The 125,239-nt window shown below is 57.4% G+C and overlaps 6 protein-coding genes across 11 annotated transcripts; 4 read left to right on the top strand and 2 right to left on the bottom strand.

The window, feature by feature from the left end:
• Positions 1-31,460: 31,460 nt before the first annotated feature.
• LOC113973280 (green-sensitive opsin) lies at positions 31,461-36,155 on the bottom strand. Of its 2 annotated transcripts, none has more exons than XM_027695188.1 (5): positions 35,390-36,155; positions 33,548-33,716; positions 32,994-33,159; positions 32,622-32,861; positions 31,461-31,618 (listed from the first exon to the last, which is right to left on the bottom strand). In XM_027695188.1, exons 1-5 carry the CDS (start codon positions 35,748-35,750, stop codon positions 31,511-31,513), a joined length of 1,044 nt encoding a protein of 347 aa, XP_027550989.1. In that variant the 5' UTR covers positions 35,751-36,155; the 3' UTR covers positions 31,461-31,510. The 2 variants fall into 2 exon arrangements, with proteins under 2 accessions (XP_027550989.1, XP_027550988.1); XM_027695187.1 differs by lacking the exon at positions 31,461-31,618 and adding an exon at positions 32,273-32,441.
• An 8,117-nt stretch (positions 36,156-44,272) lies between these two features.
• Positions 44,273-50,928, top strand: MLN (motilin). 3 transcript variants are annotated; one of them, XM_027695239.1, is made up of 7 exons: positions 44,273-44,436; positions 44,540-44,631; positions 45,541-45,924; positions 47,751-47,876; positions 49,214-49,330; positions 49,922-50,030; positions 50,790-50,928. In XM_027695239.1, the coding sequence occupies exons 4-7, from the start codon at positions 47,760-47,762 to the stop codon at positions 50,795-50,797; spliced, it is 351 nt and encodes a 116-aa protein (XP_027551040.1). In that variant the 5' UTR covers positions 44,273-44,436; positions 44,540-44,631; positions 45,541-45,924; positions 47,751-47,759; the 3' UTR covers positions 50,798-50,928. The 3 variants fall into 3 exon arrangements, with proteins under 3 accessions (XP_027551040.1, XP_027551039.1, XP_027551038.1); XM_027695238.1 differs by lacking the exons at positions 44,273-44,436; positions 44,540-44,631; positions 45,541-45,924 and having other exon boundaries at positions 46,920-47,876; positions 49,925-50,030; XM_027695237.1 differs by lacking the exons at positions 44,273-44,436; positions 44,540-44,631; positions 45,541-45,924 and having other exon boundaries at positions 46,920-47,876.
• A 4,501-nt stretch (positions 50,929-55,429) lies between these two features.
• LEMD2 (LEM domain containing 2) lies at positions 55,430-67,448 on the top strand. 2 transcript variants are annotated; one of them, XM_027695164.1, is made up of 9 exons: positions 55,430-56,896; positions 57,924-57,964; positions 58,862-58,937; positions 60,188-60,264; positions 60,913-60,992; positions 63,322-63,467; positions 64,468-64,569; positions 64,652-64,754; positions 65,406-67,448. In XM_027695164.1, exons 1-9 carry the CDS (start codon positions 55,462-55,464, stop codon positions 65,554-65,556), a joined length of 2,211 nt encoding a protein of 736 aa, XP_027550965.1. In that variant the 5' UTR covers positions 55,430-55,461; the 3' UTR covers positions 65,557-67,448. The 2 variants fall into 2 exon arrangements, with proteins under 2 accessions (XP_027550965.1, XP_027550964.1); XM_027695163.1 differs by having other exon boundaries at positions 58,859-58,937.
• On the top strand, positions 57,592-84,512 carry LOC113973302 (ubiquinol-cytochrome-c reductase complex assembly factor 2). The gene is made up of 6 exons (XM_027695241.1): positions 57,592-57,602; positions 73,475-73,480; positions 80,934-81,096; positions 83,226-83,300; positions 83,582-83,651; positions 84,334-84,512. Exons 3-6 carry the CDS (start codon positions 80,959-80,961, stop codon positions 84,426-84,428), a joined length of 378 nt encoding a protein of 125 aa, XP_027551042.1. The 5' UTR covers positions 57,592-57,602; positions 73,475-73,480; positions 80,934-80,958; the 3' UTR covers positions 84,429-84,512.
• Positions 71,225-79,684, top strand: IP6K3 (inositol hexakisphosphate kinase 3). Its single transcript, XM_027695223.1, has 6 exons — positions 71,225-71,350; positions 71,898-72,093; positions 75,652-75,778; positions 76,556-76,728; positions 77,340-77,515; positions 78,236-79,684. The coding sequence occupies exons 2-6, from the start codon at positions 71,901-71,903 to the stop codon at positions 78,689-78,691; spliced, it is 1,125 nt and encodes a 374-aa protein (XP_027551024.1). The 5' UTR covers positions 71,225-71,350; positions 71,898-71,900; the 3' UTR covers positions 78,692-79,684.
• A 1,005-nt stretch (positions 84,513-85,517) lies between the features above and the next one.
• On the bottom strand, positions 85,518-121,646 carry ITPR3 (inositol 1,4,5-trisphosphate receptor type 3). 2 transcript variants are annotated; one of them, XM_027695138.1, is made up of 58 exons: positions 121,226-121,646; positions 116,347-116,417; positions 113,367-113,488; positions 110,939-111,025; positions 110,654-110,812; positions 110,445-110,543; positions 110,251-110,334; positions 108,983-109,129; positions 108,793-108,888; positions 107,697-107,747; positions 106,992-107,134; positions 106,727-106,826; positions 106,266-106,426; positions 105,468-105,609; positions 105,106-105,267; positions 104,821-104,993; positions 104,601-104,720; positions 104,286-104,468; positions 103,950-104,201; positions 103,559-103,703; positions 103,239-103,386; positions 102,763-102,959; positions 102,534-102,663; positions 102,234-102,291; positions 101,911-102,076; positions 101,578-101,742; positions 101,315-101,383; positions 100,786-100,911; positions 100,515-100,637; positions 100,129-100,329; positions 99,527-99,778; positions 99,316-99,441; positions 98,908-99,033; positions 98,671-98,791; positions 97,780-97,964; positions 97,506-97,654; positions 97,293-97,401; positions 97,066-97,156; positions 96,664-96,833; positions 96,017-96,191; positions 95,757-95,941; positions 95,227-95,427; positions 94,754-94,864; positions 94,263-94,358; positions 93,949-94,050; positions 93,593-93,679; positions 92,916-93,026; positions 92,268-92,460; positions 91,369-91,494; positions 90,711-90,883; positions 90,454-90,618; positions 89,789-89,975; positions 89,269-89,364; positions 88,798-88,922; positions 88,215-88,380; positions 87,257-87,417; positions 86,616-86,777; positions 85,518-86,372 (listed from the first exon to the last, which is right to left on the bottom strand). In XM_027695138.1, the coding sequence occupies exons 1-58, from the start codon at positions 121,312-121,314 to the stop codon at positions 86,304-86,306; spliced, it is 7,989 nt and encodes a 2,662-aa protein (XP_027550939.1). In that variant the 5' UTR covers positions 121,315-121,646; the 3' UTR covers positions 85,518-86,303. The 2 variants fall into 2 exon arrangements, with proteins under 2 accessions (XP_027550939.1, XP_027550938.1); XM_027695137.1 differs by having other exon boundaries at positions 95,757-96,191.
• Between the last annotated feature and the right edge of the window lie 3,593 nt (positions 121,647-125,239).

Below are 125,239 nucleotides of genomic sequence, written 5' to 3'. Positions count from 1 at the left end.
TGTTCCTCTGGGTCTCCAGGTGATGGAACCTGTTCCTCTGGGTCTCCGGGTGATGGAGTTTGTTCCTCTGGGTCTCCCAGTGATGGAACCTGTTCCTCTGGGTGATGAAGCCTGTTCCTCTGGGTCTCCAGGTGATGGAGTCTGTTCCTCTGGGTCTCGCAGTGATGGAACCTGTTCCTCTGGGTCTCTGGGTGATGGAACCTGTTCCTCTGGGTCCCCAGGTGATGGAGCCTGTTCTCTCCTGAGCCCACCTGCAGACCCCTCTCCTCTCCCCACTGCCCAGGGGTGTCCCGGCCCCCCTGTCCCCAGGAGCACCCTCTGGAAGGTGCCATCTCCCTGCAGTCCCATTTATTTGCAGGCAGTGAGTTTTTCATCAAAGCTGCTGCTGCCTTTCATCCCTGGGAAGAGCTGCCTGTGGGCACAGCCTTGAACCAGCTGATGGAGCCTTTCATGGTCCTGCTTTTATCCCGGGAATGGGGCGGCTCTCCTTGGATTCGAGGGCTTTCCTTGGATTCCAGGGCTTAGAGGGGGAGAGCCTGGTCGGGTGTGAGCTTCGTGCTCCCCCCAGTGCTCCAGCCCTGGTTCCCTGAGGATGGGCTGCAGCACATTCCTGCTTTTCCCCCTGGAGCTGCCTCTGCTCTCTCCTCAGAGGGCAGAAAGCTCAAACGCTCATTTTAATGTTTGATGCTCTTCAGCGAGATGAAAGCAGAGGGAGGAGGGGGATCACTTGCTATTTAAGGGCCTCTGGGGTGTTCGGGTGGGAGGGTCACGGGCTAAATCCCACCCCAATTAACCTCCACTGCGCAGGGGGGAGATGGTTTGGAGGAGGATTGGGCAGAGCAGCTGCTGAGCTCTGAGGCACAGGGAGATCTCACAGCATGGCCTGGATGGGGACACATCACTGCCGAGGAGCTGCAGGGTCTGCAGGGCCAGGAGGTGATGGGATGGGGGTGTGACCCGCTGGTCCCCTCGTGCTGGGGGATGCCGGGACACCACAGGGTTCTGTGTCACCCCCACACCTCCCTCTGAAAGATGGGAGAGGCGAGGGGGGGCTGAGGAACAGCAGGTATAATTCAGCTTGATTTCCTCCAGACTCTTCATTTGCTGAGCGTGTCAGAGCCGTGTTGTATATGGGCTGTTCTGTATCAATTTTCTGCGATGCCAGGCCATAAATAAAGAAAATAAATGTTGGGCCCGTTAATCAGTTGCTGCTCACTCAAATGACTTCCCTCTGCATTTCCCTGTTCTATAATTACTTGTCACCTCTTGCTGGTTTGTAACTTCTCGCTCTGTGATTCTGTTGGGTGGCTTTTCCCTGTTTCTGACAGGATCAGTCAGTTTTGTGCGGGGCTGGGATTTGTTTGGTTGGGTTTTTTTGTTTGGTTGGGTTTTTTTGTTTGGTTGGGTTTTTTTGTTTGGTTGGGTTTTCCCTTTGTTTGCTTTTTGGTTGTTTGGTTTGTTTGTTTGTTTTGGGGTTTCGTTTCTTTCCCCCAGGTGGAGGGTGCTAAAAAGCAATTAACTGCAGGAGGTTTGTCACAGCTGAGGGGCTGAGGGAGAACAGCTTCCACCGGAGCTGTATTTTAATTTCCAGAACAGGCATTCCTGGTACTGGCTCTGCAGTTCCTGCAAAGAGATGTTTTGCAAACCCACGTTGGTTTAAGGGGTGGCTGCTGGGAGGTGGCTGCAGTGGGACCACAGGAGCAAGAGCAGGTGCTGAGTGCTGTCCCCTCTGTCTCTGTCTTGTTTTCTGCAGCTTTCCCATGTTCTGGAAGATTGGAGGCAAGGATCCTGCCTCCCAGCCCTCCTCTGCATCAGCCTCCCAGGCAGGAGTCGTGGCTCCCATGTGCAGGAATCCCCGGTGACGGATCAATGCTGGTGAGGACCACTCAAGACCAGACGAGTCTGGTGGGTGAGGAGCAGCTGGGGAAGCACAGTGGCGTTTTTCAGCCAGGCCCTCCAGGCTGGAATCCAGAGCTGCCTTCCCTCCCTTCCCCTGGCAGGGAGCTGGGTGATGTGGGGCCATGGGGTGGGTGCATTGAGACAATTGGGCTCCTCCCTCCCTGGTCATAAATTCTGCAGAGCAGAGGGACAGGCAAGGATTTTTTTTCCAAAGGGAAACTTGAGGATGTGTCACTGGGGTGGGGAAGGGGGGCTTCATGGAGGGAATTCCTGCTTGGTTTTGCCTCCTTCCTCCAACCCAGGAGCTGTCCTTGGCTTTTCAGGCAGTGGAGAACTCGTCTGTGCCCTGGGTCTGTTCAGGGTCTGGCAGGAGCCCGAGGGGCAGCAAAGCCCCCACAACCCCCCAGCCCATCTCCATCCATCCAGCAGCAAGGCACCACAGAGCCTCCCTCTGACCATTTAAAATCTTTCAGGATGTGAGGATGGCAGGTGTGGATCTGGGGTCTCTGGTGGGGTTTGGAAGGACAGAGCCCAGCCCCACATCTGGCTGTGAGCTGGGCACTGCTGCACAACCTGCACATCCCCTCTGGCCTTGGCTCCCCAAACCCACGGCGGGTCTGGGAAGGGATGGGGGCTGGAGAACTGTTGTTTGTGTTCTCAGAAGCTGGAGATCAGCTGCACCTGCCCTTGGGGGGGTTAAGGCTGAGCCTGATTGAGACAGACAGGGCTGTGCAGGAGCAGACTCAGGCCAGTCCCTGGAAAGACCTTATTGCCAGTCTGGTGCAGCCCTGCGTTTCCCCACCAATCATTTATCAGCATAAAAAAATTATTTGTCAGGATAAATAAAAAATTATTTATCAGGATAAATAATTATATATTGGTGCCATAGTGGATGCAAATGATTTAATTAATAATACCCGCTTCAAGAGGAATTTGCAATTTAAAAGGCTGTACAAAAGCCTGGTATTAGCAATACTTATTTTTATTAATTAGTCCCTGTCTCTCCAAATCTCCATGGTGAATAATTTTCCCGTCTTTTTCATCCTTAATTTATTTCAGTGGCTCTGGGAAGAGGGAAGGCGACCTGGCAGCGAGCTGGAGGGAAGGTGTGGGACGGGGGGTCCCCAGCCCTGGTGCACCCTTGGCTGGGCTGTGGTTTGTTTGTTCAGCCTTTGGTGCTGGAGACGTGGGGATTGGGGTCTGTGAGACCCGGGGTCTGTGATCTCATCCACAGGTTTTAATGTTATCCATAGTTTCTGTTCACTTTTTTGGCTGGTACCTGTCCCCTGGGACTGCCTTGCTGCTCTTTTGAACGGTGTGTTTGGCTGAAACTGTTTCCAAAATCAGGATGCAGTGCTGTGATTCCCTCAGCACAGCAAAAAGGGATCCTGGGTGGAATTTACAGCTTTGGGAAGCTCTGTCACCTGCCTGTTTCTGCTTCTCCCCTCAGCTGACGCCTCCAGACTGCCCTGCTGGTCCAGGACACGCAGCCCCTGCTGCCACCCTGCTGGAAGGGGCTGAACCTTCTCCCACAGAGGAGGGACTGTGCTGGCAGGAGCAGGGAGGGCAGGAACAGGTTCTTTTCTCCCTCTCCAGGCATCCTGAGGGCTGGTCTGTCCCCCCCCCCCGAGCAGGACCCAGGGGCTGCCAGGGGGAGGTGGCAGCTCTGGTAGCGAAGTGCCTCGTGTGACATGTGAGTGCTGACACTTCCCTGCCTGTTCCTCCCGAGCTGGGAGAACCTGTGGGCGCTGGGATCTGCAGCACATGGCTCCTGTCACCCTGAGGGCACCCGGCACACGCAAGAGGAGGAGGAGGAGGAGGAGGAGGAGGAGGAGGAGAGGCAGCAGCTGCCCGAGGGTCCCTGGGCAGCCACCTCTGGGGACTGAGCCCATCCACACGTCCCGAGGTGGCTGTGGAAGCTCAGCCAGGTTTCTGTAGGAGTTTGTCTCCTGCAGCCCGTGTTTAGGAGCTGGGATCTCTTGGCTGGGTCCTCCTCCCCATCCCACCCCTCCCCGTGGTGTCGTTCAAAGGTCCCTCCTGGCTTTGCTCAGTCCTCCCCACCCAGGGGCAAAGTGTCATCCTTCTTCATCGGGGGGCTCTGGGGGGGACAGAGCAGCCCATTCCTCTTCATCACCACCAACAGATCAGAGCAGAGCAGTTTGGCAACAACTTTAATAAATTGACTCAATTTGGTGAGGCAAAAAGAAAGCAAAAGAGAGAGATTAAAAAGTGAAGGGAGGAAATTACCCGGGATGCTCCCAGCAATTGTGGTGGATGGTAAATCTCTTCTTTATTACTCCTTTATTATTTCCAGAATCTGAAGTTTAAATAATTAAGCAGAATAAATGGTGGATGAATATTTTTATTCAAGTTTTATTTATTTATTCTCACAGGACAGATATGCAGAGAGACCCAGGCAAAGAGGAAGCCAATTTCTCTGGTGGTGTAAATCAGGGCAGGACCATGAAGATGAATGTCACTTAGAAGAGATTTACCCCAGCTGAGCATTCAGCCTCCTAATTTTGGGAGGAAAGAGTGGGGAAGCTACATAGATTTTAATAATTTTCTGTTCTGTCCTCTGTGCGATTAATTTATTTTCCAATTTAAAAGCACATCAGGTTTGGCTTTGGAGTTTTTTTTGTAATTTAAATACATTTGTTGACAGTGCTCCTCACTCTGAAGGTCTTTTTGGGAGCCTGAGACTGGGAAGGCTCCATGTGCCTGCAGGTTTGTGCTCAGAGCATCTGCCAGGCCGGCCTGGCACCCTGGCAGGGGAGGTGCTGCATCCCACAGCCTGTGCTGGATCCTCCCAAGCCACGGCATCCCAGGGGCTGCTGGAGCTCTGCCCTGGGCCAGCTCAGGGGCTGGGAGCATTTACAGTGCCTGGGCAAGGGTTTCCAGGACCAAAGGCTTCATTCCTGCTGAAGCCTGATGTGCCCCTTGCTCTCAGTAACACCCACTTTTGCTCAGTATTTATTATTTCAAAAATCCAATGACTCTCCAGTGGCCCAGAGCACATCCCTCAGTGCATCCCAAGGCACCAGGGTGGTGTGGGGGGAACATCTTGTCATGCCTTTGCTGTTCTTAGCTGCAGCTTTACTCCTGGGTCGCTGCTGACCCCCTGCACTCCCGGGGGTCCCACATTCCCCAGGAATCTCTGGCTCTGGGATATCTGTGACAGGAGGAGGAGAAGGAGGTGGCGGCTGCTGCAGTGAGAGCAACGGGGGCCGCTGAGAAGCAGAGGCTGTGAGCTGGGATTAACAGTGGGGCCAATTAAGGAGACCAGGAATTAAATCAGTCTGATACCTGTAAGTAAATAAACCCAAAGGAATTATGATGTTATGTGAAATTCCTCCTGCACAGAGAGTGACAGAGGGAAGAGCAGATAAATAGGTGGTTCCCTGTGTTATCCAAATTTGCACATGTGTTAAAAATTATTAAAACAAATTAGAGCCTGTCTGGGGTGTATCTGGCTCTGATGGTTGGTTTGGGCAACTGGTGGGAAACTGTGGAGTGTGAAGTTCCAGAGGAGCACTTGGAATTTGGGAACCATCTCAGGGTCCATCAGGTACCAAATGAAGGGGGATCCCTGTTGTCCTTGGAGCTGTGTTGGTGTTGTTATCCCTGCCTGGGAAGCAGGAGGCTGGGCTGCAGTCCTGCCTCTGCCAAAGTGTGGCAAATCCACTGAGCATCTTTGGGAACGTTCCTGCCCAGCTTTAAAACTGGGACAGTCGTCACCTGCCTTTTCCAGAGGGGGTTGGTGGAGCCCAGGCTCTGCTCCCACGCTCACAGCAGGGTGAGGTTTGAGGTTTATCCCTTCAAAGTGTCACTTGAGAAACAACAAGTGATGACAAACACTTATTGTTATTCCCTTTCCCTCGTGGGAGTAGATGATATTGCTAAGTGACCGAATATTCATTTGACCCTTGAAAATGCAAGAGTCATGTTTAATTCATGTCTCTTATTTATAGGTTTGGGCTCTTCCAGCTTCTCTCCTGCTGCTCCAGAGCACAGGGAGAGAGTGTGGCCAGTGTGTGCCCAGAGCCTCTGTCCAGGAACAGCCCTGGGCACCCTGGGGTGGCAGGGATGCTCTGCCCATGGGCACAGCCATAGCACGAGGTGGGTGCAGCACTGAGGGGTGTGAAGCCAAGAGAGCATTAATCACATTAATGGGGACCTGAGAGTCACATATGGATGAGAAGAGGACTGAGTGGTGAGGGACAGAACCAGCAGGGGCTGAGTGGGTCTGGTGTGGGCTCTGGGATGAATCAGCAGGGAAAGGCAGTCCTGGGACATGTGGCCAGGACTGGGACATAATCCCTGAGTAAAGGACAGGGATGTGATCCTCTCCCAGCATGGCACTGGTTAAACCACTGGAATTCAGATGGCTGTGGGCAAAGCATCACAGAGAGGAAATGGAGAAGCAGCAAAGGGAGGGAATTGCAGCCTGGAGGAAGATAAAGGGTTTAGAGAGGATGGCTGTGAAGAAAGCGATTAGAGGAAATTAAACACGGGCTGGAGGTGGAGGCTGGTGCTTTCCCCACTGAACCGTGCAGGGCTGGGAGGGAGAGCTGCAGGAACTGGAACAGGAGGCTGACACGCATCTGAGGGCAGCTGGGACCAGTTCTGGGCTGGAACCCAGCAGCACAAGGGCACAGGGGCTGGAGGAGGCAGGAGGATGTTAATTCCTGCCTGGCAAAGCCCCGGTGCACACGCTCCATGAATCCAAAGGAGCTGTTCTGCCTCTGGTTTTTCAGCCTGGCGATGAAACATCCAGTGTGGGCCTGGCACTAACCTTGGACAAAGCTCTTGCAAGGGACAGATCACCTGAGGCACCAACAGCTGCCTTGAACTTGGCAGCTTCCTCACCTGGAAAAGCCCCGTGAGACACACACGTGTCATCCCAGCACTTTGGAGCTCTGGCTGGACGCCTGCCCTGCCCTGGGATCCCTGGAGAGGCTGGAGGACTGATCCCAGCAGTGCCAGCACAGGGCAGGGTTGGCATGTGGGGACAGATGAGGCTGTTCTGGCCTGTCCCAGCAGTGCTGTCCCCTGCAGTCACTGCTCTGGTGATGAGCTGGGCTCCCGGGGCTCCCTGGGCTGCTCCTGGGAGGTGAACGATCCTAAAAGTTGATTCCTAGAAATCACTGCCAGCTGTGGGAGCTCTGGGAAGCAGCAGGGTCAGGCCAGGGCTGGTGTGTTGGTCCCAGGCACTGTGCCACATCTCGGGAAGGATGAGGAAGGACCAGGAGGGCTGAGGGTTCTCAGCAGCCTTGTCTGGAGGAGGCTGCTGGAGGAGGGCCTGGGTGGTGGTTTGACCCCAGTCCTCCTCTGCCACTGCCCCTTCCTAAAAACAGGAAAGAATTAAACCCCGTCAGTGGCTTTTAAAAGCCAACTGAAAGTGTCCTTTATTAAATTACCACCCTATTGATCTTGCAGCCATCCAGGAGGGGATTGACTGAGGGCTTAAACAGACGGGCAGCCGGGCCAGGCCTTCAATTAATGTGCATAAACGGGCAGTGGAGAAGCAATTTTCAGAACAAGTCAAGCAAAAGATCAGACCTGCTTTGCCTTCCATGCCGAAGTTGTTTCTGTATTTATTTTCATGTTATTTCATCTGTTTTCCCCCCTGTCCCTCTTATGATAAGCAGAGTGTTGAGAGGCAGCTCTCAGAGCAGAGCTCTGCCTGGAACGGGGCACGTTGGCAGGAGGGTTGGGGGAAACCACATCCTGAGGGGGCTTTTAGCCATGTAAATCCCAGGTTTCACACATGAGGGGGTTTTTAGCCGTGAAAATCCCAGATTCTTCTTTAATTCCTGCAGAGAGGGCCCTGTGCAGCATCAGGCCCATCACCTGGTTTGAGCATTGCTGCCTCTGATGAACCTCCAATTCCTCTTCCAGGTCTGGGGAAGAATTTTGTGAAGCAAACCCCGTTTCTTGGTTGTCTCCTCCCAGCTGTTCACCATGTGATAATTCCAGCTGCCTGCCAGGGGCAAAGCCACCCATGGATGTACAAATATTCAGCTTTGCTCTGCCCTTTCCTGTGGATGCTCCAAGGAACCTGCAGACGGGACTGAAGCACAGGACACACTGGAAGGCAAATCCCTGCTCTGCATGTGAGAGCAAAGCACAGCCTCGTGGGGGTTTTTCTCCAGATTTAGCAAGAATCCTGATAAGAAACTCTGGCTCCAGAGCCATCAGTCCAGCTCCACCAGCTCCAGGGCTTTGCTCCTGGTCTCCCTTAAGCCAGAGGTGGGTGGCATCACCCCGGGCATGGAGAGGGGGCCACCTGCATTTTGAAGGGGTTTGAAGGGGGTCATCTGCTTTTCCCTTTTTTTCCCCCCTCCATTTTTTCCTCCTCAAGATCCTCGTTTCCTGCTCAGGGATTGCTGTGCAGGAATAGCTCCGTGCCCCAGCAGCAGGCAGGGCTGTGCCAGTGGGGGGGGGGGGGGTTCTGATGGTCTCTGTTAAATTAAGAACTGGCCAGCAGTGAAAAAGCATTTTTTGTGTTTGTTTTTAAATTTTTAATAGCTCTGCTTTGGGCATTTTTGGAGCCAGGGTTTTATTTTAGCGCGTTGCTTCGTCCCCGGTTGTACAGGCTGTAATTTAGTGATTCTGCATTAATAAGAGATTATTCCTTCTTCCTCTCTCACTTGTCCTTCCTTTGGTAGTAATCAGGTAAATGAAGCGTGTCAGGAAGGGGCTGTGAGTGTGCCTGGGGCCGTGGGATCCCCGCCCTGCCGCGGTGCCTCCCTCTGCCTGCAGCTCCTGGTCCCTGTTCCTGGCTCTTTACAGCTCTTGGGTGGGTTTTCTCCCCTAAAAGGTTGTCCCTGCTGCAGGGAAGAGATGGGGCACTTGGCTTTGTGGTCTGCTCTTGGGATTTATCCAGCACCTTCTGACCCCCATCACCCCCAGCAGCCTGGCAGGGTCCCCAGCTGTGGGAGCACCAGCAAAGTCACTGCTGGGGACAGACCCCTGTGCTGGGGTGTCCTTGGGCTGCTGGGACCACCCGAGCTGCTCCTGGGATGACAAACAAGGGAACCACTTCCCTTCAGAAACCAAAGTCACCAGAGCAGCATCACAGCCCTTCCCGACTGCAGATCTGGGGGGCAGGGGGAAAGAAGTGATAATACAAATGTATAGTTGGGGGTTTATTTGCATTTTAAATCACACTCCCTGCTAAACTGAGGGACCCCCTATTTATAGCCGACTCCAACCTAAAGTGAGTGCTAATTACTACAATTAATACAGCGTTAAGGCTCCAGCCAACTCCACTGCCACGCACGAGGCGCCCACTCATTTTCAATTAGGGCACATTGACAAGGAAAATACGCAGTTATTAACAGCAGAGCCCTGTTGTGTAATTACATTTTTCTAAGGTCATTAATCTCCTGCAACACTTGGGTTTGCCCCCAAGGGCCGGAGTGGGGGCAGAGGGACAGTGCAGCAGGGACAGGTGAATAAAGGTGAGGGGTTTTTTAACGTTGTGCCCTCCTTGGATGGGCATCCTTGGGTACCCCCCAGGGCCATCCCATCCCTGGCTGTCCCGTGAGCAGCCCCATCCCCACCACGCTGCACCCCTGGGTGCCTCCATCGGGGTCAGGCAGAGCAGCCCCGGGTTTGTGGAGCTCCTGGGGGATCTCTCCTGCCTCAATCAAGTTTCCATGGATCATCCCCACATTTATTATTATTCCCTGAGCTCTTTGCAGTCACTCAGGCTGAGCTGCCTGTTGAAAAGGGCTTTTTCCTCCCCTCTGACCAGGCAGCAGGACGGGAGGGGCTCTGGGCTGTATCCTGGGTATTCTGGGGGCCAGAGGGAGAGCAGAGGAGCCGGGGGGGATGAATCCCACGATCGTGGCAAATTTCCAACAAGACTGGATCCCCCTTTCAGCCCAGGGGTGTCACCTCCAGCCCCAGCAGCTCTGAGCCCCCCTCGGCCCCCGGGTCCGAAACCTCCTCGTTTGGTGCCTCGTGCCCTTCTGGGCTGAGAGTCAGTGAGGGCACAACCGGCCACGGAGGGGGAACCACCGGGTGAGGCAAAAGGAGAATAAACACAGAGAGGTCAGTGTGAAAAGCGGCTGAGCTGCAAACGTGAGCAGAGCCCGGAGCAGCGGCCGCGGCGCCTCCGGCAGCGGGAGGGAAATGATGCGCGAAATCCTGCGGCACCGGGGCACGGGCGGGGACAGGGGGAGGGCTGGGGCTGGAACGGAGACAGACACGGGCCTTTAACACCGCCAGGCTGATGCTTTGATGGACTGCCCGGCACTCGGGGCTGGCAAAGCAGCTGGAGACTGCTGGTCCTCTGCAGGGAGCGGGGAAGGAGGGCTGGGAAGGGGGGGAAGAGGGCTGGGGAACGGGGAGAGAGGGCTGGGGAACGGGGAAGGAGGAGTGGGGACTGGACTGGGGGCTGCCCAGTGGTTCCCCCGCTGTGGAGTGGTCCCAGTGTGAGCTGCTGGGGGAAACCTGGATGCACCCAGGGAGGCCCAGGGTCTAACCCAGCTCCCACCCATCCCATGGGTGTCCAAGGGTTAACCCAGCTCCCACCCATCCCATGGGTGTCCAAGGGTTAACCCAGCTCACACCCATCCCCTGGGTGTCCAGGGGTCTCACCCAGCTCCCACCCATCCCCTGGGTGTCCAGGGGTCTCACCCAGCTCCCACCCATCCCCTGGGTGTCCAGGGGTCTCACCCAGCTCCCACCCATCCCCTGGGTGTCCAGAGCTCCTCAGCCCCTGCAGAGAAGTCATCACTTTGCTCTTTCGTGGGTAGGTTTGGTTTTCTTGGAGCTGAAGCTGCTTCTCCCACCCCCTCTGGAGGGGGAAGCTCTCCCTCAGGATGCCCATCCAGGAGTGATGTGGCAGAAAGCCCATCCAGAGGCCAGGAAGGGTCAGGGTGCTCCATCCATCCCCATCCCTCCTGCTCCTGTCCCTTCTCACTGCTGTGTAGAAGCTCTGGATAAGGTTTACTCGGATTTATGGCACTTTTGAGGAGGTTTCTAGGAAGCAATGCCTTTTGCCTGCTAAATTACCAACATCTCTCTCATCCCCAGGGCTCAGCTCCATGGCTTGACTGACACGAAGCGTTGCAGCATCAGAGACTGAGAGACAAACGAGCAATTTGCCAGGAAATTATCCTTTGGGATTCCTCTTCTCTCCAGTCGGTTTAATTGGGTGAGCTCGGGGTGGCTTTAATTGCTGTGCTCCAAGCACAGCTTCACCCCCTCCTTGCTTTTTTGTCTCCCATCTCTCTCCTTCCCCCTCCTCCTTCCCAGCACCATTTATCTTCTTCCTCCTACAGCATCTCCCCTTCTTGTTTTTTCCCCAATATCTCTTGGGAATGGTGACAAGCTGAAATGTTGTTCAGTCTCTCCTGGCTGACAGGTTCTTTAAGGCTCTGGTGCTTCTCGGAGGGTGATGGACTGGCTGGGGGATCCCTTGGATCCCCCGGGGGTTTGGGGTGGCTGTGGCAGGGAGTGGCAGAGCAGCAGTGGTGGCTGTGTGGGCACAAACTACACCTGCTTCATGTGCTTGGCCTCATCCCAGAATTACCTCCAGGGCGTTTTATGGGCCAGATTCCCAGGGATGTGAACTGGGAGCATCTAGAGGTGCTCCCAGAGGGGCACCTGGAACTCAGGGTGGTGCAGCATTGAGAGTCCATCTCCCCCTCCTTCCCCTGGGGCCTGGAGTTCTTCTACTTGTCCCCAACATCTCTCTCCTCCCTGCCCCACCTTTCCCAGGAGAGCCTTTGCTCCCCTGGCCCAGCCTGGCTGCTGCCCACAGTGCAAAGCTTAATTCTGGGGGGTTCACAGAGCATTCCAGCTCAGTGCAGTGTTTGGAAACGAGGGAATAGGCAGGTCCAGCCCGTGGCCAGCAGACAGCAGGTTTGTGGCTCACTCCTGGTCCCCAGGGACGTGCACAGGCATCCAAGCAGCACATTCAGCACGGTGATGGATGAGGGGTAATTCCAAACGGCAGCTGAAGTCCAAATTCTGCTGGTAATAAATACATAAACTAGTTAAAAACAAATTGATTAGCCGAGGATATCCTCTTAACACTCTTTAAACTCTAACATCTGTTTGTAATAAATAATTCAAGCCGTGGATATTAATGAGGAGGCCAGGCCGGGCGGGGGGGCTGCTCGGGGCTCCACGGGCACAGGGGGCTGCAGGAGCATAGGGGGGTGCAAGGCTGTCCCTGTGCTTCCCCGGGGGCTGCAGGGGCTGCAGGAGTGTCCCTGTGCTTCCCTGGGGACAGCAGGGGCTGCAGGAGTGTCCCTGTGCTTCCCTGGGGGCTGCAGGGCTGGCTGGGGCTTCCCCAGGGGGGAACACGCGTGTCCAGGCGTGTCTGGGGGACAGACCCGTGTGCAGGGGTAGGAGCTGTGAGCCCTGGCATACACGGGGACACACGTGTGCCTGGCGTGGCCCTGCCTGGCTCTGTGCCCACAGGATCCTCAGGAGCAGCGGATCCCTGTGGATTTACACCCAGGAACAGCCACGCTCAGGTGTCACCTCCTGGATCCCGTTGCCTCTGGAATGTGCCCGCTGTGGGCACGGTGGGTTGGGAGCTGCACACACAGGCTCTCTGGCATATCCCTGTCCTGTTGTGGGGTCCAAGGAGGGATTGGGGATCCAGCCTCCCCCTGGGCTGGCCAGCCCCCCTGCCCTGTCCCCCCCAGCAGCACGGGCTGTCACAGCCTGATAATTGCTGGGTTCCTCTGTTTTTAATCAGCACCACCAGCTGCTGTGCCCAATGCACCAGGGGCTGCTCCTGGCACGTGCCCAGCAGCCCAGGGCCAGCTTCAGATCAGTCAGAGGTGCCAGCTGGATCCAGACCAGGGCTGGGAGTGAGGAATGCTTGGGGGGGGGCAGGGGGACACCGGCAGCTCCAGGCAGGGAGGGGGGTGAGGGATGGGCTGAGGTACCCAGACAGGCTGCGTGGGGTCCTCCAGCCCAGCCAGTGCCAGGGGCATTGCTCAGCCTCTTGGAAGTGCAGATCCTGCAGCATGGATACCTCAGGAGAGGAGTCCAGCTCCCAGTTCAGCCAGTTCTGCACTGGCAGAGGCAGAATGGGATGGGACCAGAGGCCAGTGAGTGCTGGCACATCAGCCCAGGTAGGGAGCTCTGTGCAGGAGTGAAGGTGACAGGGTGACAGGGCCCTGGAGCACCAGCCATGCCAGTGTCTGTGTTTGATGGGATAAGAGGGAGGGAAGAGGACAGGAAAAATGATGCCATGAACCTCTGGGAAGGACCCAGGGAGATGGTCAGAGTGGGCAGGAGGGAGATGGACTCTCTGCCTGTTGTTCCCTCCTGTCTGGTCTCTGCTCAGCTCCCAACCTCCCATCCCCTGGTCCCTGCTGCTCCATCCTCTGCCAACACAGCTCCCTGAGCTCCTGAGGCCACGAGGATGTGCCTGTCCCATTAATCACCCCCTCCCATCGGTGTCTGCTCAGGAATTAAACTCATTTATCACTGCTGCCCTGTTCCCACCCGCCCCCTGCCCAGCCTGCCCTCCCCGCAGGGCTGGCAGCCTCTGTGCCCCCCTGTCCTCGGGCACCACGGGCCTTATTCTGCCTCCCTGTGTTTATAAATGTTCTGGGACATGCACAGAGCTGTTTCTGGCCCCCATCTCTATGTCCCATCTCAGGTTGGGGCCGTTTGTCCTGAGCTGTCCTGCAGCCTGTTCCTGTCCCTTCCCTGTCCCAGACCCCTCATTCCCTGTCCCAGACCCCTCATTCCCTGCGGTGCCGTGGCTGGAGCGTCGCTGGCAGAGCAGAAGGTTCCTTCCCAGCCTCCTCCATCCCCCCTCAACATTCTCCCTCAAACCTGCTCCGCTCCGGCTTCCAGCCCGGCCCCTGGGGATGCTCCCGGCTCGTTAATGAGCCTCCCGTCCCTCCCGAGCAGCCCCAGCAATAACACACAGTCCTGCCTTTTAAGTACCTGCGAGTAATCACTCAGGCTCCAATAAAACGGGAAGGAACAAGCCCCTGGTCGTGTTGTTAGCAATCATTTTCCTGGCTGTTAACCTGCTCCTGTGCTCTCATTTTTCCCAGAGAAGCCCCGACGTGGTGGGGAGGGACGGGAGCCAAGTGCAGCCCCAATCCTGCTGCCGGCTGCCTGTAGCCACACACCCAGCAGCTCCTGCTCCTCCCTGCCCACCCTCTGTGCACCCACAGGGCTCTGGGCAAGAGAGAGGTCCCACAGGCAGGTGCTGAGCCCAGTGCTATGGAAAAGGAGGGAAAATGGGAATGACTGTGATTGGGGTTTTGTGTTAATCCTCGAAATCCTGTTTTGGCCTCGGGAAAGCAGTTGCTGCCCTGATACCCCTCCCAGCACAGGGAAATACAGTCCTGTCTGCACTGCCAGCCTTGCTGGCTCTTCCCAGGGGATGGGGCTGGCTGTTCCCAGGGGATGGGGCTGGCTGTTCCCAGGGGATGGCTGTTCTCCTCTTCCCAGGGGATGACTGTTCTCCTCTTCCCAGGGGATGGCTGTTCTCCTCTTCCCAGGGGATGACTGTTCTCCTCTTCCCAGGCTGTTTTCCTCTCTGTAAATCCCGACGTGCCCAAAGCCTCTCCCTGACGAGCGCCTGAGCCCCGACAAAGCCCCGAGGCTCTCCAGCTTAGCGTGGCAAATGTAATGTTCTTAGTCAGCCTCATCGCAGCAAATCTCCACATTTCTCAGGGATAAACACTCACCTCTCCTCCCCGGCTCCCCTGGGCCTGAATTCCCGCTGCAGCGCCGGGCTGGGACTGCGGGAGGGTTGCTGAGGCCACTGAGGAACTCTGCTCCACTGTTCCCCCTCTGCCCTGGGGGGTTCCTCACCCAGGGGTGTTTGCAAACAGATCTTTCCTTAAAGGAAGGGGCTTTGCAAGGAAAGGAGCTGGGGAACCCTCCCTGAGCCCTCCAGCAGGGTGGGTGCTGCCAGCACAGGGCACGGAGCTGGGGGGTGGTTCTGCATGAATCCACCTGCACTGGGTGCTCCCTGTGGAACTTCAGGTACAAAGGGAGCCCAAATCCCCTCCCTGGCCCAGAGCATGGCCTCTCCTGGTGCAGAAACCAAGCAGGGCTCAAACACTGTGCAAAGGCAGGACCAGGCTGAGCTCAGAGCTGTCCCAGCCTTGGGAACACCTGGAGCTGGGCTGCAAAACCTGGCCTGTTGGGGCAGGGGGATGGTCAGAGCTGCCTCAGCCACCCGGGGAGGTTGGAGGGGCTGCCAGGCTGGTGCAACCCTGACAGGACCTGGAGGTGATTTCCCTCCTGTGCTGCTCCAGGGTGGTGAGTCGGAGCTGTGGTCACAGATTCAGCTGCCCCGGGCTCTGCAGCAGCCTGGAGGTGCCACTGTCCCATCCTGGCCGAGCTGGGGATGCCCACAGGTCCCCAGCCCAGCTTGGTCCATGGGGGTGGACAAGTGGAAGAGATGGTGGTGGAAGGAGAGAGATTGGGGAGCTGATGGGAGGAGGAGAGAGACAGGCAGGGATTGTTCCTAAAACACTGGGGGGGGGGCGAGGGTGTAGATCACCAGAATTGGCGGGGGACAGGCCATAAAGCAAAAATAAAAAGGTATTATAATTTATGATGCACAGTAAAAATATCCTGGGAACTGGGTTATGAAGAGGAATTCATTCTCTCGCCAACTCTGCGTATCTTTAAAGATGATAAACGATGTTATGATTCTTCCTTGTATCTGAGAGCTGGAAAATTCACTCTGCCTTGGAGCTCTGTCACGTCCCCTCCGTGCTGCTGCTGAGACCAGGGGTGCTGAGCCCTGACCTGGCAGGTGACCCCGTGGGGAGGGTGAGGGACCCCCTGTCCTGGGCTGGGGGGGCCACAGCAGAGTTGGCCCCTGCCCCTTCCAGGCACTGAGCTGTGTGTGTGTTCCAGGGCTGCAGGCAGCACCTCTGCCTGCACTTTTGGGGTGCTGTTTGTCCCCTCAGCCCCAGGCACAGACCCTCCTGCCCACTGGGAGTGGCTGCTGTTGTCTCTCGTGGTGCAGGGGGGTCTGAGTGTCCCCAGAGGAACCCCTGGATGGCCATCCTGTGCAGGGGGGGGGGTGAGGGGGAGGAATTCCCACTGTCACGTAGATCCACGGGGGCTTTGACCCCGGACCCTGAGCCAGGGCAGAGCAGAGGGCAAGGACAGTGAGGCCGGAGCTGCTGGGGGCTGACCCGGCTGCAGCAGGAGGGTTTGGCTGTTCACAAGGTGCATTTGAAGAGTTGGGAGAGGAGAAAGAAGCCAGAACTTCCTTTAAAGAGGCACAGGCAGGTTTGGCACCTCTCCCTCCCCCTCCCTGCACAGAGCCAGCCCTTGGTTCCTGCTTTGATAAGAGCCCCCGAAGAGCCCTCGATGCCTCCGCGCCTCCAGGCACCGAATAAAAGGTTTAATTACCCACTGCCAGGCTCGGCAGCGCTGCTGACAGCCAGGAGGTGCCTCCTGCCCACACCTCGGGGAGGAAAAACTTCCTGCAGCAGGAGCCATTCCTGTTCCCTGGGCAGAGCATCATCTCCTCCTCCGGGGCTGGGGGCAGAGCCCACCCTCTGCTCCCCCCTCTGCTCCCCCAGACTGGGGAGGGGAGTTCCTTCTGCTCGCTGAATCCCACCTCCTGGAGCTTCTGGATCTTCCTAAAGGATGTGGCTGCAGGACAGTGGCTCGTGCCAGCTCCTGGGATGACTGGAATGTCTCTGCAGGGATCCCAGCACGGGTGGCTCCTTATGGGGTGTTCCAAGGCTCCATCCTACAAGGCTGGGCCAAGTCCACCAGCATAGAGGCCCTTGGCACAGTGGTGGCCACTGGAGCTCTCCCATGCCTGGCACTTGCAGCAAAGTCTCTGGCTCACAGTGGCATCCCCAGGGTGGATTTTTGGCAGGAGGAGTGGGGTGAGGTGGAGCCTGAACCCCTCAGCTGCCTCATCCCAAACTCTCGCAGCCCCAGCTCAGGGAATGGCAGGTGTCCTGTGCCAGGGATGGGAACACTCAGGGCACTCCTGTCTTTCACCAAAAATCTGTGTTAGGAAGGAGACAATGAGTCTCATTTTCCTCCCTCCAGCTGGGCTGCAAAGGTCAGGCACTGCTGGTCACTCCACCCCCTTGGGCTGGGTCACACCTGGAATTTTCCAGCCTTTCCAAGCCCATCAGCAGTGCAGCCAAATCCTGCACTGCTGCAGGCTGGGAACAGGGGCTCCAGCTCCAACCCTGCAGTGGAACATGATCCCTGTCCCTCGGGGCAGGAAGCAAATCCTTGTGGGCACCAACAAGCCCCTCTGCTTCCAGGTGCTCGGGCTCCCCTGGATCTCCTGCTCTGCTCATGCAAAACTTATTAAGCACAGAAGAGCCTCCAGAATTCCCCAGATGAGTCATTAACGGGGGCCTGGTAACAGGTGTTCCTCTAAAAGGGCCTCTGAAGCCTTCAGAAACAAGGGGAGTGGGAGTGCTTGGCTCCAGTCGTGCCCAGGTTCATTGTCACAGTGGGATGGCAAACTGCTGCATCCCATAAAACCTCAGCATCCCACGGGAGCAGCTCCAGGCCTGGCTGCAGTGGGGCTCCTCCCCAGCCCCGGCTCCGCCCGCCCTGCTCGGCATTTCTTAATCTGGTTTTGGAATATTTTATTACTCCCGGCTCTCATCTGCTCCCTCCTCCCTCCTCCCCTCTCGCTCCAATTCAATTATTGCTGCAACCCGCCCGGGGCTGCTCCACCTTCTGCTCTCCCTCTCCCCTCCCAGCCTGTGCTGCTGGGCTGGGGGGCAGGGGAGGGGGCTGGGGGGGACCCTCCAGGCCGCAGGGACGCTCTTCCCTCGGGCATTTAAACCCACGAGGGTCCCGGGGCTGTCCCTGCACCTCCTGCAGCCCGAGTCCTGTCCCAGCGGGCACCATCACCCACCCCTGGGCTACCCTGGGCTGCCCGAGCATGGAGGTCAGTTCAGCCCCACTGGGGTCAGTTCAGTCCCTCTGGGATGAGTTCAGCCCCTTCAGGCTGATTCAGCCCCACTGGGATGAGTTCAGCCTCCTTTGGGGTGAGTTCAGCCCCTCTGGGGTGAGTTCAGCCCCACTGGGGTGAGTTCAGCCCCCTTTGGGGTGAGTTCAGCCCCCCTTGGGGTAAGTTCAGCCCCTCTGGGGTGAGTTCAGCCCCACTAGGGTGAGTTCAACCTCCCTTGGGGTGAGTTCAGCCCCACTAGGGTGAGTTCAGCCCCCTTTGGGATGAGTTCAGCCCCTCCAGGCTGATTCAGCCCCTCTGGGGTGAGTTCAGCCTCCCTTGGGGTGAGTTCAGCCCCACTAGGGTGAGTTCAGCCTCCTTTGGGATGAGTTCAGTCCCTCTGGGGAAGCAGCTTGGGCCGCCTGAAAGCAGAATGAATGTTTTCTAAGCTGTGTCAGTGAATCTGCTCCTTTCTCCGCAGCTCTGCTCTTGAAAAGTCTTTATTTCCCGGGAGTGATGGATGTGACAGCCGGAATGTCCCCCCTGCCTCGAGGCTCTCCCGTGCCTTTGTCCCTCTGACACAACCAGGGGGCTGCAGCCACTCTTCTGCAGAGGAAAAACTGATCATTCAGGGGAGTTCTCTGCATTTTTATTAACTTGAATCTTTGCTGTAGACACGAGAGGAGGAAAGACAGGAGGATGTTTGGCAGCGCGTGCACACCCCTGCCCACCTCCCGACAGCTCCTCAGCCACGGGGGCTTGAGAGTTTGATTTCATTTTGCTGCCACCAATAAAATACACGTTGAAGGGGAACTGCGGGGTGGAGGGAGGGAGGGGACAGAGGAGTCAGCTGAGGCAGAGGGTGGGGAGCAGCCTGAAGGGGGAGTGAGCAATAAACAGGGGCGGGGGATATTTGGCAAGATAAATGGCCCTCAGAAAATCTGCTCCTCGCAAACTTTGTGGGGATAAAAATGATTTAAGGAGACGCTGTCAAGATAAAAATCATATCTATTCAAGAACAACTCCTTACAAGTGTTATTAATAGTGCTGGGGATGGTTATGCTGGGAAGGACTTTAAAACCCTGCGTTTGCTTTGGGCTGTCAGCGATGCCCAGCGTGGTTCCTGCAGGGTGAGGGGCTGCACAGGGGGCAGGGGGGAGTGACAGAGAGCCAGGGGGGCCAGGGGAGCCCTGGGCTCCCAGGATGCAGCTCCTCAGCGTCCTCAGGGACGTGGCTTTGGGGTGCAGGTCATTTCCCCACCCCGTGCTCAGGCCACGAGCATCTCCCACATCCCAGACTGCCCTCAGTGGGGGCTGGCTGGAGGCAGTGGGTACCTGGCTCTGTTGATCCCAGTGCTGCCAGCCCCTCACCCAGAGCCCCTCCCTGCTGCACCCCATACCCAGAGCCAGGCTGGGGTGAGACACGGGTGGGAGCCTCCAAGCACTGGAGCCTTCCCCGCATCCCTTGGGAAGCTGTGCTTTGGCTGCTGGATGAAAGGCTCCTCTGGCATCACAGCCCTCCCTGGGTGTTTAATTACCACCTCTGATCCACTTCTCATCCTCCCTGCACAGCACCAAGGCCCTGCTCACAGGGGCTCCAGGCTTGGGGTCCCGTGCTGTGGGTCCTCCCTGTGGGGCAGAGAAGGAGCAGAGAAGGGAACTGGGAGTGGAGCTGCCCCCAGTCCTGTCTGGAGATGTTCTTTGCCCCAGGGCCAGCACAGGCACAGACAGACAGACAGATGGACACCACCACGTTCTGACCTGCCACTGTGTGCTGAGCTCCCTGCTGCCCCTCCAAACAGGCACATTTTCATGGAAACTGGGAAATAAGGAAAACCAGGCAGTCCCCAGTTCTTGCTGCTTCCCCAGTCTGGTGAGGAAGGGGTTGGTCAACTCCCCAACCCTGTTTGCAGGTCTGGACTTGGACAGAACCCTTTTTTGGGAATGGGAGAGAGCAGGAGGTCAGAGGGATGCAATGAGCTTTTGCCTCCTGCCAAAGACCCCCAGGCTCCCTGTGTGCTCCCCTCTCTGCTGTTTAGCTCTGCAGAGCTTCTCTTCCCACCCAGCCTGAGTGTCTCCCTCCATCTCTGACCCCATTATCCCTTTCTGTGCCCCCAGGGCACAGGTTGTACCTCTCCTCTCCCTGGTGCTCTGACAACTTTGAAAACCACAACCCTCTCATCTCCTCTGCCCCCATCTCACTGTGCTGCCCCCCACCACTCCTGCTGCTCTCCCTGGGCTCATTCCCAGCACTTGACACCTCTCAGCCGGATGAAGATTCATTTTTCCTGTTGGGATGCTGGGAAAAAGGGGGGTCACTGCAGTGCTTTGGGCCATCTGGTTGGGAAGCTGTGAAAGCAGAGCTGAAGATTTAATGGCACCTTAAATATATGGCTGATTGTTGGGTCCAATTCTGATTTCAAAGCAAACATGGGCTTGGGAATTAAGGAGGAAGATGAGTTTCACTACAAGGTAAATAAAAATTAACTGGTGGTGATATAAACATACCTGAGTATAAAAGCAGGCATGTGGTTTTTGAAATACACTCAATTAGAGAAGCGAGAGTTTGGGGTTATTTTTAATAAAAGCTTCATGGCAAAATTTCAAGGACTCGCAAACAATAAAACACCCCCAGCTCCAACATCCAGCTTGGGATGTTTATGGCTGTTTAGTGCTCTGCACATAAAATAAAAGCACCACCACAAATTAGCCAATTGCTTCTGCCACCCCCTGTCCCTGATCTCTGCAGGTGGCTCCAAACCCTGCCTGGGATGGAGGAGGGATGTCCCTGGGGATGTGTCAGACTCTCTGCAGGATGGAGAGGTGGCCCAAGCAGGGAAATGGGGTGGAATGGACTAATTAGAGGAATTAATTAGGCGGGGGTCCCTTGGGTGCCAGTCCCTGGGTGTGGGAGCAATGAAGCGTCACCCCAGTGATGCTCACAGGGGGTCTGTTCATTCCCAAGGGTGTTGGTGCTTTCCAGATGGGCTGGGGCAGGGCTGGGCCACTGGGGTTGCTGCAGCACAAACGTGTGAAATAAGAAAACTGGGTTAGAACAGCGGATTTTTTGGTAGCTGGGTTTGCACTTTGTGTGTGCAGCACTTCTGGAAACCTGCTCTGGTCTGGGAACCAACACAGGAGCTGAGGGCAGAGAATTCCAGCCCCAGCTCTCCAGCTTTGGGGGCTTGCTCTGCAGCTCCCTTCATCCAGAAAAACATCCCTAAAATGAGGCTGGAGGAGAGAGAAAGAGAAAACAAGAGAGAAGAGCTCCTGCTTCAAGGCGCCTCTGGTTGTTACCAAACTTCTCGCAAACACAGAACAACAAAGAAGCGAAACGTGGAGATAATTAAGGACATAATTGTACACACACAACTGCTTAATTAAGCTTTTCCTCTTTAAACCTGACAGAATCTGCTTACAAGGTGCAAGCACGAGGGGAGGCTGCCCATATGCTGGGCCATCTGCACCGCAGGCGGGAGGCAGGAGGAGGAGGAGGAGGAGGAGGAGGCAAGGCCTGACTGTGAAGAAAGGAGCATCACAGTCCTGCTCTGGTCTCGTGCCAGTGGCTGTCCCTGTCCCTGTGCCCACCTGGGGGGACTGGCAGGTTGATGTCTCCTTTCTGAGAAGCTTGGAGCCATCCTTGCCCCAGCTCCTCTCCCTGTTCCACCCTGCACCATCCTCCATCACGGGATGTGGGGGAGCAGGACAACGAGGGAAGATTAATAAATGAAAGGAAAAGGGAGGGAAACACCTGACCCAAGCTCCTCCTTTCTGAATTCCAATTAAAGCCCCGATGCTGTTGGGAGCACGGCGTGGAGATCATGAACATGTTATTTATATTGATTCATCCCCCCAGCCCTCCAGACTCGTGGAAAATAATTAGGGCTGACATTGCTAATGCTGGAGCCAAGTGTGGGGATCATCTGATGAAACTGGGGAGCCCTGGCTCTGCTGGGCAGGCACTGCCTTGGAGCAAACACCAGACTGTGCCCTGCCCGGCTCCCAGAGCCCCTGGGAACTCTGACTTGGGACCCCCACTGCCCCCAGCCCCACTCAGCCTCAGGACCTGGGTGTCCAAGGGGCTGCAGGAGCCCCCTGGCCCCTGTCCCAGCTCCAGCCCAGCCCCACACCTCGTTCCACCCCGTGTCCCCTCTGGGATGTGCAGCCCCCCCCCTCCCACCCAGTGCTGTGCTGCCTGGGCAGAGCCCCCCCGAGCAGCTCTGCCTTTCCCTTTGCCATGCAGTGGTTTTATTGAATTTATTCCCTAACATGGTTTATAGCGAGACAGGACACGTGTCCCTGGACTCAGGAGGGGAATTATGGCCGAGCCTGGGGCTGGGATGCACAGCTCTGGGTTTAGCCCACGTGCTGGCCCTGTTAGGGGATATTTGCTGCTGGAAGTGGCTCCCTGGGGACAGCCCATCTCCTGCAGGGCCGGGAGGGGCTGAGCTGCAGCTGCAGTTCCTCCTGCTGTGGAGGATGCCATCCCTCGAGCTGCTCCAGCACTCCCAGATAAAGCCCTGTCAGGTCTCCAGCTCGGGGACATCTGTGTCTGTCACCACCCCTCACACTGTGCCCTGACTCAGCCCCTCGGAGGAGCCACCAGCAAGGGCCTTGTCCCTGTGCTTGGGGTGTCACATCTCACTGCCCACCCCATCCTGGGCCGGTGACACAGGTGAGAATCCAGCTTTGGGATCGCTGGGATGACAACCCCATGGAGCAGCACCTGGGGAATGGGGATCCCAGCCCAGGCTTTGGGAGGCAGAGCTGGTGGGATCAGGGGAACAATTCAATCAGGCACCCAACGAGGTGAGGAGGGATGAGATGGGGCATGGCTGCACCAGGGATGCACTGGGAGAGACAGGAAAGGGCAAGGACTGATCCTGGGAATAGCAGCAATAAGTGGTAGCAGGGATAATAAACCTGGCAGCAGCATTTGCCTCCAGAAAAACAAGGGAAAGATTGTGTGGAGCTGCCAGAAAGTGAGGAAGGAGGAGAAGAAGGCAGGGAAGGACACCCAGCTGGGGGGCCCAGGGGAGGGAGGGGCTGAGCCCCAGCTGGGGTGAGGGGGGAATCAGCAGCAGGGAGGGCACAACCGGGGCTCTGCCCTGGGTAAAGGGCTGGCTGGGGAGACTGAGGGGCTCCTGAGCTGCTCCTTTGGGCTCTGGAGAGATCGTGTGGGACCTGTGCAGGTAGAGCCAGTGCTGGGGTTTGGCCCTTGCCCCTCGGCTGACCCCGGGCTGGCCCTGCGGGCAGTCGGGGCTGGGCTGGGTGTTCCCGATCCCGAGCTGTGCTCCGGGCAGAGCCATCCCCCGCCCCGCCGGGTTTGCCGTGTCCCCCGCACTCCTGCTCTGATTGCTCTGTTTATTGCTGTGAATTATTGAAGGCACAAGGGCTGACTCAGCACCGGAGGCTGCGGGAAATTTTTACACATCCATCAAAGCGACGGGTCCCGCTCCCGGCCGTGCCTGTCCCCGGCCCTGTCACCTTGTGCTGGGCTCTCCTGGGCTGGGGCTGGACCGGGGGGCTGCACCGGGGACTTGTTCCTCTCTGGGACTGCCCAGAGCGGGGCAGAGCTTCGTGCCTGGCTCAGCTCCACGGCAGCTCTGGCTGGTGTGGGCTGGGATGCTCTGGAGCCATCCCGGGGTGCTGGGGCTGGGATGGGGGAGCTGGGCAGCCAGAGTGGGTGACTGCACGGTGGGGAGAAGGGGTTAAATCCTGAATTATTTGTGCAGGAAGAGGGGGAAGCCTTGACTTGCAAGGGGAGGTCTCTGCTGGAACCCCCACCCCAACCTCAGGCTTTATTTTTGGGGGTGTGAGTGCCCCGAGGCTGCCAAGAGCTCAGGCCATGGTGTGTCAGGATGGGGCTACCCAGCACCATTGGTGAGAAACTGGTTTCTTGAGCCAGCTGCCAAAAATCCCTCACTGTCCTGGGGGATGTGCTGGTCCCGTCCTGGCAGCCACCTGTGTGTTCTGCCCCTGGAAGTGCATCCCAAGGGATGGAGTGGCCAAATCTCCGGGGGCTGGGGGGTCCCAGGGAGGGGAAAGTTTTCTTTGTGTGTTTGTTCCACTTTAATTCATTGCCCTGGCGTGGGGACCTGCTAATGAAGGGTGAAGATGGATTGTGGCTGGGCTGTTCCAGGGGCTCACAGGATGGTTAATTACCCTGGGAAGCTCGAGTGCAATGAATACTTCATAAAGCCAAAGCCAACAGTGAATTATTCATTATCCATTTATCAGGGACAGCTGAGAGAAGCCCTTTGGGACAGGGACTGAGTGGGGGTTCCTCCTCCCAGCCCTCAGCAGGCTGCTCATCATTCCCATTGCTGTGGGATCCCTGGGGACGGGGGTCCCATGGGGCTCCTCCTGGAGGGGTTTTGGGGAGAGTGTTCCCTAAAGCATTGCTGAGTTTGTTAATTGTGTTCTGAGCCACAGCAGGCCCGGGAAAACACAGGGAAGGGCTGAGATGGGGGTTTGGAGGCAGTGGGAGAGGATGAGCAGGACAGGTTGTGGGGGCAAAATGCCATGTGTTCCCTGAGGGACCAGCACAGTCCCCCTGGACCTGAGCTCAGGGTGGCTGCCGGGGGTCCCCAGCGATGCAGGAGGGGAGCAGAGGCAGGCACGGAGCCATCACCAGGCACAGAGGGGGTTTAGCTGCACTTGGCTGATTTGCTTGATGCATCCCAACCAGGGAGAAACTCAGCTCGGACCCGAGCTCTGCGCTGTGCTCAGGGAGAGAAACCTGGGGCAGAGGAGCTGCGGGGAAACTCGGAGCGTGGGTGAAGCCGGGTCTGTAGATCCCTGCCCGGGGATGGGGGGATGGCTCTGAGCAGGGACCGGGCTGTCGCATCCCGGCTGCCGCAAGAAACAGGCTCTGCTGCCACCTACCAACGCCAGCGGCCGGGATGGGGGGGCCTCGGGGCTGCCTTTCTGCCCAAAACATCCCGATCCCAGACTGAAATCGTGCTGGGAGCTCGCAGGGGAGCACTTGTGCCTCTTCCCTCCAAGCTCTGCCTCAGCCGGCGCTGCCTCTCGCTCCCTGGTCTTCCCCCAGCATCAGCCCCGGGGTCACTCCAGCACGGGCTGAGAGTGCTGCCCTCACCCCGGGGCCTCGGGAGGGCTTTGTAGGGGAGGGAGAGCAAAGGAGGGGGAAACATCCCCTTGACACCACATTTCATCGAGGGTCTGCTGCCAAAACGTTGTGTTCTGCAAGGGCACTGGGCATTCTGGGCGTGTTTGGGGCATCGCTGTCCTCTGCAGGCAGGTGTGGCTTCACCTGAGCCCTGCACAGCCCAGGAACTCACCTCCCCCCTTCCCTCCCTGCTCCCCACTTCGTCATTTCCTCCCCAGGCAGGGCAGCCCCCCCTGCACATCTGCACTGCACAGCTGGCAGGGCACATCTGGGGGGGACATTCCCCTGAACCCCCCAGCTGAGCCTGTTTGCTGCTCTGTTGATCCTGCTGGATGGAGCAGCAGCAGCTCTGGAATGTCCTGCTCCTTCCCCTCCCGTGCCCTGAGCCCGTGGCAGTGCCTGGTCCAGGCCATCCCCTGCTTTTTGTGCTCAATTTGTAGCTTTGTGCTATTCCCCCGAAAAACTCTGCTCCTGCTGGTGTTCTCTAGACCTTAAAGAATATTTAACCATCTGGTAAATTATTTATCCCTCTGAGGTTTGGTGCGCTCGGGGCAGCTCAGGGGCCTCCTGGAGAATTAACTGGAGCCATAAATCAAAGAGACATTTGAGAGATTTCCCATTCCAGGGCTGGTGGCGGCCGGGCCCCCAAATGCCACTCGCGGGGTGGGAGCCGAGGCTGCCACTTGCTGCTGTTACTTGTTTAAGAGCCTGTTAAATTTAGAAGTTAAATAGACTCCAGGAAGCAGATGAGACACACCAATTGCTGGCTAAGGGGGAAATTGGGAGGCTGCCACCCCCTAATACTCCTTTAGAAGGTGTTTTTTTTTCAGGCTTTGCAAAGCACCACCATCAATCCAACCACGGGGGCGAAGGAGCCGGGGGCTGTGCCCAGGGGATGGGGACAGCAGTGCCCACTTGGCAGGGCTGGATGAGGCCCTGCTGTGGGTGGGAGAGGGGGCAGTGGTCCCCCGGGGGGCTGTTGGCAGTGCTGGGGGTGTAAAAGGCTGGTGGCATTTACCTGCTGTCTCCCAGAGCAGGTGTGTGGGGATGGAGCGAGGTCTCTGCATCCCCCTGCGATGCTCAGGCCCTTTGGGAGGGCTGCCTGTGCTTCCCAGGGCTCTGGTGGCCAAGGTGCAGGGGTATTTTCTTTCCTGGGTGTCCTGACAGCTATGGGAAAGGGTTTGGAGTCAAAGGAGGTGCAGGGAGGACAAACCCAGCAGGGGTTTTTGCCCACAGCTCAGGTCACTGCTGGGACAGGTTTCCCTCTGCCACCAAACCCTTCTGTTTGCCCTTATTCCCTCCTTGGAGTAAATCCCAGGCCCACCCCAAGGGGATGGTGGTGCCAGGGACAAGCCCAGCAGCACTGGGGTCCCTGGGGATGGTGACAACCTTCCTTCCCCCGGGACCAGGACAGTGTCTGAGGGATAACAAGCCCCTTCCCTAACAAATTAATTCATTTGGCTCCCTATGTGATGCTGCAAAGCTGCAGCCAGACCCCTGAGAGGGGCTTTAGCCTCCTCCCATGCTGCCCCTAGCCCTGTTCCACCTGCCTGGCTCAGTCCTGCTGGTTTTCCCCCACAGAAATGAGGGTTTTGGTTTATCACATCTGCCTGGCGGGCAGCGGGAGCTGCACAGCGAGCGGGGGGAAGCACAAGGTAATAGAGGTATTTATTAAAGCAGGGAGGAAATTTATATGCTATTCCTGTTTCTTCAGCTCTCAGTCACCGCCGAGGGGAGAGGAGGAGTGGGCAGCCTGCGCAGGAAATCGCCAGGAGTCTGTTTTCTGCCCATTTGTCAGTCTGATGAACAAGAAAAATACAGGCGGGCTGGGGGAAGGAGAGCTGGAGAGTCTGGAGGAGGCTGGTTCGTGCTGCTCCACGGCCAGGAGCAGCCCCAGGAGCAAGGGGAACCCACCCTGGATCCCCCTGCAGCTGGGGGGGCTCGTGCCACTGAGGGGCTGGGAGTCCTGAGGTGTTGGTGGCAGTGAACTGTGAACGGGAGGCTGGGGGTGAGGAGGGGGAGGTGGGAGAAAGGGCTGTGGGGAGGAGAAAAGGGGCTCTGGAGGGCACAGGCTGGAGCAGAGCCCTGGCAGGTGGATGGGGATGGTCTCTGTGCCATCACTCAACCCGTGGATCCCCCCTTGGCCAGGCCCTCCCAGCTGCTGGAGTGCCAGGAATGTTTGGCATCTCCCAGAGGAGAGCACTGGGGAGGAAAAGCCCACCTGGTATTAAGTGGTAATAATTCCCTCTTTATTTGCAGTCCTCCTCCTCCGTGTGAGAGGCTGGGTTTTTGCTGACACTTTCTTGCTGGGGATTGAATGCTGCCTGAATCATCCATCCAGGGCCATTTGTTCAGGAGAGTAAGGAACTGCTGTTTGAATCCTTTTATTGCTGCTAACGTGCCACAGGCAGCGGTGATGGATTCAGGGAGGCTTTGCAGGGGCTGGGGATGGCCCTGCTGGGAAGTGACACAAGTGTGGGAGTTTGTGCACCCCCCTGGGGAAGGCAAACACACTGCCTGGGTCTTCCTGGGCTGCCAGGGCAGTGCAATGTGCCCCTGGCCCTGTGGGGTTGGAATTTTGGCCTCTTCCAAGGTGTAACCTCGGCAGTTTTTCCCGAGGGGCAGCTTCTCCCCGTGGTACCAGGGTCTATGCATCCCAGAGAGGGACTGGGGGAGTGGCACAGAGGGAAGGGGACAGTGTTTAATTTTAATCTTCTCGTTTTCCAGAGCTGCTGGTGTGGCTGGACAAGGAGATGTTTTTCCTTTGGCAGAGACAAATAGGCAGAGCCAGACCCTCCAGCATCCAGTGCTGCCTCTGCACTGCTGGGATCAAAATGTCCTGGGAGAGAGCCCAGGGAGTGCTGCTCCAGCCTGGAGGGATCAGCCCTGGCAGGGGGGGGTCTGTGTGGCACAGCACCAAGCTGGGACCCCGTCTGGGTGCAGGGTTTGTGCCCCTCACCTGCCCCCTCTTTGGGTGGGGATCAAGGACCAAGGACCAGCCCCTCACTGAGATCTCCCTCCTCATCCCTATGGATGCTCCAAATCAGGATGTTATTAACTACAAGCTGCTTTTCCCTGATTGCTGCTTGCACAAACGATAACTGATTTAAAATGAATTGAGCCAATTACTGCAGTTTTCCCCAAACAGATGAGCAGTGCTGGGGTGAGGAGGAGCCATCCCAGCTGCAGAGAGCAGAGGCAGACACTGAAATGCCCTTTGGGCCCGAGTTTCCAGCTGTCTCTGTTTCCTGGTGAAGTCTGGCTGCTTTCCTCAGTTGCATCTGAATTCAGGTGGGAGCAGCCCCAGTGCTGCAGCAGGTGATGGGCCCTGCCCCGAGGGGGGACACTGGGATGATCCTGGCAAGTGCAGGGCCTGAATATATCAATGTATTTGTGGAAAAATGGAAAGAAATAACTCCAGGATGATTGTTCAAGGCCGGGACCTTGGGTCTGGGTTTGGGGATCTCCTGGTTCCTCAGGGACAGAGCGCGGGGGGATTTCCCAGGTGGGAAAGGTGGGGATTGTCCAAGGGCTCCAGAAGGACAACTCCTGCCCCAGGTTATTTACCAAATGGATATTTCATAGGTGTGCTGGGGCTGGTTGGCTGTGCCCAGATCCAATCTGAATATGAAGTTCATCAAATTTTAAACAACTAATTGTCACTGGCTGTCTTGTCCTTGCAATATGAGGAGCTTTAGTGAGCAGAAAACATAATGAAGGTGGATTAAAGCTTAACTGTGTGAAAATTAGTTAAGGAAACTTGAAATCAGGTTCAAAGAATTGTTTAAGTTGGAAATACCCTCTAAGATCATCAAGTCTAACCCTTAATCCAGCACTGCCAGGTCCATCACTAGGCCATGTCCCTAAGTCACCTCAGCCTGCCTGGTTTCCAGCTGCCCACAGATCTGGGAGTGGGAACAAGCTCGAGCTCTTCCCTGGACCCATCGTGTCCCTCAGTGTGGCTGCAGACCCCCAGCCTGGGCTTTCCCTCTGCCCGGAGATACCCCCAGCCAGGATAATCCCCTTGGATGCAGCCCCTGTGAAAGCCTTGGAAGCTGATATTAGATGAGTTGTTGCAAAATCAATTAGTGATAAAACCCTGTGGGCAAAGAGCACAATTGGTTCGTTTTATTACGTTGCCATCTGAGCAGTAAAAGTACAGAGACACACATGGATAAACCCATCTGAAACACGGGGCCAGGAACCCAGACTCCTGCTGCCTCCTTCTTAATCTCCCATTACGTGATCTATCTTCTGATTGCTTTTGTCAGCTCTCCAAATTTAATAACTGGACAAACCATCTTCTGCGATTGTTCGCATATAAATAAGTGTTGGGTCGATGAAGAACATCTTTAAAAGCCCCTGGGCTTTGAAAAATGAGGGGAGCAGGGCCTGGGAGGCAGATCCCAGAGAATCACAGCCTTGCACTGCCAAAAAGCAGCGTTGGAAACACGGAGGGGGGGACAGAAAAGAGGGACCCTGGAATGAGGTGCTTTTTGGGGGGGAAGGGTTGGGTCAGCGAGGGCTGAACGAGGTTTGGGGTTTTGGTTGTCTGGTGGCTGCTCCTCCCCTGCCCCCACGGCTTGGAGAAACCAGTGCTGAGCTTGGGTGCTTTGGGTGTTTGTAGGGATTTGGTTGAGGAGAGGGGAGTGCCATCATCATCCTCAGTGGCTGCTGCAGAGGGGCTGAAGGCAGAGCAGAGCAGTCACTCTCTTAGGACAGGTTTATCCTTCTATTCCCATCCACAGCTTCCACCCCGGACAAAGCAGCTGCTCCTTTGCATCACTGACAACTCCAACCTGCCCGACCCCAACCTGCACCTGAGAGCATCAGCACCCCAAATCACTGGGGCTGGAAAAGACCTCCAGGATCATCAAGTCCAGCCTGTGACCGATCCCTACCTTGTCACCCAGGCCAGGGCACTGAGTGCCACCTCCAGTTGTTCCTTGAGCACCTCCAGGGATGGGGACTCCATCTCCACTTCCCCAAAACTGGCCATGCTCAGGCCACTGAGTGCACGGCCTTGGGACAGCACCACCTTGGGAAGGCTCCTGGCAGTGGGATGGATGCACCAGGAGGGAAAACTGTTCTGCTGGGATCGATTTTCCATGGTGGCACAGGTAGGGACACATCTGGGGGGGCAGCTGGGTGGGCAGTGCTGGGGGGATCCTGGCACCACTGCCAGTGGGATCTTGGCACCACTGCTGGGGGATCTCAGCATCACTGCTGGGGGATCTCAGCACCACTGCTGGGGGATCTCAGCACCACTGCTGGCATCTGCCGCAGCACCACGGGCCAGACTCTGCTCCCCGTCTCTCCTGCCTGTAGGAATTTGGCTGCAAAGTCTCAGCCCACACCCAGGTGGTCCCTGGCTCCCCAGAGCTCCCTGTTAGGGATCACAGGCCGCTGTTATCCCCCTCCAGGGTGCTGTGGGTTCCTTGTGGGTTCTTCCAGCATCACTGTGCCAAAGACAGCAACCCTTGGCTGCAGCTGCAGCGTTTAAAAATGGTAAAAACCGCGGGGGGAGGCAGGGCCAGGTCTGTGCTGGGCACAGGGCGTTCAATCGCTCACCATAAAACAGCCCTGGTGCCTCTGTCCTCCAAGAGCTGAGGGAAATGGGCTCGGTGCTTTGTAGGGAAGGAAAAGAGGCTCCCGGGACCGGGAGAGTGGCTGTGAATTATTCAGTGCAGGAGTGGTGTGAGATCCCTCCTGTGCTGACCCAGCAGCCCCGAATTGGGGTGGTGCAGGTGCAGTCCTGTGGGGTGTGGAGGCAGGAGGAGGGTGCCTGGGGAGCCAGGGCTGGGGGCTGCATCCTTCCCCCTCCCCGGGGCTCGGTGCTTTGGTGCCAAAGGTGTTTTGTATCCCTGTGTTCGAGCCTTGGGCTTCCCACTGCTTTTGGTTGCTTTGGATCAAAAAGGGAGGAATGACACCTGAGAGGGGCAGGTGTGAGCTGAGCAGGGAGGGGTGGAGGGCAAGGCCCTGGCAGGGATGGGACTCAGGGTTGCTCCCCAGCGGCTCCACAACGAATTCACTGACACAGGGAATGATTTTTCCCTGACTCTGCCAATTCCATAACGACGCTGACTGGAAGGGCCCCGCAGGGAGGGGAACTTGAACTCTGCAAAAAGCTCTTTGCTGAAGTTTTATTTAAGGCTACCCGGGGAAATCTTAAATATTAAAGGATGAAAACCAGCGGCTGTTGGTGGGCTGGCAGTGAGGGCTGTGGGGCAGCAGCAGCACCAGCTGTGCCCTGTTCCTGTCTCTTTTTGCCTCTAAACCCCTTTGGTGCTCCAGCTAATGAGGCTGTCACCTTGTGGGGATGGTCTCTGCTCTCCCCCCTGATCTGGGCTTGCCTGACCCACAGATCCCCCTTCCACGGCTTTTGGGACAGCTCTGGGCTTGTGTCTCCAACAGCAGCATCACATTTCCCCAGCTGGCCACCAGCGTCCTGTCACCACAGCCCGAGAGAAAGGACAAGGACTGAGCATCTGTGGTTTTCTCTGTGCTGCTTCTGTTTATTTCTTATTTTTTAATCCCTACTTCTTGCCTGTAGACGTCCTTGTGCTGACGTGGCATCATTTATTTATAAAATATGTACAGGAAAGCGCTCGGGTACCAGCCCCACCCTCCAAGGTTGGCCGTGCGAGTCCAGCCGGAGCAGAGGGGGAAGGAAGGTGGTTTCTCTGCCTCGGAGTTGGGAGGAGGAGGAGGAGGAGAAAGGAAAGGGCTGAGAAAGATGGAGACTTCAAAGTGTGTGAGCAAATATTTACAGGTTCCAAGACAAAAAAAAATATATATCTACAGTGTTGTCTTGGGGATGGAGGGAGCAGGGCTGGAGGCGAAGCTCGTGGCTCCGTTTGTTATATTGATTTATGGGATTGTGGGAATCGATTCCCGGCGCCGGGAGGGGCACCCGGGGCCACCCTGGCCATGGGGTCCTGCTCCCAGGGGCTTCCAATGGTGCTTGGTCAGAATGCTTTGGTTTCTGGATGCTCCCGTGGCTCTCCCTCCAGCCCAGGGAAGGGGGGAGCTGGTGGGGAGCACCTTTCAGGGAGGACAGTGGTGCAGTTTGGGGTTTCTCACTGGCCGCTGCTCTTTGAACACGATTTGAACCAAGCAGGGGGTGCTGGGCTGGGGGCAGGTGGGGACAGTCCCCTCAGGTGCCCTGGGAGCTGGGGCAGGGCCCGGGGGTCCCCCTGTGTCAGCGGGGGGAGCTCAGAGTGCCCCGTGTGCTCCGGGGGTGCAGGGTGGGGGGTCACTACGGCAGGATGGGCACAGCCAAACTCTTGTGCAGGGGAGGGGGCACGGGGGGTGTGTGTGGCTGCTTGTTTGAATCCCCGAGCTCGGCAGGTCAAACCCAGTTCAAACTGTCCATGGTCTATGCGGGTGATACTTGGCTGGAGGAGACGGAGGAGACCTCGGTTTTGCTCTGGGACACGGCAGAGGAGGTGTCATCATCCCCAAAGGGGTTCTTGCCGCAGCAGATCGTGGTGATCATGCAATTACGGAACTGAGGAGGGGAGAGACACGAGAACGTGGGACCAAAAGCCTCCAACAGCCCCCGAACTTGCTGCTGCCCCCAGACTGAGATTCAACCCCTTCTGGGGAGGAGCAACGTGACTGGGGTGGCCCCAGACGTGCTGGTCAGCCCAGGGCAGAGGCTCACCCCGCGTGCCGTGGGGCATCTCACCTGTTTGTTCATGAGGACGTAGATGATGGGGTTGTAGAGGGAGGAGCTCTTGGAGAAGAAAGCAGGCACTGCCATCAGCGTGGCCGAGAATTCCGCTCCCTTGTTGGTGAAGATCCAGAAAGCCACCACGGCGTAGGGCGTCCAGGCCAGCATGAACCCCATCACCATGAGGATCACCATCCGCGTCACCTCCTTCTCTGCCTTCTGGGTCGTGGCCGATTCCTGCTGCTGGGCAGCTGCCTGTGGGCACAGCAGGAGGTGAGGGGCTCCTGCAGCTTTCCAGCCCTGCACCACTGCCCCTCTCCTGCCCGAGCTGCCCGTCCTGGCCCCATTAATCCCCTCCCAGCCCTGTCAGTCCCCTCCCAGCGTTACCTCCCGGACTTTGCAAACGAGGCGCCCGTAGGAGGCGAAAATGATGATGACGGGGATGAAGAAGTGGACGATGAACATGTAGAGGACGAAGGACTCGTTGTGGAACTCGGGGTTGTGGGTGTAGTAGTCGGGCCCGCAGGAGCACTGCATCCCCTCGGGTATGTACCTGTCAGGGAGAAAGGCTGGCACCTGCACCTGCACCCTCCCTGGGGGCAACAGGAGGGACTCAACCTCAGGACCAGATTCTGTGAGGACGGAGGATGCTGGAAGAATGGCACGTGTGGTCTGGCTGGGCTCCTCTGTGCCCCATGCCCGGGCCTTGCTGGCCCTGCAGCCCACGGCTCCCGCAGGGCTGGCACCAGCTGTGCCCACGTGCTGCCCTTGGGCACCCAGTGCCGGCTTGTTGTGACATCCCTGCCTCCCACGGGCAGTGGGGTATTTATTTCCCTCTGCCCCGGCTGAGCACTTTCCTGCCAGGAGCCCCCTGCTCTCCCCCTGTGGATGGAGGGATGCTGAGAGCTGCTGCTGCTGCTGCTGAGCATCCTGAGACTCACCTGGACCAGCCGAAGAGGGGAGGGGCGGCGCAGGACAGGGCCATGACCCAGGTGAACACGATGCCCAGCATGGCGTGGGTGGAGGAGAAGCGGAAGTTGCCCATGGGTTTGCAGATGACGACGTAACGCTCGATGGCCAAGACCACCAGGGACCACAGGGCAACCTCGCCTGCGGGAGGGAGAGGGAGGACTCAGAGCCCCTCTGGGCTTCGTGGGTGAGGAGAAGAGCAGAGGGGACTGAGGGGCTGGGGATCAGCGTGGGATAACCAGCATTCCTGCTGGGTAACTGGGAATCTCCCGTCCCTAAGGTGCAGGAGCTCTGGGAGCCCAGGGGTGGGTCTGCTCCACAGCGAGAGGTGCTGGCAGAGGAGGGATCATCGTGGGGTTTTAATGAATTAAAAATCAGGGGGGGTGAATCCCACCTGGGCGTGAGGAAGCACAATTCCAGTGATGATGCCAGATGCCTCCAAACCTGTTGATCCCTTTAAATGTGCATTTCATGAGCCTTCCGCTGGCGCTGCACCGGGGGAGGTGTGGGGGGGCCGTGTGGGTGGGTGTTCGTGCACATGTATTTATGAGGGATAATTAAACTTGGGGGGATTGGGAGCGTTTAGTGGTGCTGTAAGCCTGCTAATGCCCCCAGCTGTGATAATCTGCTGATAACTACACCCTGTGCTGGGATTCGCTGGAGACCTGCTGCTCGCACAGCTACTGCTTCCCAGCCAACTTTCTTCCCTGTGAACAGGAGCCTCCTCCTTCTCTGAGAGATGCAAACACTGGAGAGGCAAATAATGCTGCCCAGGAGCCCCCGGGCTCACCCAGCAGAAATGGTGCAGAGCTGTGTGATCATCTGACCCCAAGACTAAGCCCTTCCTTGGCCTGGATCAGGACATTTGGCTGCCTTTCCCTGTCAGAACATCCACATTTTTTTAAATGCATGTATTTTCAGATCAGCATCACTGTGGGAAATCGCCCCATTTAGAGGAAAGGAAGCAAAGTCCTCGTGGTGGTTCTGCACCTCGGTAACCAGGACTGTTGGCTGTCAGATCCATCACGAGGTGCTGTGTGGGCACGGAGTGCCAAGTGAATTCTCCCTGTTTCCCACAGGGCTTTCTGCAGGGGCGAAGTGTTGGTGGCACTTGTGTCCCTGAGAAGTGCCATGAGGAGGCTCCCAAGGGCACCCAAATTTGGTGCAACTAGGACAGAGCTGAGCCACTGCTGTGGAGCCTGGGAACCACCCTGGATCCTCCTCCCCCTCCACTGCTGTTCTCTCTGGTTAGGAGCTGCTGCCTCTTCCTTTTGCCTCTAGATGAGCTGTGAGCCCTCTCCGTGCCTGTACCTCTTCCATGGGGTTCCCTTCCTCAGGGATATCTCTTCCCACCCCGAACCCTCCATTTTTGCCAAAAAGGGAAGCCTTTTGGCGAAGAAATAATCACGGAAAAGGTTGGAAAAGGCCTCTAAGGTGACTTGTCCAGCCCTGTGCTTGGTCTGAGATGTTTGGCAGTGATTCAGGGAAGTGCTGTGGTCATGCCTGGGGGGGTCTCTGAGAGCCACCTTGGTGTGAGACCCAAAAATGCACCTGACCAGCGTGGCCAGGTGACCCCAGGTTGGATCCTGCAAACAGTGATCCCTTCCCAGGGCTCCTGGCTGGTGATGAGGTGGAAGCTTCTTGGAATCGAGGTCAAACACGCATAAACCCATTTTCCTCCCCATTTTCAGGCGCAGGGAAGCAGCACCTGCACGACGAGCTCTGCCCCACACAGCGACGTGGGACGGCCCGATAAGGGGCAAGAACTGGGCTCCCAAACCCCAAGGGAGCCCCAGGTTCCCCCCAGCCCTTACCTCCCAGCGTGGCGAAGAAGCCCTCGACGGCACAGCCGGTGGGGCCGAAGATGAAGTAGCCGTTCCAGGCGGTGGAGAAGGTGACGGTGAAGCCAAAGCAGGCCATGAAGAGATCGGCCACCGCCAGGTTGACCAGGATGTAGTTGAGCGGCTGCCGGAGCTTCTTGTGTTTGAAGGTGACCAGGAGGGTGAGGAAGTTGATGGGGAAGCCGGTGGAGATGAGGAAGAAGATGTAGACGCAGACGATGCGGTATTTCCAGGGCTCGGCCAGGTAGTACTGGGGGTACTCGAAGGGGCTCCTCACCACCCCCGTCTTGTTGGACATTGGCACGTAAAAATTGAGACCCTCCGTCCCGTTCATCCTGCCCGCCCTGAGGGACCCGCTCTCCCTTTGGGGTTTGCTCTGATTAATTTTGCTTCGACCCCAACTAACGAGAGAAAAAAGGGAAGCCCCACCCCCAATGTGGAAAAAACACCCAAGTGAAGGTTTTTTCCCCCCCAAGGTCCCAAAAACGAGCGGGTCGGGGGCGGCAGGAGCCGAGGGGACGGGAGGTGGTGGCTGTGCCGCGCCGGGGGCTGGCGGTGCCCGCGGGCCAGGGAGGTTTTATACCCTTGGGCCCCCTCGAGGGAGCACGGGGGGGGCCTGATGAGGGGCTCGGCTAACTTTGTGTGACAAGGGCAACGGGATTGAGAGGGGTTGATGGTTTAAGCACCCTCTAAGCAGCCAGTTGGCCCCAAAACCTGCATTAAAGAGTATTAATTGCCATTAAGTGTTTAATATTGTTTAAGGAGTTGGGGGGAGGAAGGATGGGGTGGGGAGTCCTTGGGAAGAGGAGCAGAGGTGGGAGAAGCAGTGGGGAGTTTGGGAGCGGCCGTTTTGGGTGACTGGTGTGGAAATGGGGCCGTTCTGGGGTCCACAGTGTATCACAGGCTTTGGAGAGTCCCTGAGTGGCTGGAGGACCCCATGAGACGATTTGGGGACTGGGGATTGCCCAGTTCTGCCCCACTGACCTTGAGGAGGTCACTGGGGGAAGGCTGGATTGAGCTCTGTGGGTCTGAGCCGTTGGCTTAGCTCTGTGTTTTGGGTGCCTGGTTTTGGGGGCTGCTGGTGTGGATACCTGTCCCCATCACAGAGCAAATCCAGGCTCTGCTGGCACGGCCAAGGGCCACCTCTGTGTGAGGAGATGGGCAAAGGCAGGAGGGGAAACCACTGCCCATCCCAAAGGCTGCAGTCCTGGTAAACGCAGCATTTTGGGGCAGGTCTTGGTTGGGTGACCCTAAATCACACCCTGGTTGTGCCAGAGGACAAAGGACTTAGCAATGATGTCCTGAATTCCCTCCAGAGAGAGTGCAGAGAGACCAGCCCCACCTGGGAGAGCAAGTAGGATGGAAAGAAGCTTCTCCCAGTCTCTCAGCACTGACTGTGGAGTGTGGGATCCCCATCCCAGGACACACGAGACTGTGAAACCTTCCCAGCAGGATCAGTGCCAGCTTGGAGCACCAGTGCTCCATCTCATCCAGGCTCTTCCCCATTTCTTCCTTCTGGGTCATGGGTGCTCCATCTCCAGGAGACCTGGCTAAGGCGCCTTAGGAAGCTCTTCCCTTAATCCCTGACATCTGGGGCGTTAAGGCCTGATCGGATCAGGGGTAAGCTCTCGGCCTCCTCCTCACCGCTGCCCCCCACGAGACACGCATGGAAAAAGTCAGCCTTGTCCTGCAGGGTGAGTGAGGCCCCTTCTGCAAGGCTGGAGGCTCTCAGAGCCAGGGCACGGGAGCGGAAGGCTCAGGAAGGAGGGTGGGATGGATGGATGGAGGGATGGACGGCGTCCTAATCGCTGATCCAACAGCAGCAGAACTGGGACACGGCCAGAGGAAGTGGGTCACACCAGCCTCAGGTGCCCCGGGACAAGGACTCCCCATGGGATGGCTCTGCCTCTTGGAATTATCTCCCCCCATGGCCTGTGAAATGAACAGGTCATGAAATTCTGGGTCTAGGTCTTCCCCGAGGCAAAGAGCTTCTTGTGGAGAAGTCCCATGGCTGCTCCTGGCCATAGTCAGGCCTCTGGATGCACAAAAATGGGGCACATTGTTGCAGAATTAGTTGAATTATCAAAGGAGAACCCAGAAAAGCTAATCCACATAAATAGCTGTGCATCCATCTCAATTCCAGTGTGTCCCTCCCAATTTCTGTGGGAGAAAGGAACTCTCTCCAGCTACAACATTTCACTGTGATGGCCCACCTTCAAAAGACTTAGACCTTGCAGTCAGCACCAGGAGCACCTGAAAGCTCTGGTGTTTCTCCAGGGTTTTACATGTGGACACAAGTGTCTCATGGGATTGTTAATTTTCCCCTCCCATCTCTGAGATTTCCTGCCACCTCTTTGTGTGTCCTGACTTTGCCTGAAGAGCTGAGAGCTGTACAAGGAAAGCACAGCTCTGAGGGGAAGGGGGGCACTGACAGGTCTGGGTGCTGGGGGAAAGGATCAGCAGTACTTTCTGCAGAGGGACTTTTCCTGGCTCAGCAGACCCTCTCCACTGCCTTCAACGTGAGGTGTGGTCCAGGTTTGGCTTCACGTGTGGTCCCCAGGAACCTTTCACAGAGAGAGCTCTGCCAACAGACCAGCAACAAGATCCAGACCGGGACGTTTCCCCTTTTTGGAGCTGAGTGTGGGGCAGGTAAGCCCGAGTCACCCCTGCAGTGCCACCGGGGCTGTCCTTGTGCAGGTGTCCCTGTGGGCTCCCCTGTGCCCTGAGCCCAGCCCGGGGTGTGGGTCAGTGGATTTAGAGCTCTCCCAGGTCAGCGCAGCCGGAGCAATTCCCGAGGCCTCGAATAAACCCAGTGCAGGGAAATGACACCGGCGAGGATGGCTGGTTCCTCCAGGACGTGTCCTGAATGCAACCTCGGCTCCTGCTGCATCTCTGTCACAGAAATGGAAAGCGATGGCTTTAATTTGGTGTCTCTTAGCAGGGAAACTTTACGGGCTGTTCTCGCTCCCGGAGAGCTCTCGGTTGTGTTCTGTGCTGACTCCACAACAAAAAGGCAACAGCAAACTCCAGGCCCTGGCTAATGCAGGAGGAGAGGTTTGCTGCCTTTGTGTTTGTCCTCAAGAAAAGGGTTTTCTTCCCCCTGGCAGGTTTTCCTGCCTTGCCAAGCGCTTTGAGATGAGCTTGTCTCTCATCCGTTGTTTGTTCGCGCTCTGCGTGACGGGGCCTGAGCTGCTCTGGGCTTTCATGTCCTGTGCAAAGCAAGAGATGATGATTATAATCAAATAACTGACTTCACATACAGCTGGTTGGCAGGGCTCAGCCACAGGCAGAACAAACCCCGGGGGAGGTGAGTTCCTGGAACCCTTTGTGGTGCCTGTCCCCACCCCTGTGCCCAGCTCTGCACCAGGGCTGGCAAAAGGCACGGGAGCCACCTGCCCACGGGCACAAAGGAGACAACTGGCAGAGCAAGATGGAGAGAAATGCAGAAGCATAACCAATAAATCATGAAGCAGAAGCCTGTGCTCAGATTCTGGTGCTGGGCTGAGCCCCAGCCCCCTGACCCTTGGCCACGAGCACAGTGCTGCCTGCCCGGCCGTGCTGAGCTTCCCTCTGTGCTCCTGACCAGTTTTGCACCGTGCTGCCCCGAATCTCCCTTCTGGAGGGGCTCGTTCCTCCCCGTCGGGCAGGAGAAGAGGGAGGAAGGTGCCTGGTTCCCCCGGCTGCCCTGGGAAGACCCCGTTTCCTGGTATCACATTGCAGCCACGCGCGGCCGCGGCGCTGAGCCGCTTACGCCGGGCTTGGGAGCTCCCTCGCCAGGAAAGGGGTTAAGGAAAGATAAAGCCCGAGCGTTATAGAGACCATATGGAGGGGAAGAAAACCCTTTATCCTGTAATTGGATTCGCCCTGCGGTGGAGGTGAGGCTGAGTGGAGCTGACAGGCCGTGATGGGCGAGGCGCTGCCAGCCGCCCGTCCAAAGCAGGATGTGTGTGCACAAACTTGTAGATCAATCCATTAGAGTGGATCAAATAGGTTTAAACGTGTGGCAGGGAGAAGGAGGACACTGATGTATTTACAATTCGGTTGGGTGGGCCCTCCCTCCCCCAGCAGGGATTACCTGGGCCCTGGCAAGGGCCATCCAGGGCAGGGATCTAGGGGTGCACAGGGAGCTGCTTTGTCCCGTGCCCTTGCTTCTGTCCCAAAAAAATAAGGGTGCACAGAAGACCGTTTCCTGTCTCCCACCCACAGGGTTTGGGCAGGAGGGACCCCACCTCCCGTTTTCCTCTTTTGCTGCAGGTTCCCCATCACCACCCTGCTCCAGGCTCTCCCCCAGAACAGCCTCACAGGGGAGGATACACTGAGCCAGAAAGCAGCTGGGAAGCGGGAGAGCTGCACCACGCCAACCTCTTCTTGTGGCATTTGCAGGCAGGCCCCTGTCAGCTCCCAGGCTTTTCCTCCCTCTGCTGATCCAGGTAATGTCTCTACAAGCAGCGCAGGATTTCCTCGGAGAGACAGCCAGTCCTTGGGCCCTGTCATTCTCCTGCCAAGGAGCTGAGCAATCCCAGCTCAGCTGGGAACCTGCTCTACTCCGTGTGGTGCTGTCAACACTCCTCCCTCAGTGACAACCCGGGGCTGCAGCAGAGTGGGCAGGTGTGCAAGACAGTCCCCCCAGCCCTGCAGCACCGCGGAGGAGCTGCCGGCACTGGCACAGCCTGGCACAGCCACTCTGGCACAGCCTGGCACAGCCTGGCACTGCCTGCACTGGCACAGCCCGTGTGCTGGGGGCTCTGCAAGGGACCAAGCTGTGCTCTGACAGGGCCATGGGGAAGATGCTCCCGTCAGATCTTCCCATCTTGCAGACTGGAGTCAGTCCCTGGCTGGAATGTGTCCTGGTTTCTGGGCTGCCTGAGCCAGGCAGGAGTTCACAGGGAGAGCTGGGGGTCAGGGATCTGTGTCCAGCTCTTCTCTCCAAGCTTTCCTGCACCTGACCAGCAGCAGGTGCTTGACTGCAAAGTCAGGAAGGCTTTTCTCTAATTCCAGAGGGATGGATGTGCCCAGACACCCCCCTCCCTCATTCTGCAGTGTCCACTGTGCTGCTGTGGCCCAGCCTTCAGCCCAGCTGAGCAGCCAGAAGAGGGGGTTCAGGCACACAGAAACAATCCAGCTCTTTTATTTTTAATTCGTAAATCTCATTTGAAGTGGAACCCTGTTATTCCCAAGGGCCTTGTAGTGGCTGCTCCCAGCCCTGCACGGTGATGCTCTACACACGCTGCCTCATTTTGTCATAACTGGGTCAATTTATTTCTTTCCTTTCTAATAGAAGCCTTTGGTTTTCTCAGTGGAAGCCTGGAGACTGCTGTGACATGGGCAGCTAGGTTATAATCTTTTGGGAAGCAGTACAGAGGAAATTTGGGGGTTGCCTGCTTGTTTTCTCTTTCCAGCAGAGCTGTTCCCTGGTGCCTGGCTGGGCTGGCTCCTCTCTCCAATGTCCCCATGGCACCCTGAGCAGCCAAATTGATGCCCCAGCTCCCAGAAAAACCACGTCCTGGTGGTACTTTGGGTGTCCTGGGGAGAATCCCTCCTGTCACTGCCCTGGTCATGCCCCCAGCCAGCTGCAGAGCCCCATTCCCTGCCTTCTGCCCCATCCCAAGGCCCCTACTCCTCTTGCTGAGGGTCCTGCGCCCCAGGTCATTTTTGTCCTCTTCCTGCCATCTCTGCTTTAAAGCCTTTGACAGATTTGCTCCAGACAAACGTGTCCGTCCTCTCCCTGTGTCCTTCATCCTGTAATTGGATTCTCTTCCATCCAGCCCAGGCCGGGTTTCTCCCCATCCCTTTATGTAACGGTTCTGGCTCCGGCTGCGCCGCTCGGGGCTTGACCTGCACCAGTGACTCCCACATTGGTCCAGGAACCCTTTTCTTGTGCAGTTCCTGCTCCTTTCTTTCATTCCCCGTGGGCTGTGGGCTCCCTCCATCCTCTGCATGGCTCGTGCCTCAGCTCCAGCCCTGCAGGATCCCTCCGAGCGCTCGGAGCTGCAGGAATTCCGGAGAGCAGGAATGCAAAGGGTCCCTGCAGAGGAGCAGGACTGCCTGGAAAAATGATGGATATTTCCACTCCTTTTGTTAATATTTGCTCTCCTTAATTCCCAATCTTTAGTGTTTAGCTCTCTAAAGCTTTTGTGGCTGAGAGGCTTTCGCTGAGGTTGCTGTTCCACGCCCAAGCAGAAGATCCATGGATTAAATGGGTGTTTTATCAAATGTGAGTCCTCTGCTGGGATCAGATCTGCACATGCCCCAGTGTCTCTGCAGCACTTTCTGTGGCTGTCAGAGTTTTCCATCTGGTTTTCCTGGCCCCGTGTCCCAGCAGGGATAGAAGTGCTGCTGTCCCTTGGTCCCCAGGTCTCTCCTGGGTCACTCACAGGGAGCACATTGACCTGTCACCATCTGTTTGTCACCCCGAAGGCACCTGACCCTGATTCCTTGTTCTCTGCAGGATGAACTGGTGCCTTGGGAGCCAGAAAGGAGATGCAGCAGCAGCAAACCCCAGACAAACAGCCACTGACTGCTGAGGGGTGTGGGATGAGCAGGGTGACTCCAGTGAGGGTCTGACAAATCCTGGGCATGGCATCAGCCTGGCACTGTCCCAGGAAACCTATTGGCAGCTGGAACCACTGACCACAGCATTGGCTGTGCCCCTTCTTTCCTCCCCTCTTCTTTCTTTCCCCCCTCTTTTTCCCCTGCCCTTCTTTCCCCCGGGGTGGGCACATTCCCAGCCCATGTCCACCTGCAGATCCCAGGGGTTGGATCCCTTCCCTGGGGAACACACCTGGCTGCACTGAGCTGGGCCTCACCTGAGTGCTGCCCCCGCAGTGGTGAGCACAGGGCTGGTTCTGCCTCCCGTGTGGGAGCAGGAACATCATCCATCATCCCCCTGCTGCTGTGACAGCCCGAGCGGCCCCACAAACAGCCCCTTAATGCATTTGGTGGTGCCTCGGTGTGTTGTCTTGCAGTGCTCAACCTGATCCGCCGGTGTTTGAGACGGGAACAGCAGGAGGGAAGGAGGGAACGAGAAAATAAAAGGTCAGTGGGTGCCTGGAGTGTGTAAAAGCTGAATTGCTCTTCATCAAATCTAATAAATATTCCCTGTGAGCAGGGCAGGGACCTCTTTTACTGAAATGCTGAGCGATTTCCCTGCCTTTGAGCTCAGCCCAGGACTTGGATTATGGGAGATCCCAGGCTCTCCCATCCCCTGCCCAGGCTCACCAGCACCCCAGAGGGACAGAGGGGTGCCCAGGGAGGGCACCCAGTCCCACAGGATAAGCCAGTTACAGCCCCTCACTGTGCATGAGGCTGCATTTTCTACCATTCCTAAAAATATTCCTGAGCCTTCAAGTGAAAACTCTGTAGCTTGGATTTGAAAACCAAAATGGGAACAGCTGAGCTGCATCCCATCGTGTTTTCTCACCTCCTCTCCTTTCTCTCTTCACTTCTTCCAGCTCAGGGAGAGGATGGCAAAGGAGCGACCAAAAATGTAGAGAAATGAAGCAAGGAAACATTTTACTCTTGTTTATTTTGTTCCTTGATTGAGAGAACAGGAAGTGTTTATAAGCACAGAAACGTATTTTATTAGAAAAACGGATTTTTTTAATGCATCTTCTCACTCAGCCAGGAATGGCCATGAATTACCCTGAATTACACCAGAGCCATGGGGAGGAATCCGAGTGGGACCAGGGAAGTTTGGGAACAGGAGGGGGGAGATTGGGCCCTTAAAATATTTATGCTGCAGATTAAGACACGTTTTAAGCCTGTGATTCTGCAAACGTTTATCGAGCATCAGTATCTGGAAAACTGCACTAAAATTTGCCACTGGTGCTTTACTCATTAGGAGCATTCAGAGGCTGTGAAATCTGTAACACATCCATGCAGTGACAGCAGCTGGAGGATGTGCCTGGGCTGGCAAAAGGAGATTTCTGCTGCTGCTTCCCGAGCCCAAAGTGAGCCCCTTCCCACGCCGACCTGGCTGTGAGACTGCAGCCATTCCAGCAGAGCCTGCACCGGGTTTGGGACTCACAATTCCATGTGAGTGGGGTGAGACAGAGATTCCTGTGAGCTCCAGGAAAGGGAACTGGGCCTTGGGGATGTGTTCTTTCCAAGCCTGATGGCTGCTGTGGGTCTGGCAGGGCTGTGGGAGCAACTGGCCCTGCATAAAGCCCTGTCCCCCCTTCCCAGCGTGCCAGCTCCACCCAGGCAGCTTGTTGGATATGGGGGGAAGAGGGTGACGTGGCCCACGAGGGCTCTTGGAGCTCTGGTGGTCACCCCCAAACTGGAAGCTTTGCTGGGGACCCCCAGTGCCTGCCCAGAGCAGGAGGGGGAGATTCCAGTGCTCCCCAGTCCCCCACGTGCTCCCCACCACTGCAGAGGCCTCGGGCTGAAATTCAGAGTCATCCTGGCTCTGATCTCCTGCTTCCTGCAGCCACTTGCCAACGCCCCCGAGCCCAGGGTGGCTTGGAGGGGAGAGCACAGGACATGGAGACAAATGCTCAGTGCCCCTGGCACGGGGAGCTCGTTCCTGCCTCGGTTCCCTGACACTGCAGTTGATCCATGGCTTAATGGACTGCACTTCACTGCCAGTTTCCAGAGAAAATTACTTCCAATTATGCCAAACGTTCAACTTTAGGAACAGGCAGAACTGCACCCGGCCCCATCTCGCCCATCACATTCCTGTTGAACTCCTGACCTCTGCTGTGCTTTGGCACCGTAACCCAAGGGGAGTTTTGGGGGCTGCAGGTTGCAAACTGTGCCAGGGCTGCAGCAGGATGGAATTTTTGCATGATAATGCTGGCAGGGAGATCTCCAGCTGGGATTTTTTTATTTTCATTTATCCTCGTTTTGCAGAGACAATGGGAACGTGCCAAAAGCTGCGTCCATGGACTGGGCAAACCCGGAGCCAAGAGGTGCCTGTTGCTCCCACCCACCCTGGCGCTTCCACTGCAGACTTGGAGTCAGATCCCTTATTTTCAGCTCCATGATTCCTTCCTTTCTGAGCACTCTTGCATAATTAAGAGGTGAGGCTGGCAGGCAGCATGCAGCTAATACAGATATGATTAATTTTCATCTCCCTGTTTGGGTTGGAAGGTTGTCCTTTCCGATGCCGAGGCTCCGTTGCAGGCGGATGGAAAGCTGCCAACCAGCCACGTCTTGGAGGGACGAGGGGACAAGACACGGGAAAGTTTAGTGCTCTGAAAAAGTGACCTTTCTCGGTAACTAATTTGTCACTTCCCAGCACCATCTGCTGACTCGTCAGCTGCATCCATCATAACCAGGCAAAAAAGGACTGGAAAAGTCAATTAAAACCAGAGCCGGTGTCAAATGGGGTTTGTGCAAATTGTTTAGGAAGGGGAGGGGGGAAACCCCCCCTGTGGTGTGTGTAAAGTTCCTTCATCACCCCACACATGGTCCCAGGGACAAAAGCTGTCTGGGAGTTGTCCAGCTCGGCCCCAGTGATAACCTGCCGGGAATGCACAGGGAGCCGGGAATGCACAGGGAGCCAGGGAGCACCTTAGTGACAGACACGTGTCTTGCAGGAGGGCTCTGGCCCAAATCGAGTGGTATTGATGGCTGTGACAGCAGCAGCCCCTGTGGCCCCGGGGGGTGTTGGGGTGGTATTGACTCTCCATGCTGGAGCCAGGTGACAAATGTCATTCCCGGCGCTGTTCCGGATCTCCTGCACACACTGCCCAGCCAGGCAGGAATGCTGCTGCACTCCCTGCTCTCACAGCCCATGGAGCTGTTGGATGCAGATGGATTTCTTTGCTTCCCCTCATTTCCCCCCTCCTGTCTCTCGCCTGGCTGCTCTCGGGTTCCTCACCAACAGCACCAGGATGTGTCTGGCCCGATCCCAAACCCTCCGGCATCAGCTCCTGTCTGACGGTCTCGGGGGAGCACAGAGATGTCTGGAGAGGGATGTCAGTGCAGGGTTTGTGTCCCTGAGGGGGATCTGTGTGCCCAGGACTGGGAAATGCTCAGTGAGGGTGGGAAAAGGGGCCACAGGAAGACTCAAAGTGGCAACTTTGACATTATTGTGATTTGTCAAATGCAGTGGAAATATAATTGACACAGGTGTCATTTTATTGCTGGTGTATTCACACGATGAAAACTTCACCCTGCAGGGCTCAGGATCTACAAAGATGAGGCAGGAGAGAGGAATCTCTCCATGCCATAGGTGGGGAAGTTGAGGCAGCAGGAGATCTGCCCAGCTCTGGGACCCACTGAGAACTGCTGCCAGCCTGGAGCCAGAACCTGGGGAGGGAGCAAAGGGGACCTGCCTGGAAACGAGAAACTCCTAAAAATCCAATGCTGATAACAACGTTCCCTGCCTGGGAAACCTGTTTCCATGCAGGCCAGGAGCTGCCTGGCAGCTGGACAGGGGGGCACCTGCGCAGGTGAGGGACTGCACGTGGATATAAAGGGAGGGAAGGCCAGCAGGAGCACCCAGGAGGGAACAGCAGGGAGAAGAGCTCTGACCTCCAGCATCCCGTGGCTGCACTGCCCAGGTAGGTGCACAGTCCCTGCTGCCACACCTTGGGGGGGGGTGGGCACTTGGTGGGCACTCAGATGTGCTGGTGCTCCTGGCATGTCTTGGCCCCAGCAGAGAGAGCTCTGAGGAGGAGGAGGAGGGAACAAAATCGATGCTGAAACAAAGGGGAAGGTGCTTTTGGCTCACTCCCCATCATGGCAGCATCGATTCCAGCAGCTCCTGCCTCCCTCCCTGCCATGGGCACCCAGCAGGCACCAAGGCTGCAAAACACAGGCAGCCCAGGTGCCCCCCCAGCTCAGATGACAAAATGAGTCACAGGCAGGTCCCACTGACAGGAATGACTGGATTTTTTGGAAGAATCCTGCCTTGTCACTGTGCTCACCCCGGCTGTTCACCCCTCCTGCCCCCAGACTGTCCTTTCTGCCCCGTTCCCAGGGGGACGGGCAGACCTGGCACTGCTGTGCCCTGCCCCACCTGCCTGTGGTACTTTGTTGTGCTGATGCTGAATTTGGGATCCTCCTGCTTTGTGTTTTCCCTCTGGAGCTGGGAATTCACCACCAACAAAGTACACTCTGCCTGGAGAGGCTGAGTGAGAGATCTCTGGGCTGGGAAACATGTCCTGCCTGCAAAATGAGGGAGGGCCACTCAGAAAGGACATTTTTTGACTGAAGAAGTGTGTGTGGGTGTTTCTGTGGGGGAAGAGGGAGCGAATCAGCTCCCAGAGGGACAGTCAAGCCGAGATGAAGGTGGTGACAGGGTTTATTTCTTTGCATCCAGCAATATTTTACTACAGTGATAGAACAAATGAAAAGGCACAAAAGATTGATGCTGTTGAGGTAACACCCTGCATTGCAAGGGGAGAGCCTAAGAAATCCTGTCCTGATCCCTGCAGGAAATGGTGCCTCTGGTGGGACACCCAGGGCCATGTCCCAGGGCAGGGGGACCTGTGGGGCTGTGGGTGGGCAGGGGGAGATGGTCCCAGTGCTGCCCTGAGCAGTGAGGAGAGGATGTGACTGGCAGGTGCTATGGAAAGAGAATATTTATTAACTTCCACTGGCCATCGGTTCAATACCAGCTGATATTTATGGCAAATCTAATTCAGGAGTCAAATTTGACCTAACAATGTCTTTTCAATGATGTCCAAACCAAGAGGTTGCCGAAACTAATTAAGGATCAGGCTCCAATCAGGTGAAGTAGTTAAGCTGTGGGACCAGACTTCATTAAATCCATCCAGGGAGAGTATTTTAATATTTAAAGAGAACACTTAATGTTTATGTAAGTCCTCTCCTGACGAGAAGTCACAGTTAAATCACTCCAGAAGGTGGTTTTTAGAGCCCTTTATTCCAGGCTTATACAGAGCCAGGCTGGCAAGCACCTGGCAAGCACCTTTCTCTCTTGGACCCAATGAAGCTTCTTAAAAGATCCAGTCCACCAGGGCTTCCAGGGGTGAGGAACAGCAAAACAAGAATTAACAAGACAGCTGTCATGGATTTTCTCTCTCCCAGCATCCCAGTCTCCCGTGCTGGCAGTGGGACTGATGGGAGGGTTTTGCTCTGGATGTGTGAGTCTCACTCCAGCAGAGCTGGAGCAGCACTGCAGGGCTGGGCCTGACGTCCCTTGAGATGGTGCTCAAGAACAAACCTGTTTACACAAACAGGTTGGAGAAGAGGATTGTCAGTCAAGACACTTCTATTCTCAGCTCAGGAGCAACTGGAAGAGTAAATATACCTCTGGTTAGCTGGGGGATGAATTTGATTGCAGCTGATGCAAGGCCAAAGGGATTTCTGGTTGAACATCCCTGTCCACACTTTACCCTGGTGTCTTCTTTCCTGTGTTGTTCAGACTCTCACCATGGTTTCAAGGAAGGTGGTGGCCAGTTTGCTCCTGGTGTACCTGGTGTCTCTGCTGGCTGAACAGGCTGAAGGCTTCATGCCCCTCTTCACCCACAGTGACTTCCAGAGAATGCAGGTAACCCCTCCAAAATGTGTTGAATAATCCAGGAAAGGTTCTTCTCCCGCCCTCACCCCCCAGACTCTGCAGGTGCCACTGTCACCCTCTCCCCTGCCCCTCCTGTCTCCCTGCAGACACTGTGACCCAGCCTGTCCCACACTCCTCCCAAAGTTCAGGGCAATGGGAGGGCAGAGACAATTCCTAAGGTGTGAGACCAGAAAGGAAGAGCCTGGACTCCTGTCCACGAGGTCTGACAGACCTGTGTGGGTTATCACCTGCAGCCCAGGGGCTCATTTTTCCTTCCTCTGTGCCAGTGGCTGTAATTTTTACAGAGAAGCTGCAGCCTCCCATCACCACAGTGACGGGTCTTTTGTTGCAACAAATAATTAACCATCCTCCGGATGGTTGTCACCTCTGGGACGTGCAGAGAGAACGTTTCTGCTTTTGATGTGAAACTAATACTGTTGAGAAGTGCCAGGCAGGCTCAGAGAACTGCATCTTCTGAAACACAGCCTGAGCGAGCTTCCCCCGCAGTGCAGAGCCCATTGATGCCAGCAGAAATCCTATTTCCAACACCCATCCACTCACTGGAGGGCAATTCCTTCTGTGGGGAGCACAGTCATCCCTCAGTGTCCTCGGGGAGGGTGGGGGGACCCACGCACTGTCCCCAGGTCGATTGTTCATGTGTCACAGCCCTTGCAGCTCGTGCCTGCCAGGGACTGAGGGTCTTCTAGATGTGTGTGGGTGAACTCTGCCCCCCAAACGCTGCCCCTGCTCCTCTGAGCACGTGTCTGTCATATTCCAAAGCATCTCTGGCTGTTTCCTTTGTGCTGAGAATAAAGGGAGGGCCCTGAAGCCAAGTTTAGCCCCATGAATGGTAACAGACTGACCTGACAGACCTGCAGGAAGGCTGGTGACACACAACCTCTGCCCAGAGCTCTCCACGTGCAGGGCTCAGTTAAACTTCCTTGCCAGTGCCCCAGGGCCAGGTCTCTGGGCCAGCTCAGGGAGGTCAGTGTCCTCAGCTGCCACGTCCTGCTGACAGTGTCACCCTGCACTGATCAACAGTGCCACGAGTGTCCTGTTCACTGCAGACCTTCCCCCTCCGCCCTGTAACCCGACCTTACCCCCAACGTGCAGCATTTCAGTCCCCAAGGCCACACTGGCCCTTCCTGAGGCCCTGGGGGGATTCCACCTTGGCTCCAGGCAGTGGTGAGACCTCCTGTGCCCTGGTTCTGTGCCCAGCACTGTGGGTTCCTGGCTGCTGCTGTGGTGCAGAGCGGGTCTGGGACCCTCGGGATGTCGTGTCCCAGCATCACTGACTGTGCCACCTGCTCTCTGCTCTGATGCTGCAGGAGAAGGAGAGGAACAAGGGAGGGCAGAAGAAATCCCTGAGCTCCCTGCAGCAGCTGGATGAGGAAGGCTCCTCTGAGCAGCCCGGGGTGGGTGCCAGCACGGCCAGGGCCATCCAGGTGAGCTGAGCCCACAGGGACACACAGGGGGACAGGGAGCCCCAGAGGTGTCCTCTGCCAGCCCTGCCAGGCTGCACCAGGGAAAGGTTTTACCTCCCCTCTGTATATTCTCTTGGACACTCAGGTCACCCCTGAGACCCACCTGGCCTCTCCCTCGGGAAAATGGAACCATGAGGTTTGCCTTTGCCATTCAGTGAACCCCAGCCAAGTTCAAGGCAGGGATTCCCAGTTCTGGGGTTAACCTGTCACCTCCTCACCCAGCTCCAGCTGTGCTGCCTGGAGTCACCCCTGATCCCACAGTTCTCTGCATGGGCAAGACCTTACTTATAAACTCGGGCCCATGCAGCTGCACTCCCCAAAGTCTGTATACAGCGCAGAAAATGGACAATTTTAGGGATTTAAGTGCCAGGCTAAGCTCTCAAAGACATGTTTGCCTGGTTACCAAGTCTGAAAATTGTGCTTTTCCGCTTGAACACAGGGAACTCTCTGCCCATCCATGCAGCCACTCCTGCAGGGAGCTTGGCTGTTCCCAACCTGCCTCCCTCTGCTCTCCTCAGCTTTTCCTTCTGACTTCCCTGGCTCTCTCAACAGCAGGCTGTTCCTGTCAGACCTGGGATGTGGCTCACCCCAAGGCAGCTGGAAAAATACCAAGATGCCCTGGAGAAAGTGCTGGCAGAGCTGTTCCAGGACACCCCAGACGGTACTGTCAGGAGGCTGATTTCTGCCTTGGGAATTCTGCCTTTGCCTCCCCTCACCGGCTCAGCAGCACCGAGATATTTATATTCCCCAGAAGGGCTTTTGTGTCATGTTTGCTCACTTTACAGAGCCCTCAGAACCCAACCACTCCCTTCTGGGAAGGTTATTTCTTGGTAAGGTGCTGCCTGTGCCCTGGAGCTGATATTGGCTGTCAGCAGCAGCACAGCCCATCCCAGCAGCTCCCCTCGGTGCCGTTTGCCACTTCTCCACTCCTCCTCCCAAAAAGTCCTCAGTCTTCAGGGAGCAATTTCCAAAAGAGTTTATAACTCCAGCTGCACCTGCGAGGCAGCTCAGCACCTGCAGCCAGCTGGGAACACCAGCTCCCTGCATGGGGGCTTAACACCAACACTTAATTACACCCGAATTTGCTGCAAATCCTCCTTTTCCTTTGGGCTCAGTGTGTGGGAATTGAGACAAATAAAATATCCAGGAGCAGTCTGCTGTGCAACTCTTCCTGCCTGCAGATTGAGGGATGGTGGGATGGGTCTCCCCAGAGTTATATCTGCACCTTTGCCTTGTCTGGGACATTTAAGCCCAGGCAAGAGGATCCTGCTCTCCCTGTGAGGGTTGTTCTGCCCGTGCTGATTTCAGTTTGCATTTGAACTTCTGCTTTAGGAGCTGAGGAGTGGGAAACAATATAGAAAGCCCTGAAAGACTGAATGACAAATTTAAGGACACTTGTGCTTTTCTCATTTCTTTTTAGCTGACTGATATCTGCAGAATCAGAAGAGAAAGCGCTGGAGCTGCTAAAGCTGAAAGACTCCACTTATGTAAACGAAATCTGTAAGAGAGATTAACAACAAAATCTGAGGTGAGATAATAAAATGCGCAGCACAATTAAATGGAGGATTTGTGTCTTCAATCCTTGGTGCTTCTCAGCCAGATGGAGAAGCGTGGGAAAGGAGAGAGGGAGGGCTCTGGGTTCCAGAGAACATCCCCATCCTCCTGAGCACGGCTCTGGAGTCAGTCCTGTGAGGAGCAGCTGAGGGAGCTGGGGGGGCTCAGCCTGGAGAAAAGGAGGCTCAGGGCTCTGCTCCCAGGGAACAAGGGACAGGAGAGGGAACAGCCTCCAGCTGTGCCAGGGGAGGGTCAGGTTGGACATCAGGAGGAATTTCTCCATGGAAAGGGTGGTCAGGCATTGGAAGGGGCTGCCCAGGGAGGTTTGGAGTCCCCACCCCTGGAGGTGCCCAAGGAAGGAGCCCTGATCTGCAGCTCCTGCCTGTGCCCCAAACCCCTCACCTGCCCCCTGTGATGTGAACAGCACCATGAGGAATCCGTGTGCCATGGCTGTGCCAGGCCCAGCACGTGGCAGTGACAGGGCTCTGCCCTCATTGCTGCCTCTCAAACACAGCCGGAGGTGAAACTGTAATTCCACTTGAACATCCTGCTCTCCATTTCCATACCTTTGGCTAATTTTAGAGCTGCTCCTCTCTGCTGGCAGCAGGAAATCCAACATATGTAAAGTAAGGATGGATGAGATCAATGGTTTGTACGTGCATATATCCAATTCCAGTCCAATTTTACCCTCCCAACCCAAGCTGAGTTCTGTTCTCCTGAGCTCATTCCAGTAGCTCTGTTTGTGCTGGAACAACACCCCTCGGTGTGTTCTGCCATAACCAGCCCTCGGGAGAGCAGAGATCTCCCAGTGCATAATGGAACCCCCAGCACAGCGTGGATTACAGCTCTGATGTTTGATCCAAAGGCACACTCCTTGTCCAGGCACTGAGCAGCTCCAGGTAGCTCCTGCTTTTCCAGGTATGCTGCTGAGACAGGGTGAGCTGTGAAATCACTGTAATGACTCTGAGGGGGAGGAAGATGGGAAATAATGCATTCCATTAGGCTGGAAGTGAGAGCAGCCTCGGCTGTTGGGCTACAGGAGCTCAGTCTGCAGTGGAGTGATATCCATGGAGGAGCTGGCATGGGAATCACTGGAGGAGCTGCACCACACTCACCCTGGTGTCCTCTGTTTGCTGCAGAGGGGACCAGAGAGACCCAAACCTTTACTCCAGGTGTGATTTTGCCCTGCCACAGGAAAACAAGGAGAATTTCCCCCTGAGGGGAAAACTGCTCCTAAACCCCCTGTGTGAGCTCTGCTGCGGGTCAGAGCTGCCCCTCCAGCGTGCCCTTGGCCCAGCTCCTTCACTCCCACCACCTCCCAGGCTGACAGCTCCCCTGTGCCAGCCAGGAAGGAAAGTTTTCCAGTGACAGCAGGAAAGAAAGTGAACATGAGCCTCTTGGATTTGCTTCCTGGACCATTTCCCACCAGGGTGGTGTGAGGCTGACGCTGTGGAGATTTCCACAGGGAGATTCTCCACTGTGACCCTGCAGGGATCTCTCCCTCTGCTCTCACGCTTGGACCCAGACAAGCTGCAGCAGCAAGGGCTGGCTTTGACCCACCGGTTCTGCCAGTGGCTCTTCCCAGTTGTCCTGGCTGTAAATCCCAGCTCAGGACATAGGGCTGATAGTGACAGTGGCTGTAGGAACCCCCTGTCCTGCAGCAACAACTGTCTTGTCCAAACAGGCACCAAAGTACAAATTCCAGCTTTTGGAATTGAATTCCTTCCACCCTCAGGGGCCTGAATAGGAGAAGCAGAATGTCTGCTGGAAGGAGAAGAGGGATGGATCCCAACCATCGCCCCAGGCACAACTCCTGCTGCCAGGGGAGCTCTGGTTAAGAAGGAAATGTTCTCCAGGCTGCAGGACAGATGGGTATCCCTGTGCCCTGGAAGGTGCTTTGGCAGCAGCAGCACCCAGGCCCACCTGCAGGCGGGTAGGAAGAATTTGCTGCTCCAGAAACCAGAGTTTTGTGGTGGGATGAGCAGCCCCACAGTTGGTGGAGAGAGGCAGGGAAAGAGGAGAGAAGGGAATGGAGTCACCTCTGACTTTCTAACACAATAATCAGCTCAGCAGGGCGAGGACAGGGGCTCTTGGGTCACACCTGTGCCACTGCCGTGAGTGACAGGGTGATAAATCGGCACAGTTGGCTCCCGAGTGAGACTCGACACTTCCCCGGTGACATATGTGGGACTGTCACCCAAATGCCACGGCTGGGGAGGGGGGATGGCGGGGTTTCAGCAGCCCATCAGTCAGGAGGGGAAGGGCTCAGCTGCTGCCCGTGGGTTTTGGGGTGCAGCCGCTCCCCTCTTCCCTGTGTGAACACGGAGCAGATCTATTCCTGTCCCTCTGTCACACCAGGCCTGTCTCGGTGCTTCCAGAGGAGGAGCAGACGGTGCCACACGGCTGCTCTTCCCAGTTGGCATCTGAGTCAGTGCCAGCGGGTCTGAGGCAGCTTCTGGGCTCGCAGGGAAGGTGGAGGATGCCCCCTCCTCGCTGTCCCAGCTTCCCAGGATATTTACAGCCAAGAGATTCAGAGCTACACCGGGGGCTGGGAAGCTGCCTTTCCACAGTTGAGCATCGCCGAGCTCCCGGCAGCCCCTGCTGCTCCCAGAGCTGTGAGGATGATGAGGGGGCTGCAGAAACAGGAAATCCACTGCCGGGCTCATCATCGGCACTGTGGGCAGGGGACAGGAACAAGGATTGTCCGTGGGGATGTGGGCTGAGAGGACAAGGTCTCTCTGCTCCTGCTGCCTTCCCCATGGGGGCCTTCCAGGTACCTTCCAGGGAAGGCAGGGGTGCTCCCTTGTTAGGGAAGAAGGGTTGTGGATTCCTCTCCTGCCAACCTCCCTTCTGAGGAGGAATCACAGCTTTTCCCCCATCCTCCAGTTCTTCAACACCATTCCCATGTTCTCCCCTCCAAAGGTCATGCAATGAGGCTGCTGGACCAAACTCTGGCCTGGAGTAACTTCCCTGACTGACAGAAACTCAAGTTGAAAAGATTGGTTTGGGGCTTTTGCTGTTGCCCTTTTTCTCCAGAACAAGATGAGTTCATGTGATTCCTGGGTTTGCATCAGCTCAGGTTTGGACGCCAGCACTGATCTGCATGTCTGGGCAGAGCTTCTCCAGAGCGAGAGCTGTGAGCTCCCAGAATCTGTGTAATATTCTAATTCCTTATTTACATTAGACCCCGCTCCACATTATGAGCTGTCAGTGGTGCTTTGCTGTTGAGCGCAGGGGAGGCTCAGCTTGGTGTGTTCACACTTCCCAGTGGAGCTGAGTTTGCTCTTGTAATGGGCTCCCTGGCCTCTACTGAGGATATATTTGCTGTTGCCAACCAGATGAACAAATCTCAGCATCTTGTTGCTGCTTTCTTGGATAAACTGGGGAGAGCGAGGTGAACTTTGGAGCCCTGAACAAGGAGGAGGGTCCCGAAAGAAGGATTAGCAACAGGATGAAAGGACATGGCCTCAAGATGCATCAGTGGAGGTTCAGGTTGGACACGAGGAGGGAAGGGTGGTCAGGCACTGGAAGGGGCTCCCAGGGAGGTGGTGGAGTCTCCATCCCTGGAGGTTCCAAGGATGGACTGGACGTGGCACTCAGTGCTCTGGGCTGGGGGACAAGGTGGGGATTGGTCATAGGTTGGACTCAACGGTCTTGGAGGTCTTTTGTAACCTCAGTGATTCTGGGATTCATGTCAGGAACGCACAGCTCAGCTCTTCCCGTCTCATCCAGGCCGAGCATCCCCCTGAGCCTCCCACTCCCAAGGGACCATGGCACGTCTCCCACTCCGGTATCACACCTCGATCCCAAAACCAGCGGCACACATCCAGCCCGTGTGTGCATTCATCGCTGCCTTCTCGTTATCTTTAATTAAATTCCGATATTACGCCGCAGTATTTCAGCCACTGTCATTACTTTCTTTAGAGGCGGGAGCAGGAAAAAGCAATTACTGCACATCACTGCCCTGCCAAAGCAAATTTACAAGTCGACGCTTGGTTCTGCTGTTTTGTGCTGTGGAGCGTGCGGGGACCCTCCTTCCTGGGAATCATCCCTGGATCCCACCGAAGGCCCTGGCCGTGCTCCAGCTGCTGGCGGTGACTTGGCAGCGGTGAGGGCAATGTGTGTGGGGCCGGCACATGGCTGGGAAAGACACATTTTTGGGGAGAACGGCCCCAAAAGCGTCAAAACATTGGTGTGGCTCGGTCGGGGTGAGGTGGGAGATGCTCGAGGGGGGACGACCCGCCACTGTCGCGGGCAGTGACACTGGCCGACCCCAGCGCTGAGGCTGCTTTTGCCCTGTGCTTTCTCCATTTCTCGCCCCTTCTCCCCTGTCCCGAGGGGAGCAGCGGCTCCCACCGCCCGTTCCCTGCGGTCCCTCAGGGCGGCCGCGCTCCCCTCGACCTCCCCGACATGGCGCCCGCCCCTCCTCCCTCGCCTGCCCTTCCCAAGATGGCGGCGCCGGGGCGCGCCGGGCCCCTCCCAACATGGCGGCGGCGCTTCCCGCCCGCGGGGCGCTTCCGGCGGGGCCTGGCGCGGCCATGGCGGAGCTGACGGACGCGGAGCTCCGCAAGGAGCTGCTGGCGCTCGGCTACCGCCCGGGGCCCATCACCGCCACCACTCGCAAGGTCTACGTCAAGAAGCTGGGCTGCCTGCGGGCCGAGGTGGCGGCCGCCCGGCGCAGCGGCCGCACCGCGCCGCCCAGCCCGGGCCGCTCCCCCGCCGGGCCTCAGCAGGCCTCGCCCTCGCGGCAGCGCTCCGGCTACACCCGAGACAGCGAGGAGGAGGAGGAGGAGGAGGAGGAGGAGGAGGAAGAAGGGGGGCAGCCGCCCGCGTCCCGCTGGGGGACGTCCAGGGAGGGCGGCGGGCAGGCCTGGGGGGACCCCCGCGGGTCCCCGCCGGGCCGGGGCGGAGGCAACAGGGCTGAGGGCGGCCTGTCCCGGGACAGCCTCGGGGGGCTGAGCCCCTCGGAGCGCTGGGGGACGGCTGTGGAGAGAGGAGGGGGCGGGCTGGGGGCGTCCCTGGCCGGGCACGGGGGGCTGAGCTCCCCCTCGCAGTGGGACACGTCCATAGAGAGGAGCGGGGGGCTCGGGGGGTCTCACCCGCCCCTGGACGGGCCCGGGGGGCTCAGCCCCTCGTCCCACTGGGGCACGAACGCAGAGAGGAGCCGGGGGCTCAGCACGGGGCCGGGGGCCGCCCTGGATGGGGTGCGGGGCTCCTCGCTGCAGTGGGGCACGTCGGCAGAGAGGAGCGGGGGGCTCAGCAGCGGGCTCAGGCCCACCCTGGACAGGGCCCGGGGGTCCAGCTCCCAGTGGAGCCCATCGGCAGAGCGGGGCGGGGGGCTCGGCTTCAGGGCCGGCTCGGGGCCGGCCCCGGATGGGGTCGGGGGGCTGAGCTCCACGCCCTACTGGGGCTCCTCGGCTGGCAGGAGCGGGGGGCTCGGCTCCAAACCCCTTCCCAGCGAGGAGAGCGGGGGCCTGAAGTCCAGGAGCCACTGGGGCACGTCGGGAGCCGGGGGCCAGAGCTCCCGGGATCCCTGGGACACGGCGGGGGAGAGGAAGGGGCTCTCCTCCAACAGCTGGTGGAGGCGGGAGAATGAGGTGACCCCCAGCACCCAGTGGGGCTCCTCGGCGGCCCCCGGGGGGTTCAGTCAGCTGTTCAGGAGGGGGAAGGAGGACCTGACTTCCAGCGTTGGCAAGGAGGCAGAGAGGGATGCGAGTGCTGGCAGCCGGGCCGGGGGGCTGATCCGACGCTTCCCGTGGCGGGCGTCCAGCGATGGGGGGTACGGGGTGACCCCCCGCACTGCCCTGCTCCGCTCGGGCCCCCGGCAGCAGCCCGAGGGCAAGGGAAAAGGCCTGGAATACTACCTCTCCCAGTTCCTCTGCCTTGCCAGCTTAGTGCTGCTCCTCATTTTTCTGGGCATCCTCGTGGTGAAGATGGTTGGGTCAGGCTGGCTGGACAGGAGAGACGAGAGCTGTACGTGCACGGCTTTAATTCTGATTTAAACTCTATTCCTCACCTTCCTCCTGCTTTACCTTTGTTGCTTCTATCACCGTCATATTTATCATTCTCATTGCTCTGACCTGACATCTCTGTCTCTGTCCCCGTTTCCATCTCCCCTTGCCCATGGGAAACCTCAGCCATGGAAAGCAAGTCAAGTGGGTGATTTTTCGAAACGAGCTTGGCCTTCAGTTCCTCAGAACCGTGGGGTTTATGGGCAGTGCCATTCCTGCTAGGCCAAGGATGGATTTTATGGATTCCTGCTAGGCCAGGGATGGATTTTATGGATTCCTGCTAGGCCAAGGATGGAGAACACAATGTCTCTGTAACACCCAGTGTGTGCTTTCCATGTTCCCTCTGCTGGCTCAGCCCTTCCCAGCCTTCATCCTGGGCAGTGAATGAATTGGGCACTTAAAATGTGACAGAGCTTCCATGAGAAATGGAAAGGGGCTTCCCCCCCACCTGATTTTAAAGCAGAGTTTCCCGGGTGGAAGAGCTGGAAATATGGACATGTCATGGCTTTGAGCTGAACGTGGAAGGGTTTGGGGGCAGTTGGGAAGGTGCTGGTCCTGAGCCTCCTCCCACTGTGCCCTTTGCATGGGCTGGGAAAGCTGCTGTGTTCCCAAAGTCAGGACTGCCCAATGTCATGGATTTCTGGTGCACCAGAATGCTTCAGGTGACTGTGGTGGGCAGGAGTGGCATCACTGGGGTGTAAAGATCAGTGGGAAGGGGTGTGAAGCATCTCCTCAAACAGGAGCTGTCCAGCCCCAGTTTTTACTTCCCAGCTGACCAGATTCATCACTGGCACCTTTTTATTTGTTTTTCTCCAGTGCTCTCCCAGAGCAGCTCCTGAACAGGCCATTTGCATTGCAAGGTGCTGCCCGAGGGAGATTAACAACAGCAGCATCAGGCTTTAAAGCAGAACCTTCTTTTAAAAGATAATTACTCTCTTGATCAAAGCTCTTACTTGCAGCCAGCTAACTCACCCTCTTCTCTCTCGTAGTTAATCTCTTGCCTGTGGATTGTGACAAAAGCACGGATGATGTAAGCATTTATTTATTTATCTTCAGGTCTTGGGGATTCTCACAGAACAGTGATTATTCTATGTAACATCCACCCATAGCAGTATCACTGTAAAATGATTAGTTCTATCATTTTACAGAAAACTTGGGACTTGATGGGTTGGAATTAATGGGCCAGATTAAATTAGGAATGTGTATGAGACTCCGAAAGATAAAAATTTAAATTCCCAATTATGTGAATCAATTTCTTTAACAGTTGTACCAGGAGTGATATTGGTTTGCAATAAAGCTGTTTGCAGCTTTAACAGTACAAGATTTAATCCAGCTAATTCCCTGAACAGAGTGTCTGCACAGCTTGTTTCCTCTGTCAGGATGGATTATTGGGGAAGCTGTGGCTGCCCCATCCCTGGGAGTGTTCCAGGCCAGGCTGGGGCTTGGAGCACCCTGGGATGGTGGAAGGTGTCCCTGCCCGTGGCAGAACGAGGTGAACTTTAAGGTCCCTTCCCACCCAAACCAGTCTGGGATTCTGTGATTGGGAGTGAGAACATTTCCTGTTGGATTCTGAGTCCTGGTTGGTGGCTGGGATGTTCTGGGACAGGGGATCCATCCCAGGGGTGGCTGGTGCTGCAGGCTGGGCTGGGCTGGGCGGTGGTATGTTGGAGAATCCCAGAATCCCAGACTGGTTTGGGCTGGGAGGGACCTTAAATCTCACCCAGTTCCACCCCCTGCAGGGGCAGGGACTTGCAGAGGACTCCCCAGGTCACCTTTGGAACCTGCCAGTGTGTGCTGTGGGTGTGTTTGGTGGGAGCTGGTGGGGCAGGACTGAGCCAGGCTGCCCTGCTGCTCTGTGTGGGGTCTGCAGCTGCTCTCCCCCTGCCCCACTGCCACTGCTCACGTGTGCTCCTGTCTCTGCCAGCAGTTCTGCCAGGCCAAGCAGAGGGACATGACCATGGCCGTGCTGCACGAGCTCTACAACTACCTGTCCGTGCAGGCAGGTGAGTCCAGGCACTCCCAGAACTCCTGGGCATGCAGGAGCTGCCTCTCCCAGCTGGCTGCTGGCTTTTACCCTCACTTTGGAGAGAGTGGTTTCTGGAACAGTCAGTTCCCTTTGAAGAGCTCTGAGGAACTCAGGTAATAGGAAAACAGGGAAAGGTGGGGTTATTTTTATTCTGATTAGTGCTGATGCTCTCGTATCGCTCTGCCCTGCTGAGTGGGCCTTGTTTGCACTTGACATGCTGGGAATTTGAGGTAGAAATAGTCGGTTTTATGATTCTACCAACATCTTGAAATTGTCTTCAGGGCACTCAGAGCCATTAAGTGTAAGCTGGTGTGTTGTTACAAACAAAGTAAAAGTGGCTTAAGAAATTGTCATTTTCTGCTGAAATGTGGCAGCAGATGTGTGAGTGCCTCTCTCTTCTCTCACCACAGAGGCTCTCTGAGCTGGGTTCAGTCAGCTCAGTCTCTGCTATATTGAGTAAATCCAGCCCATCACTGGTATTTTGGGATGGAGAAGGCTGCTAGAAATCCAGTGCATGAGTGGAGACTTGTTCAGCAAGATCCATAGCAGTGGTAATCAGTAAAAGTGTTTCAGTTCCATTTTCTGTATTTCAGACCTCAAGGCTGGAGGCTTTGGATACTGAAGCTGCACATAATTCCTAAATCTTTTCAAATCTGACTCGGGCAGCTGCCGGATTTCCACCAGATTTACTCAGTCTCTCAGCACATTTGTTTAGTCAACTTGGTGAGGCAAGTTTTAGAGGATTTAGTTCCTCGCCAGCATTTCTGTGCCTGGGTGGAAGGCAGAGCTGTGATTTAGGCTCCTTGGGAGCATTTTGAATGCTAGTCATCAGCTGCACTCTGCAGTCCCTGATCCCTGGTGGCAGGAGCCCCTCTGCAGGGCACCAGGGCCCAGACAAGGCTCTGTGCTCTGCAAGGGGCACAGACAGGATTTTCCCCCTCATTCTGTGTTCAGCAGCTCTGAAGTGTGAGCTTTGATTGCCCTTATCCAACAGCAGCTCCAAAGTGTGGTTTGATTGCCCTTATCTAACCTACGTGCAGTGGCTGAGCATTTTATTAATAGTCATAATCTGATCTGCCTGCAGTATAAATCTCACCTTGGAGTCATTCTGCTGAGGGCTGGAGCTGATTGGAAAGGAGAGTATTTCTTGGTGTACATTCAGAGTGTGCTTCTGAGCTGTTCAAGGGCTTTTTTCCAAACGTTATTTCTATTTGACTTTTTTACCAGGTAATTTCGAATGTGGAAACCCTGAGAATCTAAAAAGCAAATGCATTTGGGTTAGTGAGGCGAAGGACCACGTGATGGTGAGTGGGCTGTGAGCAGCTTTGTTATGACCTAGTGCTCAGTCTCTTATAAGGCAATAAATAATAGACACTAAAGCAATTCACCATCCGTTCTGCTCCCTCATCCTGGTTTGATTCTATCCCATATCTCTCCCTTCCCCTTTGGCCAGTCCTGTTCTCAGCAGTTCTTTTGAAAATCATTTTCTCCTCCATCTGTGATTCAGCCCCTGTAAATCTTAACTTAATGGTTTGTTGTTTCACCGGAGCCATCAGTCTTGTGAAACCAGAAATTTCCCTGCATTGAGGGCTGGGCAGAAGAAGGATTTTTCTATACCCCAAAGTGTCAGGAGACAGAGTGCTCTGATCTAGCATTCCATTTCTTTCCTGGTAAACTGTCAGTAAGATTATGTTGTATTTAGTGGTTAGTCCTAACAGTCTGGGATGGTGTTATTTCACAGAGTGCTTCATGCATCATCTGCCCAGTCAGGAGACTCTAGTCCAGGCAGACCTTCAGGCTTAGTTCCCCTTCCTCCAGTTTGCAGAATTCTGATAAGAATTAACCTGGGGACAGACCATATGGAAGGAATTCTCCCACTCCTGTAATGAAATAATGTTGTTCAGTATTTTAAGTGAATGGAGAACTAATCTTCTTATGGATTCCTCGCACAGAATGTTACTGGCAGCTCCCCACAGAAGTTTGAAGCTGCCCTGCACTGGATACTGAACAGCAACAAGGATTTGGGAATTCGGTAAGTGGAAGCTCAGTGTGTCAAAGTTGCAGTTCTGAGGGTTGGCTGCTGTGTAACTGGACAGGTCTGTGGGTGCCCTTCAGCTTCCAGACCTCCTGAGGCTCCAGCAGGTAATGTGGGCTTGGCTGGGCAAACCTGCAGAGGAGGAGAACAGCCCTGCAGCAGAATGGAACTGAGCTCTCCAGGAGTCTGATCCCAGCCCTGGCTGCAGGACACCGTGTCCAGGGATGTCCTGCTGCCTTGCAGATGAGATGGGAGTGGGAGGCCAGGGCTGCTTGTGGCATCAGTGGCTGTGTTGTGCCTCCTGTGAGGTTTGGCAATGGTGGTCCTGGTGTCCTGCCCATGGTCCTGTTCCTACAGCCCTTCTTAATCTCACCCACGGGGTTCCTTTTCCCAGGGTAACTTTTCTCCAGCACAGTTTCAGCTGCAGCATTTGTGGAGCTGCATCCTTGGACCAAAGGGTTCCCTGGCCAGCAAAGCCCTCTGTGCAGGGGGGAATGTCACCCACACTCTGGGATCCTTTGGAGCAATCCCAAGGAGGAGGAGAGGAGAATGGACCTTGAATGGTATCCGGAGTGTCAGTTGTCCCTCTGGCAGAACACCCAGTGCACATTAAATCACAGGATCATTGAGGTTGGAAAAGTCCTCCCAGCCCATGGATCCACCCTGTGCCCTGTTCCCACCTTGTCCCCCAGCCCAGAGCACTGAGGGCCACAGCCAGTCCTTCCCTGGGCACCTCCAGGGCTGGGCACTCCAAACCTCCCTGGGAGCCCCTTCCAGTGCCTGCCAGCCCTTCCATGAGGAAATTCCTCCTGGATGGATGGTCTGACTGGCTGTGGCTGGTGGTTGGTCACTGAGCAGTACTGGGTTTTCAGGGAAAACCCAGAACATTCAGTCCATAACCTTAGGAAAGTGTTACCAGAGTGTGCAGCCACCGTTCCCTTCCTCTGGGAAGTGTGGGCTGCCTCCAATCTGTGCTAACTCTGAAGTCTAACAGTTGTTTGCATTTCCACGTTGCTAAATATGTCTGTGATTAACTGAATTGCAGCAGTTGGAGCGATGGGGTTGGTGAGCAAACCTTGTAGGAATTCCCATTGCTCTATTTGCTCTTAAATATTCCTGCAGCTGCTGCTGTGATCCAAGGATCAGACAGTGTCTGCTGCTTTGATTACTGCTGTGTGCAATTCCCAGGATGGGACATGGTTCCCTTAGGGGCAGGTCTGGATTTGTAGGTGGTCTGGGATCCAGAGTTTTCAAATCTGTATTTTTATACTCGAGTAGGAGCTGTGGGATACAATATACTCCCACATTTTTATTTCCATAATTAGCAGCTCTGTTGTTCCCCAAATGGATGCACTTCCCTGGAGCCCGTGTGCCGTGCAGGAGTGTGGAACAGCCCCAGAAATCTGCCCCTGGCATTTTTTGCTACATGACAGTATTTTTTAGGTGCTAGTCTCAGAGGCAGGACTGAAAATGAGCTTTGCACTGGGTGATTCTCCTGCATGTTTTAAATATTTCCATGGAATTTGGATTGTAAATAAGACAAGGGCGGGAGAAACAACTGTGTGTCTCCAGCTCCTGTAGAATCCAGAATCAAATCCGAGCTGTCAGCAGTTTGTGAGCTGAGCACTAATGAATTGGGAAAACCTCTTTGTCTAATGGGTTGTTCAGTGCAGACAGAATTAGGAGCTTCAGTAAAATTCCCTTTGGTCCAATTGCTTTGGGTCTGGTGGCTCTGCCCTGGATCCTGGATGGCTGGGAGTGCCCGTGAGGGGATGGCAGAGGGAGCTGGGAGCAGGTTGGGGGCTCAGGGGAGCAGCAGTGCAGGGGGTGGTTGGCACTGGTGCCCTCCCTGCAGGCACAGCCGATGCTCTGTCACTGTTGTAGCTGAGCTGTTCCTGCTCCCCAGTGCTGAGGAGAACAGCCCAAGCTCCCTGGCCTCCCCCAGCTCTGGAGCAGTGACTCGGGGAACGTTTCCATCTCCGTGCTGGGAGGTGGGAATCCAATTTCGAGTTTAATCTTGTGCACACTGAGAGGGGCTGTCAGAGAGGCTGCGGCTCCTGTGTGCCGGGGGGAGCTCCAGCCCCACTGCCTTTCCAAAGCCACATCCATATCCATATCCATCCCCTGCTAAGCAGCCAGCCTCGGAATGCTGTGGCAGGAGGCAGGAGGGAAATGCTGTGGCAGGAGGCAGGAGCTGTCGGAGCGTTTCCCTTTGCTGCGCGGGAGGAGTTACCGCATCTGCAGTCTGCTTGTTCTCCCCGCCTTGATTAAAGACTGCAGTTGGAGTCTGCTCTCCTCTGTGAGATTTTCTGCCTCTCCCCATCAGGCTGAAAGGCAGAGACCTGGAGGGGCCCGTTTCCAGTGTGGAGGAAGTGTTCTGCCTGGAATCTGCCCGCCCGCAGATGGGGCTCGGCTGCCGCTTCCGCCGCGCCGTGGTCACGGCCATCACCAACCTGTTCCTCTTCTTCTGGAGTAAGTTGGGAGTGCTCAGCCTCCCCTGCCAGCTGCAGGGACGAGCCCTGTGCACACACACACGTTCCCAGCCATAGGAGATGACTAACGGAGGTGAAATGAATCTGCTGATGAGTTAATGTCTAATTAACCTTTGTTCTGGCAGCACAGGGAGACCCGCAGCACTGCTCTTGTGCTCTGAGTGCTTAAAACGTGCTTTAAATCAGCCAGCTGATTAGCTCTCTGGGTATTCCTCCAGTAGCCATTATTATGGGCTGCAAAATAAGTGTGTTAACTTACCTAAAGGAGTCGGTTTTTCTTTTTCCTTGCTCTAAGCCCCAAAGTCTTCCAGCCTCTTTAATAATGACTTGTAGCATTTCAGGGCTGGAGGTTTTATTGGAACAGTGTGTCGTGCCTCAGCTGAGACAGAGGTTTTACCCAGCGAGGTGATAAGGAGAGCTGTGTGACTGGAGGAGTTTATAATCCAGCCTGACAGGGAGGAGGGGACAAGGGACAGTTTTGTTCATTGCAGAGGCTGAGATGCTGAATTCCAATGGGGGCATTGTCAGTGCTAAACCTTCCACATAGATCTGAATTTTGGGCTGGCACTGGAGCCCCAGGCTTTATTTCCTTATCAAGCAGCTCTCCTTGGAGCAGTGAAGCCTGACAGCCTTCCAGAGTGATCACTGTGGGGGAGGCCTCTGGCAAAGGCTCCTCTGGGACTTGGAGAACTGTGGTTGTGCTGAGGTTTCTTTTGTGGGGGGAGCTCCGTGCTGAGGCCTTCCAGCCACCTCATCCCACATCCACATGTGCTCTTCTGCTGCAGGGGGTGGTCAGTACCAAGGGATTTTAGGGTGCAGCTGCACTGGGGTACAAAATGAATCACTTGGGTTCAGTTCCAGGCAGGCCTGGGTCACAGGGAGTGAAAGCTGCCTTTGGGAGAGGCAGTGTCAGAACTAAAACTGCTTCCAGCAATACACAACTGGCAGTTACTGAATTCTGTTTGCTTTTATTCTCCTAGGTCTGATCACTCTTTGGGGGATCCTGATCTTCCTCAGGTATCGCTGGCGGAAGATGGAGGAGGAGGAACAAGCCATGTATGACATGGTGAAGAAGATCATAGGTAGGAGCTCTGTGAGTTCGAGTAGCCCTGCTCTGCTTCCTGCAGTGCTGAGCTCTCACTGTTCTGTTCTCCTTCCCCCCAGCTGTTGTCCAGGACCACTACAAGGAATGGGAACGGAATTCAGAACGTTACCCCTACGTTGGCATCTTCCATGTCCGGGACAGTCTGATTCCTCCTCAGAGCAGGTGAGCTGCATCTGGGCCCTCTGGAGGGCTGGAATGGGATTCAGCACAGCTCTGAAGTGCAGCTGAGTGCTGGGAGCTGCACTGCAGGAGGAGGCTGGAGCCTTTGGGTCGGGAAAGGGTTGGACACAACTGAGGCTGTGCCTGAGCCTGGTGCAGATGGATGGGACAGTCCTGGGGCTGGTGCTCTGAGCAGTCCCACAGGTGTGTTGTCATTGCTCTGTCCAGCAGCACTTGGATTTGGTTCGTTTGGACATGGAGCATCAGCTGTTGAACAGATCCCTGGGTGTGAGGTGTCCACAATAACTGGATCCCAAACGGGGATGATCCTCAGAGTGTCCCCTTGGGGAGATCCCTCCTGCAGGAAGGGGGAGGGCAGTTTGCTCACTGAGCCCCTTTGCAATATGAACTGAGCCTTGAAATCCACTGTCACTGACAGAGGGTCTCACCTTCCCTCCAGGCAGGACCTGTGTGTCCATGCCCTGCTCTGAAATCTCCTCCAAACCAGGATTCTGGCTGGATTCCTTCCCTGCCTGCACAGGGAGCGGGAGGCAGCCAGTGGTGCCTGCATCCACAGCCACAGTTGCTGTAGGCAGGGAAGCACAGTGAGGCTGTGATTCTAATTTACTCCCTTTTCCTTGCTGTTTCTTGCAGAAAGAAGATGAAGCGGGTGTGGGAGAGAGCCGTGGATTTCCTGGCCTCCAACGAGTCCCGAATCCAGACCGAGTCCCACCGGGTGGCCGGGGAGGACATGCTGGTGTGGAGATGGACTCAGCCCTCCTACCTCTCGGACTCGGAGCACTGAGGGGGAGCAGGAGTGGAGCAGCTGTGGATGTGGATGTGGACATGGACCTCTGCAAGGGGCCAGGCCCCTCGCTGGTGGTGGGAGGAGCAGGGCCCGAGGGTTGGGGTTTGCACGTGTCTGTTTGCTCTTCTTTCTGAAAATCTTCACACACGCAAATTCAGGGCAATAATGTTGGCTTGGAAAGAAGATGGGCTTGAGCTGGTGGGAAGCTGGAATTGCACCAAAGTGAGCCTTCCACAGAGACCTGGCTCCCGTGGCAAGCGAGCGACGACTTACAAAGAGTAAAAGCACAGCTGCTCTCGAGGGCTCTGCCAGAGCCCGGGGGCGCAAAATTTGACCTCAATTCTGCAAAGGCCAACTGGTGGCAGTGTCCACCAGGCAGTGTGCTTAAAGATAACATTTCCCATGGAAACATTAGGGTGGCAGTTCAGGTGTGTTTTGTTAGAGTCTGTTTTAGTCAGGACAGAGAGGGATGGAAGCACTCGCTGCTTCCCAGCGAGGAGAATGTGTTGGCTTCACCCTTCCAAAGTGGGGCAGAGGGGGAGTGGAGTGAAGCTGGGCCTGGAGGGAGGGAGGCAGCCTCACGTGCCTTGGTGGTTTGAGCTGGGCTGGGGGGATGGAGAGAGGTTGTGACCCTGTTACACTTTTAAGTCTGCAGTCTGTGTGCTTTATGATTTTAGGGGGGGGGGGGGGGGATTTGGGTGGAAAAATAAAGGATATGGGAAGCTTCCAAAGGCGCTTTGCTGTGGCTGCAGCCACAGGGATTGGTCTGTGGCTATTAAAGGGCAGCTTTGGGAGGGCTTTGAGGACTGAATGTTCATGTTAATGCTGGGCAGCTGCAATGTCTGTGCTTGTGCTGGAGCAGGGATGTGCCAGCACAGGGATTGCAGGATTCCTGCAGCCCCCGCGGGTCCCGGGAGCAGCTCCCGGCCCTGCTCCGTGTCTTGTGTCTGTAATCACTCGGTTACTTCAGCTGCTTTTTATGTCCAGAAATGAGTGTTTGTTTCCAAGGAAGTGGCACCAGTGTGTGGCAGTTTGGGCTCAGCAGAGATGTGGCTGCTCTGCCCTTCCCAGGGCTGTGCAACAGCTCGTGGGGCTGCAGGGACCAAACCCATTGCTGGCATCAGGCAGGAGAACTGCAAAGTGAAGCCAGTGTTGGTTTGAGCCCTGTGTCCCGTGGGTGTTGCTCTCCTTGAGGAGAACATCCCGAGGCTGGATGCACGGAGAGCTCTGGGTGGGCTGGGGCAGCCACAGCCCTGCTCCCTCCTGGGCAGGGGATGGCACATCCCTGCTCCTTGTGCCCGTCCCTGCTCCCCTGGCAGGGTCTGCAGCTCTCCCCACACCTCCCTGGGTGGGGAGTCTGCCTGGCACCCCCTGGGCTGCTGGGGATCCACAGGGATCTCCTGCTCCTGGACATCCCCCGGAATGGGTGGAGGGAGCAGGTTCCTCCAGGAACAAAACACAGGGAGGTCTTTCCCATTAAATGGGGAATCTCCTGTGTGGAGCTGACTGTTACCCCATATTTTTGGTTGTGAAAGTCGGGTGTTTGGGCAGGAGACTCAACAGCTCTTCAGGGGAAGGACCAGCTCCTCCCACTGTAATAAATAGGGAATAAAATGAAAGCAGCCTTGATTCTCCCAAAATGTAATGAGATCGTCACTGCTGCCATAGAAATTCTCTCAAACACCGGTGCCTACATTCTTAAACCTTTTTAAACTCTTTGTGGGGCTTGGGTGAGCTTTTTTAACCGTCCAGAAGCGCAGAGTGGGGCGTTGCCGTCATCCTTTTGTATTAAACCTGGTTTTGTAGGACAAACTTCAATGGCTTGGTGCTGTTTATATGTTCCATTTAGCTCTGTAAATCAATATAAAAAATAAATTTATTACAAATAATCGTTACCTTTATTTTTAATGGAGAAGTCACAGACTGTTCCAGGTGGTTTTGCTGGCATCAGGTGGATCTGCCCTGGGGAGCTCCATTTCCCAGAAGCTGCTGCTGATCCTGTGCCTCGGAGCACCCTCAGGCCGTGGTGAGCTCAGTGGACTTTTGGGACATGTGCCAGGCAATGGTATAGGAAGACTGGGAGGTGATGAGGGAAGTGATGAGGCTGGAGTGGGATGGATGTCCCTGCCCTGCTCTGAGGCTGTTGCACATAAGCACATCTTGATGGTAAATCAGGTTTTCTTCAGGGCTCATTTTCCTTGAGTGTTTCAATCCTTCCCTCACCCGAGTGTTGGTGGAACATCTCCTGTGAGTTCCAGCTTCTCCCAGGCCCCCTGAAGTGGCAGGAGTGGTCCCTCTGTTGTGTAACTTCTGTGGACATGGTTGGCTCATGTTTGGTTGGAGAAATGTTTAATTGATCTCATCCTGTGGGTCTGGGTGACAAAGGGGGGGATTTCCAGTGGCACAGTTGGACGGTGGCTCTGGGGCTGTCAGGAGCTGCCTCCTCTGGCCAGAGTCGTGTCCAAGGTTTGGGAACAGAAAAGGAATTCATGGCTGCATCTCCTCAGGACCCGCATTCCTGTCGGGATGCTTTTACCCAGCCGAGGTTGCTAAGTTACAACTGCAATATATTCAAGGTTAGGAAATGGTCCTGTTTGGTGTAATTCCACAGGCAATTCCCAACCTCCCACCATTTGCTGCAAAGCTCCCATGGCAGCCCTGAGGCCCCAGGCCTGGGCAGGGATTTGCTGAAGTCCTCAAGGTCCTGTTGGGGACTGCTCTGGGACTGGGAGTGGGAGTGGGCACATCCCCTCCTTGCCCCAGGCACTGCCCAGGTTGTGTTTGCCTTGTGATCCCCTAAATAACGTGTGGGTCCCTCTCCTTGGGGTGCAGGGGCTGGCAGAGGCTGGCACAGCATGTCCAGAGCCTGCCCTGGGCACACTGGAGAGGACACTGGGCTGGGGGCACACGCTGTCCTTGCCTGGCTGCAGGAGACAGTCTGGCCCTGGCAGGGAGTTCCCTGGGAATTTTCCATTCCCCACACCGCTCCCATGTCTCTTTTCCCTGCTGTTGGCAGGGCTGGGGCTCTGGATCCTCTCACCTGCTGCCCAGCTTTGGGCAAACCCTCCTCTCACCCTGGGCATTGCTCCCCTTGCCATAAATACCACGGAGATGGGTGATTTGGTGTCCCACAGCACCCCAGCCCCTCACCACCCCATTCCTGGTTTGCAGCCAGGTGTTTTCCCACCCAGCAGGTGGGTTTGGGAGCTCCGGGAAGCTCGGGATATCCATCCCTTTCCCAGCCCCAGCCCCAGCCCACTCTGCAGGGAGGTGTAAACACAGGGGAGGGTCAGTGGAGAACAGCCTGGCCCCAAGGGACAGTTGTTTTCCTGGAGAGCCGATTGCCCAAGAGGCTGGAGAGGCACTTGCTGGAAGGCCGAGCACAGGCAGGTCCCAGCCCTGGGCTGATCCCTGTCCCACGCAGGGGCTCCCTGGGCACAGCTCAGCTGTCAGCTGGACATTCCGGGCTCTGGGCCATGCCCAACCCTTCCCTCATTCCTCACCCCGCAGACACAGCGAGGAGCAGCGAGAGCAGCGCCGGCAGCACCCCGAGGTGCCCCCGAGGGAGGTGTCTCACCTGCACCACAGGTGAGAACCAGGGCGGGGCAGGGGCAGGAGGGGCAGGGTGAACATGGCTTTGGAGGGCAGGTGGGATATCATCAGGAAGGCTCTAAGCACAGCCCTGGCTGGCGGGAAGGGACGGGAGCAGCAGGGACATCTGGCACTGGGGGGCTGCCGGGAACCTCTGGAGGTTCTGGAACATGGACCTGGTGGCTCCTGGTTCTCCATCGTGCTCGTGGCACCACCAGAAAGCACCAGGCTGGGCAGGAGGGGCTGGTGGTGCTGGGGGGTGTGGAGGGGAAATTGGGCAGGGGGGTGAGGGAACCTGTGCCCGTTTCTGCTCTGGGTGGTGGCACCATGTCCCAGCTCTGGGTGCTCGGGGCAGGGCTGGCCTGGGCTCCAGGGCAGCTCCAGTACCGAGAGCTGTGGACACCCAGAGCTCAGCCCCGTTCTTGCCTTGCCTGTTAATGAAGCACAGAAAGAACCTGCAGCCCCTGCAGTGCTCAAACCCTGCAGAGGAGCTTTGGGATGCTCTGGGGAGCCAGGTCCCAGAGGGGAAGGTGACCACGAGGTGCAGCACCAAGAGCGTGGTTCTGTGCACAGAACTCTTGTTCTTACAGTGATTTTAATGTTCCTAAGGATTTCTGCCACAAGGACCCAGCTGGTTTCCAGGCGAGGGCTCTCTCCTGGGGCCGGGCTGGCTGCGCTTCGCTCCCGGACTCGGAGCCACACGAGTTCCTTTTGGGATGGGCTGGAGTAGGTGCTAATTAAAGATTAGAGAATTTAATCTGCTTGGGGTTTTTTGGCTGGATTTGGAGTTGGGAATAAATAACCTGCTTAGCTCAGACTCTTCTGATGTTTGGCCCTGAGTGAGAGCAGGGTGTGAGGTGAAGCACCTGGGGAGCAGAGGTGTCCCCACAGCCCGGGCTGGTACCCAGGCAGAGCTGATCCAGGTCCAGCCCCTTCCATGGGCAGGGACACCTTCCATGGACCAGGCTGCTCTGAGCCCCATCTCTTTTCTGGAGAAATATTCTCTCTATTCTCCTTCCCCAATACTTTCTGGCTCTCCTCCACCTGCAGCACCTGGGCTGCTTCTCCTTTAGCTCAAGGAAAAGTACTGAAGGCTTCTGGTTTTCTTGGAGGACAGGGATTTATCTGTAATTCCGTGTATTTTTAGTGACGTAAATATCTCTTGGCATTTGCGATACCTTGAGCCAGTGGAAGTGATTTATTTCAAGTGTCTTGTTTCAGGGGAGCTCAGAGCAGCTCAGTGTTTGTGGGAACATTTATCTGCTCCGAATGGATGAGCTGCTTCCGAACAGAAACTCCCTGAAAAGAACCTCCCTCTCCTCCTGCAAATCCTGCTCCTAGTTTAGCCTGGGAGAAAACATTTCAGAGCTTTATCAAAGTGTGGGTGTTTTTCCCCAACTCCCTTCGGAATGCCAAGGTTGCCAGAGCTGTCAGGGGGTTGTGTCAGCCGAGTTTCAGCCTTGGACCAACGTCTCTGAAGCAATAAAGGATTTAAGTCATGTTGTGCTCTGCTCCAAAGAGGTGTTATGACAAATCCGTTTGCTTTTGGCTTTTCTCCTTATTTTTAAGGAAGGGAAGAGGGGGGAAAAAAAACCACACAAAACAAACCACAACAAACCTGCAGGTCTCGAGGCAGAAAATCCTCTTTAAAAACTGTCACAACTTAACAAAATGCCAAATGCTTTTATTAACTCCTGGAAAGGCTCCGAAGAGCCTCTTTCTTCCCGGCTGGAAACTGCTTGGCTCAGGCCTGGCTCTGTTCCCCTGGGTAAGGTAATTGCAGAGCAGGAACTCCTCTCCAAAGAATGGAATAATGGGGGGGAAAAAATCCCACCTTGGGGGAGATAAAGGAGCTGCTCGTGGGTTTGGAGGTAGGAGTGGTTGTTCTCACCCTCCTCTGCCTTCAGCCCACTCCATCCCAGTTCTCCAGGTGAAAACAAACCTGGCACCTGCAGCAGGTGCTTGTTTGCTCAGGGTTAATCACAGCAGGAGGGGAAGGGGAGATTCAGGCAGCAGAGAATCACAGAATACCCTGAGTTGGAAAGGACCCACAGGGATCATTGAGTCCTGAGCTTTGGCTCCTGCTGTGGGATGGGGAACACTCTGGGTGTCATTGGATCCAGCTCCTGGGTCAGGTTGTACCTGCTGGCTCTGGGGAAGGGCTGAGCTGCCCTCCTGGCAGAGCCCTGGGAAGCTGCTGGTCCCTCCAGGAGCTGCCACCATCCCTCTGCTGTCCCTGTCTCCTGGGTAAGGAGGGGGTGATGGTGCTGCCCTGGTCACACCTGTCCCGTGGGGTTGGCAGAGGTGGTGCTGCTCACCTGGCAACACATCCCAGGGGCTTTCCCTGGACAGAAATGGATTTCCAAAGACGTTATTATCCACTGCACTGGGGTTTTGCTGGCAAAACCAGGATGCAAATCGTCCCAAGTTTCTTGATCATTCCCTTCTGTCTCTTTTGCCCCCAACAGATCTCAAGTGGGTGTTTTCTGGACTCTGTGGTTCAGGCTGGGGGTCCCTGCCAGCCCCTGGGCACTGAGATCTCATCCCACCCGGCTGTGCTCTGGCTTTGCAGTGCCTTGTCCCCCCTTCTCACTAATTCCCTCATTCCCTCTGTTTGCAGATCCCAGCAGTGACAGCCCAGCGTGGGTGAGGATCCAGTGCGGGTGACAACGCTGCACACCCCGGGCTCGGCCTCCCACCCTCCCGTGCTGCTGCCCAGGGGCATCCAGCCCCCCAGGAGCCCCCAGCCCATGGTGGGCCAGAGCCCCCTGAGCCCCGAGCTGCTGGCCGTGCCCCTGGAGCCCTTCGTGCACCAGGTGGGCGGGCACACGAGCATGCTGCGCTACGACGAGCACACCGTCTGCAAGCCGCTCGTGTCGCAGGAGCTCAGCTTCTACGAGTCCCTGCCCTGGGCCATGCGCCAGTTCACGCCCCAGTACAAAGGTAAGGGGATGCACAGAACGCTCACCTTCCTAAAAACCCACCCCGAGCAGGTGAGACCTTCCCAGGGCCCCCCGTCCCCTGCTCAGTGCCCCAGCATTGCCCGGTGACCCCCTTCAAACACCTCTCCTGGCCCTGAACCCCCTTCCCAGCTGAATTTCTCAGCTCAGCGACTGAAAAAGCAGCACGGGGAGCCTGGGAGGGCAGTGCTGGTGCTTTTTAAGGCATCCTCCCTCCCTCCCTTTCTTGCTCCCTCGGTATTTCTGCTTTTACTGCCAGACTTGTGCTGCTCATAAAGCTCCCGACCCTGGTTTTTGGGGGAGGCGAGAAGCTCAGCTGCCACGTAAAAACTTAAAATATCTCTTGGTCCTTCGGTGTTACAGAAAAGAGCTCAGTCAGCCACAGTTCCAGCCCAATCTCTCCCTTTCCCAGAAAGTCAAGGGCCCCCGCAGATTTATGGGACAATATTAAAAAGGCACTTCAGGGAGAAACCAAGTTTCCTGTGCAGGGCCGGGTTTGGTGCTGCAGTGCTGGGCCCTGCTTGGTGCCACTGATAAAGCTGTTCAACAGTCCCAGTTTACCAGCCCAGGGCTGCCCTGGTTATTAAAACCTTTTTGTCTTTTTCTCTCCCGTTTCAAATCCCAGGGAGTTTTGTGATGAAGGGTAATTAAATAGCAATTCCCCTCCAATTTGGCGCTGGGCACACACGTTCTCTCGTCTCCTGACTGTCCCAGGCAATTGAAGAGGTGGGATGTTTTCCCACGAGGATGATGGGGCTGGTGAGCATCAGCAGGAATGATCCTGAGGGTTCCATCACCCCTTTCCTCGTGTCCAAGTGCCTCATCTCTATTCTTAGGCCCAGGGAGCATTATGTAATGGTTGACATTCTGGGCAGGGGTGATCAGATGTCATTCCAGCCTCACCCCGAGCCAGTAGCTCCCTTCCCTCTCACCTCACCACCGGTAGCTCCCTTCCCTCTCCCCTCCCCACGTCAGGCAGGTTGGTGACCTTGGGACTGGCTTCCCCCTCCCCATCTCCCTTCCAGCCCTGCCTGCCCCAGCTGAGCTCGTTGGGGGATGCTGGGCTTGTTTTCCAGCCTGGTTCTGCTCGGGCTCCCATTGCACATGGCAGTCAATGAATGTGCTCGTAAATGTAAAAATAAACCCACCAGGGCAGAGCTCCACAGCAAAACCTCCTGAGGATCCTGGGATGCCACCAGCGTGGTGACAGCACCCATAAATACCCACTGGTGCCTCACTGGTGCTGGCAGGAGGGGACTGGGGTGTCAGGGACACTAAAGGCCAGCACAGACATGCACCCAAATGCATCCCAGAGAGATGTTTGCTTGCTGCAGCAAAGGAGAAGGGCTGGTGCCAAGTGTCAGGGAGTTGTTTTACACACACAGGTCACGGCAGGACATGTGCAAACCCATATGGAATCACACCGGGAAACAAAAGCATTTTCCAGGCTGAGATGTAGCTTTTTGAAGCCCGAATTTTCAGCTGGGAGGAGGGAGAGGATCACGTTCCCTTCCAATTTAACGCTCCTTCTTGCCTTTGAAAATCTCCCCATTAATTTTCATATTAATGGCAGATACTTAACAACTCTTGGTTTCACGCTATATATAAGTTTTTTGGGCCAGCCTGTCAGCACTATGTAAATGAGCACAGCCCTGCTGACTGAGGCACTAACTGGGACAGTTTTTAAGGTTACAGGCTGTTGGAGCATTTGGAATCCAGGGCTCTGCTCGCCTCACAGTGACTTTTTAAAAATATAAAGGCTTAGATTTAGGCAAGAGACACCCTGGCTTTTTCCTGCCTACATCCCCTGAAAATTCAGCCCAGGCACCCGGGCTGGGAGGAGATCTGTTTGCTCTCAGTAATATGGATTTGTACACAAGGGACTCAGGGAAAGGATAATGCTGGAGCCTGAGGGAGGCAGAGCTCCATGAGCAAAGGGTTGGGAGAGCTAAAAATATTACCTGCCCCCTAATTGAGGTTTTCAGACCCCCCATCTCCCCTGGCAGAGCAGCCTGGGTACATTCCTCCCCCATTTCAGTGTAAAATGAGCCCGTTTAATGCAGTCTGTTCACAGTGATGGTGATTGCACAGCGAAAGGAAAGAGGAATGGTTGTGGTGGCTGAGCAGGGGGTGGGAGGGAAGTGCATCCAGGGTTCTGGGGGGCAGGACCTGGGCAGGGATGGGCACCCCCAGTCCGAGGGGGTGGCTGGTGGCTGCAGGGACATGGGGCTGCTGCAAATAAGGTGGGGTAAACCTCCCTCAGGCAGCAGAGCCCGGCAGGCACAGAGAGGGCAAAGCCTTCTGTCTGTGTTTGCTCTCTGTAATCTCACTTTAAATGGAGAGATGGGATTTTGCATATTTATTTGCTTTGGCACCTTTGCCTGGGAGAACAGAGCACCCTTGTTTGTTGAGCTGCTGAGATGCCTCTCCCTGCACACCCAGCAGAGCTGCTGAGGGTGCCCTGGGCACAGCTGGGTTAAACCCACCTCCAGCAGGGCTCTTTCCACTGATGCTTTTGCTGGTCCCACAGCCCTCCCTGCCCTCTTTTGGAGCTGGAATCCCCCTGAGTCCCAAAGGGCCGTGCTCTGAATATGCCCCAGTGCCTGTGGAGGCTCAGCCAGCCCTGCCAGAGCTGCAGGAGCAGGATGGTGTTATCAGCCTTTCCCAGAAAGGTCAGGGCTGGCTGGAGCGAGAGCCGTGGCCATTCCTGTGCTGTCACTTGAGAGGCAGAGTCAGCCCTCCCCGTGCCAGGGATGGGCTCAGCCTGGGCTAAATCCGTGATGGGCTGGCTGGCATTTGAGCCCTGTGATTCCTGTCAGAGTCAGGGAAAATTGCAATGCTAAAATTCATAATGGTGTTTTAAGCACTTGGGGTGGAAAAAAATACCCCCCGGTCACGATCATGTTCCCTCTTGTGCATAAACATGGGACGTGTGACAATCCTTCCCCCCGTGGGATATTTGGGTGCTGGTCCTTGAGGAAGGACATAACCATGGCAGTGTGTGGGCAGCACTGCCAGCCCATGCCCACATCCCTGCCCTGCTCCTGGGGGCTCTCCAGTTAACAGAAGCCCTTGGCACACCGAGTGTCTTTGGAAAATTCCTTGTCCCCTTTGCCTCCTGACAATGAAAAGCATTTCCAGCCTTGTCCTGTCTTAAAAAAACCACCTAAATCCCTTGTGCTAAATAAGCTGGGGTCTTGTGGTCCAGAGCTGGGGGCTTTTCTGGGTCACCTGGGGCACAGCAGAGCCTGGAGGAGGACAAAGGAGTGTGGTGTGGAAGGAGGCAGGTGCCAAGCTGAGCCTTGACAGGAGGAACCCTTGAAATCCCTGAGGCTGTTTTCCAGGGTCTCAGCCTAATGGTGTTTATTGGGCCTGAAATCAGAGGGGGATCACTGTGACAGGCCACCAAACACGAGGAGGCAGCTGGGCAGCCCTCTCTCCACAGGGCTGGGCCTCCTGGGGCTGCTGAGGTGGTGGCCAGGCCTCTGTGACAATCCACAGGTTCGTCTCATTCCCGTTTGGTTTTCCCCTTTCTGTCCAGGTGTTGTCTCAGTGCACCTCAAGAGGGACAGCCTGGGCAACCTGACCCTGGTGGCCACCAGCCCTGGCACCGAGCACGGGCTCCTCAGGAGGAGCCACACCCAGGGCACCAAGACCTTCAGAGACAGGTGAGGGTCTGCCAGGGGTGGGACACTCCCTGCCAGCCTCCTGCTCCTCTCCTGCCACTGGGGTGGGCTGGGGGTTGGGAGGGGTCTGGAACACCCTTCTGCTGGCAATAGTTGTGCAGCACTCCAGGGGCTTCTGTCCTATCCCATCCCATCCCATCCCAGGGGAGAGCTCTCCTGGGAAGGCACCACGGTGCTTCCAGCACACCATGACTTTTGGGTTTGCAGAGACCTTTCTGCAAAACATCCTTCATCCCAAACTGCTCCAGGACTCACCTGGGGCAGCTGTGACTGAAGGTGCAACACCCCCACCCTGGAACTGCTGCCTTTGGAGCAATGGGAGTGATGGGTTTTGGATGAGTGAGACCAAGGAATGACCCCCCAAGGAGAACAAATCTCCTCATTGCTCCCTCCTCCCCTCCTTGGAGCCAGCCCCTCTAAATTGGGAATCATTCCCATTGTTGGACCATTTGCCTGTTCAGTGGATAAATAGAGATCCCTGGTCACTGGGGCTGTGAGTGGCTTTTCATGGGAGCCAACGCACTTTAAATTATAATGAAAGAAAATATTGGCAGGCAGAAATAGCTGCCTTTCTGAAAATTACTGTTATGGAGTAACAAAGGATCTCTGCAGGTTGAACATGATCAATATGTTTCCTTTGAGAGCCCCTGAAAATTCACCTTATCGAGTTTGAGGCTCCACAAAAAAAAAATGAGTGAAGGGAATATTCTCCTCTGGAACTTCTAAACCCAGTGTGCTCCTTTGTGTGCTTTTGCCCAGCTGCTCGGGGAAGGTGCTTTTGAGAACAGACCTTCAGTACCACACAGATCCCCTTTTGGAAGACGCAAATGGAAACCAGCCAGAAAGAAAGAGCTACAACCCCTGGGGACTGCACTGCCACCGGCAGCACCTGAACCGCATGTCCTCCAAGCACAACGAGAACAAACTCCATCGTATCCTTTCTCCTCCCTCCCCTCCAGCACAGCCCTGGCTGCAAATAACAGCTCAGAATCGATGCATGGTTTATTGCAGGGGGACACTCTGCCCAGACTCCGGGAAAATACAGAATGTTCTCTGTCATCTTCTCCCACTGCTTAAAAAAAAAAAAGAAAAAACCCAGTTCCCATAAAGGGTTCTCAGCAGAAGTCAAGGATCCCCTTGGCATACATTTAAAAGCACAACTATGCAGGAATTAGCAGCTGCCTCGCCTTTTATTTTCCTATTACACTCCATTACCCACCAGTCATGTGAGTAATGGGGTTTAACAACTTCCCCCACCCACCGGAGCGAGCTCGGCACCGGGGGAAGGTGTTGGAGTGACAGCCCAGGGCTATGGTGTCACTGGAGAATGGAGCTGTTGGGGCTTTAATTGGTAGGACTGTAGTACAGTAAATTAACTGGAATTGGCAGCGAGAGGCCCATAGCAATGACACGGAGGAGAAATTGGCTCAGAAAGTCTCATTACAGTTGTGAGCTGTTATGGGGAGCGTCAGCAGTTGCTTTGATTTAAGGCCTCTTTCAATTAGAATTCGAAAATATTGGGTTTCCCTTAACTCACGCTCAGAGTTCCTGTTGCTGGAGAACGTGGTATCCAAGTACAGCTACCCCTGTATCCTGGACCTGAAGATGGGCACTCGGCAGCACGGGGACGACGCCTCAGAGGAGAAGAAAGCCCGGCACATCAAGAAGTGTGAGCAGAGCACCTCGGCCTCGCTGGGCGTCCGCATCTGCGGGATGCAGGTAAGGCACAGCCCCCAGCCCCTTGGGGTCCGCCCCAGGAACAGCCTGGAGCCAAGCTGGAAACCTCCAGGGACTCTGCTGCTGGGAACTGAAGCAGTTTTATTCTCTTTTCCCCCCCAACACAGTAAGAACTGGCCACTCAGCTCTGTGAGCTCTCAGAGAGGAGAGGACGCTTAGGGAAGGGTGTAGAATACAGCACATTTAGGGTAACCCTTTCCCCATGCCACTGCCACCAGTGTGAGCAGCTGGAACCAGTTTACCCCAGCTGAGAACTCGCCTGTACATGGATACAGATTCCTCTCTCCTGCTCAGCTCTTGGCTGCTGCACAAAACCCCCCCCAAAAAGCACCGCATTGCCCTGCTCGTGCCTTCACTGAGCCACCTCGTCCTGGTGCTGCGAGAGCCAGGGGCTCACTTGGGGCTCAGTGTGATGGTTTCTCCTGCTTGAAACCCCCACCCTCTCCCCTAGAAACCCAAACCACGCATTTCCTTCTCTCACTCTGCTCAGGCAGGTTCCAAAATGTTCAAAACCCTGCCTGAAGGATAATAACGAGAGGGATGATTATGGGCACACACAAAGCAGCGTAAACAGTGTCAAACCCCTTTGTGGTGTCCGACACCTTTCTGTGAGCAGAGCTGGACTTCAGTGATCCCAGCGGGTCCCCTCCAGCTCAGGACTCCAATCCCTGACGCTGTGGATTCCTGCTCTCCCCCCTGCAGGTTTACCAGGCGGACACTGGCCATTTCCTGTGCAAGGACAAGTACTTTGGCAGGAAGCTCTCCCCGGAGGGGTTCCGGCAGACCCTGCGCCAGTTCCTGTGCTCGGGGAACCAGCTGCGCACGGACCTGCTGGAGCCCATCATCCTGCGCCTCAAGGCCCTGCTCTCTGTCATCAGGAAGCAGAGCTCCTACAGGTTCTACTCCAGCTCCCTCCTCATCATCTACGACGGGCAGGAGCCCAAGGAGAGCGCGGCGCCCTCGGATCATCACCCTCCCCTCCCGAAAAGCCACGGCGCGAACCCCGCCAGGGTGGACGTGCGGATGATTGACTTTGCCCACACCACCTTCAAGGGCTCCAAGGGCAGCCCCACCCCCTACGACGGGCCGGACCACGGCTACATTTTTGGCCTGGAGAACCTCATCAAAATCCTCCAGAGCCTCTCGGAAGGAAAATGAGAATTTCTGCGGAACGGCCTGGATTTCCTAGTGACCGATAGCCCTGCGAATACCGCCCGGGGTCAGCTGGGTGGGACCCCCCCGGCTGCTGGACACCCCCTGGAACGAGCATGGATTGCTGGGGAAGTGCTGAAAACTCCACATGCCATTACTGAGCTGAAGCGTGAAAAGCAAAGAGCTGGGAGAATCTGCTCTCTCTCTGCCATCCATCAGAAGATTTATTTTCCTCTCTGGTTTTACTGCTATCCTTGATTTATTTGTGAGCCAAAGAAAGCATTACTTGGAAGAGTCTTAATGATAAACCAGGACCTGCTCACCCCGACGCTCACGAAGCCGAGCGGGCCGAGGGGATTCTGGGTGTTTGGGGCAGGAATGAACACATTGCAGTGTTTTCCTTTCAGCTCCTGCTCCAGTGGGGGAGAAACCCACAGCCCAGCACTCCTGCTGCGCCTGCCCAGCACCGTGGGATGGTCGGGGTTCTCTGTGCAGGTGTCCAAACACACCTTGAGGTGCTGCAGAGAGTCTGTGCAGCTCCAGGAGACCAAGAACTGCCCCTCGCCGAGCTTTGACATCCCTGCAGGGTTATAACAGGGCATGTTTCAGGAATTTTCTAAGCAAGGGGCTGAAATGCGATGACTCTGTCAGGTATCAGTCACAAAAAACATTCACATCAAGGGATTTTTGCTTAAAAAAAGGGAAAAAAAAAAAGAAAAAAAGTGTGAGACTGAGTCAGGGACTGGACGTCAAAGGTCACCCAGAAATTCTTTGATACAAATATTGTGTGTGTGTGTTTGAAAGAGAGGATAACAAAAGACTCAAAATAATGTTTACAGCTTTTGTGGACAGATTTTATTATTATTATGGAACAAAATATAATTCCTTCCTGCATGATGTGGGAAACCTGAAGGAGAAGTTCCTTGCACAAGGAACTGAGCTACAGAACTCCATTACCGGGGAGTGGGGATATAAATAAAATTGTCTGAGTAACTCTCAGTTTCCATCTCTTTTCCCTCCCTGAAGCAGCATCCCTGAAGTACATTATCCTTTGTTTAGGCCTGTGTTTTTTTAAGAGTCGTTATTTCCCCAGGTTTAAACACCAGATCCTAAGGGAGACCCTTCCCTAGGATTTACTGCGGACAGCTGGGGAGCTGCTGAAATTTATAGCTGGAAAATTTAAGACATCTGGCCCAGCTGTGTATTTTACTTGGCTTGAAGTCCACCAGGGAAGACTGTTGCATATTTCTTGACCACAAACTCAAGATGGTTGGAAAAAAAAAAGCCGCAAACACCCAATTTCAGCAGTGCTTGAGCCATGGGTTATCCTGGCTGCACTGTGTGCACAGAGGTCTGTGATCAGAGCAAAATGTGGCTTTGCTGAGGGGTTTGTACAGACCCACCTGAGCCTCCCTGGATGGGGACACCAGGAGTGACAGTGGGAAGGGTGGAGAAGGGTCTGAGAACGATTCCAGCAGCCAGAGCCCCTCGTCAGCAGAGCATCCCCCTGGCTGGGGGGTCCCGCCTCACCTGCTGAACAGAGAACAGCTAAATAATGAGACACAAACCATCCTGTGCCCTCCTTTCTCACCCCTCGTACACCTGCACGGTGTTTGCTGCCCAGAGAGGCCGCGGCTGCCCCGGCCCTGGGAGTGTCCAAGGCCAGGCAGGAGCAACCTGGGCTAGTGGAAGGTGTCAGGGGGTGGGATGAGCTTTAAGGTCCTTCCCAGCCCAGACCACTCTCAGTCCTGTGAGGAGCAGCTGAGGGAGCTGGGGAAGGGGCTGGAGCAGCAGGAGCGGCTGAGGGAGCTGGGGAAGGGGCTGGAGCAGCAGAACTGAGCGAGCTGAGGAAGGGGCTGGAGCACCAGGAGCAGCAGCACCAGGAGCAGCTGAGGGAGCTGGGGGGGCTCAGCCTGGAGAAAAGGAGGCTCAGGGGGGACCTTCTGGCTCTGCAACCCCCTGACAGGAGGGGGGAGCCGGGGGGGGTCGGGCTCTGCTCCCAGGGAACAAGGGACAGGAGAGGGAACAGCCTCAGGCTGTGCCAGGGGAGGGTCAGGTCGGACACCAGGATGAATTTCTCCGTGGACGGAGGGCTCAGGCGCTGGAAGGGGCTGCCCGGGGAGGTGTCCCGGGGCCGGGGGTCCCTCACGGTGTGTGGGGGGGTTGGTTTCTTTCTTCCTCTCCCCCCTCAGGGATGGCGGGAATCCCCCGCGCGGCCTCACGTGACCCGGGCGGGGGGGGGGAGAAGCACGTGACGTGCGCACGTGACCGCCATGGCCGCCAGCCGGTACCGGCGGTTCCTGCGGCTCTGTGAGGAGTGGCCCGTGGAGGAAACCAAGCGCCAGCGGGACCTGGGCGCGGCCCTGCGACAGCGCGTGGCACAGGCCTTCCGCGAGGGAGAGAACACCCCGGTGAGCGCCGCCGCCGCCAAGGCCGTGCGGGGAAGGGGCGGGGGGGGAGGGGCCGGCGGTCGCGCCCTCAGGGGGGGTTTGGGCGCGAACCGCTGGAATTTGGGCCTCGCGCGGGGCTCCCTCGGGACTGCGTGGAATTCTGAGCTGGGAGGGACCCTCAGGGAGCGTGGAGTCCATCTAATTCCTCCAGGGACAGCACAGAGCAGGGCAGGGGGTTGTGTGAACGCTCGGAAGCCTTGGAAGCACAGACCCCAATGAGCCACATCGCCTGTTCCTCCGCCGGGTTGTGCCCAGGACAGTGGTTTGTACCCAAGCCCCCTGGTTTGTACCCAGGACAATGGTTTGTACCCAGGATCTCTAGTTTGTACCCAAGCCCCCTGGTTTGTACCCAGGACCTCTGGTTCATACCCAGGACCTCTGGTTCGTACCCAGGACAGTGGTTTGTACCCAGGCCCCCTGGTTTGTACCCAGTTCTTGCACCCTTTGCACCACATCCTTTGGAGAACTCCGTCCCCGTGGTTATGGGCGTGGGGCACAAAGCCCTGGGAATTGTCAGTGGCCTGCAGGGATGCAGTTAATTGGTGTGGTTTCCTTGCCCCCACGCTGGGGTGCTGCAGGGTGGGCAGAGGGAGCTGCAGCACTGCCTGACACTGATGGAGTGCAGCGCCTGTACAATTGAATTCCGCCTCCAGCTGTAATTCTGTCGGAGTTTAGGCTTTGCTGCTGAAATAAATTAGGGAATCTGATGCCTGACTTGGCTACAGACCTCCCCAGGTGTGGAGGTGTTGCTGCAGAATGTAAATGTGCCCTTTCTTAGCATAAAAACATTGTTCCAGAGATGGCGTTTTCGACTTCAAGGGACCATTATAAGCTCCTAATGCTTATTGGTGACCAGAATAGTCTGTAAAAGACATTTTGGGAAGAGTTTATTGCTTTTCCATATGCTCAGAACAGCTGGATGTGCTGCACCAGTTGGCTCCAAGATCCCCAAGCTGCCACTCATCCTGGAAATGTGAATTATGTCTGGTGGCAGTTTGTGTGTAGAGAGGCTGAATCCAGTGAGGGGAATGTGCGACAGGAGGAGCTCCTGAGAGAGGAGCTGGAGCCATAAGGGCCTCTTTAGCAATCTAATGCCTGTTTTAATCATGTGCAGTAAGATTTGCTGGGGGTGGGATGCTGTTTGGGCCACCCTCTTAATCACTGTTTGTGCTGTCACTGCTGGAGCCTGAGCCAGGGCTCTTTGGGATGGGGCTGCAGGACACAGGTGAGGATCACCTGCAGTGGGATGTGGGCACTCCTGCTGAACAAGGAAAGCTTCTCCTTACTTTTCCTACTTTGCATCCCACTCTGTGTGCTGCCCCTGTGCCAGGAGGAGCCAGGCCATTTCATCCTGACACGTTTCTGTTGGTGTTATTTGTGTCCCTTACCTGTTTTAATCATTCAGGTTTGCTGTCGTGGAGCAGCAATGCAGAGTTCTGGACAAGCTGGCCCCATTGTAAAACAGGAAAAAAACCAACATTGTGAAATAGAAAAGCAGCCATCCACACTGCTGGGCAGGGGCTGTGCCAGGCAGGAGCATCCCTTTGGGACACCTGGCACGGGTTGGGGATTAGCCTGGTCTGAAATAGAAATCCAGTTACCCTTCCCAAGCTGTTATGTGTCGTTTGTACTGCTTTCCCTAATCAATTATAGGCTATTTTTAGCCCGCACAGGCAGCTTCTGACTCCATCCTGGCACCTTGTCCTGGGTGGTTCCTTACAATGGAACAGGTGACAGAAGTGGCCTCGGAGCAGGGAGGGCCACAGATTTCACAGCACCAGCCAGGAAACGTGAGAAGGAAGCTGAGCACAGTGTTCTCTAACTGTGTGTTCACACTGACCTGTCAGATTAAGCTGGGGCAGAGTTTAAGGTCTGTTCTGGAAATCCCACGTCTGGTTATTCTTGCAGGCCAAGCTGGTGGGAAGTGGGAGGGAAAGACCTGGAGCAGGACAGCAGGTATCCAGCATCCAGCAGTGCACTGGAAGTCTGCTGAGCTGCTCCTTCACTGCCATTGTCACAGGCCTTGGAAAACAAGGGGGTTTTTGCTGTGGAGGTGTAAAATAACTCGTGTGACACTCGTGTCCCTGCAGATCGCTGACCCCGAGGCCTGTGACCAAATGTACGAGAGCCTGGTCAGGATCCACACCAACTACTACAAAAACAAGGTGAGCTCTGGCACTGGCCACCGTCCCTCCTTTGGGGGGAGTCCTGGGGATGGCAGGGTTCCTGGGAATATCCAGGGGCAGTGGATGCTGCAGTGCCTGGTGCCTGTGCTCACTCAGGGCAGGGCTCTGTGGGGTGGGAGCAGGGCAGTACTTGGGTGGATAAACAGAATTCCTGGACTAAAAACAAGCTTGGGCTGTGCCAAATGGGGACATTTGTCCCTCTTTCATGCACCACAAGTAACGTGTTTGTGCCTCTCTCCTTCTCTTGCTCACCTGGGAAGTATCCACGGCTGAAAGACACGACCTTCACCGGGGTGACAGTGGAGGATTGCAGGATGATCCTGGCAACAGGTACTGACTGTGCTTGGGCTGGGAGGGCAGTGCAGGAGGAAGGGAACATTCTGGTCTTTGTGGTGCTCATGGCATCTTTTAAACCCCTGGGGGTGTTTGAGGAGGAGTAAGTTCAGAAGTAATTGAGGAGTAATTCAATACAGGAGTAATTCAATACAGGAGTAACTAATTATTCTATTGAGGTGAAGAGTCAATTGGATTTTGCACTGGCAGGAACAGCAAAGTCTTTCCAAAGGCTCTTTGGGGTCAGACAGCAGGAACTGTGTGAAAGAACCGTGTTTGCCCTGTCATTCCAACATGGAGCTCAGCTTCTGTTTCACCATCTCCCAATTCCCTTCGGTGTTTCTTTTGTGTTGGACCTTGGGAGGGAGCCTGTGCAGAAATGCTCTCAGCCACGTCCTTTGTGAAGTGCAGAGCTGGAAGCCAGAGTAGTTTTGTTCTGCTCCAGTTCCTAACTTTGATTGTGGTGCGTGGAAACTGAATATCAGTTGTTGGTGATAAGAGACTCCCTGCATTGATTGGAAGGGAAACCAACCTCGCCTCGGGCCTGGAATGGAAATTCGTTAAGATGAAAAGTCAGAAGAGGAAAATCTATGGAAGGCAGAGCTTGTTTAAGAGGGTTTCATTCCTCTGCTTTTCTGCTTATCTTTCTCTGCCCCCTCCCTTCCTTCTCCCTTTGCAGACATTCTGAAACAGATGGAAGACATGAAAAAAGGGACGTGGAGGAGACTGCGGGAAAAGTTTTCTGCCAAGAAACCCGAGGAGGACTCGAAGTGAGGGCCCAGCTCTCAGCTTCTCCACTGTACATAGCCCTGAAGCTCTGTGTGTTGCCATGATGAATAAAACCATTTATTCCTCTTAGCAGCAGCATTTTTGTTCAGCCCTACCCTGTATATCCTTCATGTTTTGTGCCTCTTTTTTTCCCCTGAAAATCTAGGACAGAGCTGAACTCATCCATGCTGAAGCCTTGTTGGAGCAGTGCAGGGAGAGAACTTTGTGGTGTCAGACCTGGGCCTTTGTATTACAAAAATGGAACAGCCAGGAGCTGCACGGAGCACTTAAAGCTGTGTCAGCTTTAAATGTGCTTGTAAAGACGAGAGGGATGATGTGAAAACCTCTCTGTGCTTGTGTTTGTGTGTGTTAGCACAGGGAACAGGGCGAGGGAGGGAGGGAGAACTTTAATCATCACAGTTATTTTCCTTTGGAGAAGACGAGGAGAGGACTGAGGGTGACTTTGCCATGGTGACAGTGGAGCACTGAGAGTTTAATGGAGCTTCCAGTGAGATGCTGCAGTGCTGCTGGTCGGGCTGGCTCTGTGCAGATCCCCCTCAGTGTGAGCAGGGCTCTGGGTGGGTTATTGCAGAGCTGGGGGGTAAAGGCAGGATTTAATGACATGCTGGTATATAGGGCCATAAACGCATTTCAAGTGCTATGCAACTTCACTGTTATGGCCTTTTTTATTCCTTTTTAGAGCTTTTATGGTTGCATCAGAGTCTGTTCTTGGGACTGGGGCTGGGGTTGGCTTGGGAAGGATGAGTGTCTGGAGCAGAGCTGTGCCAGGGCTCCACAGCACCAACAGCTGCTCCTTTTTATGAGTTTCAACAGTTTTTTTCCTGGCAAGTAGTGCTAGAATTTGGAACTGCAGCAGGCTCTAGTCCAAAGCTTCAGGAACCGAGGCTGCTGTTGATGGTGGTTCTTCGTGGCAGTATTTGGCATCAGACTGGAGCATCGTGTGACACCCAGAGCTGAGAGCAGAGGGGTGTGGAGCACCTTGGGTGACAGCCCTTGTTTGGCTTCAGGGCCTGGGGTTGTTCTGGGGTTCTATTTAACAGCCCCATCACACACCAAAGGGCACAGGAAGGGAACTTTCTTTACCACGTTTAAGTTTTTATTATAACGTGATTTTGTATTTAATTTAGTTAAGGCAATTTACACTTCAGTTCTTAAGTAACGACAATAACAACTAAAAAAAAAAGTAAAACATGACACCAGAGATGAAACTAAAACACAGGACACCCCTTCACAGTGAACTCCTGTAAACCTGCAGGCTCCTACTACTGCTGCCCAAAGACTCTTGGTCCACAGAAGGCAAAAGACTAGTTCACACTAGGACAAGCTCAGCTCCTCATCTGGTGAGTTAATTAAATTAAATCCACCTCCTTGAGTTCAGCTCCTCTTTACTGCACCACAAGATGAACAGAATTCTTTAAGTGGAGGGGGATGAGCGTGGAGCAGGCCCAGCAGATACCGTGGCTGGTTTGCAAAGATCCACAGGGACTAGTGCCACTTGGAATAAGTTAAATATTGCAGCCCTACAGCTACTTCCCCCACACCCGAGGGGATGGAGCACATGGAGATAAAGATACAACCCTCCACATTTGCAAAATAAAAGAGTTATTGCAATGAGGAATAAAAGTCCTGTATGATTTATCTTCCTACAAGGGCAGAGTAACACCTGGGCCCAGGTGTGGGGAGGGATCCGGCCAGTCCCTGCTCCTGGGATTGCTTACAAGCGCTCTAAGGGAAATGCTGCCTGGGAGGCCCTTTCCGTGTGGTCTGTCGTCCCCAGACAGTGACATCCGTGCCTGGAAGCCAGGGATGAGCAGCCTCCTGAGCTGGCACACGGTGCAGTCCCTCGGTGGTGCCGGTGTCTCAGTGGTTCATGGTGTTCTGGACATCCACAAACCCCATCCTCTGCCTGCGCTTCCGCTGCTCCGTCATCTGCGGGTCAGACAGGGACAGGGGTGAGGCAGGAACCTGACACACTCCCCCTGAGTCTGACTGTGCTGCTTTGAGCCTCTGCCAGAAAACCCTCGGAGTGGCACCATCCAAAACCCACGTGTCCCAGGTGTCCCCAGTTCCCCCAGAAAGGAGCTGCGGGAGCCCTTGGCTTGTATTGTACTTGCACTGCCCTGGTGTCTATGCTGGGGAGGACAGGGGTTCCCCTTTCAACAGTGTCCAGACCTGTTCCTTGAGCTCGTTCAGCTGCGAGGTGAGGTGGGACACCAACTTCATCGTGGTGTTCAGTTTGTCCTGCAGGTTCCGGATCTCGTTCTGCTCCCCTTCCCCTTCATTGCTGACCAGGGACATGGCTCGCATCCGGGGGAACCAGTCCAGGTTCTTGTTCTGGAAAGGCAACCATGGGGAGGGGGAGTTGGAGGTGGGGAGAAGAGGAGGAAGGAGACCTGTGTGGGTCTCACAGGCAGCCCGTGCTTAGGGATTAAAAAATTCTCTTTGCAAACATCGTTGCACGTTTCCCACAAACCGTCTATTTCTCGCTTATTTTGTGCAGCCTTCTGGGCTCACGTGCAGAAGTTTTTCCTTCCTCAATTTCCTTTCCCTCTCTTGCCTTGAAACCCCCTCGAAGCCACACTCCCTCCTGCCTGGTTCAACCCTTAAACTCATGGCCAAAACCATCAAACAAGACACTGGTGGTGCTGGCTGGGATGGCAAAGTGGAAATAACCAGCTAAGGACGAACTGAGGCACTTCTGCATTACTGAATATTTTCCAAAGGGAGTTCTGAGAGCTGTTTCTCTCTGGCCAGCCCCTCGCTCTCAGCATCCCCAGGGCAGGCGGGCTGGGATGGCCCCAGGGGCCCTGTACCTTTATCATCTGTGCCACGTAGCTCTCGGGCCCCGTGTAGTCCGTCTTGTTCTTCACCCGCACCAGCACGATGAAGTACAGGTAGTTCCACATGTTGTGCTCGTATTTGATGTGCTCCTCAAAGGACACGGTCTTGTTGTCAAACTTGTCCCGCTCCAGGCCTGGGAAAGGCAGTGGAGGTTGGAGAAGGGGAGGGAGGAGAAGGTAAGAACTGAGCAGCAAACGTGTGTAAGGACGTACAGACAACCCCATCCTCTCCCAGGGGGGTCCTTCAAGTGCTTTTAATAATTAGTTGGCATTTAGCACGCAACAAACCTACAAACCCACAGGCCAGGGGGAAATCACAGAACAGCAGAATGGTTGGGGTTGGAAGGGACCTTAAACCTCACCCAGTTCCAACCCCTGCCGTGGGCAAGGACACCTTCCACTAGCCCAGGTTGCTCCAAGTCTTGTCCAACCTGGCCTTAATCACTGTTCAAGAGGCTTCTATTAAAAGTCCTGCTGGCTGTGCCTCTGCCCAGGTACCTACATGCATGAAATGCACCCAGAGGATCTTTAAAAAAAAAAAGGCACTGAGACTTACTAGGGTTTTCCTTTTTTTTTTTTTTTTTTGGATGCCTTCTGCTGACTGAAAGTATTCCAGAACATTTTCTGTACTTTATTTCTTTAGTAATATGCTGCTTTTTTTTCCTCACTGACTCAGGGATGGTCTCAGGAATGAGATGGACAATGTGGTTTTAGTTTAACACCTCATTAACAGGATGAGGAACAACATAGAGCATTTTCCTCTCAGCTGTGTCCTTGTTTAAAACCCTCACAGTGCACTGACCCCTCACTGAACAGATTTAAGTTTTGCAGTGATAAATAAAAAACAGAAACCAGCTGAAATTCTTTTCCTCCCCCCAATCTTGGAGGGGAGGAAGAACTTTGGGGCAATTCCCGTGTTCCCAACGCTCACCACAGATGAAACAGGTGGTCTTCAGGATCTCTTCCTTCTTCTGCTTCTCACTCCTCAGATCAGCAAAGGTGTCAATAATGACCCCAAAGATGAGGTTAAGGACGATGATGATGACGATGAAGAAGAAGAGGAGGTCGTAGACAACCCGAGCAGGAAACAGGGACTCCTGTAAGGGATGAGAGGGAGAACTGGGTGTCCTGCACAGCTCTGGCCATACAGTGAGGCAGCATGGCTGCAGCAGAGCTGAGGGCAGAGCTGAGGGGACAGAGCTGGGACTGGGAAGGGAGGAGGGAAGCGCTGGAGGGGAGCACGGGGGACAGAGCTGGGATTGGGAACGGAGGAGGGAAGTGCTGGGGGGGAGCATGGGGGACAGAGCTGGCTGTGTCCCAGGCAGGGAGGGCAGTGGTACAACAGGGAGGGCAGTGGTACAGCAGTGAGGGCAGCAGGGTTGAGCAGCTGTGCCCCAGGCAGGGAGGGCAGTGGCACAGCAGGGAGGGCAGTGGCACAGCAGGGAGGGCAGTGGCACAGCAGGGAGGGCAGCAGGGTTGAGCAGCAGGGAGGTCCCGGGCGCTGCCCCACTCACGTCCTTGGAGGGTTTGCGCAGGATGTCCCCGACGCCGCCGCCGTTGCGCAGCCCGTGGTTGAGCACGGTGACGATGCACATGAGCAGCGTGTCACAGGCCCGTTCCCACGGCTCGGGGTCGGGGGCTACAGAGGGAACAGGGGCCAAGCTCAGGGCACGGGCAGGGCTGCAGCTCCAGGCCCTCCCGGGGGGGTGGCTCTGGTGGAGCAGGAGCCGGTGCCACTGTGGGTGTCCCAACCTCCTCGCCCTGCAGGGGTTTGGCCGAGTGCTCCTGGAGCTCAGCTGCCTTTATGACTAATTGAACCTACTCCGACGTTTTTTATGCCAGGGTCAGTGCAAAACTCACAGGCCTCTTGCCTGGTGTGTGCTGCTTGTTTCCATCTTGGAAAAGCTGGGATTTTTTCCCAGCTGGCTGGCAGGCAAACCTACTCTGCCACAAAGAGTCAGCCTTCCTAAAAGGAGCTCTCTTACCTTCCAAGGCAGTGGGCGCAGCTGAGCAGCTGATTTTGTCACTGCTGCACGACTCCATGAGGGTCTCCATGTTCCTTTGCATCCCCAAGGGATCATCTGCAAGGAACAGAGACCACAGCCCTGTCAGAGCAGCCACTCTCCTCGGCAAAGCTCCTCAGCACTTCTCCACTGCTTCCGAGGAGATTCCAAGCCTCTTGGAAAAACGTTGCTTCATGTTCTCCTGGATTTTTCTAGGCTTTGAATCTTTAGCTCAGGGTTCAGCGAGACCCCGCAGTGCTGACCCTTCACTTGCAGCTCTGTGCCCCCTTCTCTGCCACCACCAACCCCACACCCTGCTCTCTGCAGCACGAGGTCCCTGTGTCAGCACAGGCAGGTGCCTTCTGTGTGACCCCAAAACCAGTGCACCCAGTTTCCAAGTGCACACACAGAGAGAGGGGTGTGTGTCCCTGCAGTGGGGAGGGAGCAGAGTCCCAACATCCCACGCTCTGCCCGGTCCTGAGCAGGGCCAGGGCTGACCAACCTTTGCTGTCGGGCAGCCGATCCACCTCCAGGATGAAATCATCCTTCAGGAACAGGAAGCCCACGATGGAGAAGAGGTAGACGAGGATGAGGGCCAGCAGGGCTGTCAGCAGGATGGAGCGGCCGTTCCGGGTCACGCTTTTGATGACATTAAACAAGGTCTCCTCACGGTAGATCAAGTCAAACAACTGAAAGGACCCAGGAGCAAAGAAATGCTGCAGGGTGCTTTTCCTGATAATGTCTGGCCTATCTATATCCCCTTTTATCCTGAGATCTTGGATCACTCAGCAGACCTTGACTAACTTTTGCACAAAGCCTTTAAGTTTCCCGGCTTACGGAAGGGAAGCAGAGAAGAATGAAGTGACTTATGCACAGCAGGAGAGCCAAGAATAGGCCACATTCACCCTGGCTCTGCCCTCCCCAGCTCACGTTGTCTCCCAGCTGACCCAGATAAAGTACACAGCAGAGATTAGAAGGAGAGATAGAGCAGAGGACCAGGAGAGAGACAGCAATAGATACCGTCGGGAAGCAGAAAGATCAGCCCACACAAAGATCAGAGCTCAGGGAATCGTTCTCCCTGCTATCAATCGGTCCCTGGAAGGTGTCACGGGAACCTTCCGGCTTCTAACACACCACCCGTGCCCCAAAGCCCTGCATTCAGTGTACCAGGATGCTGTAGAAGAGCTCGTGCACGAAGAGCCCCAGGACGCTCGTCACGATGTAGCCGACGTGGTACAGGAATTCCACGTCCATGATCATGGCCTTGTACCCACGGATGAAGGTCCCTCGGTTGCCCACGAAGCTCACCACGAACACGATCTTGTTGGTCAGCTGGGGACAGCCAGAGACAGGGGAGGGTGGGGTTTGCTGCACCCCGGGGATGTGGAGCAGCCCCCGGTGCCCCCAGCCCGGGCAGGACTCACGTTGAGGGCCCCCAGGATGTTGAGGGTGAGCCCGATGCCCAGGTAGTAGATGGAGCGCAGGATGAGGGCCACGAGCAGCGGGCGGACCCCGTAACGCTTGGTGAACAGGGCCATGATGGAGAAGCAGATCAGGATCCAGAAGAGCAGGGAGATCAGAGGGGAATCCAGCACTCCTGGGAAGGGGAGACCCGTGGGTATTAAATGGCAGGAGGTGAAATGCAGCTGCCGGGCCGTGCAGGAGCACTAACGAGCTCGTTATCAGAGAGAGAGATGCTGCTGGACTGCAAAGGCTTGTATTGATTCAGATGGCTCTTACTGATAACATTTTCTAACATCTTTTATCCAGGATCTCACTGCAGATGATGGAGGCTTTGCCTGACAACAGGAATGAATTCCATCACTGTTTCCCACATTTTGCAAAAAGGGAAAGTGCAGCCCAAGGAGAAGAGAGATTTCCCTAAGAAGGAAGCAGTGGGAGGGCTGGAAACTGAAATCCTGACTCAATCCCTTCCTTTGCCCAGCAGGAAAGACTTGGAGCTTTAGGGGCCCAAAGGAGATCAAGGATAAGGGCAGCACAAGGACACGGGGACCAGTTTTCCTGCCTATGAGGATCCCTCTCCCTTCGACCCCGAGGAGCAGCAGGTACTGGGGCACTTACCCATGGAAGTGGCTTCCACATAGGGGTAGAAGAAGGCAATGATGATGTTGATGAAGACAGCCAGGTTGAAGGAGATGCTTCCCCAGAGCGTCATTCTGCGGGAGAACCAGTACATCAGCGGCATGCCTGGGGGGAGAGGAGGCAGACACACAAAGCTCAGCCAGCCTCGGGCCAAACAGGGAGGCTGAGTCCTCCCAGACCCCCTGGGTCCTCCTGGACCCCTGATGGGCTCAACTCAGGGCAGCTGGTGGCCCTGGAGTGACCCAGCCTCCCACCCCTTCCAAACGTTCATAAAATGCTTTGAAAACATCCCTCCCCATCTGCTGGAACAGGACTGCACCTTCCAAATGGGGCTGCTCACATTCCTTGGTTTCCCAGCCCTCTGGCCTGCTCTGACACCTTGGGATCAGGTCGGCTCTGTCCTCCTTCAGAGCTGTCCCCTACCCCCAGGCTGCCTCCCAGTATCCACAGTGTGACTCCCTGCCCAGCTCCTGGGATTTACAGCCAGGACTTCACCCTGGTGCAGCCTGAAAGCCCCTGAGCAGCTCTGCAGGGTTTATTTCCCAAATGCAGCTACTGGATCCTGGCTTAGGAAAAGGCAACCGGAAACAGGTGGAGAGAGGGCTTTCCAGGGAAAACCCCTCAGGTGGAATCCCAGGGAATGTGCTGTAAGGTGCATCTCAGACACGAGGGACTGCACTAACAGGGGGGGAGGATTCACACCCCTGGGGTCTTTAACTCCACTCCCTGCACACACTGCTGGCTGTGGGGCTCTATGGAGCAAGGGGAGCCCGGGGATGCCATTTCCAGGCTGCTGCCAGGTTTGCAGCCCTTTCCCAGCAGGAATTTCCCCCCCCAGTTTCCCACAGGGGCCAGGGGAAGGTCTGCCTGGCTCTTACTGCGCAGTTTCTTCTGCCACTCCATCTCGTTGTGGAGGAAGGAGGACTGGTCGAAGAAGTCGCTGACTTTGCTGCCCTGCTCGTCCTGCTCCGTGGTGGTGAACAGCCGGTACTTGGTCTCCTTGGTGAGGAACTCACAGATTCCAGGCACGGGGAAGATGATCTGCTCCATGCTCCGGTCCAGGCGCACGATCTGCGGGAAGCAGGGCAGGGAGCCATCGGATCCTGCCCTGCTGCAGTTTCCTCCCTCCCAGACCCGGCTGTGCCTTCCCCTCCTGCCTCCCCTCCCCAGGACCCAGATATCACTGGGCACTGTCTGGAAGCCTCTGAATTGCCCTGGGGCAGAGGCAGCCCTGGCTGTGCTGAGGAGAGCTGGGAGCACGGGAGCCCATCTGCAAGGGGATCCATGCCAAGGATGAGGATGGGGCTGCTGGATCAGCTGCATCCCACTGCTGCTGGGAGAGAAGGGAAGGCTCTGGGAGGCAGCTCATCCCTCAGCTCCAAGGGCTCTGCTAATGCTCCTGCCAGCACAGGGACGGGAAGGGGGGAAGGCTCCTGGTGCAAAATAATGGGGCATGAGGTGCCTGGAGCCTTGTGGGATTCATGGATCGTGGGCAGGCTGGAAACCCCAGAGCCAAGAGGTCTTGCCTCGATCTGGGACGTGTGTTTCTCATAATATGCCAGTGGATCCTCCTCTTCCTCCTGCACCGGGGCCGTGGACTTCAGCATCTGCGACAGCTGCTTGTTGTTGAGGCTGAGCTGGGTGGGGAGAGGGAAAGGAGAGGGAGAGGATGAGTGTGGCTGCAGCCCGGGGCCAGCTCTGACTGCTCCGACAACGCGCCTCGACATCTCCCCAGCTGAGGAGGTTCCGAGGCAGAGCAAACGAATTAAAGCTTCCTAAAGGGGTGCGAGGGCTCCCCGCGGTGACAGACACTCGATTCCCTGCAATAATTACATCCAAGTGCTGCTAATCCACAAATTACCAACCAGTGCTCACAAAACCCCAGGGAAATCATATTCCTGCTGAATCTTGTCGGGATCTGAGGTAAGAAAAAACAGCGAAAGACTCAGGCCTTCCTTTCTGAAGGGAAGGGGAGAGAGTGGGTAACAGCAGGACCCCCCAGGGCCCCCAGCCTGTGTCACCCCGTGGCTGAGCCCCACACTGAGGTGTCTTTCTCTCTTTAGTCCCCCTGGGGAACACCAAAACCCATCAAATCCTGAACAATAAAGCCCAGGTGGGCTCAGTAAGGGCGGGAGACTCTTTGCAGCCCCTGGTCAGGGCGGCTCAGAGGGGCTCTGCCTCCACCCCTGAGGCCCCTCCATACCATGGATGAGATTCCCTCCTCCTCTTCCTCCTGGATTCGCTTCACCGGCTTCAGGAGCTGCTGCAGAGACTTGTTGTGTCGGGAGAGCTGGAAGAGGGACGTGGACAGTGAGCACAGGCTGGAGGGTGGACAGTGGCAGCCACAGGAGTGGGACACGGGGGTGGGATGAGGGGTGCAGGAGGAGCAGGATGGCAACTGGGGGCTGGCTTTCTACCAGAGCCAAAAGCTCATTTCCCAGCCGTGCCTCCCCAGGGAGCCCAGTCTGGCTGGGGGGAGATGTATATAAACACAGAGAGAAATGTGCAGGCTGTGGGCAGGAGCCCAGCCTGCAGGTCCCTGCTCTCACAGCTCCCCACCTGCAGCGCCAGGATATAAATGTTGTGACCGACTTCCCGGGGGGAAACCTCGGCGTTCTCACACTCCTCCTCCTGCAGATAGGCCTTCTTAATCACATCCACCTGCAAGGCAGCACAGGGGCAGTGAGTCCTCCCCACCTCCCTGCCTCGGCCTCCTCCTCTGAGAAAACCCCTGGGCAGGGAAGCTGCAGCAGGAGGACCAAGTGAGGTGGGTATTGGATGCAAACCAGGAAATGCAGCAGGACCTGAGGCACAAGTTCCCCACGGGCTGGGGGCTCAGTGGGGCCAGGCTGGGGCATTCCCAGTTCCCTTACCAGCTCCTGTGGACGGAGGCTGATGAGGATCCGCTCGGCATTTTCGCTGTCGTGCCTGCTCTCCATGAGGGCCAAGAGCAGCTTGGAGGCATTGTCCTGGTGGGGAGAAGCCCTCGCTGAGGGGAGCTGTGCCCTGCCACTGCCCAGGGCTGAGGGGTGGGCAGAACCCCCCTGTGCCTGGCCAGCTGTAACCCCCCTGTGCCAGAGGCACCTGAGCCTCGTGTGGTGGAGAAGCACCAGCCCCGTCCCACCGAGCCCATGTGCCCCCACACCCGAGGGTCTGACACGGGCAGGGTCCCCTGTCCAGTGAGCACCTCACCCCACAGCACAGCCTGGGACCCTGCCAGCGAGGCCATGCAGTGGCACAGATGTGCAGTGACACAGATGTGCAGTGACACACACGTGCAGTGACACACACACACACACACGTGCAGTGACACACACACACACACACACGTGTGCCCACCACCCCAGCCCGGGGCTCTGGGTACCTTGAGCTGCAGCACCAGGTCCATGCGGTACTTGCAGAGGGGGCTGATGTCGTTCAGGATGAGGGCTGTGATGATGTCGATCCCGTTGGACTCGTGGGTCACGATGCAGCTCTGGGGGAGCCAAGGCAGTGAGTCACTGCACAGACCCTGCCAGTCCTCCCAGCTTCACCCTCCAGCACAGCCCCGGCCCCAAACGCTGCCCTGCCTGCAGCCCTGACTCTGCCCAGTCACCCCAGGAGCCCCAAAGCCCCAAAGCTCCATCTCCCTGCAAAGGGCACCGCTCACACCACTGAGCCCTTTACCCCTGTTTGCATCACCACATTATCTACCCAAGCAGCAGCTCCTGACCTGGGCAGGAGCCCCGTGACCCTGCTCACGTTCTGTTCCTGTTCACACCCTGAAACCAAACCCCATCCCTGCCTCTGCTGCTTCCCCACACATCCCCCCGAGGACCCTCAGGGAGCCCCCCAGACCTGGTTCTCGTGGCAGGGCCCCTGGCAGTACTCGGTCAGGGTCTCCAGGGTCTGGGTGATGAGGGCCACGTTGTACTCGTTGATGTAGAGGCCCAGCAGCCCCAAGCCCCCTGTGGTGCTGCCACACATGATGTCCAGGAACTGCAGCGTCTCACACACCAGGTTGTAGTTGGTTTTGTTGTTCTGGCACCGCAGGAAGTTCTGTCGAGCAAAGCCCAGGGATGAGGCCAAGTGGCACCACTTGGGGGGCCAGTCCTGATCCCTCTGCCAACACCCCTCCAGCTGCACTTTGATGGATATTTGGGCTGGGACCATCCCTGTAACCCACAGCCCTGGAGAGCAGCACTCAGTCCCACAGCCAGTCCTGCCACGAACGGCTCCTTCCCCAGCACCAGGTTATCCACAGGGGATGGTGCACTGCAGGTGGGGAAACTGAGGCACAGAGCAACTGGTGCAATGGCTTTTTGGGACCAAACTGGGGCAGAGCCCAGCCCTGCCCCACCCCAGAGCCCGGGAGCCCCGCGGCCAACCTGCAGGTCCCGGTTGTGGTTCTCGCAGAGCAGCTGCAGGAAGCGCAGGATGGGCTCCATGATCAGCACCGTCACCCCCATCTCGTTGTTCTGGCCCTGCTCCCCCGTGTCGTGGCCCTTCCGGAACCCCACGGCCATGGGGTACCGGGTGGGGGTGCCGGGCAGCAGGAAGGTGTCTCCTCGTCCTGGGGGGAAATCCCACCCATCAGCACCGGGCTGCCCGAGGAGCCAGGGCCGGCCCTGCCCAGGGCACAGGGTACCTTTGGTGCCAGGGTCCGGCTCGTCCTTGTCCTCACGAGGCTTGTTCCCGATGTCACTCATGTTCACGGACACCGTGGACTTGGTCTCCTGCTGCGCCTTCTTCATCCGGTCGTGCAGGACCTTGAAGAACTTCTCAGACTTCTTGTCGCTCGTCATGAGGTTGTAAAAGGATTTCTGGGAGGAGGGAGGGACAGTTGTTCTGGTCCAAGCTGTCCCTGCCTGCCCCTCTGAGCTGGCAGCCTCAGCACATGAGACCTTGTCCGAGAGAACCTGGGGTTCGCTTGGAACCCCACGGGGTTTTTCACACACTATTTTTTGGCTTCCCTGTGATAAAGGATTTGGGATAACCCTGGAGTTCCCGTCCAAGAGCCACAGCCCCGAGCCATTTTAGGAATACCCGGCAGAGGGCATCAGCAGGACTCCAGAAATAACCTGGAACCACCTGCCCCTTCCACAGCCTCCACAGATCCAGCCACAGAGCTGGAAAGCTCAAACCATCAGATTTTGGCACAAACACAGGCAACCAAGAGGTATTTTGGCCAAACCCACCGCCCAGGGCTGAGCCCTGCCCTGTGCCCACGCCGTCTCTGTGCTGGAACTGTCACTCTGCCCGCCCCAAACCCGGCTGCACGACCCCCCCCAGCACCTGGATCTCGGTGTTGCCGCCGTCCAGCAGCCGGATGGCCAGCAGGATGCTCTCCTGGAAGATCTTCTCGTTCTTGGTGTTCATGATGAGATCAGCCACCAGCTTGGTGGCCCCTTCCCGGTCCAGGCGGCACTGGACAGCGGCGATGGCAGACCAGTCCTGGTCCTGGCCTGGGTGGGAGGACACGATGGGTGTGATGGTGTGGGAGTGCAGGAGAACCAGCACAGCTACATCACTACCATGCTCAGTCCATCCTTTCATCTGCCCAAATCCTTTACTCCCATGGATGTGGGGTCATAGCAACTACCTACAGGCCTGACTCCATCACGGATCAGGAGCCAGGACTGGGATGTGTGTGAGCAGTGCAGAGAGGCAGGGGAGGAGCAGGAGAGGGGCACTCACCTCCCCCAGCAGCATCCCCCATCTCCCCTTTGGAGCTGGACCTCTTGTTCTGCAGGTAATTGTTCATCAGTGTTTTCCTCAGCAGGTTGCCCTGCCAAGACAAACACACGTCAGGAGTGTCCCGGGGCAGGGCCAGCGCCAGGGCTGAGCACCCCTGGGTGCACGGGAGGGCTCTGCCAGCCTGGACAGAGGGGCTGTTGGATGCACCACGGGCCCACAGCGCTCACCCTCTCACCGTACTTGTTCCTCTTCACCAGCATCTGCTGCAGCGTCCTCAGCACCTTGATGCAGAGCTTCTCCTCCGTCTCCATGAGGTCCTTGGTGTGCTGCACCAGCCTGGCACAGCAAAGCCATCGTCACACAGCTGGGAGGGACCTGAGGGAACCATCCCACCACCCTCCAGGCACAACCCAGCACTGCCAGCACCCCCTGGCCCTCACTTGGACAGGAACCCCCCGCTCTCGCAGCGCTGGAACGCCTCCGTGCCCTCCATGAAGAGCAGCTCCGGCCGGTGCAGGACGTCCACCAGCACGGACAGCTCGGCCTCCACCAGCGGCTTCAGGCGGTCCTCCAGGGCAGTGATGATGTCCTACGAGCCACAGCACACACCCTCAGGGCCAGAGCACGGCCAGGAGCCACGGGCATGGCAGAGGGCCCCTGCAACGCCAGCGCCTTCCTGCCACCCCATCCACGTCACCCCCTCCCTGCCCTGACCTGCAGCTTCTCTATGATGTTCTTGTAGTCCCACTGGTTGGGGGTGGTGGAGACGCGGGGGAAGGAGCGTGTGGCTGCCTTGTAGCTGGAGGTGTTCCTCTGCACGGTGCTGGTGGAGCTGCTGTTGAGCAGGGAGCTGACGTGGGCGTCCAGGTCCATGGGCAGCGCGATCGAGCGGCTCTTGGCTGCGGGACACGGGGCCAGGGTTGGGCACAGCCCCGACCCAGCTGTGTCCCACCACCCTGCCCGGGGCCAGGCACCCCTTCACCAGCATTCACATCATTTGCAGCAGAGATTTGGGTTAAATACAAGAATAAACTCCTTTAGGCCAGTGGGGGTTGGATTGTTTCCACCCATCCCTCCCACTGCAGCACAACATCCCCCTCAGCCCCCCCAGCCCAGCACAGGGTGGAAGGAGGCAGCAGCTACACTTTTTGGTTGGGAAAGCCCAGCATGGAGATGTTGTAAGCACCCTGCCTCGAATTCCAAAGGGAAATCCCCACCCAGTGCCCAACCACCAGCAATCCTTTCCACGGTGACTCAGTGCTAACAACCCTCATCCTGAGTCAGGCAGCTGCACACTGAGGGCAAAGCCCTGGCCAGGGAAAACCACCATAAACGCTGGCTTTGTGTCCAGGCAGGGACACACCAGGGAGCTCCTAGCCAAGCCCAGGCTCTGGTTGTCCCCACACCACCCCGGCCGTGCTGAGCTGCAGCCCAAGGGAAAGCACAGCCTGGAGCTGAACCTCCCATTCCCAGCCAGCAGCCCCTCACTGGGGCATCCCTGCAGGAGGGATGGTGGCTCCTGCTCCCTGCTGGGGCTCAGGCAGCCCAGGGTGGCCGTGTCCCTTGTCCCGTGGGCACTGGGCACGGCTGTGGGGTGGCTCTTACCGACCATGGCCAGTGTGCGGATGCAGGACTCCACCGAGCTCTTGTGCTGCTGCTGCAGCCAGGGACACTCCAGCAGCCTCATGGTGGACTGGAGAAGCTGCACCACGATGGTCTGGTGGGTCTGGAGGAGAAAGCAGGCAGGTGTGTGTCAGCACAAGGTGCCCAGACCTCGTTTTGGGGGGGCTGGAGGAGCTCTTTTCCTCCCCCGGCCATCCTGCCCGTGCAGGGCCCTGTCACCTGCAGCGAGGTGCTGTTCTCCGAGAAGGGGGAGCTGAAGAAGGCGTTGATGGTGTCCAGCACCACCGTCAGCACGTACTTCTCCAGCGTGGCGTCCGGCAGGCGCTTCTCCCGCTTCTTGCACATCTGTGGGCACAGGGAGGGGGCTGATGGCACCAGGGCAGGGGGCTCGTGTCCGGCCAGATGCTGCCGGCACGTGGTGCTGCCAGGACTGTGCTGGTGGGTGACACAGCTCCTGGGTCCATGACAGAGAGCCCTGACCACTCCCCAGCTCCTACAGCAGCAGCTACATGAGTCCCCACCGTGCCCATGTCCCACGGGCGGCTTTGAGGGAGCCTTGGGGACACCGACCTGTCCCCATCCGAGCCACTGCTGCTGCGTCCCTCCCACCCAACCCTCCCCGTGCACCTGGGCCATGTCCAGGGTGAAGTTCTCAAACAGGGTCCAGATGTGGTTGCTGGTGTAGATCTCCTTCATCTCCACCTCCGTGTCCACGTAGCAGTGGTTGACAAAGTTCACATAGGCCATCTTCACCTGTGGGAGGGGGACAGGGGCAGAGGCACCGTCAGAGGGCAGCTGGTGCAAAGCCACCATCACCCTCCTCACGAGCCCCCTGTACCTCCGTGATGCAATCCTCGTGTGTCACCACCCGCACCACGTCCTCCAGGGGCAGCAGGGACGTGCACTTGATCTCCGTGTAGACGTTCTTGCCCTCGGCACAGGCGGCCAGCAGGTCCACCAGGGAGATGTGGTACATCAGGGGGCTGTTCTCCTCCACCCCGTCCCTGGCCGCCGTCATCATCTCCAGGAGGGTGGCCAGGGAAGCCTTGTCGTTGTAGAAAACCACCACGTCGTCCCCGGCGTTGGTGAGCTGCAGGGAAGGGGCAGCGGTCACCACTCTGCAAGAGGAGGGTCAGAAACCTCCAAGGCCAGTGGTGTCCTCTGCAGCAGGGGGACAGCAGTGGACAGCGAAGGGTGACAGGGACACGTGTCTGCAGGGAAAACAGGGCGTTTGCAGTGCAATCAAAAATCACAGCTCGTGGGACTCCAAAACCGCCTCTTGGACCTTGCATTGGGCTCCTGGAGATGTTTCTTACTCCAGGGAGGAGCCAGCGCGGCTGGAAGGCTCTTCCACAAGGAAGAAGCCAGTGGTGCAGGTTCCAAGGGCGATGCCCCGGCACAGCTCCCGCTCCCACCCCACTGGAGGGGACTGGTGCTCACCTCAGTCATGATCATGTCCTGGCACTTCTTGACGTACTTGCCCTCGGCCTTGATGATGGTGTGCAGGAAGTCGAGGTACTGCACGTGGCGGCCGTGGGTGGCCACGCAGTGGATGAAGTGCTGCGGCACCGTCTCGTTGATCTCCGAGCAGAGCTGGTAGTTGTTGAGGAAGATGTGCTGCATCGTCTCTGCCTCCAGCAGCTGTGGACCGGGGCACAGGGTGAGGCCTGGGGGCTGCAGAAACAGCACACCCCCCTCCTGCCCTGCCCCTTGCTCTCCAGGGTCTCCTCCTGGCTTCTCCATCCCTTGCTCTCAGCCCCAGGAGTGGCACTGAATTCCCTCCCTGTGCTGCTCCCTGTGGTCGCCCCTGGGTGCCCTCTCCTTACCCCCGGGGTCAGGAACAGGTTGAGGTGTTTGTGCAGCAGGGCCTGGTTTTCCTGATTGCCAGCACAAAACTTCTGCAGGAACTGGTGGGTGAACTTCAGGATCTCCATCATCTTGGCGTCCCCCTGAGGAAGGAGAAACACCCAGAGCTGGGAAGGACGGAAAGCAGCAGGAGATGCTGCCCCACTGCCTGCCCAGCCACCATGCAGGGGGGTCCCTGCATCTCCCCCTTCGCCCTGGGCACTCAGAACCAGTGGGTCTCTGCCCACCCACCTTCTCATACGGGATCTGCAGCAGGTCCAGCATCACTTTGTGGGCGTCCATGTTCTTGAGCAGCCGCTGCTGCTTCTTGCGGACCTGCTCCCCGACCCCACACATCTTATTGAGCCGCTCCAGGATCTGGGACAGAGGCACCACAGCAGAGAGGAGCTGAGCGTGGGGCCCCTCAGGATGGCCACCAGCACTGGGGCTCACTTGCAGTCCAGGTGCTTCATCCATAAACCCAAGCGCTCCCTGTCACCCCCTCACAGACCCTCCCTGCAGCCCCACACTGAGCCCTCGTACCTGTCACCCCCCCAGTCCCCTCCTGTCCCCCCAGAGCAAGGCTCACTCACACCTCTGGGGATGTGACAGCTCCTCCCCATGCTGAGCTGGCAGGAACAAGCCCTGGCTTGGACTTGTTTCTCCTGAACCCCAGAAGAGCTTGGAAATCACCCCAGGATTCCATCCCTTCCTGCAGGTGCACCCAGCCTGGGTTCCCACCCTGGGAACAGCCCTGGAGGTGGGGTTTGGTCTCACTCACCCCCTTGACTATCTGATAATTCTCGCTGCTCTTCTCTCCCGGAGCAATGACCTCCTCATCAGCACCATGCTGCAGGGGACACAACAGCACCAGGGTCCCACTGGGCACAGTCACACCCCCAGGACCCTCCTGGAGCCTCCTCCTCCTCCAGGGAGAGGGTGCACGGCCCACGGAGAGGGGTGAGGGGTTGGACTGAGGTGAGCCCCCCTCTGCCTCCCACTGCTTCCCCACCCCGGTTCCCAGGTCTTGCTCAGGGCTCTCACCTCCTTCTTCTCCTTCTTGTTCCCCTCCACTGCACTGTCCCCTTTGCTGCTGCCCTTCTTGTCCACCCAGAGCTCCGATTTCTCCACCATCGTGCGGAGTTTGTCCAGCTCAGACTTGATCACCTTGTAGTTCTCCACATCCTGGGCTGAGATCAGGAGCTGAACCTGCGGCGACATTCCCAGGGGTTTCCAGTCTGGGGCACAAACCCCACTCCCCTCCTCTCTCCCAGACCTCCCTCTCAAGGGAAGGGTCAGGCCCCATCCCAAATCCTGCACCCACAGGCAGGTGTGGGGCACTGGGGGTGCTCCAGAGCAGCGTCCCCCCGGGGTCACCTGTTTGAAGGTGTGCAGGACCTCCTGCCTCTGGCTGAAGTGCTTGAAGAGGAGCTGCAGGGAGCCGGAGATGAGCGGGGGGTAGTCGTGCATGGTCAGGTGGATCAGCACCCGCAGGAACATCCTCCCTCCCTCGTCATCCACCTCCAACATGCTGCTCGACTTCCTGCGGCCGGGATGGGAGCGTTACAGCTCCCCTGTGCTCAGTCACACCCCGGGGCTCCAGCAGCCTTTAGAGCCTCCTCTCCCTCATCACCCGCAGCTCCCAGCCTCAGCAGGAAGGCCAGGAGGGGAAGAGCCCTCCTGCCTCTGGGATAACTCACCCCACCCCGAACATGGCCTCTGCGTGCTCGCCGATCCGGTCCAGGTTCATGGCTGCAGCTGGGGGCAGAGGGAGGCACTGAAAGGGGTGCCCAGAGCCTTCCTGGGTGTTGGAAGGAACCCACAGGAACCAACCCAGCTCCCTGCCCCTGCCCCGAGCACCCAGGGCAGGCACCTCATCCCACCCCACACTCCCTGCCAGCAGCAGAGGCTGCTGGAGCTGCCACCTCTGCCACCCGTGTCCTGCCAGCACGAGGGTTTGCTGAGCTGGGGGTGCAGCGGGAGCAAAGTGGGAGAGTTACTTGTGGAGTCAAAGGCTGGAGCCGTCCCATCGGCCGCGCTGTCCTGCATGGGGTAAACCTCCACAAACTCCTTCTTGAAGACGGAGAGCAGGTAGGAGATCCTGTAGTCCAGCCGCACGTTCAGGATGAACTGGGAGCAGCGAGGAAGAAGAAAGCAGAAGTGAGTGCCCTCTTCATGCCAACTGTCCTCCCTTCTGCATCAGAAAATCACGGCCCCGCTGGCTCCAACCTGCAGGATCTCCAGGATCTTCAGCTTGGTCTCCATCACCACGATGTTCTCGTTCTCGATGCTCCTCCCTCTGTCCACTTGCTCTGGGGCTGACCCAGCACTGAGGCTTGGAGGGTTGAAGATGGACTGTTTCCTGCTCAGCACCATGGTGGACATCATCTGCCCCACGCCCTGGATCGACCTCCGCACGTTCTTCCCTGCAGAGGCAGAGTTAGTGTGGGTGGAGAGGGAGGTGGCAGAGGACCAAGGAAGGACCCCCTTAGGACTGGAAGATGCTGTAGATTTCATCAGAGAACGAGTAGGAAGGACTGGACGTTTCTCTGGCACGGCCAAGGGCTCCCCACAGTGCACAGCCAGTGCACACCCAGCCACAGCTTCCCTGTCAGCAAACCAGTGGCTTGTTTTCTTGCAACCAAAACTGGAAAGCACTGGGCAGACCATGGAAAAGCCCTTCCTGGTGAAGGACAGGGACTCACCCGTCACCTCATCATTGTAGACCGCCTGCATCATCAGCTGGGGATTCTGGACGCAGTCGATGATGCCCAGCAGGGTCCGGGTCAGGCGCAGCAGCTCGCTGAAGCTGTAGAACCCGAAGTAGATGAGGTTGTGGGCAAGGCTGACGACCTGGGGAAGGACAAGGCAGCTCCAGAACTCCAGACCCGGCCGTGCTCAGGGCTGGGCAGGAGAATCAAACGTGGGGGCCAGGGATGCCCAGCACAGCCCCACTCACGGCACAGGCAGTGACACAAACTGTGTCACCTCCTGCCAGTGCCAGGGACGCCGGCAGCACTCGCACCTCGAAGGTGAGCTTGTTCTTCTCCTCGTTGGCGAAGGGCACGGCCTCGCTCACCACGTTGTTGAGGTAGTCCTCCACGAACTCCATGGTGCTGGCAAACTTGTTCTTCTTGTCATCGCGCGACACGTTCAGGTTGGAGTCGTAGCTGCCAGGGGAGATGTTGGGGTGAGCTGGGTGGCAACGAGTCTCCTCCTCCAGGCAGGAGCACTGTCCAGGCAGCTGCTGAGCCATCGTGGCCAGCAGTGATACAACAGATTGCCCACTTCCTTCTGAGGGCTGAGACCTGCCCGAGTCACTCGACAAACGCTCCCCTCCCAGCCCCTGCCACGGCATCTGCCACCCCTCCTCCTGCCCTGCCCCTAAAGCCCCCGTGAGCCCCAGCGTGTCTCACTCTTTGATCGTGATGGCCGTGGGGATCTCGGTCCAGAGCCGCGCAAACTTGACGGGCATCACCAGCTCCTGGGGGTCCCTGTCCACGTGCACGTGCAGCATGAGGTGGCAGAAGGACGCCCGCAGGTCGAAGGGCAGCATCTCATCTGCCATGCAGAGGAAGATCAGGTCCACTCCCAGCTGCTGGGAGATCTCCTTGATGGCCAAGTACTGGCGGTCCAGGCACATGCGGGCAAAGAGCTTCAGCTGGTACCTGCCCGGGGGTGAGGGGGAGAGGGAGTGAGGCCGTGCGACCCTCACACCCTCACCCGGAGAGAAGGTGCCACGGGATCATCACCTGTAGTAGCTGAGGACATTCTCGTCATGGGCGTTGCCAGCCCGGGCCTCCTGTGCCAGCTGCCGGATGCTTTTCTCGTGGTGGTCGTTGTTCTTGTCCGTCCAGGTGAGCCAGACTTCCTCCTCCGAGTACTCGATGCTCAGGTACTCGTGGGACTGGGACATCTCCTTCACCGGCCTCAGCCTGGGACAGGAAAGGGATAAATCTGGAGATGTTCCCGTGGATGGAGCGGCTGCACCTCGAGGGGTGATGGGGTTTAACCACGGGAGCTGGTGGAGGCAGGACCAGGCACAAGCCCCTCCCCGGGGCACTCACTCCGTTTTGATGAGGATGTCGCTGTTCTTGGAGTCCAGGACACACTTGCAGATCAGCTCCTGGGTGACGGGGATGGCGATGTGGTTGGACACGCACAGGTCCGACAGGTAGTCCAGAAACCTGCCGGGCAGGGGCAGCTCGCTGTGAGAGGGGGTCCTGGGGGTCTCCATCCCCCATCCCAGAGCCCCGAGGGACGGGACCCCCCCCCCCGGACACCCACCGGGGCTCGCGGTTCTTGCGCACGAGGCTGACGAAGGTCTCCACCTCGGTCTTGGTGATGTGCTTCTCCAGCAGCTTGCGGTTGTTGTGCAGCAGGGCCGTGATGGTGTCCTCGGCCAGGATGTCGTACCCGATCTGGGACTGCATCATCCCGAACTGCTTGGCGATGTGCTCCTGGCAGGGGCAGAGAGCTGGTGAGCACGTGCCCCCCCTGCCCCACCAGGGCCTTGGCAGCACCCCGGGGTTCTGAAACACGGGGTGGGACGGGGGGGTCACCCCCCTGCACCTGGTTCTTGCGATAGTCCTCCTGGGAGTGCCGGAGCACGCGGTAGCACAGCCGGAACATGTACTGGTAGGGAGCATTCTTCTGGTCCGACAGCTCCTCCAGCCTCACCAGGGGCCCTTCCCCGCCCTTGTCCTTGAAGGGGGCTTTCAGGATCCCAAAGATCTGCCCAAAAGCAGAGGTAAGCGCTGTGTCCTGCTCCACCCCTGTGCGTGGCTTGGTGCACCCCTGGGGCGTGAGCTGGAGACCAGAGCCTGCTCCATGGGGTTTTCCAGACCTCTGGCCCCCAGTGTGACCCTGGACGGGACAGGACATTTCCACAGGACCCATCCCTTGCTGGGATGCAGGGCCCCAGGGGCACCCACCTGCTTCAGGATGTTCTGCTCCCGCATCAGCTTCTGCCGCTCCCGGTTGGGTTTGGTCACCACGATGTCCAGCACGTTCTGGCCGTTGTTGGGGACGTCGCTGACGAAAAACACCAAGTCCTCCAACAGCTGGATCACGAACCTGTGAAGGGGCACAGTGCAAGTGGGCTGGGGGCTGCTCACCTGCCCAGCCTCGGGTCCCTGCAGTGATGCCGGTGGGTTTTGAGGGACCAAAGAGCCCCTGTCAGGGCTCAGCTCCCTGCCAGGGGAGCTGCTGCCCAACCCTCCGCTCCCCGATGGAGCTCAACAGCTGGATCTCCAGCCCCTATGGTTCCTATACATGCCAGGGTAAATGCCAGGGGCTTTGCCCATGGCTTGTGCCAGGGATTTTGCATTAAATGCCTCTGCCCCCTTGGTCACCCCTGAGGGACCCGCACGGGCAGGGCTGGCAGGGCGGAAGCGGCTCCTTCTGTCCCACAGGGATCTGTGTTTGCTCAGGAAGCACCAGGAACCCACCCACCTAAAAATAATACGGTGACTAATGTGGCTGCCCCTATCTGGGGCCATCTCCCAGCCCCTCGGATATTTTTCCAGTGGCAAAGGAGGGGCCGGAGCGGGGCCGGGCCCTTATCGGGTTTCCTCGCCGGGCTCCTGGGAGAAGCAGGCGTGGGTTTGGGATGTGGGCAGGAAAGCAAGACAGCGCTGGCACCAGGACCAGGCAGGGGCCTTATCCTGCAGAGGTGCTGGGGAGCCCTCGGAGGAGCCCAGCCCCAGCTCCCAGGGGGGACAGCCCTTTACCTCCGGTCGTTCTGGCTGAGGAAACCCTCGTTCATCTTCTCCACCACGTTGGCCAGCATCGAGCTGGCGTCGTTGGCGAAGTCCAGGTCCCGGATCTCGGACACGGGCACGGAGACGATGGCAAAAGCTTCTTTGTCTTCCTTGGTGGGGCACGTGCCCAGCTGGGGAGCAACAGGGAAGCAGCATCACACACACAGGGCAGTGTCGAGCGTGTCCCCACAATCTGCCACCACCCAGCTGATGTCAGTGACCCGGTTTGTCCCCATCAGGAGGGCTGGGTGGGCTCTAAGTGTCTGGGATGGGCTCTAGGTGACTGGGACGGGCTCCAGGCTGGTGCCCGTGGATCTTCCAGGGTGTTTCAGTCCCTGGAAAGGCCTGGGTGCTGGGAGGGCAGGGGCACACAAAGAGCTACTGGACATAGGGAGTGAGTTTGGGCACAGGAGGAGGGAGTGGGGCCACACCATGAGGCGGATGGGCCTCTCCTCGTCGATGTCAATGGGCACGTTGGTGCTCTGGATCCAGGTGTTGGTGCAGAGGTGGCGCAGCCTCACGTAGGAGTTCCTGCAAACAGCACAAAGTCCCGGTGAGTGACCCCCGTGGGGACACAGCAGCACCCCCCCTTCCCCCAGCACAGCCCCGTAAGGACAGACCGCCCAAACTTTCACACCACGCCTTGAAGCCTCCCCTCCTCGCCCCGGGCCCCCCGTGGGGCTCATGCTGACGTACCGTGGGACGAAGGAGTCCGTCTTCTGCAGCGTGGTGGGGTCCAGCTCGAAGAGGGAGGCGATGTCGTTGCCGTGGGGCACGGCCACCAGCCGGTACTTGATCTTCTCGCCCGTGTTCCTGCGGCTGGCGCGGCTGCTGCTGCCCTGCACGGGGGGGGACGGGGGCTCTGAGCCCGGTGTGGGGCTGGGCCCAGGCTCCCCGCAGTGCCCAGAGCCCCGTGGCACAGGGCACAGGCAGCAGAAGCTTGGCTCGGCCGCGGGGCTGAGCCACGCACACGCAGGAGGGGCTGCAGAGCACAAGCACCTGAGCTACGAGGCCCCCCCTTCTCCAAACCTCACCAGCAGCAAAGAAAACAACCCCCTGAACGTCCAACTCTCTCTCTACCGGCACTTCCCCGTGGCCTGGGGAGCCAACATGCACCGGGACCCCTCTGCCGGGTTCGGGCAGGGTCCTCTCACGGGTGGGACAGGGGACTCTGCTCTGAGCGTGGGCTGTGGGAAGCTGTGCTGTGGGCAGCTGTGCTGTGGGCAGCTGTGCTGTGGGCAGCTGTGCTGGCAGCGGGGCAGCCTCGGCCCCAGGCACGGGCACGTCCCCCAGCGGGCTCTGCTTTGGGGCATTTCCCTGCTTTTGGGGCTCTGGCCCAGGGCCGGCGGGGTCGGGGCAGCGGCAGCAGCGGTTCTGCAGCGGGGCTGCAACACAGCTCACCGTGGGCACTGCTTTGGGCTCAGCCACGTCTCCTTTATAACTTGGGTTTTCCTGGAAAGTTAAAGAGGGAGATGAAAGACAGCTGTCAGTCCTCCCACGAGGTCCCTCCAAACCCCTGAGCACGGGGTGTGATCCCTATTCCTGCCTTCCTTGAACACATCACGGAGAGGAAACCTGCCCGGGTGGGGCTGGAGGACGTGACCTGCACCCAGTGCCCAAGGCTCTGGCCCCGTGAGGGGGACAGGGGGAGCCCCATGGAGCAGACCCAGGCTCTGTGTGGCTGCAAGAACTCTCTGGAGGCTCCAGGCTGAGCTCTCAGTGAGCAACGCTGGCCTTGCCAGCAGCATCAGCCCAGGATGGGGGGCAGTCTGAGGTCTTCTTCCCTCTGCAGATGTCAGCCAAGTGTCTTTGGGTTCAAAGCACCCATTTCAAAGCACCAATATTTGCTGTTTTCCATCCCACAGTGGTGGGAGGACCCTAGGGGCTGCCCTTGGGTGTCTCCTCCAGTTAGGGAGCACGTTGGCACACGGTGTCCCCGGGATGCCCCTGCTTCCCTGGCAGCAGAGCACAGCCCTTGGTCGTGGCAGTTCACCAGTGTCAAATAAACCACATTATCTAAGTGCAGCAACTCCTTCGTGCCTCTATCAGGAGGCCTTGAGCTGCCTTAAATAGGAGTGAAAAAACTTGGCAGATGGTGTTTCCAGCCCCAGATTTTGCCCCCACCCTCCCCAGGCAAGGACACCAGGATGAGTCACCACCGGGTTGTGCCACTCAGTTCCTTGGAACAGGGTGAGCAACAAAAAGCCCCAACCACCCCCTCCTGGCCCCCTGGGCCAGAAAAGGAGCCAGAAACTGCCATTTTGGCAAGTGAACCCCTTCACCACAGGGCGGAGGATCTCAGGGGGGAAAGCCCAGCCCCACAACCAGGTCACAGTGACAGGGATGTTCACAGCCCTGGTGCCAACGTCTGCTGTGAGCAAAGAGGAGCCACGGGGCCAGAGGCAATGCTGGGCAAGGTGGGCACTGCCTTTGCTAGGGGTGGCACAGCCTCTCCAGGGCAGGGCATGCTCCTGCACCCCTCTGCTCACCCCCTTACCTCTGCTGCCAGGTAGTTGCCCGTGGCGAGGTGCTTGAAGCGGTACAAGCCGTTCCAGTGCCCGGCTCCCCCTCGGCACGGGTCGTGGTGGACCACCTGGGAGAGGCAGAGCAGAGCTCAGCGCCCGGGGCTGAGGGACTGGGCACCCCAAAATCCTCCAGACACACCCTCCATCCCCCTCCCTGCTCACCTCCACCTCCCACAGGGCGTTGGAGCTGGTGGCCGAGGTGGCCGATTGCCGCAGGGTGGTGCGGAGGAAGACGTGCAGCTTGCCCTTGTACTCGTCACAGGTGAGGAACTTCTCCTGCTCGGCGTGGAACAGCCTCACCACATCCCCCTGCACCAGGACACGGGGGTGAGACCCAGGGACAAAGAATCACGGAATCATTAAGGTTGGAAAAGACGCCCAAGATCAAGTCCAACCTTCGTGCGAATACCACCAATGCCAACTGAACCCTGCTGTGAAGTGCCACATCTGCTGGCTTTTTGAACACTTCCAGGGATGGTGACTCCACCACTGCCTGTTCCAATGTTTAACCACTCATTCAATGAAGAAATTGTTCCATGGCTCTCCTACAAGGTGATGTATCTCCTCCTGTGACCCGCCCTCACCCTGCAAAGGGGATGGGATTCCTCCCATACGTGCTCCAGAGCAGAGCACAGCTCCCAGCTGGGGGGCAGGACTGTGGGACCCTGAGGATGGCAGGGCACTGTCACTCTTTCCATCTGACCCACCTGAGCCGTGCTAAAACCTTCCTCAGGCAGCACAAACAGCCCTTGGAGCCCAGGGAGGGCACCTTGCATGGGGACAGGGGGTGGGAGGGACACCCTGCATCACTCCTGTCACCTGGGCAGGTGACTCCTCTGCTCCCACCCCCGGATACAAAGGGATGTGAACCCATCTCTTTACACCCTGGGAAAGGGCAGAGGCTCCTCTCACCAGCATGTTTAAGGCATTAACACCCCGGGAAGGAGGATGTGGGAAGCTTTGGGGTAAAGTCTGTAAGATCACAACAATCCACATCCATCCAGCTGCTTCCTGGAGGACCCTGGCCCCGAACAATAGCTCGGCAGGGAAAGTTCCTTTCCCAGGCAACAGCCAGCCCTGCTGCAGGGCTGAGCAGCTGAGAATTGTCCTCGCAGTGAGGAGCCTCTGCCTCACTGCAGCACCGCGTGGGCCTCGGGCTGCCCTCGAGAGCCAATTTAACACCCTGAGGCAGAGGGTAATTTCATGCCCTCAGGTACCTGCTGCCACGAGATACTAAAATATCCCCCTCCTGCCTGCTGTTCTGTTCTCCAAGTGATAAATTCTCCCAGAAATTACAGTCCTCAAGGTAGGACCTCCCTTCTGCCCTTGTCACAGAGCCAAATTGCTGTTCACACGTCCTGTCCCCGCGGGGGACTGGGGCTGCATCCCTGGAGCCTGCCAGCTCCGAGCAGCCAAACCTCCTTCCTTACCCCTTTCAGCACTTCCTCCATGTGGTCGCAGAACTGCATGAACAGGTTGATTTTCCAGCTGGTGTTACAATTGACAGAGTTCACCTAAGGAGCAAAAGAGCACGGTCACGATCCCTGGGGCAAGGAGAGAAAGGAAGACAAAGGGAAAACAACAGGCAAGCCCTGAGAGCAGCCCTGCCCAGGCCCCCCAGTACCTCCTTGCAGCCAGCGTTGTCAGCCAGCTCGTAGTTGCTGGCGTGCAGGGGCTGCCCGGCGTTGACGGGGTTCAGGATGACTTTGTCTCCCACGACTACCTGGGGAGCAGAATGGGAGAGGGGGAGCGAGGCTGAGACCGGGCACCGGGCGGGGGGAGCCGAGCCCTGGCACGGTGCTCTCTGCACAGCGTCACTTAGGGGCTCCTCACGTTATCCCCGTTGCTCCTCAGCTTCCAGAAGGGCTGGATGAAGAGCCAGGAGCCCTCGTTGCCGGTGGCGTCCAGCGTGACCCTCATGGCGTTCTTCTCCAGCAGCGCCGGCAGCCGCTTGTTCACCGTCAGGTACTTGTTGCTCTTCATGTGCAGGAGCTGCAGGAGCAAATGCCGGGTGAGCTGTGGCAGTGCAGCCCCCCGAGGACCCCCAGAGTGATCCCCCAGCCCCTGCCCAGCAGCTGCCTGGCTCAGACGTGCTGGGCACAGTGCCCGTGCCGGTACCTGTATGACGCTGCCGTACTTCACCACGTCCCCGTGCACCTTCTTGTTCTCTGTCTCGTTCTGCTTCTGCTCCATCTGGGCCGCGTGCTGATCCCAAAGGAGAAGAGCTGAGTGTAGCAGTGCCCTCCTCCCTCCCCGGGAGCGAATCCCAGAGCCTCCTCAGCTCCGGGAGGATCAGCATCCCTCCACCCCCCGGAGCATGGGCAACGTGGCCCTCCAAGAGCCCAGCCCGGGTGGCCTGAGCAGCCCTATGGAATCCACGTGAGAAGAGTCCTCACACAAACTGAGGACTTCAAAAATTAGGACAGGGACAAAATAGCCCCGGAATTCCCCCAAGACGCCGGGTCTCGGGGGGCAGCACTGAACGAGGACTCTCTGCACAGGCTGGGGACTGGGGCAATGCACCCACCACAGGGACTGGGGGCTCCTGGCAGCACCAAAACCAAAGAGCCAGGGGCCCCGTGCCAGAGGTGCCAGCAGTGCTGTGCCCAGAGAGGAAGCAGGTCCAGACCTGCTGCAGTGGATGCAGCAGGATGAGTCCCCACGAGTGAATTGCTCAGCAGCACTTGCAGCCCCTCTCCAAAACCACAGACATTTTCCATGCGGTGGCTCTGGCACTGGGAGCAGTGATGTGATGTTGACACAGACGGAGCGAGGCAGGAACTTGCTCCCACAGCGGATCTGGGAATGGTGAGGGGGTGCTGACAGCGCCGGCGCCAGCCTGGGCACAGCCTGGGCAGCACCAGCACAGTGTTCCCTCGCTGCTGGGGTGGGAAACAGCAGCAAGGGATGGAGCTGGGAGAGCTTCTGCCCTTCCCCATCCTGCTTTCACCCCCTCTCACTTGAGGGCAGAGGAATTGCGAAACATCTGGAGTCATGGCTTGGCACTGGGAGGGTGGGACAGTGGGTCTGTGAGTGGCCAAGCAGGTGAGGGCTCAGAATGTGCCTGGCAGGCATCCCCACAGAGCTCAGGGTGCCAGCCAGGGTAACCCTCCCACCCCACACAGCCACCCAGGGACGTGAGCCCTGCAGTGGTGGCTGCTGCCATCAGGAAAACAAACCTGCTGCCAAGAAACCCTGCACTGATGTGGCTCTGGGAGCTTAACAACAACCCCATGGAGCAACACGGCTCTGGTAAGAGATCCTGCACCACAGCACGAGCTAAATCTCCATCCAGATCTGAGCAACTCCTTCGCCCACAGCAGTGGGGTGGGAGTGGGAACTGGCTGCCCCAAGCATGTGAGTCCACAGGGCTGACATTCCCAGCCTGCCCCTGGGATGGGATGGGATGGGGTCTGTCCCCCAGCCCAAGGATGGGTGTCAGGGATGCACACAAGGGTGGGAGCAGGGAAAGCCCCCATGGCCTGTCTGCACTGCCCTGGGCTGCACCTGTGATCAGTCAGCCAGGAAAACACGGAGCCTCAAACCCACGGAAAAACAAGAGTGAAGAGCACGGGCTCGGAGAGACGACCGTGGGCACTGCCTGGCAGGGCTCCTCTGCTCGAGACCTGGCTGCTCCTGCCTCAGGGAATCATCTCCATGGGCTGGAGATGTTCTCAGCCTGTTTCTCAGCCTCCCTGACAAACTGCAGGCTGGAGCCCGGCGCCCACCAGGACGGGATGGGGCTGTTGTGGCCGCAGGGGCAGAGCTGGGCTCAGCTCCACTCGGGACACCAACAGAAACACCAGGAGCAGCGGGAAGCAGCAAGGAAATGGCAGAATCTCTTTAAGACAAACCCTAACCATGGTGCAATCAATCAGGCTCAGCAATGAGCCTCTGGGTCCAGCCCTGGCCGGGGCAGCTGGGACGTTACAAGTCCCAGTGCAACGGGAGCAGGAAAATGGTGTTTCCACGTGCCAGTGACCACGTAGGGCTGGACATGGCACCGACCCTGTCCCAGCACCTCCAACCCAGGGCAGGACACCCCGTCCTGACCCTGCTCAGCCCCCCCTGCCCACGGCAGAGCTGGGCCGGTGGAGCTGGGCTGGGCTGGAGGCCCGATGAGATGATTTAGTGAATCTCTCCTCAGCCTCAGTTTTATGAATCATCCGCGGGGCCTCGCCAGCTGTCTGAGGCCATTGTGCAATGTTTGCCATGGGCCCTGGCCAAACCTCGGGGAAGTCAACAGGAGCCTTTCCCTTCCACAGCCCTTTGGAGCACGTCCTGGCCGCAGGGCTCCCCCCTGCACGCCCGGGGTGCTGAGAGGGGTCTGGGGGGTGCAGGGCTGGGCTCACAGAGCTCCTCTGCCCACTCTGCCACAGCTCTTCTGCACAAGGAGCATCGGGAGGGTGAGACAACGATGGCTGTGCGTGGGGCAAGGGGGGAAAGGCAGGTGGAAAAAACCCCCTCATCCCAAAACCAACATCACCAGAGGTCTGTGTGTGATCACCCAGACAGAAATCAGGGTGAGGTCCCTCACCCCTCTCACCTGGAGCTTCTGCAGCAGCACCACATCTGCAATCTTGTCCTTGTCCTGCTTGGTCTGCTTGGCCTTCCAGTACTGCTTCTGGGCGGAGTAGCGGTTCATGGGACACACTTTGAAGAGGCAATCTGGGAGCAGAGGAGGCAGTGTGAGGCTGCAGCAGCCACCAGTGTGTCCCCAGTGGGACAGGAGCCAGGGCTCCTCCAGGACATGGCTCCTGCCCCACTGGGAGATGGTCCCCCCATCCCACCACAACCCCATCCCCTGCCGGGGGTCCGAGGGAGACACGGTGGGGACACGTGGAGGTCACAGTGCTGTGTGTTGGCTGGAGGGTGAGCTTTAAATCAGGATAAATAATGAGTCCAGGAATTACTCCACTTCTTGGACTCGTGATCAGAAGTGCTCCCATCGGAAATGGCTGTGCTATTTGGGAAGGAAAACTTCAGGGGGAGAAGAAGCTCTGACGGAGCCCAGCTGCACCAAAGGAGGAGAGGATCCCACTGGGAGGGACCTGGGAGGGAGGGAGGTCAGGACACGAGCAGCCATCTCCACATCCCTGGTTACCATGGGACACCCAGAGCCTGCAGAGGCTGTGGCTGGACCCTGTGGTGGCCATGCCATTGGGATACACACATCCCTCCCTCCAGAACAGTCTCAGAGAGCTTGGATCCCCCGTGCTGGACACTGCAAGCCTAATCCCAAAATCTGCGTGTCAGCAGCTGCATTTCAGGTCCTAAAGGATGCACAAGATGCATCCCAGCTCCTCCAAATGCTTCCAGCGACTCCCTGCTCTGCAGATTGTCCCAGTTTGTCTGTTTTCCTCCCGGCTGGGGGGTGGGAAGTGCAGGCACCCAGATCCAGGCTTTGGGAACCGAAGCAGGAGAGCAGATGCCTGGAGACAAGGAGGCACTCACATCTCCCAGACCCCTTCCACGGCTCCAAGCTGTGCAGGGCGAGGGCAGGAAGGGCTCTGCAGCCTGAATCGCCCTAATTACGCCTGAAATAGCAGCCCAGAACCTTCAGGCACAAAAAAGAAAATAAAAAAAAAGTCCCTTCCCTGGCTGGCCGCGGGCCCGAGGCGCCGGTGTGTGTATTTATTTACCTGGGAGTGCCGAGCAAACAGCGCCCAGCGCGGTTCTCACCGGCCGGGGCCGCTGGGCCGGGGCCAAGTTTCACGTTTCGTTTTTGCAGGTCTGTTTGCCAGCGGCACATCCCGTGCCAGGGAGCCCGTGACGCCGGAGCGCGGGAGCTGCCGAGCCTGGCTGCCCGTGCCCACCGCCCCGAGCGGGGCCACAGCGACACCGGGGCACCTGCAGCCCCTGGCTGCCCGTGCCCACCGCCCCCAGCGGGGCCACGGCGACACCGGGGCACCTGCGGCCCCTGGGGGGCTTCCACCACCTCACTGATTAGGCTGCAAAAGGGCCCGGTGGGAAGTTGAAGGGAGGGAAAATAATCCAGCAAAGCCACTCGGAGCTGGATCCATCCAAATCCAAGCCCTGGTTCCACGCACGCCCTGCCCACGGGGCTGCTCAGTGCTGAGCCTGGTTCTGCGAGGAGGGAAACTGAGGCACGGCGAGGTTTCCACGCACAAAAAGTCTCCAGCACAGCTTGTGTCGGGAGCCGGAGATTCTGGCATCTGGGCCAAAGCATCGACAGCTTTCTGCAAGATGGATGGTGGGCGGAAAACAGGGAAAGCGGGGGGAGCTCCCACGTCAGCACTGCCCTGCAGGAGCAGCTCAGCGGGGGGATGTGGGGCCGTGGGGGCAAAACCTCCTGCGAACCCTCGGGGAACACGAGGCACTGGGGGCACTGCAGGGAGTGGCACGGCCAAAGGGTCCTGCTGCCCCTTTTCCAGGAGCCTCCCGATGCTGGCTCAGCGCAGGGTGGAAGCACTGGATTTGCTTTTCCTTTCATGCCTGAACTGGGCTGGGAAGAGCCTTGGAGGGGGGAGAAACCACAGAAAGAAAGCAAATAACCGAGAGGTGTGGAGCGTCTCTCCAGGGCAGGGCCGCAGGAACAGGCTCCCGGGTGGGTTTTGGCGTTTCCAAAGAACCCTTTGGACCTGACCTCGGGAGAAGGGCCCTGTTTTCCCAGCGGGATGCCCCGGGGAGACCTGCATCCCGCTCACCGCGGCGCAGGATAGGGCAGGGTCCGGCCACAGGATGTGGGGACGGCCACAGCACATGAAAACCCTGCCCAGGCTGTCGCTGCTGCCGCAGGGAAGAGCTCAGAGCTCAGCCCCTTGTTTCCAGGGCTCGAGGCAATGGCTATCGAGTGAGACCCTTCCGGCCATTAAAACAAGCAGCTGGATATCCTGATAGGGTTTGCAGGGAGCGGGGCTGAGCCTCCACCAAACCTGTGCCTGGAAAAGAGATTTGACACCCGCCCATGGCCAGGCAAGGGATGGAGGGGCTGCTGGGACGAAGCTGCTCCCAGCTCTTCCCATCCAGCCCCAGGGGATGCCCAGGAAACGGGAGGGCTCCCTGGGCTGTGGGATGCTGGGAGCTGCTGGATGGGTCGTTAATGCACCCAGAAAAAAGGTGGAGGCACAGTGCAGAGGGGGGAACTGATATTTAAAAAGCTTTTTTTTAAAATAGGACCTGAAATGACAGCAGCTGCAATGAAAGCAACGGCTGCCCTAAAGCAACCCCAAATCCAACCCCACAGTCACAGGTCTGGGGAGATTTCACAGCTCTCTGCACACTCCTTGGCTACAAGCTCCAGGCACTCAAACTCAACTGAGACACTCTCTGGGACACAGAGCCCTCTCCCTGAGTTCAGAGCATCCTGAGCACGTGGGGCAGCAGGCACAAGCCAGCATTTCCCAGACCCTATCCCTGGTATGGACAAGCCAGCACTTCCCAGACCCTATCCCTGGTATGGACAAGCCAGCACTTCCCAGACCCCCAGTCCCTGTCCTGGATGCTCAGAGTCACCATCCCCCCCAAAGCTGTTCACAGCAGTGATGGAGCTGCCCCAGGCTCACCTCGGAACTTCTTGGGGGGGTTGTCCAGGTCCCCTGCAGCCGGTTCCACCACGCACCGATCGTCCACCAGCCTGCACCGGACAGAAAGCGGGAGCAGGGTCAGGAACAGTGGGATGACAGCGGGGAGAGGCTGTGCCTGAAACCACAGTCGTGCCGCCATCACCTGCCCCAAGCAACAGCATCCAAACCTGTATCTCCCACTTCCCACCCATTTGCGCTCCATTAATATTTCACACACCAGCACTTGGCTCCTGGAGCCACTCCTGGGTGCCTGCTCCAAACACGGCCCCTCATTTCCCACCACAGCCCTCACTCCATGGGTGTTTCCACCCCGATCCCTCAGGGCACACAGGGCTGATACAGATCACAGTAAAGAACCACAATGGTTCATGTCAGCCACTGCAGGCCCTTTGCTCAGTGACCCGTGCCAAGGCTCTGCCAGAGGGGATCCTGCCTTGCCCAGCTCCAGGCTGAGCCCAGTGCCCCCCGGGCACGGTGTGCTGGCTGCTGTTATTGCAGTTATTCCAGCAAAAATGTGATGAGTTCAACTTTCATTCAGAGATCTCCTTCTCCGGCTGGGAACTCATCCCACTGGGACACAGAGGGTGCAGGTGCTGCGCATGGGGGTGGCAGGGGCCCCCCAAACCCAGTTATTAATTATTATCTGATCAGATTTGCAGGCTCTGCCCATCAGATCAGGGCTCTGTGCCTCCTCCCTGCCCACCTCTTTGTTTTCCCAGCGTTCAGCAAAATCCCACAGCCTCGGCCTCGGGTGCTGGGCACCGATTTTGGGCTGGAGGGGACGTTGCTTTTCAAAGTGACCAAGAACAGCAAAGCACGACCCGGCATGAGGATCTGCCCAGCACCCAAAGCGCAGAGGGCTGAGCATCGCCCGAGGGGCTCCTGGAGCTGGGACACCCGTGTGAGGCTCCCAGGGAACTGGGTGCTCCAGCCAGACAGGCTGTACCCGCTCGCCCGCTTTCTGCAGCCCCGGGAAGGGAAGCAGCAGGAGGAACTGGCATGTGCCCGGCTCCCACCAGAGCCCACAGAGGGTTCAATTCATCTCTGCACTTTAAAATCCAAAAATCCTCCCCTGTCACAGCCTCCCAGGAGGCTCATTTTCACTGCTGGCTGTGCCACAGCCCTCGCCTGCCTTCCCCGTGCCCGGCATCACCATCCACCAGGCAGGATTAGAGACAGTGACCTGCCAGGCTGCAAGTCTTAATTAGTTAATGATCTCAAGGCAGTTTCAGCATCTTTAATCCTAGGATTACATTCTCTGCAGGAATGCAAAGTGTTCTTTTTATTAAACCGATACTCTGGACTAACATTCCTCAGTTAAAAATTGCTGAAAATAAAGGATTCTGACAAGGGTGGACATGAGTCACCTGGGAGGCGGCTGGAGCCAGGACACGCTCCTGCTAATAAAATAACCGGCATTCCCGCAGCAGGAGGGGCCATGGAAGCTCCCTCTGCCACCAGAGCATCGGGGATGTGCGGGAGTCGGGCAGGTGAGGGCACTCACTGCCCAGGTGTGAAGGAGAAAATGGGAGGAGGATCCTGTGCGAGGCAGGAGGTTGGATGCAGCCTGGGAACGTCAGACTTTGCCTTTCCAAACTACCCCAGGGAGCAGGAGGACCCTGCACTGGTGAGCCCCTCAAGGCACGGGTGAGCCCCTGGCCAGCTTTAAGCCCTGGAGCCCTCACCGCTTCCAGAGGGGCTTCCTGGTGCTTCCAAACCCTGAGCACAAAGTGACTCCCTGGCCCGGGGCCATCGTGCTTGGCCCCGTGTGAGGCAGAGCCTTCCCCGAGGTCAGGGGAGCAGCAGCTCGTCCAGTGCTGCCAAAATCCACCACTGTCAGCCCCCTGAGCTCCCCGGGGACAGGGGCCAGCTGGGGCTGACGTGGAGCTGCTGCTCCTGCAGGAACCTGGGCTGGGGAAGAGCCTTCCCGGGGCACGGCACACACGGTGCCAAGGGGAGCTCCAGCACTCCCTGGTCCGGGGGTGCTCAGGGAAGGAGGGCTCTGGGAAAAGGGAAGACACAAATCAGGCAGGAGCACACCCCCACAAAGCCCACCGACCCCTGGAGGTGAGGAAGAGGAGGAGGAGAGTTCCCTGTTGGTCATGGGGCCAGGTCAGCCCTGCCAGCACCCTCAGGGTGCAGGGTGGGCACTGATCCCCCAGGGAGGAATAAGAATAAAGTGAGTGAGCACAGGGCAGCCACAAAAATGCAGCTTTTCCCCACTGTCTCTGTGCCGGGAGGACTCAGAGTCCTCCTTCTCCTCCTCCCTGCAGAGACGGTTTGTCCTGACCCGGCAGAGCTGGAGTTACCCTTTAACCAGCTGCATCTCCCTGAGCTGCTCCACCCCGAAATCCACCTGCAACCACAGGTACAGCTCCCGAAGGTGTTGTTTCACCGGAAACAGCCTCTCACCACCCAGGTGGGTTTGCCACCGGCCCTTCCCCAGGGGAGCCCTCACTGCCAGTCCTGAGCCCCCGCTGGGTCCTGGGAGCCCCCAGGGATGGGGCAGCAAACAAAATCCTCCCAGGCAACTTCCCGTGTTCCCAGAACCACTTCTGGCCTCTCCAACACACCCAAGCTGTCCCCCCAGCTCTCCCAGGGGACCGTGTCACTCCCAGGGCACTGTGACCAGCAGCGTGGCCACCCTTAGCCCAGTTCTCTCTGCCCACAGGGCTCCTTAGGTGACCTCCTCCTCTGGGCTGATCACATTGCAGCTCGTTTGGGTATCTTGGCTCAGCGTTCCCACCTAGCCCAGCACTGGAGGTCCCCACCCCTGCCGGGATGTTTTTCCTGCTCAGGAGCAAACGCCCGCTGCAGAGAGGGGGCCTGGGGGGAGGGTTTGTGCCTTTGGGGGGCTGGGAGCAGGGGGGGCTCAGTCAGGGGCTGCAGGGCTCCCCCCACCTCCACCCCAGAACATCGGTGTCCATCCCTTGACGTGACACCCGTGAGCAGCACCTGGAGACACAATCACCCCATTAAACAGATTCCACTCAGCCCCTCAGTGACCCCGCAGCCAGAGCCAGTCCCTGCACAAGGAAGGATAAGGAAGGATGTCAGGCCAGCGTGGGCTGGCAGAGCTGTTTGCCTTGCAAATGAGCTAAATAAGGTCCCTGTGGCAGGAGGGCCGGGAGAAGCACTCTCAGTGAGTCACCCCGTCCCTTATCACAGGAGTGATTTAAGGTGTGGTTGGGTCTCCCCCGGCACAAGGGAAAACTTGGGGGGGTGGAAACAACCCAGAGAAAGCAGAACCCTGGGAAAGTGGGGCTGCCCAGCAGAAGCCACGCCGGGGCCTGGGAGAAGAGGCTCCCCAAGCAAGTCCTGCTTTTCAGGTGCTTCTAAGGAAGTCTGGAAAAACACTTGGCTAAAAGGGGATGCGAGGGCCAGAGCTGCAAAGGGATCAGAGCCACAGAGCCCACAGGGCTCTAACTGAGCTCCTGGGACACACTGAGGGAGCCCATAACCAGTGCTGGCTCCCAGCAGAGCCTCCTCCCAAGCCCCTTTCCCGGAGGCTGGAGGGGTTTTCAGCACGGAGCTGCCCAGGCTGCAGCCCTGCCTCAGGGTGGCTCTGCAGGGCAGCTCCGAGCAGACCCCTCCCCAAAGGGCCGTGGGGATGTGCCCCCCTGGCACTGACAGGCTGCACCCGCAGGACCTGCTGCCCGACACCACAGAGCTGCCTGCACGGAGCTCCCGGGCAGGGGTGCCCCCACTGCACCCCATCTCTGGGCAGGCTGGTGGAGGGAGCCCCGGTGGGCACAAGCCCCGAGGCCGCGCGTGCCCGGCGGTGGGTGCGAGAACACGTGTGGGCGAAGGTATGTGCGTACGGAGAGGCATGTGGGAGCAAGTGCATTCATCACAGATTATAGAGCCGGGCAGCTCCTGCCCCAGGAATCCCATCCAAGTCAGCATTCCTGCCTGAGCTCAGCCTCTCCTACACGCGGCGTGGGGCAGCAGCGCTGGCACAGCCCCCGTCCCCCCGCCCGGGGCTGCGGACACGGGTTGGGTCCCTGCCTGGGGGTGAGGAAAAACCCACCCGTGCCCCGGGGCAGCCCTGCCAGAGTCCTCCCCACCGAGGGCCTGTCCCCACGCCAGGGCCAAGCAGTGCCAGCGGGAGCAGGGCCTGTGCAGGGAGGGGATGAAGGTCCCGGCCTGGCTTTGCTCCAGCAGCACCGCTGGCTCGCACGGGAACAGGAGGGACAAGGGACAGGTCCCCGAGGGCTCCACTGTGTCTCCCCACGCTGGGCAGTGAGATCCCCTTGCCAGTGCTGCCGTGGCCAGGGAGCTGACTCAGCCCAGAGCTGGCAGTGCCCTGGTCCCCCAGCTCCAAGCAGCCCTTGGTGGCCATGGGCAGCCGTGGGTTGGTGACCCTGCAGCGATGCCACTGATCACCGGGTACGTGGGACCCCGAGGGGAGACAGCGAGAGCCACCACTGCCTGGCCGGGGGCTGGCAGCCTCCAGCCACACCGGACAGGGCTGGGAGCACAGAATGATCCTGTGCCCAGGAGGGATCCTGGCTGCCCGAGCCATCCCACTCGCGCATCCCCTTCCTCACCCCATCGACCCCTCACGCTGCTTAAGCCCCTTTCATCCCCCCCAGCCCCTAATGGGGAGGAAACAGGTTCTGGCCATAGGGAGGGTGGGCTGGGGGTCCTTCCAGGGCTGCATCCTGCCCCCGACAGCGGCCAGAGCCGGGAGCGAACCCGGGAGCGCCCCGTCCCCCTCCCCGCCAACTCTCCCGACTCCTGCTGCAGCACCCGGAGCTTCCCGGCCCCTTTTCCCACTGTGCTCCGGCTCAGCACCTTCGTCCCGTCCCGTCCATCCCGGGGTCCCCTCGGGCGGCCACGGGAGCCCCTCACTCACCCCAGGGTGCTGATGAAGCCATTGACGGAGCCCTCGGCGTACAGGGAGACGATGTCCCCGATGTGCAGGAAACTCGACATCTCATTCATGGTTACCCCGACCCGGCGCGGCGCCGCTTCCTCCCGCAGTCACCTTCCCGGGCCGAAATCCAGCATGGGCGAGGGGACCCGGGGGGGTCCCTGCTCCGGGGGGTCCCTGCTCCGCGGCGGGGGTGATCCCAGCCCGGCTCCTGCCGCCGGCAGCACCGGGAGCGGGACGGGAGCGGAGCCCCACGCACAACTTTTACATGTGCTGGGCAGGAAGGGAGCCAGGGAGAGGAGGAGGAGGAGGAGGAAGGGGAGGAGGAGGAGGGGGCGGGGGATGAAGCTCAGCGAGGGGTCCGCATGGGCTCTGTCCGTCTGTCCGTGCCCCGTCCCGCACAGCTGCGCTACCTGCGGCCAATGGAGCGGGATCAGGAAGTCCCGCCGGCAGCCCCGTGCGGGGAGGGGACCCGGGGCCGCCCGGGACGGGGGGGGCAAGGAGAGGCCCCACCCCCGCACCCGCCTCCCGTCGGGGGGGGGGCCGTGGGGTGCGGGAGCTGCGCGCCCCGCTGCCCTCGGGGGGCTCCGGGTCCGGGGGGCGCAGCCACCGCCCCTCCATGGGGGTCCCCCGGCTCCGCTCAGCGACCCCCGAACCCCGGGACGGAGCCCCCCGGCCGCCCCCTCGGGGTGCTCAGCCCCTGCACCCCGGGACGGAGCCCCCCAGCTCGGGGGTCTCGCCGTCCTGCCGGGGCTGCACCGCTCGGAGCGGGCACCGGGGCTTCCTGGGGAGCGCCGGGGGTCGCGGGGCGACCCCCGCACCGACGGGGAGCGGTGGGCACGGTCACACCCCCAGACCCATCGACGTGGGGCGGTGGGCACAGGCACCCCCCACACCCATGGGCAAAAGCGAGCGGCCGCTGCCCCAGCCCCCTCTCCGGCCACCCCCGGTCCTGCTCTCGCCCTTCGCTCCATCCTCCTCCTCCTCCCTCCGCAGCGGGAGCGCACACCGGGAGCTCCGCGTCCCTGTCCCCGTGCCCAGCGCATTCCCAGCGCATTCCCAGCCCGGGGCTGGCTCAGGATCCTGCACCGCCCGGGGCCGGGAGAGCCCCAGGTGAGGACGAGGCGGCTCTCGCTGGATTTTTCTGCCCCAGGCGAGCACTTGCGGCTTCCTGAAGCCCGGGCGCCTCCTGCCAGCTCTCGGCTCCCAGCAGGGCCAGTTCACACCTGCTTTGCCTCTCACCGTCCCCTCCCGTGCTCGGACCCGCTCCACACACGGGCTGTCCCCCTGCATCCCCCCACAGCCCTGCCCGGCCCGACACGGGCTTCACCCAGCACCCCAAAATGCCACACCCAACCCACCCATCACCACCAGGAGCCGTGGGAAGGAGGGAGACCCTCCACCCTTCCAGAGCCCACCCTGTCCCTGCAGCCTGCAAGGAGCTTTTCCACAGTCAATCCACCACTGCCAGGCTGGGCCAGCAGCTCCAGCTCCCAGTGTAACACTGGTGGGAAAGGACCACGTCCTCAGAGCATCTTCTGGACAGCACAGGCGACCTAGTTCCTCACTTTAATTAAAACTTGCCTGCTGTAAAAACAATATCGGAAGGGGAAAAAGAAAAAAAAAAAGGCATGATGCTTTTCTCGTTTATTTCCCTCCTGTCCTCTTTTCTCGCAAACAAACACGGGTTTTCGGGAATATAAACCTTGCCCTAAATAGTGATTTTTTTTTTTTATCCACTAGGAAACGGACAGGTCCCCTGGCAGAACAAAGGGAAAAAAATTAGTGCAATTCCTCTGGGGGGAGATGTGAATTCAGGTCCATCAGGATTAGCTGCGTTTTCAGCACAGGACAAATTTAGCAGCCTTTATCTCAGGGCAACAGAGGGGGAAAAGAGAAGATCATGAGAAAAAAAAAACACAACAACTTGCTGCTGTTAGAAGCAAATGAAGGTTTCACAACAGGAGCTCAAGGAAAGCCCCAAGGAACCAAAGACCAAAACTTCATGCCCAGATCAGCTGCTTTGATCCCAGACACGAGCGGTGCCTCAGTCGAGGGCACCTCCTCATGCCCAGGGCTGTGCCATGCCAGGCCCACCAGCCTCACTGGGCACGGCTGGGCAAGAAGAATCCTCTAGAAATGCAAAAAAACCCCATCACACTAAACAAACAGGCACTTGGCCTCGTTTCTCCCCCTCAGGAGAACTGGGAACAGCAGGACGAAGCCTCTTGACGTGTCCATCCCTCCCAGGGCAGAGGCAGCCCCTCCCCACCCTGGGGTGGTGACAGTGTCCAGCTCATGCTGGGGCTGAGTGTTCCAGCTCAGCTGAGGGTGGGGAACCCAAAATGTTTCAGGGGTGCCCCCCTCTGCCCACCCTGCACCCTGGGGGTGGTGACACTACATCTCCAGATCCTCCCTGGATGGACCTGGGGTGGATAAAACCCTCCCCACCCTTCAGCCCTGGCTCACAAAAGCTCTGTCCCTGTGGTGGGCACAAATAGGGACCCCCAGCACCTGCCACCAAGGTTTGCCCGCACACAGGCAGCAGCACGGGCAGGTCCCTTCAAGGGAAGAAAAAGGTGCATTTTCCCTGTGGCTCAGTCGCTCTCAGCCACCCTCAATGGAGCTGTGACCACACTGAGCCATCCCACTGCCCACCCGGGGTGTCCCCATCCTGCATGGGGTCCCTTGGCTGCTCCCAACCTTCAGAGACCTTCTGTGCACGGGCTGAGACCCCAGAACAGCGTGGGGAGCTGCAAACAGTGCCCAGGTGAGCACTTGGGGAGCTCATGGCACATCACAGGGGGGCCACCTCGCTGGGCCAGTGCTTGGCCCCAGGCCCTGGGGAGACACAGGAGTTAAAAATAAGAGAGTTTCCTTCCTCACCCCCTACTTCAAGCCATGTGATAGAGAAAAATTGGGAGTTTCTGCCTCCCGGAGAGGAAGCGGCTGCGGGGAGGCAGCCGGTGAGTCAGGCCGGCAGCACTCACCCCTATCCCTGAGGCACAGCCTCCATCCCTGGCAGTGCTGGAGCCACATTCCTTTCACATGCCGAAATTGCTCCTTTGCAGGCAACTGTTCAAGCTGCAGGGCCCCCTCCCTGCCCACAGGATGCTCCTTTGGCAAAACTCCCCTTTACCTGCCCGCCCTCCCCACGGGGAGCCCGGCAGGCAGCACTCCCTGCTGTGGGCTGGTGTTGGCTTCCCAACAGCCCTCCAACAGGTCAGTGGGGCTGTCTGGGGCTGCACAGGGGCCCACCTGGAGCTCAGGTTTGTCCAGATGCTTTGGGAGCAGATCTGTGGCCGATGGAGAGGACGGGAGCGGCTGTGCTGTCCCAGCAGAACCCCCCTGCCCTGCCAGGGCCCCCTCTGCCTTCTGCACGGGTCTCCTCAGGCATCCCAAACCAGGGCCGGGAACTGAAGGGTGAAACCACTTGGAAGAAGAAAGAGAAGACGAACTGTAGCTGCCTTTGTTTGAGGAGGAGGAAGGGAGACACTCAGTCCCTTGTGCTGAGCAGAGCAGGGAGCAAGGCAGCTCTGCCGAGGGTCACACAGAGGAGGGGGATTCTTTGGCCCGGAGGAGAGTTTTCCCCCTTGTGCTGCTGGCTCTGGGTGTTCCCTGACCCCGCTGCTGCCCACAGACCCAGCACAGAGGCTGCCTGGGCTCTGTGTGGAGCCTTTCATGCTGCTGCCCAGTCCTCCCACCCCAGAGAGCAGCAGCCTTGGGGCAGGACCGATCCCAAGCTACAGCTGCCAAAAATGGGCTATTTCAACCCTGTTTCTCCTTCCGAGTGAGGACTTCAGAGCCCAGAGCAGCTACCACCGAACAGAACCACTCCTTTGGTGCAGAAGGTGCTACAGTAAGGGTTAGACCCCAAACCTGCTTTGCTCGAGCTGCAAACCCAAACCTCCCCCTGGCAGCCGCTTGAAAGGCGCCCCAAGGTCTGTGGGGGCAGGGCTGAGCCCCCAAGGTCTGTGGGGGCAGGGCTGAGCCCCC

Source organism: Neopelma chrysocephalum, unplaced genomic scaffold, assembly GCF_003984885.1.
Source record: "Neopelma chrysocephalum unplaced genomic scaffold, ASM398488v2 Primary Assembly neopelma1_100, whole genome shotgun sequence".
Taxonomy (NCBI): Eukaryota; Metazoa; Chordata; class Aves; order Passeriformes; family Pipridae; genus Neopelma; species Neopelma chrysocephalum.
The sequence above is the reverse complement of the archived record's forward strand: the minus strand, read 5'-3'. Positions and strand labels throughout refer to the sequence as shown.

Bases quoted from the DNA above. Each gene is read 5' to 3' on its own strand.
- LOC113973280 (XM_027695187.1), bottom strand. From the start codon at position 35,750: ATGAACGGGACGGAGGGTCTCAATTTTTACGTGCCAATGTCCAACAAG. The intron at 33,717-35,389 runs GTAAGGGCTGGG...TCCCTCCCGCAG, and splicing joins CTTCTTCGCCACGCTGGGAG to GCGAGGTTGCCCTGTGGTCC. The intron at 33,160-33,547 runs GTGAGTCTCAGG...TCTCCCTGACAG, and splicing joins CCCCTCTTCGGCTGGTCCAG to GTACATACCCGAGGGGATGC.
- MLN (XM_027695237.1), top strand. From the start codon at position 47,673: ATGCAAGGCCAAAGGGATTTCTGGTTGAACATCCCTGTCCACACTTTA. The intron at 47,877-49,213 runs GTAACCCCTCCA...CTGATGCTGCAG, and splicing joins GTGACTTCCAGAGAATGCAG to GAGAAGGAGAGGAACAAGGG. The intron at 49,331-49,921 runs GTGAGCTGAGCC...CTCTCTCAACAG, and splicing joins GCACGGCCAGGGCCATCCAG to CAGGCTGTTCCTGTCAGACC.
- LEMD2 (XM_027695163.1), top strand. From the start codon at position 55,462: ATGGCGGAGCTGACGGACGCGGAGCTCCGCAAGGAGCTGCTGGCGCTC. The intron at 58,938-60,187 runs GTGAGTCCAGGC...CTTTTTTACCAG, and splicing joins CTACCTGTCCGTGCAGGCAG to GTAATTTCGAATGTGGAAAC. The intron at 64,570-64,651 runs GTAGGAGCTCTG...CCTTCCCCCCAG, and splicing joins CATGGTGAAGAAGATCATAG to CTGTTGTCCAGGACCACTAC.
- IP6K3 (XM_027695223.1), top strand. From the start codon at position 71,901: ATGGTGGGCCAGAGCCCCCTGAGCCCCGAGCTGCTGGCCGTGCCCCTG. The intron at 72,094-75,651 runs GTAAGGGGATGC...CTTTCTGTCCAG, and splicing joins GTTCACGCCCCAGTACAAAG to GTGTTGTCTCAGTGCACCTC. The intron at 77,516-78,235 runs GTAAGGCACAGC...TCCCCCCTGCAG, and splicing joins TCCGCATCTGCGGGATGCAG to GTTTACCAGGCGGACACTGG.
- LOC113973302 (XM_027695241.1), top strand. From the start codon at position 80,959: ATGGCCGCCAGCCGGTACCGGCGGTTCCTGCGGCTCTGTGAGGAGTGG. The intron at 81,097-83,225 runs GTGAGCGCCGCC...GTGTCCCTGCAG, and splicing joins GCGAGGGAGAGAACACCCCG to ATCGCTGACCCCGAGGCCTG. The intron at 83,301-83,581 runs GTGAGCTCTGGC...TCACCTGGGAAG, and splicing joins CCAACTACTACAAAAACAAG to TATCCACGGCTGAAAGACAC.
- ITPR3 (XM_027695137.1), bottom strand. From the start codon at position 121,314: ATGAATGAGATGTCGAGTTTCCTGCACATCGGGGACATCGTCTCCCTG. The intron at 109,130-110,250 runs GTAAGGAAGGAG...GTCCTGGTGCAG, and splicing joins TGGAGGAAGTGCTGAAAGGG to GGGGATGTGGTGAGGCTGTT. The intron at 86,373-86,615 runs GTCTGGACACTG...TCTGACCCGCAG, and splicing joins TGAACGAGCTCAAGGAACAG to ATGACGGAGCAGCGGAAGCG.